Raw genomic sequence first — 111,793 nt, forward strand, 5'->3', positions numbered from 1 at the left:
CTGTGTGATATGGGGTAGATATAATATCAGCGCTGTGTGATACAGGACCGGTGCTGTATATTGTCAGTGCTGTTTGATATGGGTTAGATATAATATCAGCATTGTATGATACAGGTCTGGTGCTGTATATTGTCAGTGCTGTGTGATATGGGGTAGATATAATATCAGCATTGTATGATACAGGTCTGGTGCTGTATATTGTCAGTGCTGTGTGATATGGGGTAGATATAATATCAGTGTGATATGATACAGGACTGGTGCTGTATATTGTCAGTGCTGTGTGATATGGGTTAGATATAATATCAGCATTGTATGATACAGGACTGGTGCTGTATATTGTCAGTGCTGTGTGATATGGGGTAGATATAATATCAGCATTGTATAATACAGGACTGGTGCTGTATATTGTCAGTGCTGTGTGATATGGGGTAGATATAATATCAGCATTGTATGATACAGGACTGGTGCTGTATATTGTCAGTGCTGTGTGATATGGGGTAGATATAATATCAGCATTGTATAATACAGGACTGGTGCTGTATATTGTCAGTGCTGTGTGATATGGGGTAGATATAATATCAGCATTGTATGATACAGGACTGGTGCTGTATATTGTCAGTGCTGTGTGATATGGGGTAGATATAATATCAGCATTGTATAATACAGGACTGGTGCTGTATATTGTCAGTGCTGTGTGATATGGGGTAGATATAATATCAGCATTGTATGATACAGGTCTGGTGCTGTATATTGTCAGTGCTGTGTGATATGGGGTAGATATAATATCAGTGTGATATGATACAGGACTGGTGCTGTATATTGTCAGTGCTGTGTGATATGGGGTAGATATAATATCAGCATTGTATGATACAGGACTGGTGCTGTATATTGTCAGTGCTGTGTGATATGGGGTAGATATAATATCAGCATTGTATAATACAGGACTGGTGCTGTATATTGTCAGTGCTGTGTGATATGGGGTAGATATAATATCAGCATTGTATGATAATAATAATAATAATAATAATTTTTATTTATATAGCGCCAACATATTCCGCAGCGCTTTACAAATTATAGAGGGGACTTGTACATACAATAGACATTACAGCATAACAGAAATACAGTTCAAAACAGATATCAAGAGGAGTGAGGGCCCTGCTCGTAAGCTTACAAACTATGAGGAAAAGGGGAGACACGAGAGGTGGATGGTAACAATTGCTATAGTTATTCGGACCAGCCATAGTGTAAGGCTCAGGTGTTCATGTAAAGCTGCATGAACCAGTTAATTAATTTTTTTTTTTTTTTTTTTAATATAGGCCACACAGGGATCGTTAGGTTAATGCATTGAGGCGGTAGGCCAGTCTGAACAAATGAGTTTTTAGGGCACGCTTAAAACTGTGGGGATTGGGGATTAATCGTATTATCCTAGGTAGTGCATTCCAAAGAATCGGCGCAGCACGTGTAAAGTCTTGGAGACGGGAGTGGGAGGTTCTGATTATTGAGGATGCTAACCTGAGGTCATCAGCGGAGCGGAGGGCACGGGTAGGGTGGTAGACTGAGACCAGAGAGGAGATGTAGGGTGGTGCTGAGCCATGGAGTGCTTTGTGGATGAGGGTAGTAGTTTTGTACTGGATGATACAGGTCTGGTGCTGTATATTGTCAGTGCTGTGTGATATGGGGTAGATATAATATCAGTGTGATATGATACAGGACTGGTGCTGTATATTGTCAGTGCTGTGTGATATGGGGTAGATATATTATCAGTGCTGTATGATACAGGACTGGTGCTGTATATTGTCAGTGCTGTGTGATATGGGGTAGATATAATATCAGTGTGATATGATACAGGACTGGTGCTGTATATTGTCAGTGCTGTGTGATATGGGGTAGATATAATATCAGCATTGTATGATACAGGACCGGTGCTGTATATTGTCAGTGCTGTGTGATATGGGGTAGATATAATATCAGTGTGATATGATACAGGACGGGTGCTGTATATTGTCAGTGCTGTGTGATATGGGGTAGATATAATATCAGCATTGTATGATACAGGACCGGTGCTGTATATTGTCAGTGCTGTGTGATATGGGGTAGATATAATATCAGTGTGATATGATACAGGACTGGTGCTGTATATTGTCAGTGCTGTGTGATATGGGGTAGATATAATATCAGCATTGTATGATACAGGACTGGTGCTGTATATTGTCAGTGCTGTGTGATATGGGTTAGATATAATATCAGTGTGATATGATACAGGACCGGTGCTGTATATTGTCAGTGCTGTGTGATATGGGGTAGATATAATATCAGCGCTATATGATACAGGACCGGTGCTGTATATTGTCAGTGCTGTGTGATATGGGGTAGATATAATATCAGCATTGTATGATACAGGACTGGTGCTGTATATTGTCAGTGCTGTGTGATATGGGGTAGATATAATATCAGCATTGTATGATACAGGACTGGTGCTGTATATTGTCAGTGCTGTGTGATATGGGGTAGATATAATATCAGCATTGTATGATACAGGACCGGTGCTTTATATTGTCAGTGCTGTGTGATATGAGCCAGATATAATATGAGTGCGGGGAAGTTGCTCGTCTTAGGGTAACTTCCCCTGAGACGGTCTCGATTCATTCCCAATTTCTTCCTTTAAGGAATGTTGTTTTTTTTTTTAATATTCACATTTACAGGTTAGCCTCCTCTCGTCTTGGAACCTGGATACGTTTTCCCTCTCTCAAAACTGAGTAGAATAAGATGTTTGTTATTTCCTGATGATTTTCTGCCGTAAAGTTGATACATTTTAAAGATGAAGAATTGTTTGAAAACAGCTGGCGTATAGCCGGTGGCGCTATTGTATTGGATTCTGTGGGAAATATTACATCTGTTTATCTCTATATTGGACTTTTATAGAAATATGTTTCTGATAAATGTGCAAAAATTAAGGTTCAATTTGCTAAAAAAAAAAAAAAGCTTAGGAGCTTTCTATCCAATGTATGTGTTTTAGGGAACTTTTGTGTCAATATTTTACATCAGTGTTTGTAGCCAAAATAATGACTGGGAGATAAATCCAGAATTGGTGCAGATGTTTCTGTTATACTTTTCGTCTGATTGTTCCACTCTTGGTTTTGGCTACAAATACTGATGTAAAATACTGACCAAATACTGAACGTGTGAACGTGGCCTATCAGTGGATATGGTTTATGGGGAGGGAATAGCCTCAAAGGCTAAAAACTTTTGCCAAAATTTTAGCCCAAAATATTTGAGTAAACTGTGCCAACCAATAGGAGGTGTAAAGTCAGACAAAAGTCTCCTATTTATCATCCATGAGTCACTTCGATGATTTTTTTTTTTTGTATTTTAGTCTTTTAAGTTTAATTTTATGATCTCTGCAAATAAACAAATCTGGGAGGAAATTGTGACTGCTGGATCCGACCTGCAACTGAGCTGCACTGCAGTAATCAATGTCAGCGCTGTCTGCTGCAAATCTGCTGACCTTCCCGAATCCAGATACAAGTCCTCTCCCACCAAACCCTGGGAGCCACAAAATATTCCCACTTTCTGTATATAACCTCACGGTATTATTTATAGTCTGTAGTATACCGCTATAGTTTTACAGTCATCCGACATGGTAACATATAGTTCATTATAGGATACTATTGTGGAACAGTTTTATTACACAATGAAAAAGAAATATTTGAATAAAAACAATTTAAAGAGCAATTCTAGTGACATAAAATATTCTACAAACTTGAAAAAATGTGTTTCCTATTCCATAGTGACAGTATTATAGTAGTTATATTCTTGTACATAGGAGCAGTATTATAGTAGTTATATTCTTGTACATAGGGGGCAGTATTATAGTAGTTATATTCTTGTACATAGGGGCAGTATTATAGTAGTTATATTCTTGTACATAGAGGCAGCATTATAGTAGTTATATTCCTGTACATAGGGTGCAGTATTATAGTAGTTATATTTTTGTACATAGGGGCAGTACTTTAGTAGTTATATTCTTGTACATAGGAGCAGTATTATAGTAGTTATATTCTTGTACATAGGGGCAGTATTATAGTAGTTATATTCTTGTACATAGGAGCAGTATTATAGTAGCTATATTCTTGTACATAGGGGCAGTATTATAATAGTTATATTCTTGTACATAGGGGCAGTATTATAGTAGTTATATTCTTGTACATAGGGGGGAGTATTATAGTAGTTATATTCCTGTACATAGGGGCAGTATTATAGTAGCTATATTCTTGTACATAGGGGCAGTATTATAGGAGTTATTCTTCCTGTACATAGGGGTCAGTATTATAGTAGTTATATTCTTGTACATAGGGGCAGTATTATAGTAGTTATATTCTTGTACATAGGGGGGAGTATTATAGTAGTTATATTCCTGTACATAGGGGCAGTATTATAGTAATTATATTCTTGTACATAGGAGCAGTATTATAGTAGTTATATTCTTGTACATAGGAGCAGTATTATAGGAGTTATTCTTCTTGTACATAGGGGCAGTATTATAGTAGTTATATTCTTGTACATAAGAGCAGTATTATAGTAGTTATATTCCTGTACATAGGGTGCAGTATTATAGTAGTTATATTCTTGTACATAGGAGCAGTATTATAGTAGTTATATTCTTGTACATAGGGGCAGTATTATAGTAGTTATATTCTTGTACATAGGAGCAGTATTATAGTAGTTATATTCTTGTACATAGGGGCAGTATTATAGTAGTTATATTCTTGTACATAGGGGCAGTATTATAGTAGTTATATTCTTGTACATAGGAGCAGTATTATAGTAGCTATATTCTTGTACATAGGGGCAGTATTATAATAGTTATATTCTTGTACATAGGGGCAGTATTATCGTAGTTATATTCTTGTACATAGGGGCAGTATTATAGTAGTTACGTTCTTGTACATAGTAATAGATTTTAGTAGTTATATTTTTGTACATAGAAGCAGTATTATAATATTTATATGCCTGTACGCAGGGGCAGCATTAAAGTAGTTATATACCTGTACATATGGGGCAGTTTTATTTTAGTTATATTCTTGTACATAGGGACAGAATTATAATAGTTATATTGTTGTACATAGGGGCAGTATTATAGTAGTTATATGCTTGTACATAGGGGGCAGTATTATAGTAGTTATATTCTTGTACATAGGGGCAGTATTATAGTAGTTATATTCTTGTACATAGGGGCAGTATTATAGTAGTTATATTCTTGTACATAGGGAGGAGTATTATAGTAGTTATATTTTTGTACATAGGGGCAGTATTATAGTAGTTATATGCTTGTACATAGAGGGCAGTATTATAGTAGTTATATTCTTGTACATAGGGAGGAGTATTATAGTAGTTATATTCTTGTACATAGGGGCAGTATTATAGTAGTTATATTCTTGTACATAGGAGCAGTATTATAGTAGTTATATTCTTGTACATAGGGGCAGTATTATAGTAGTTATATTCTTATACATAGGGGGAGTATTATAGTAGTTATATTCTTGTGCATAGGGGCAGTATTATAGTAGTTATATTCTTGTACATAGGGGCAGTATTATAGTAGTTATATTCTTGTACATAGGGGCAGTATTATAGTAGTTATATTCTTATACATAGGGGGAGTATTATAGTAGTTATATTCTTGTACATAGGAGCAGTATTATAGTAGTTATATTCTTGTACATAGGAGCAGTATTATAGTAGTTATATTCTTGTACATAGGGGCAGTATTATAGTAGTTATATTCTTGTACATAGGGGCAGTATTATAGTAGTTATATTCTTGTACATAAGGGCAGTATTATAGTAGTTATATTCTTGTACATAGGGGCAGTATTATAGTAGTTATATTCTTGTACATAGGAGCAGTATTATAGTAGTTATATTCTTGTACATAGGGGCAGTATTATAGTAGTTATATTCTTGTACATAGGAGCAGTATTATAGTAGTTTTATTCTTGTACATAGGAGCAGTATTATAGTAGTTATATTCTTGTACATAGGGGGCAGTATTATAGTAGTTATATTCTTGTACATAGGAGCAGTATTATAGTAGTTATATTCTTGTACATAGGGGCAGTATTATAGTAGTTATGTTCTTGTACATAGGAGCAGTATTATAGTAGTTATATTCTTGTACATAGGGGCAGTATTATAGTAGTTATATTCTTGTACATGGGAGAGCAGTATTATAATAGGTTTATTCCTATACAAAAAGGGCAGTATTATATTACAGACTATCATCTACTATGAAGACACTGATGGAGATTGCTTAGTCAATGGATGAAGAAACTTACAGAATGACAACCATTTTTAAGGGTGAGAAATAAGTTGAAGGTAGTTGTCATTTCCTTCTTCTATAGTTTGAGGTGACAGTGAGCAGATCACAAAGGAGGAGCAAAAAAAGAATATTACATTTTTTCAACTGGAATTGCCCTTTAAATTGTAGAAGTGATGATGTTTCCCTCGGGTAGTTGGCGTCTCAGAGAAATAACACAGAATACAGCAGGGAATGTTGTGTTGATCGTGTTGCTGTATTGTAGCGGTCGTCTTCTCCTGTGTAGCGAAATGCCCAGTCTGTATACAATGTAACTGCAGATATAGCCGTGTGTATATTATCAGGGTATTATGTAGACCGTCAGAAGAAAAAAAATATTACAACTATATTACAGTGGGGCAAAAAAGTATTTAGTCAGTCAGCAATAGTGCAAGTTCCACCACTTAAAAAGATGAGAGGCGTCTGTAATTTACATCATAGGTAGACCTCAACTATGGGAGACAAACTGAGAAAAAAAATCCAGAAAATCACATTGTCTGTTTTTTTTAACATTTTATTTGCATATTATGGTGGAAAATAAGTATTTGGTCAGAAACAAACAATCAAGATTTCTGGCTCTCACAGACCTGTAACTTCTTCTTTAAGAGTCTCCTGTTTCCTCCACTCATTACCTGTAGTAATGGCACCTGTTTAAACTTGTTATCAGTATAAAAAGACACCTGTGCACACCCTCAAACAGTCTGACTCCAAACTCCACTATGGTGAAGACCAAAGAGCTGTCAAAGGACACCAGAAACAAAATTGTAGCCCTGCACCAGGCTGGGAAGACTGAATCTGCAATAGCCAACCAGCTTGGAGTGAAAAATTCAACAGTGGGAGCAATAATTAGAAAATGGAAGACATACAAGACCACTGATAATCTCCCTCTATCTGGGGCTCCACGCAAAATCCCACCCCGTGGGGTCAGAATGATCACAAGAACGGTGAGCAAAAATCCCAGAACCACGCGGGGGGACCTAGTGAATGAACTGCAGAGAGCTGGGACCAATGTAACAAGGCCTACCATAAGTAACACACTACGCCACCATGGACTCAGATCCTGCAGTGCCAGACGTGTCCCACTGCTTAAGCTAGTACATGTCCGGGCCCGTCTGAAGTTTGCTAGAGAGCATTTGGATGATCCAGAGGAGTTTTGGGAGAATGTCCTATGGTCTGATGAAACCAAACTGGAACTGTTTGGTAGAAACTCAACTTGTTGTGTTTGGAGGAAAAAGAATACTGAGTTGCATCCATCAAACACCATACCTACTGTAAAGCATGGTGGTGGAAACATCATGCTTTGGGGCTGTTTCTCTGCAAAGGGGCCAGGACGACTGATCCGGGTACATGAAAGAATGAATGGGGCCATGTATCGTGAGATTTTGAGTGCAAACCTCCTTCCATCAGCAAGGGCATTGAAGATGAAACGTGGCTGGGTCTTTCAACATGACAATGATCCAAAGCACACCGCCAGGGCAACGAAGGAGTGGCTTCGTAAGAAGCATTTCAAGGTCCTGGAGTGGCCTAGCCAGTCTCCAGATCCCATCCCTATAGAAAACCTTTGGAGGGAGTTGAAAGTCTGTGTTGCCAAGCGAAAAGCCAAAAACATCACTGCTCTAGAGGAGATCTGCATGGAGGAATGGGCCAACATACCAACAACAGTGTGTGGCAACCTTGTGAAGACTTACAGAAAACGTTTCACCTCTGTCATTGCCAACAAAGGATATATTACAAAGTATTGAGATGAAATTTTGTTTCTGACCAAATACTTATTTTCCACCATAATATGCAAATAAAATGTTAAAAAAACAGACAATGTGATTTTCTGGATTTTTTTTTTCTCAGTTTGTCTACCATAGTTGAGGTCTACCTATGATGTAAATTACAGACGCCTCTCATCTTTTTAAGTGGTGGAACTTGCACTATTGCTGACTGACTAAATACTTTTTTGCCCCACTGTATGTTGCATATTTATAGGGATTTTCTGATTTGTAAAACAAAAATTCACGTATTCTGTTAGGGAATTTGGGTTTCAAAAAAGGGGGAAGCAAAAAAAATGTTCCTCTCTTTGGAGGACTGGCCATTTCCATGCATTACAAGGACCGGTCAATATAATTCAAACTGTGTAATGCTTTATTTGTCCTGTGGGGGCGCTGTAGGTGACTTAAACACTTTTTCCCAGGTTTCTTGAAAAATTGCAGCTTAACTCTTGGGGGTCTCATTAATAAGAGCCCCTGCAAATTGCTTTTTGTATAGAGATATGTGTGAGAACATCGGTCGGATCGGCGGCCATTCTTCCTGTTTGTGGCTCGCTTTATACCCCTAAAGACCACCCGCGGATGTCGCAGGACCGAGTTCACTGACAAATTCGGCTCTGCTACATCAGTAATAGTAATATCAGAACGTTGCCATGATCGGGGCGACGTTTCCTGTACACTTTTAGTTGTGCGCTCATGTATACCGTACAGTGTAGACGTGGTCGGTGCGGTATATGGCGGTGCTCTGTAGGGCTGACAGTTCTCTGATGTCTCTGCAGTAATGGGGGCCGGTTCATATATTGAGCGTTCCATCTATGCAGAAATGAATCGCTGTTCTTTCCCGCTGTCCCTCCGATGCATTCGGCTCTAGTGAAAGGAAACGCGTCATCGTCAGAGACGTCGTCCTGTCGAGGTCTTCTGTGCGGTGAATCAACACTTTTGTCTGGTGTCATTCTTTATAGCCATTTATGATTGGTTTCTTTAAGGATCCCCATTTCCAAAATTATTTAAAAAAATACAATTTTTTTGCACAGATGCGGTAAAATAATTCCCTGGTGGTCTAGGGCAATAAAGAGATTTATTTAACACGTTTACATACCGTACATTTTACATTAAATGGTCCAGTACATTATATTAATTAATTTTATATTCAATAGTGGTGTAGGGCATTAAACGGTTAATTTTATATTCCCTGGTGATCTAGGGCAATTAAGAGAATTATTTTACATTCCTTCTTGGTCTAGCACATTACGTGGCTAATCTTACATTTCCTGGTAGTTGATGACATTAAAAGGTAGATTTTCTATTCTCTAGCGGTTTAAGATATTGAGATGTTAATTTTATATTCCCTGGTGATTTAGGGCAATAAAGTAGTTACTATTATAGATCCTGGTGGTCTAGTGCAATACATAAGTTATATTAATATTTCTCTGTGGTTTATCTAAGGCAATAAATAAGTTACATTTATATTCCCTGGTGGTCTAGGGCAATAAATAAGTTACATTTATGTTCCCTGGTGGTCTAGGGCAATACATAAGTTACATTCATATTCCCTGGTGGTCTAGGGCAATGTATAAGGTAAATTTATTTTCCCTGATGGTCTAGGGCAATACATAAGTTACATTCATATTCCCTGGTGGTCTAGGGCACTATGTAAGTTACATTTATGTTCCCTGGTGGTCTAAGGCAATAAATAAGTTACATTTATATTCCCTGGTGGTCTAGGGCAATACATATGTTACATTTATATTTCCTGGTGGTCTAGGGCAATGTATAAGGTAAATTTATTTTCCCTGGTGATCTAGGGCAATACATAAGTTACATTTATATTCCCTGGTGGTCTACGGCAATACATAAGTTACATTTATATTCCCTGGTGGTCTAGGGCAATACATATGTTACATTTATATTTCCTGGTGGTCTAGGGCAATACATAAGTTACATTTATATTCCCTGGTGGTCTACGGCAATACATAAGTTACATTTATATTCCCTGGTGGTCTAGGGCAATACATAAGTTACATTTATGTTCCCTGGTGGTCTACGGCAATACATAAGTTAAATGTATATTCATTGGTGATCTTGGTCAATACAGTTAAATTTATATTCCCTGGTGGTCTAGTGGCGTTAAAATGTTAATTTTATATTCCCTGGTGGAACGTGGTTAACTTTACGTTCATCAGTTCTCTGGGACAGTAAAAAAAAAAAGGTAATTTCTTTTTTTCCTTGAAGCCTACGGAGGTGAAGAGATCAATGGATGATTTAGGTGGCTCCTGGGGTCCCATCTTCAGAGGACACCGTGGATGTGGGGGTCTGAACAGCTGGAGGTTCTGGTACAGGGGGACACTTTGATTATTGTCCTTTCTAACAAGTGAGGCTTTGTCCAGGGTGGAGAAGTGAAGATCCCTTTAACAACATTCTTTGTTTTGCTTTTAGAAAAAGATCAATTCAGCACAAAAAAAAAGTTATTTAAAGGGATATTATCCCCCAAAACTTAACCCTTTGGGCTGGACAGATGGTGACTTTTCTGTACAGGGAAAACCATCTTTTTGGCTGTAGAACACGTCAAGAACCAGTGACCCCCTGACCCGTAGAGAGGAAGGGATCCCATTGAGAGCGATTGGAGTTTTTCCTTCGGTCACTGGTTTCCTTCTAGTTCTAGAGTCAGAAGATGAAAAAATCCTGAAATACAGAAAAAAAAATAAGACGCCTTGATGCTCTGCTGAGGTCTGAAGCTATTGAGGGCATTTCCAGGTTGTGCAATGCTCTGCATGTGATGACACCGATCACTGAGTGCGACGCTCTGCAGGTCGCTTCCTTTATCCGGTTAGACCTAGTGGTGAAACCGTCCGCAGGTGTTTTCTACAATGGTCGCTGTCGCTTTTCCATTTTCATCCTTTCAGTGATTGTCTTTCATTCTGTCAAGTCCTTACTGAGTGCGATGCTCTGCGGACACCTGGCTGCGATGCTCTGCAGACCATTTTCCTCTGCGGACGCCATCCTGGCTGCGATGCTCTGCAGACCATTTCCCTCTGCAGACGCCGTCCTGGCTGTGATGCTCTGCAGACCATTTCCCTCTGCGAACGCCGTCCAGGCTGCCATGCTCTGCAGACCATTTCCCTGTGCTGACGCCGTCCTGGCTGAGATGCTCTGCAGACAATTTCCCTCTGCAAATGCCGTCCTGGCTGCGATGCTCTGCAGACCATTTCCCTCTGCGGATGCCGTCCTGGCTGCGATGCTCTACAGACCATCACCCTCTGTGGACGCCGTCCTGGCTGAGATGCTCTGCAGACCATTTCCTGTGCGGACACCGTTCTGGCTGCGATGCTCTGCAGACCATTTCCCTCTGCGGATGCCGTCCTGGCTGAGATGCTCTGCAGACCATTTCCTGTGCGGACACCGTCCTGGCTGCGATGCTCCGCAGACCATTACCCTCTGCGGACGCCGTCCTGGCCGCGATGCTCCGCAGACCACTTTCCTCTGCGGACGCCATCCTGGCCGCGATGCTCCGCAGACCACTTTCCTCTGCGGACGCCGTCCTGGTTGCGACACTCTGCAGACTATTTCCCTCTGCAGACACCGTCCTGGCTGCGATGCTCTGCAGACCATTTTCCTGTGCGGACGCCGTCCTGGCTGCGATGCTCTGCAGACCATTTCCCTCTGTGGACGCCGTCCTGGCTGCGATGCTCTGCAGGGTTCTGTGGCGAAGACAGTCGACTTGTTCCCATTTCATACGGTCGTGGGTTTCTATTGTCTTTTTATTTACCTTTGAATGTTATTGTTTTTTATCACCTTGTGCTTCTTTGGGCTCCCGGTTTCCATATCTATACGACATGTATGTATATACATATATAAATATGTATATATATATATATATATACACCCACGCACGCAGGAGAACCTATATACTGGGTGAGTCTTGGTCAGACAGCATGCGGGAGGGTGCACGGAATAAAGCCTAGAGAAATGACCTACATTGTGTCCGTGCCGTTATTCTTGTCCTTCTGGATACATTCTATTCTTCTATTCTTCTATTCTTCTATTGTTCTTTTTCTTGTTTTCACACAATTTATTATAATGAGACAAAAGCGGAATCTCAGAAACTGTAAATCATAAATGATACATTCATAGAAGCAGAAAACAAATATTGTGCTGCTAGTTGGAGACAGTCAACAAGTTGCTGTTGATGGATACTTTATCTTCATATAGTAGCGAGACAATCGACCGGTTGGTGAGCTGCAGTTGTGAATCTCTAGGGTTCAGTAACAGGCGATTTAATAATGTTAATATTTAATAATCAGTCTTGCTGCATCGATTATTAGTATCAAATGCAAATTCATAAATGTAAACACGAATCCCTTAACAGCAGCATGTTATAATAGGGAAAAGTAGTATGTTGATTGTTTCAAGGGCTCATAATCAGATAAGCATAATAATAATACTAATTAGCATACATATTACCTAATTAATAATATTAATAATATCACCCATATTTCCTAAACACCAATAACAATAATATCCATATTTGTTAAATAATAATAATAATAATTAATTTTTAAACTCCTATTGAGTCTAACTGCAGGAATTTTAGGTTGAGCATTAATTTAGAATGAAAGTATTAAATCTAGATACATGATAGGAAGAATTGTGTCCATCAATAGCAGCATGCTGACTGTTTCCAGGCAGTATGAAGCATAGAAAAATAAAGAGGAAACAACAGGAAAAAAAAGTATTGAGATGATGTAATCTATCCACTGAAATTTACATTTGTCCACTATAAAGCCAATATTACGGTGGAGTGTCGCCGTCTTCCTTCCTTATCACTCCATTTTCGGAGTTTTTCCTGGTTCCTGATGGACTCCTGGTTACCAGCGTATACTGGATGTGGTTTATGGAAGCAACTGGAGCAGATATGAAGCCCATGTAATTGTGAGGCCGCCACCAAGCCGGATTTTAAGGCCCTGGGCATAATGCAAAGTAGGAACAGGTTTTTCTCATAATTTCAAAATCCTGGTTTTCTAAGGTAAGTGAGAGAGTTAATTGCAAATTCCCTGATGATAAAAGGCAGTGAACAGGTTAATTTTACATTCCCTAATGTATAGCAATGGAGGGAGTTGTTTTACATGGAGCTAAATGGTTATATTACAGTCCCTGGTGGTCTAGGGGAGTGAAGTGGTTAGTGTTCTTAGGGGAGCTTGCTTTTAAGGCTCTGGCCATTGACCCTTCTTTGCACCCGGCTAATCTCAGACTGTGCGTTCACCTCCAGCGCCAGCAGGGGGCAGCTGGTTGTCACCCAGAATAGGGCTAGGTGCACACAGAGTTTGCGGAAACATGTCCAAATCTCAAAACTCCCCAAAACCGTTCAGTTTCTGCTCTGAAAGGTCAGCAAAAAGGCTCAGTGTGAACATAACCCAAATGTAGGCCGGAGCTCACACGTGGCACCCAGCCGGCGGCGTCACGTCCTCCCACATCTCCATGTTTCCCTATCACTCGCACATTAATATTATTATTTTGCCGATCATGGCGCAGCACCTGCCCAGCACGACCATGAATAATGGAGGAGGACGAGGGCGCAGCGCTCTAATATTAGCACCGAGAGGAGGCGACGCGGATTACAGAGGATTACAGAGGAAACCGGACCGAGCCCAGGTCATTAAATATAATGAGGATAATTCACGGAAAAATCCGAGGAGGATGAAGGCATGACACAATCCGAGGAGGATGAAGGCGTGACACAATCCGAGGAGGATGAAGGCGTGACACAATCCGAGGAGGATGAAGGCGTGACACAATCCGAGGAGGATGAAGGCGTGACGCAATCCGAGGAGGATGAAGACGTGACGCAATCCGAGGAGGATGAAGACGTGACGCAATCCGAGGAAGATGAAGGCGTGACACAATCCGAGGAGGATGAAGGCGTGACACAATCCGAGGAGGATGAAGGTGTGACACAATCCGAGGAGGATGAAGGCGTGACACAATCCGAGGAGGATGAAGGCGTGACACAATCCGAGGAGGATGAAGGCGTGACACAATCCGAGGAGGATGAAGGCGTGACACAATCCGAGGAAATGACCTGTAATTAGCATTAATATAGAAGGACACCCTCAGACAGCCCCCCATATCTCAGCTTCTTGGCCCTGCTCAAGTTTAAAAAATAGTTTTAGGGTTCAATGTAGTGAGATAAGGAAATCTTATAGTGTGGGGGTGATCTCTTAAAGTGAGATCTCAGCGATTGCCTGTCCTTGACCTGATAAATATGAGCCAAGTGCATGCATAGAGGAATTACATCAGACACAGAAGTCAGATATATGCTCCTCTCTCAGCAAAAGCTGGAACACAACTGATTCTATTAGTACAGAACAAAAGATCATGTAACAGACAGAAAAAGGCAACGATCATGTCAGTCTGTGATAGGTCCATGTTAGGTCCATTCCATATATGGTCTTCAGTGTATCTACTTCACATTCCTTATATGGTCATCAGTGTATCTACTTCACATTCCATATATGGTCTTCAGTGTATCTACTTCACATTCCATATATGGTCATCAGTGTATCTACTTCACATTCCATATATGGTCATCAGTGTATCTACTTCACATTCCATATATGGTCTTCAGTGTATCTACTGCACATTCCATATATGGTCATCAGTGTATCTACTTCACATTCCATATATGGTCTTCAGTGTATCGACTGCACATTCCATATATGGTCATCAGTGTATCTACTTCACATTCCATATTTGGTCATCAGTGTATCTACTTCACATTCCATATATGGTCATCAGTGTATCTACTTCACATTCCATATTTGGTCATCAGTGTATCTACTTCACATTCCATATATGGTCTTCAGTGTATCTACTGCACATTCCATATATGGTCATCAGTGTATCTACTTCACATTCCATATATGGTCTTCAGTATATCTACTGCACATTCCATATATGGTCATCAGTGTATCTACTGCACATTCCATATATGGTCATCAGTGTATCTACTTCACATTCCATATATGGTCATCAGTGTATCTACTTCATATTCCATATATGGTCATCAGTGTATCTACTGCACATTCCGTGAATTCCGTCCAGGGCGTTGCTCCAGGATGTAGACGCCATCTTGCCACCCCACATCTGAACTAGCTTCTGTAAGGTTAATAAATGATTTCATTAGCCATTCTCTCCTTCACAATAGGGGCAAGTTCCCCATCAGATCCAGGTAGTTGGGAAGCTGAGATATGAGGAGCTTTTTAGTGGGGTCTTCACATTGTGCCTCTCTATGTCCTGGAGTATTCTACCAATGAAAGGAGCTGTGAGGATGCTGAAAACATATCACGCGAGAACAGTCGGTTGAGTTATGAGGGGCTATTTCTGCTCTTTTCTTTTATCACATTTGGACCCCCTTAAAGGGGAAGTCACCGTTCCATACATACCACATAATAAAGACAACCAGATCAATATTATACAATAATTTACTCTCCCACCGATAAATAATACAATGGCGGATACAGGATTGTACGTGAACATCACCAGACCGGGAGACGGTAAATGATACAAGGTGGCATTAATGCAATTGCATCACCTTTATTAAGAATGTATACCGGGCTGCGTTATAGAGAATAGCGCCCCTAGTGTCCATTGTAAGCAGACCGTGGTCATGTCACCATTAACATTACAGCTATCAATGACACCCCTACTGCCCAAAACTCGGGGGCTGTGGTGTCCCGTAAGGCGGAATGGCCTCATTAACATTTTTCAGCACCATTCCTGATATATCAGGGTATATGAATAAGCAAAAAAAAATCCATTTACAGTGATAGACACTAGAGGGCATCCTTGTTGTTCAGCTGCTATCTGCTAAACCCCTTTAATTAAAAATTATAAAATTTGGAGGTCAGTTTTTCTTATGCAGAACTCCTATAATATTCCCCTGCCTAGATATAGCGCTAAATGCTGAAATTCTAGCAGACACCACTAGAGGGAGCAAGATCAAACATTCTATGCATTGAGCGCTAATAATACACAGTGAGCTCCCCCTTGTGGTGTCTGCAGGAAGTGAACATTTCATAATGTAGCAGAATACTGACGTAGGATTCTATAATGATACAGTAACAATTTATACTAAATTAAAAGGGGTTTGGCGTTCTTTTAAGGACAAGTAAAAAGTCACAGTTTGATGCAACGGATAATAAAGTTGTTTTCAATTTCATCTCTATTTCCTTTCATTGTCCTATTGACTTCAATGAAAAAAGTCACAGATGGAAAAAAAACTTCAATTGATTTCAATGGAAAAAGTCACAGATGGAAAAACTTGAAATGAAACTTTGAATAAACTTTTGCTTTTTTATCAATATTTCTACCTATTGTCCAATTGATTTCAGTTTAAAAAAAAAAGTCACAGCTGGAAAAACATAAGTGAAGAATGAATGGATGAAAGAGCGCGAGACTTCAAAGTTTACTTCGGATGCAAATTTGCTCCTAACAGAATCCTCCATAATTATTTCCCTCTAGGCATTAATTTACTAAAAAGTTTTGATGGATATAAAAGTTAATAAAAGTTTTTGATGCAATATGTAGCGTGCCGGGTAAACGTACCCCTCATTACCGCCGGTCCAACCTGTCAATCTACTGGAGGGCATCGTCCCCCGGCAATCAAGAATCCGGGAGGAAAGAAAATAGGTTCAAGTATGAAGATGAAACGTGAGAAAACCTCTTTAACGGTTCATAATTATCGCCTACGTTTGTGACCTCCCGTGACCTCAATAGGCACCCTAAAAGGTCGCCAAGGACAAGACCCCACAAATATTCCCAGCAGGATATTGGCCATTATTACCTATAGGCAAACAATGATTTTACTGCCCTCTAGTGGCAGTGATTGTGAGCTGCAAGCTCTGTGCACACTGCGTTTTACAATCCGATGCCTTTCTACCATTAAACGCATTGGATAAAACCAGAACATTTATTTCTATCCATTCGGTTATGTTTTTCCAACTGTTCATCCTTTAAGAAATGCCCATGATTTAACAAATTCCCTGACACTTGGGAAGGCTCACTGGACAAAGCCTAATAAGAATAATCTTCCGTCTTGGTCATTATAAGTAACATGTATTTTTTTTAAATAAATCTACTGATTCACTATCTCACAAAATCAACAAGTGCAAGATTCTAAAAAAGCATTTTGCAACTTAGTAGAAAAATAAGACCATATAATACATCAGTGTGTAGTGACATTGCTCTGCAGGATGGCTGCGTACCTCGCAATCTCTTCAATGCCTTCATGTAATGTGAATGACGGCTGCAGCATTATAATACTATAAAAATGGCTGCCCTTGTGGTAAGACTTGGGGTGTCCTTAATTATCTCAACCGGACCGGTAACATCCAGGACATGAGCTTATCCAAACAACCAGAAGACTGAGGGTACAAGGATGAAAAAATGGAGAACAATGGCTTTAGAATCCATAAAGTCCTTCTTCTTAGTGTCCATTACACATAATCTTATCATTTGCTGTTTTTGAAAAATAAAAATCTAAAAATTTCAAATATTTTGGAAATTTTTCCCCAAATTTACAATAGCAAAATATTACCGTAAGTTATTTTGCAAAACAAAATATAAATCCGCAGGTTTTTAGTACAAGCAGAGGGTCAGTTACTTCCCCAACCCATCCTACATGTCTCCTACACTCTAACCCCACACAAACAGTCTGGCCAATACAGTGGCTTTATGGCCAGGAAGTGGACCACTGCGAGCCACTGGTGAGTCGCTGTGAGCAACTGTGGAGCCGCTGTGAGCAACTGTTGAGCTGCTGCGATCCACTGGTGAGTTGCTGTAAGCAACTGTGGAGCCGCTGCGAGCCACTGGTGAGTCATTGCGAGCAACTGTCGAGCCGCTACGAGCCACTGGTGAGCCGCTGTGAGCAACTGTGGAGCCGCTGCGAGCGACTGGTAAGCCACTTCGAGCCACTGGTGAGTCGCTGCGAGCAACTGTTGAGCCACTGCGAGCCACTGGTGAGTCACTGCAAGCCACTGGTGAGCCACTGCGAACTACTGTTGAGCCACTGTGAGCCACTGGTGATTGGTTGTGAGCCACTAGTGAGTCGCTGCGAGCCACTGGTGAGTCACTTTGAGCCATGGATAAATGGCTGCGAGCCACAGGTGAGTCGCTGTGAGCCACTGGTGAGTCGCTTTGAGCCACGGATAAATGGCTGCGAGCCACTGGTGAGTCGCTGTGAGCCACTGGTGAGTCACTGTGAGCAACTGGTGATTCGCTGCAAGCCACTAGTGAGTTGCTGCGAGCCATGGATAAATTGCTGCGAGCCTCTGGTGAGTCGATGTGAGCCACTGGTGAGTCGCTGTGAGCCACTGGTGAGTCAATTCGAGCCATGGATGAATTGCTGTGAGCAACTGGTGAGTCGCTGCAAGCCAGTGGTGAGTCACTTTGAGCCACAGATGAATCGCTGTGAGCCACTGGTGAGTTGCTGGGAGCCATTGGTGAATCGCTGGGAGCCACTGGTGAGTCGCTTTGAGCCACTGATAAATTGCTGCGAGCCACTGGTGTGTCAATTCGAGCCACGGATGAATGGCTGCGAGCCACTGGTGAGTCGCAACGAGCCACTGATGAATCACTGCGAGCCACTGATGAATCGCTGCGAGACACTGGTGAGCCACCAATAGGCTACATTATCTGAATTGAAATGCCAGCATCATTTAGGCATTAGGTGGCACCGATAGTTCGATATTATGTGGGTTTTTATCAGTGTCCAACTAAGACCTGAAAAGGAGTTCAGAGGGCATAGATGACCCCGTGCCCAAGGGGACGCAAAGACTCCACATAGGAGGACTCACATTAAAGTAGCAAAGAGGTTTCCAAATTGTTTCCCGTAGCTTCAATCCATTCATCTGGACCCAAAAACTCGCTTTCTTATGGACCAGCTCCTGAACTTGCCAAAGCCACGGATCTGGTGTAATCCCCCCATGAAGGAGCTGGTGTCATGGCTGAAAGTAGTAATTATATGGGCAGTGACATTTTATCTTATAAGTTGTTATATTGCAGCAATGCCAACTGGCAGAACCTCAATGGATATAAAGGGTATGTTCACACACAGATTTGTGAAGCAGATTTTGGTGCTGATTTCAAGCTACAATCCACCTAAAAACGCTCAGAATGCGCTTTCAACAAGCTTCAAAAAACTGCCCCGACGTCGTGTTCTGTCCGCAAGTTTTCAGATAAACGTTTTTCATAGTTTGTATATGGACCACAATACCTGCACGGTCTCCAGCCTCGTACTCATAAGCATCTATGAGGCTGGAAGTTGGGGGCCCGAGACCCTCGAATAGTGCAGCATTGTGGGCCGAACTGTAAAAGAAAAAAAAAGCCGCATCTGAACTCGGCCTTTGAAAAGCATCAATTCTTTGGGTGTGTTCTAAAATCACAGCAGAAGGTGCGTTTTTGGTGCATTTTTCTGGAAAGGTTTTTGCGATAGAAAAGAGACAAAATCATACTTTATATCTACCCCCCATGTTTTAAATAAAAAAAATGCATCAAAAAGTGTAAAAAAAAACCACATTAAAAATGGGCCTAATTCATCACTTACCGGGTTTTGTAAGTAATTTTTCTATCTTATCTTATAGTATTCGATAACATTTTTTAGACCAAATTCTTCAATATGGCGCCGGCGGTTCATGAAATTTGCACAAAATAACCGTAACCTTTGCTAATCTAAAATGCGGCAAAATTTGCAACAAAAAATTCTGGCGTCCAATAAAGTCCCAAAATTTTGTGACTGTTTAAAAAAGTTGCAATTGATGAATGAGATAGAAAGATCTGGAAACCTCAAACATTGCCGGACGGAAAAAAAAAAAAAAGAAAAGTAGACAAAAGCAGACAAAGGAAACTTTACAAAAGAAGGAAATTCTAAGAAGAAAAAGGCGCGAATGAAAAACAGGCGAAAAAATCCAAAAACCCGGGAAAAAAAAGATGCAATTGCAAAACAATGAATCGCCCCGTGTGTTCTTAAAGAAAAGCGCCAAAAATGACATTTTCCTTTGAGAGCGTTTTCGGTGGATTTTTCAGCAACTAAAATCCATGTCAAAAACTCCATGTGAACGTACCCGTAGGATCGTGCAGCAAAATCCCTGCCGTGTGACTTTTATAAGAGAGGGGGCATTGTGTGCCCGGACCCAGGGTCATCTATTTCCCCTATGGTTACACCCCTCCGGTCATGCAACCAATCAAATATCCTTTTTTTTTAAATATTTTTGGATAATGAGATTTGTTGCATTATTGGAGGCAGTTTGGTTTTGTCTGAGCTCGTCATTATGTATCTCTCATTATTGGGGGGCGACCCTCTTGTAACCGTCTTGAAGTCCACACAGACCACTCAGGTGTCCAGTAGTTACTGGTTACTCTATTACTTGATGTTTATGACTTGGCTCCTCTCTTTAGCGCCCCCTATGTGTAGCTAATCTGTAGGTCACAAGGTTGCTACTTCTAGGTGGCACTAGAGAGACGTTGTTCTTCCTGGTGGAGAGTTTTTTTCTCCAGACTGCAATGACCTCAGATATATCTCCTCAATGAGATCCAGTACCCCCAGAAATGATGTTTAGGACGCAGCTTCTGGTTGGGGAATGCAGAGCGTTGACATGAAGAAGAAAAAGTTCTTGAAGAATATTATCAGAAATCTTCAAAATTCAAGCGTCCTTAATGTAAGTATGGAGAGCAAGTGTTGGGATCTCCGGGCACCAGACGTACAAGCGTCATCACCTCCATTCTAGGAGCCTTCAGAAAGTCCTCAGCGGTAGATCCAACTTCTTCAGACATCTGAAACAGATGCTGGATTCTATCTCCTGGCCCCCGAGGTGATAGGGGTCGAGGTTACAATGGCGCGTCCTCCTCGCTGTGCTCTGAAAGCCCTTGGAAGTCCCTCAGGATCTGCGAGACGTTCTCCGATCCTTGACCCGACAGGTCATCCAGCTCCGAATCTGGAGTCACTTCTGGAGAAAGTACAATTATGGGGTCGTCGGGAATCATGGAAGGGTCAGGAGATGGAGGAACCTTGGGAACCGGTCTGTGGGATTCCTTTCGAGACATGGAGCGACTGGCATCACGGAAACTGGCAAAGGGGGGACGGAGGCGAACGCCGGACTGAGCCGTTCCTTGAATGGCTTTTTGTAGCTAATGGAAAGATAAGAAGGTTCCAAAGTTACACTATATGGGAAGTAGTGATAAGTAGATGCAAAATTATCGAACCCCATAGTAAAATTGGTTCATTAGCAAAACTTTTCAAAACATTTTTACAATACACCAATGAAAAAAGATCAATATAAATAGCAGAACACTAGTAATATAGCAAGTGATTTTTCCAAAATGCTTCTGTTACTTACTCCAGCAGTCTCAGAATTAGTCACCTCTTAGTGACCATGGACTTAAGTACTTAGTAGAGCCCTTATTGCTGTTATGACCTGTTGTCCCTCTGGCTGTTATAACCTGGTGCCACTGTGGCTGTTATCACCTGCTGCCTCTCTGGCTTTTATGACCTTCTGCCCTTTTGCTGTTATGACCTGGTGCCACTCTGGATTTTATCACCTGCTGCCTTTCTGGCTGTTATGACCTACTTGATTACAATTGTATACACAGTAAGCAAGTTAGAGAATTAAATGATCTCTAAAAGGCCTAAAGTTACAGATGACACATTTCCTTTGTATTTTAGGCAAAACAAGATATATATTTTCATTTTTAAGCCTGTTAGGGTTATGGTTCTTTCACCATCATCGTTAAGGAAAGGCCAGACGATGCAAATTTATCAGCTTTATAAAAACCCAGCCTCCTCTAACCTTGCGCCCAAAACACAGCAGCCATGGGTTCTTCTAAGCAGCTGTCTAGCACTCTGAAAATGGAAATGGTGGAGGCCCACAAAGCAGGAGAAGGCTATAAGAAGAGAGCAAAGTGTTTTCAAGAAGCCCTTTCCTCAGTTTGAAAAGTAATTAAGGAATTGCAGTTACCAGGAACTGTGGAGGTCAAGATAAGGTCAGGAAGACCAAGCACAATTTCAGTGAGAGCCGCTCGTAGGATTGGTAGAGAGACAAATTAGATCCCCTATTTCAAAAGACCTTCAGAAAGATTTATCAAACTCTGGAGTCGTGGTACATTGTTCTACTGTACAGAGACAAACGCACAAATATGGCCATCATGGCTGAGTCATCATAAGAAAACCTCTCCTGCGTCTTCACCATAAAATTCAGCATCAGAGCTATGCAAAAGAACATCTAAACAAGCCTCATGCACTTTGGAAACAAGTCCTGTGGAGCTATGAGGATAAAATAAAACTCTTTGGCCACAATGATCAAAGGTATGCGTGAAGAAAAAAGGACATAGAATTTCAAGAAAAGAACATCTCGCCAACCATTAAGCATGAGGGCGGATCAATCATGCTTTGGGGTTGTGCTGCAGCTATATATATATATATATATATATATATATATATATGTATATATATATATATACTGTATATATATTTTAGATTTTTTTTTTTTGCCTAAAATAGAAAGGAATTGTGTCATCTGTAACTTTAGGCTTCTTACAGATCATTTCATCTTTAACTTGCTTAGCTGTTCGAAATACTGACCAGGGGTGCCCAAACTTTTACATGACACTGTATATTGAGTGGCGATAAAACTCATCATGACCTAAAACTTCTCACAGCTGAGGGTTTGCTAAAATGATATCTAGTCTAGACAATCCTCTCTGAGATTTAAAGGGGTTGTCCTCCTCGGAACTCTTGTTCCTGCGTGCCGGGGGGCGACGTGCTCCTGATTGACTGATGCTTCGGACCGTTCCATGGTCCACGCTAAAAGCAGAGAAGGCTTTGAACATTTCCTAGAGTGGATGCAATTGTTACAACCTCTCAGCTGTGAGAAGTAACAAGCCTGCTGGGGATCTGGTTCACGCTTAGGATGTTTCCTTTCACTGACAGCAAGCAGACAAGTGACTCCGTGTGATACGACTGACCTTGTAGTATCCATCGTGGTTTATACTCCAGTCACACATAGAGCTGCGGCCAAAACTCTGCGAAAAGCGCAGCCCCGTAGATGACGGCAGAATTCTGAGTGCAGCTCTGGATGTGACTGGAGCAGGAGATATAAGCGGCACACCGCTGAGTCCGGCAGTATTTTTAGCAGCAGCAGTCACATTAGGGCCCGTGTTTACTGGGCTCCATTTCGCTGACGCTCCTCTAGCCTTTCTCTCACCTCTTTCAGGGCGATCACCCCTCTCAGTTTTCCTCCGTTCGTGATAAACGCCTGGCTGAGGCCGAGGAGGGAGAAGAGCGTGTGCGTCTGGAAGGAAATGCGAAAACGCGAAATGTTAACACGAAAACATTCAAAAGTATCAGGAAAAATAATGACCCAAAAGTGTAAATCCCCGATTATGTAACATAGGTAATAACACGAGCCGGGAGACGGCCCTAATACCGACCAATACATAGAATATCCGGCGTCGCGGCCTCATTCACTTCTCAGCCTTCTCTTTTCCGTTCAGGTTGTTGTTAATAGGAAACCATCAGCAAGTTGATGTCCTCAGATCTATTTCTCTTTTTGTATCTCTCCTATTATAAATGGGTCATAGGTTTGATTGGCTAATTAACCCTTCAATGACTCAGCATCCCTGATTATTTAACCCTTGAGTACCCAGTGGGGCATTAGGTGATAACCTGACTATTTGGGTGTCCATAGGTTAATGACCCACATTATAGGTTAACTCAGGTACAGAAACCATAATATAAGTAAGAAAATTGCTATTATTTCTATCTGCAGTATCTAGCCTACTTGTTAACTGTTTCCAGTATCGGCAAATACAGAAACCATGACTATAACAAAAACGAAATTATAATACCGGTCTTCAAAATCTAACCTACTTGCTGATGGCTTACAGTATAAGCAGGTCTAAAAATAATAATGATGATAAAACCATTATATCTGTCTGCAAAATCTAACCTACTTGCTAATAGTTTCCAATATCAGTAGGGAGAGAAACCATAAATATAGCAAACCGTTATATCTGTATGTAAAATCTAAACTACTTACTGATGGCTTCCAGTGTAGGCAGTTACAGAAACAATCATCATAATACAAAAAATTAAGTTTGTTATATTATCAGTCAGCAATGTTTAACCTACTTGCTGATGGTTTCCAGGCAGCAGCACTACCAGTAAAATATACAATAAAGGAGCAGCTTTGTGCAGAACTTCCAGCAATACCTTATGAAGTGACGTTCTCTCCACAAGTTGAAATGGCGAGGGGTCAATGAGACAGCTATCGAAGGAGGCGACCTTTCCCAGCTCTTGCTGTTCCCAAACCGCAATCTGAAAATGGAAGATCTTTTCTTACTGTATTGTTTCACCAATCCATCATCTCCTGGCAACACGTAAGGTCAGCTTGGTACAGTTCTACACCAGTCCCTCATTAGATATAAACCCGGCCCGTTAACGGGATTATATCAGGCCAGAAACCAGCCCCGGTACCATGGAAAGTTAAACCGGGAAACGGATGTGTGGATTCATGGATCGAGATAAAAGAGCAGTCCAAGGTCAAATTGTATATTTAATGGCACACTAGACAATGTACAGGGTGGAGCGCGGTAATTTGCTGATTTGGGAATGAAATAAAAAAATTATGATCATTAGAAAAATTTATTTTATATTTTAATTATACTGAACAGTAATGGAATTTTTAAATTACATGGTTTTAAATAGTGTATCTGGCAAATGTCGACCTTCGCTATCCACACACTGCTGCATACGTTTTCTGAAGTTTTCATGAACTCTAACAAGCATGTCCACTGGTATTCTGCCAATTTCAGCTTCAATATTGTTCCTTAGGTCTTCCAAGGTGTTGGGACGGTTGATATACACCTTAGACTTCAGGTAACCCCAAAGGAAAAAATCGCATGGGGCTAAATCTGGTGAGCGTGCTGGCCAGTTCACATCTCCCCTCAAAGAGATAAGCCGTCCAGGAAACATTTGCCTCAAACAATTCATGGTAACCCTCGCTGTGTGTGCAGTGGCACCATCCTGTTGGAACCATGTATCCTCTAGTTCCATTGCCTCAAGAGCCGGCTGAAAATAATCCTGTATCATAGACAAGTACCGTTCGGAGTTCACAGTTATGGCACGACCATTATCCTGAAAAAAGTAAGGACCAATGATGCCTACTCGTGATATGGCGCACCACACAGTGAAAATGAGGTGAAAATGTGCCTCATCAGAAAAAAACACAATTGCGTCACGGGGTATCGTTGCTAACATGTCTTCACAAGAGGTCCGCCGTGTCAAATAGTCCCATGCTGACAAATGTTGGACCACGCACATTTTATACGGGTGAAAATTCAGTTCATCATGAAGAATCCGGTGGAGAGAACGTCTTGAAATGCCAAGAGCAAATGATTGCTTCCGAGCAGAGCGTTTCGGAGATTGCAGTACTGCTGCTTCTAACTCTCTCGATGTTTTGTGGTGTTGTAATCCTTCTCTCAGGTCCCCTTCGTACACATGACACATTCCCTGCTGTTCTGAATGCATTCACCCAATTTACAATTGATTGCCGTCCAGGAACACGTCCGCGTGGAGGAACAGCGAATTGTAAACGAAAAGCACGCTGCACTGCAATGATCGAGTGGGCATTTGAAAAATACGCTTCAACACAAAATGACCTCTCCTCACGTGTCCACTGCATGATGGCAACTGAAAGGCAGAGGAATACAAATCTCCCATCAGCCACTGTAAGCCACACACACTCTCCCCTCTCTTCGACCGACAGTGCCGCCACAGCATGCAGTGCAAAAAAGCAAATTACCGCGCTCCACCCTGTACTATATCCACGATGGTTATACATATACAATGGTCAGATATGCAAATACAGATAGTGGTAGGACAAAAGATATAAGCAGACGGATCATGTCAATTACCGGGTGATGTTCGATCATGTGTGCGCTTGGCTACAGGAGGCACAGGTTGCCAGATGGCTCTTAAGTCCTTCACAGTTCTTTACAGGACGCGTCCCTCACTGTCGAAGTGAACCGCATGCATAACAAAGGGAGAGACCACATGGCCTTACACTAGCCTTTATCCCCTTTGGGTCACTCCCCTTCTGCCCTTTGGACTGAACCTAAATTCCCTCTCCTTGCCTTGGCAGCTAAAAACTCCACAACCTAAGATGGGTCATAATTCCTTAATACTCGGTCCTAGAGGTGAGGTTTTTGCGCCATTGGATCCGCCGGGCACCTGCTACGCATTAAAACCAAACACAGCTTTGATATCTGTTTTCTACTAGCTGTTATATGTATTTCCATATCCCTGGATGCTAGAACAGATCGAGACCCAGGTGGGCGTTCGCTATGTTCTGAGAATCTCAGAAATATACACAATGTACGATTAGGATGTATAGTATTTCCATAACGCCTTATGGAATTATGTTTCTAGAAGGTGTCTGCAGCTTCAGAAGGACTCTATTACAAACAAGCCTTTGTCCTGCTCTGACCCGGTCAAGGTGTGAGATTTGTCACTTACAGCCTTTGAGGCTTGACCCCTCTGCTGAGCTAGGTGCCATCTTTCTGGTACAGCTGCATGCTGGAGGGGATTTTATAATCCCATGCCAGATAGGATACAAATGACTGACATGAAATTACATCTCCAATATTCTTCACACTCACTAATTAATTCTATGTTCAAGGGGTAAACCATAGCCACGCACCTGTAGAATACCGCTTATTGTACTCAAATACCTGACCCATCATACTCCTTGCTCCGCTGCTCTTTATCTAGAAGTTCTCATTCCCCAGTCCTTACCCCTCTTCAGTTCATTGCCCATTACCTTTCTTACAGGGGACCTGTCACAAGGTGAAAGTGGCTAGTGTCTCCTCTTATTTTATTCTCGCTGGTCCCTTAAGTACTTTTTTTTTTCCAATCGTCCATACGGTTTCAGAGCTTTTTGCCTTTTTTATGTTTTTTTTACCAAGGTGGCGTAGCTCACAGGATCCTCCTGGGTGTGTCTCTAGGCTGCTCTGCATAATCACCCTGTGTGACACACCTTTTTGGCAAAATAAAATCAGCACTAATAAAAAGGCCGGTATCTCTGGAACCGTTTGACAGATTTTGATACAACAAAAAGCAGAAAACTCAGAGGAACGACGGGAATAAAATAAGAGCCCAAGCTGTCACTTTCACCTGTGAGATGTCCTCTATATTCCGCCTGATGTTCATGAGCAAGAGTATTGATCAAAAGGACATTACATGATATTACAACTCCTTTCTTTTTGGAGAAGACTTTGGTTTAGCTAATTGGTCATATGGCAAATAGTCCTGAAAAGAGAAGTGTCAGACTTTCCCTAAAAGAGTAACAACCTCCACTATGTGGCAGCTTCCTACCTCCTGGAGGGGAGCTAATCTGCGAACCTTTGTTCCCCAGAGAGCATTGCCTGACTTATAAGACCGGCTAGTGGTCTCCACAAGCAGAAAGTCTATCCGTCCCAATATGTATCTCTTTATGTGGCACTCACCTCTTCTGGTGTCATTGGGTCTTCAAGATCAGTTTCCTGCTGAGAGAAAAGAAGATGAAATTTTGAGACTTGTCCTCACGTGACCGGTCTTGTCTTCACCGAGGATTCCAGCTCCTCGGCTCCAATGCAAAATTTGCATTTTGGGCTCCCATCTTTATGGGGTAGAGTAGAGGGCCGCCAAAGACCAAGAGTCTGTGTAATCCTCAGTGCATGATTTTATGTTGAGGTTCTTCATTAAGTAAAGTATCAGTAGATGTCCATTACTGCTACATGAGCTGGAGCATTTGTAAATTTGGGAAATGCATGTGAAAATTTGGAATTTTAGAACATCTTCGTATATGACGAGCGGGTCACAGTCCACTGTCATCTCATTCCCACCCGAAAATGCCCTGCTGACCTGCGGAGGATTTTCAGGATGATCCTTCTTGGATCTACAGAAGATTCTCGCTAGTGAAGTGCGGAATCTCCGGCAGCAGCTTTCTGGAAAGAAAAAATAGAATTTTTCAAAATCTGAAACATTTTTTAAAAAGTCCTACAAAAGGAAGGAGAAGTATGGATTTTACAAAATTGGTTGTTTGGGGCAATGAGTGACACGATGTTGGAGCAAATGATCAATTTCTTGGTTACTTGGAGATTAACAAATTATTGACCCTTTATAGACATAAGAACAACTGAATCATTTAACCACCCGGCAGGAGGATCTTTTCTTAGATCTCTGCATTCTGCTGTTCATCTGTTATTTCTTCTGGCGATTTATAAATAAATTGACAAGTGGGTGTTGCCAGTAGGGGGCGTGTTCCAATACACCCTGGCACTGTGCAATCAGGACTAAACATGTAGGGACAAACCCTTTGAACAAAGGGAATGGTGACACCCAGTTGTTTATTTATTTCAGACATTTCCATGAGGAATGAGAGAGGAACAACACAATTTACAGTTTTTAAATAAATTATTTTATGGGAAATACAAGTATGAAGTGAAATCAACAAGTCAGAAGTGGCGACCGGCTCTATTTAAAGTCTACTTCAAACTTTGACACTTAAGAAGAGGATATGCAACCAATCTTTTTGGATGAAGGATAACGGCGGAGGTCGTCTTCTCTCTTTTCTTTGCTTTGGTAATCATGGACCCGTAACTATTAAATGTCTAAGTTGGAAATACCCCTTTAACATAGAACTCAGGCAGACACTGTTATGATCTGGTGGCCTTGGAGCAGCATGAGACGTACTCTGGAGAAGGTGGAACCTGTACTGACCGCAAACCCTGAACTCAACAGCGCAACTAGAAGTAGCCGTGGGGGGTACCTAACACTCCCTAGACCCCTTGACACAGCTTAAGAAATAACTACCCCTAATGACAGAAACAGGAAACCTATCTTGCCTCAGAGAAAATCCCCAAAGGAAAGACAGCCCCCCACAAATATTGACTGTGAGAGGAGAGGGAAATAACATACGCAGAAATGAAATCAGGATTTAGCATAGGAGGCCATACTAGCGAAAAAGAAAGAATAGGACAGAGTACTATGCGGTCAGTATCAAAACACTAGAAAATATCCACCACAGAAGATACAAAACACCACATCTGACTAAAGACATGGAGGGTATATCTGCATCTCCAGAGAAATAGCTAGGCTGCAAAAAATCCTTCACAGACAAAGCTGGACAAGACAAAAACATGAAAAGTCACAGAACTATAAGGTCCACAGCAGGTGGACAGCAAAAACAAAGCCAGGACTTATCTTTGAAGAAAAGCACAGCAAACAGGAGAGACCAGAAGGGATGTGAATCCTCCAAAAACAATGGACAACTGGCACTGACTAAAGGATCAAGCAAGGCTATATAGCCCAGCCCAAATTGCAAAAAATAGATACACCTGATAAATGCTGCGATCCAACTACCGCAGCACTACCACTCATAACCACCGGAGGGAGCCCAAGAGCAGAATTCACAACAAGACACACTCATTGGATTATTGAATTAAGTGTTAAAGGGGGTGTCCAGGAATTAGATAGCAAGGGTCATCAATATCAGATCTGTGGGGGGTCCGGCACCCAGCACCCCCGACCAATCAGCTTTTTTCAACATGTAATTAAATAACTACCTGTAAACCTAGTAACGAGCCAGATGGAGAATCTCCATCAGGCTCTTTACCATTTCCAAGACACTGAACAAGCAGCACCAGCAACTTATTCTTTTCTCATATGTATGAATTGCCTTTTGCTGGTATCTTCCCTTTGGTAGCTTTTATCTGGCCAAAGTCATAATAGGGTCCAATGTAAGTCTACCCATCCCCCGGTAATCGAAGATCTCACCACCTCCGAGCACCAACTACAAGTCCTAAAGCGGTGTCTTCACCTGACCATGAATCTAGTCGTCCAGCTCCTTAACAATTGACCTCAATGGACAAGACCATGACCCCATGGGAATTATTGGAATCCACCATAATTCATTATTTACAAAAAGAGGACAGAGAACAAGAGAGGGACCCCCAATGTGGAGGTGCGGGGTGTTACCTGGCTCTGCTGGAGTTGTGGGCACCTCTCCAGAACTATTTGGAGCGATGGGGCCGTTGCACTCCTCGATGGGCTGTAAGGAATAACATAGACACAGAGGGTGTGAATACTTTCTCTCACTCCACCAGCCGCCCCCCATCTGGATTTTAATCCTAGCACTGATCTGCATTCCCTCTATAACCAGCTGCTGATGGAGACATAGGAGTACACAATGACGATGATGAGATTCGGATCCGGTGCCCTCATCCAGGTCTCGTTGTTTATCGGTCCCTGCAGCTGGAGCCTCTTACACGTTCCCTAATTATCTATGTATCCCTCTCATCTCTTAAAATGGACCCTTATCCATCAAGGGCGTCACGTGTCCAGCAATGCAAGCCTTGAAAGATACTTTATAAAGCTGCCATGAAATGTAACGCACAGCAAGATCAAAGTAGTTGTCCTAGACTTACACATTGATCAAAATCAGCTGGAACTATTGTGAAAGCCCAGCCTAGAGCTCTTTTTTTGGATTTTTGGATTTGGACTTTCCATATTGAATTGTGAAAAATCCAAAACCCCAGTTTGAGTTGCTCTTAGTAGATTTCTTTCAGCTACTTTACAACACGTCTATCAATTCTGCCTGGAAGTCTATGGCAAGAAATGGAAGATGAAGTCAACTTGCTGACCTGAAAGATGGAGCATCAAACCTTCAAGTTCTTGGTTTATCATTGACCACCAATCTGTCAACAAGTGGACAAATATCACATGGCCGAGCATAAAACTATTCAGTCGGAGATACCCAACATGTGCAATGTATCAAGAAGGATCCTCAGTGTCCAAACGGGAAAGGTCATTGATGCTTCATTGAGCTCTTCTCTACAGACTGTACTCGCTCTACGAATCTTCTTTGGACCTGAGGATCCTTTGGTCTCGAGGAAAGTTTTCGTTTTATTTTTGACGTTGCTCTTCCTCAATATTATAATGCTCCGATTGAGTGAATGTTTGGTTACCGTAAATCAGTGTCCTTCTTATTCCTTCCTTCTCACCTCTTTCTTCTCCTCCTCCTCGGCACCGGTCTCCTCTTCATCTACATATCGGAAGGAATCTCGGTTGCCCTCGGGCCCTGCTGTCCTCTGCCCTTTGTAGGGGGGTGAAGACATGCGGATTCGTCTCTCCTTACTTAGGACTCTGTCCAGTAAATCTGCAATCTCTGATCTCTCGATCGACCCCAGAAGAACCATAGAATCTGCAAAATGGGAATATAATATAGGAATCTGCAAGGAGAGATCTCTGCAACAAGGACTTAGTCCTTAGTCACCAAGGCTGCCCTGCAACAAGGATTTAGTCCCAAAGACTGCCCTGCAGCAAGGACTTAGTCCCCATAGCTGCCCTGCAACAAGGACATAGTCCCACAGCTGCCCTGCAACAAGGATTTAGTCCCCAAGGCTGCCCTGCAACAAAGACTTAGTCCCCATGGCTGCCCTGTAATATTTACTTAGTCCCCAAGGCTGCCCTGCAATATTTACTTAGTCCCCAAGGCTGCCCTGCAACAAGGACTTAGTCCCCAAGGCTGCCCTGCAATATTTACTTAGTCCCCAAGGCTACCCTGCAACAAGGACTTAGTTAATACTTCCCAGCCGTTTTGTCATTGTTATCGGCAGCTTTTTCTCTATGAGCTGTATAGGGAGACAGCTGTCAATCAGCCACAGGTTGGCAGTGGGAGCTGCAACTCAAGAGTAGGAGGACTCCAAAAAAGCAGCAAAAAAAGCAGACATTTTATGAAAAAAAATGCTAGAAAAAAAAAGTGTAACACTAAGAGAATGCAGCATATACCCCGTGACAAAACCTCTGGAAAAACAAGTGTTCCGTTGTCTTACCACTGGACTCCACTAGGGGCAGCGTTTTGTGAGAGCAGGTCTTCAGGACATTGAGAAGATCTTTGTAAGTGCAGTGAGAAGACACGTAACGAATTTTGCTCATCATGATGTCCTCCACGAAAATGTTGTATTTACTGCAGGAATTAAACAAATTAAAAAAATCTATAAATATTTAGAAGAAATTTCAAAAATTTAATTTTAATAAACAAAATGTAAAATCCCTTTAAGAGTTTTTTTTTTTTTTTTAAATGTCACTATCCCTTTAAGACTTTTGCAAGTTGACAAACCTAACGGCAGAATATGTGCATAAAAACAACTACATATGCACGGTATGTGTGTAATGGTAAACAATAGCTTTCAAATAAATGCTGACAATTCGTAATCCCTATTAAGACCTCTAGGTGATAGGGTATCCAATGTGTGGATCCAATATGCTTCGCGCTTCTTTAGCATAAGGATCCTATCTCCCCCCCTGCATCCCGACACAGGCGGCTTCTTATAGCGGGTATCTCCTCTCACTCTGAGTCACGACCTCTCCAAGTTTGGCGACATGTACGCACCACTGGGCACTCTCTGATTGATATTATGCTCCTCTAGCCCCTGCTCCAATTTTCGAGGCTACTACCTCATCCCACGGACATTATATTTATAAGGTATAGTACGCATCTGGTGTAATGTTAAACTATAGACCCATGATGTTCTCCCTCCTTTATTTATTCCTCGCTCTATACTATATTTTCTACAGCCCCTACTCTCATGCTGGCTACCTATGTGGCCCCTTTCTCTTCCCAGAGACATCAATTATTGAAAGGTAACATTAAGCATCTTACTACCTACTTTACACACTACAACGCGGTTGGGAGCTATATACCTCTCCTCTCCCCTCCATTGTCGTTTACAGCTCCTCTTTTCTATAGGTTTAGGTATTAAGACTACCATTCTACCCCTTTACAAGCTATCTGGCTGTAAGTACACGTCCGCCTCTATAGAACTTTTTACTATTCTGGTTCACATCATACCTCCACCTAATTCACATTTTCTCATGCTATATTAGGCAACCCAGCATGATCACTATACCCACTCAGTCCGATTACCACGTTTAAGGCACAGCACGGTATGTGTGTTCTCCTTGGTCTATCATTGCTCATATTGAGCAAGTTTGTCTAAGCGTGTTTTCACTGCTGCGTGATACGCTGTACACAATTATGAAGTTTATCTCTGGCTATTGTACAATTCTGCGTTACTTTGTATATACTTTGGTTTCATTATATATTCATTTTATACTCGATTTATATACGGTTTGTTATGTTTCTTGTGTTCTTTTGTGTTTTTTTATGTACTTATATTTTTGATACTTTGTAGTGACTGATGAAAGCTCTGTTTGAGCTGAAAAGTTTCCAGTGCTACTTTGCACCAATAAAAATCAAATAATCAAAGACATTGAAGTTGAGTGCGAGACTTTTATACTGATTTCAGAACATGACACAAAAACAAATACAGAATATTTATTGCACACAAGTAATAAAACAGCTGCCAGAATCGTACTGACCCAAAGGACAAAATTAACACTTTTTTTTGTACCACGATAAATAATGTAAAGTCGTAAACACAAACAAATCAGTGTCAGAATTGCTGTTTTTTTCCGCCCCCATGAATAATTAATAAAAGTTTGTTTCCAGTTATAAGCACCCCATAATAATGCCACTGTTAAATACCACTCGTCTAAAAAAAAACAAAAAACAAAACCTTTATAGGGCTACATCGACGAAAAAATATAAAGTTATTACTTCTGGAACTAAAAAAGTGGGAAAAAAAGTGTTTATGAAGGCAAATACGGCTTCTGCTTCAATGGTAAATGGCTATGACTCTGTAGTGTAGTTTGTGTTGTCTGAAAGTTAGACAGGGATGATAATTCTGCCCCTCTGTGTTCGTACTTTGTTCCCCAAATAAAACCAGACTATAGTAATCCACAATGGGGACTCATAAACTAATTTGGAACCTCTAGAGCATGCTCTGTGCAGATGCCGAACAAGCAGGGAGTGCTGGGAGATGTGAAATTAGAAGAATGCAGAATTATGATTTCAGCTCTGGAGTTTATCACAGGATCACTATTAGTAATACATATATACAGAATACATACAGTGGGGCAAAAAAGTATTTAGTCAGTCAGCAATAGTGCAAGTTCCACCACTTAAAAAGATGAGAGGCGTCTGTAATTTACATCATAGGTAGACCTCAACTATGGGAGACAAACTGAGAAAAAAAAATCCAGAAAATCACATTGTCTGTTTTTTTAACATTTTATTTGCATATTATGGTGGAAAATAAGCATTTGGTCAGAAACAAAATATCATCTCAATACTTTGTAATATATCCTTTGTTGGCAATGACAGAGGTCAAACGTTTTCTGTAAGTCTTCACAAGGTTGCCACACACTGTTGTTGGTATGTTGGCCCATTCCTCCATGCAGATCTCCTCTAGAGCAGTGATGTTTTTGGATTTTCGCTTGGCAACACGGACTTTCAACTCCCTCCAAAGGTTTTCTATAGGGTTGAGATCTGGAGACTGGCTAGGCCACTCCAGGACCTTGAAATGCTTGTTACGAAGCCACTCCTTCGTTGCCCTGGCGGTGTGCTTTGGATCATTGTCATGTTGAAAGACCCAGCCACGTTTCATCTCCAATGCCCTTGCTGATGGAAGGAGGTTTGCACTCAAAATCTCACGATACATGGCCCCATTCATTCTTTCATGTACCCGGATCAGTCGTCCTGGCCCCTTTGCAGAGAAACAGCCCCAAAGCATGATGTTTCCACCACCATGCTTTACAGTAGGTATGGTGTTTGATGGATGCAACTCAGTATTCTTTTTCCTCCAAACACGACAAGTTGTGTTTCTACCAAACAGTTCCAGTTTGGTTTCATCAGACCATAGGACATTCTCCCAAAACTGCTCTGGATCATCCAAATGCTCTCTAGCAAACTTCAGACGGGCCCGGACATGTACTGGCTTAAGCAGTGGGACACGTCTGGCACTGCAGGATCTGAGTCCATGGTGGCGTAGTGTGTTACTTATGGTAGGCCTTGTTACATTGGTCCCAGCTCTCTGCAGTTCATTCACTAGGTCCCCCCGCGTGGTTCTGGGATTTTTGCTCACTGTTCTTGTGATCATTCTGACCCCACGGGGTGGGATTTTGCATGGAGCCCCAGATCGAGGGAGATTATCAGTGGTCTTGTATGTCTTCCATTTTCTAATTATTGCTCCCACTGTTGATTTCTTAACTCCAAGCTGGTTGGCTATTCAGATTCAGTCTTCCCAGCCTGGTGCAGGGCTACAATTTTGTTTCTGGTGTCGTTTGACAGCTCTTTGGTCTTCACCATAGTGGAGTTTGGAGTCAGACTGTTTGAGGGTGTGCACAGGTGTCTTTTTATACTGATAACAAGTTTAAACAGGTGCCATTACTACAGGTAATGAGTGGAGGAAAGAGGAGACTCTTAAAGAAGAAGTTACAGGTCTGTGAGAGCCAGAAATCTTGATTGTTTGTTTCTGACCAAATACTTATTTTCCATCATAATATGCAAATAAATTGTTAAAAAAACAGACAATGTGATTTTCTGGATTTTTTTTTCTCAGTTTGTCTCCCATAGTTGAGGTCTACCTATGATGTAAATTACAGACTCCTCTCATCTTTTTAAGAGGTGGAACTTGCACTATTGCTGACTGACTAAATACTTTTTTGCCCCACTGTATATACAGGACACACGTCCCACCTGACGTGGCATCCGGACAGGTCGGGTAAGTACGGCAGTTTCTTGGTCTGGATTATGGAATCGTAAAGACTGGGCTGCAGATTCTGAGCGACCACATTCGCCATGATGACGGAGATAAGCATAGGGAGGATGTGAGAGATCTGGCCCGTCAGCTCGAAGCAGATGACAGCGGTGGAGACGGTGTGAGTGACAGCTCCGGTGAGTGCAGCCGCCCCTAGGAAACAGCATGAAGACAAGAAGGCGGCGTGTAACAATGTATCACTGACAGTGCGGAATGTAGAGATGTCACATCCGAGAAATGCATCAACCTGCATGTACATGGCTGCACCGATCCCACCACACAGGGCGGAGAGCGGAGCTGTCAATCATCTGCCGCAGAGGTGGGGCCCTGACAACTTCCCAGTCTGTAGAGAGGTGACTGGTTGTCAGTAATGGGATATGAAAGCTTCAATTTCTGATATTCGGTTTGTTGATCTTATTGACATATCATCTAAGTTGAAGCTCTCGGGTGGTGTTCCCCTTTAAGGAGGCCGCAGTATTCCGCCATTACCGCCACTCTTACAGGGTATTTATCAGAATCCATGTAAAGTAAATGTCTCCGCATCTGAACGTCGGCAAACAGCTGCCACCACGGAACAATGCAGCTTCTATCAACGCCAAACTCCAGAAGTCAGGGGAATCGCAGGAATAATAATCCCACGTCTAACTTACTGAAGAATGCCAACTCCCCGGGGCCGGAGCCTCCGAGCGGACATATTGTGCTTGGCATCAGAGTATTGGCATCAAAATCACCCGCTGAGTAATAGAAGGGGTCACCCAGCTACCCTGACCCTGCTAACATAGGGAAACTGCCCTCACTGGTAAAGGATGGATAAATGGATAGATAATAGATAGATAGATAATAGATAGATAATAGATTGATAGATAATAGATAGATAGATAATAAATAGATAGATAATAGATAGATAATAGATTGATAGATAATAGATAGATAGATAGATAATAGATAGATAGATAATAGATAGATAAATATAGAAACAAAAAAGGAACAGCACAGTATAAATACTTATCTTCGGATGCAAGGCCCCTAGACAATCCGTCCAATGATTATGCAAACTTCATAGAATTCCAAAAAAGAGGCAGCACTCCATTGTTTCAGTGGAAAAATGTGCAGGATTTTAATCAACCCACATGTCTGGGCGACTTTTGTTGTGAATTCTGTGGCAGAGTTCACTCCTGTGGTCACAAGTGGTACTTCGGCTGATTCTCTCTGGGATCTTGCGTTTGTGGAGAAAAGTGGTACTGCAGCTTCTGAGTTTCCTCCCTCAGGTGATCTGGTGAGCTCGTTAGGTGCTTCTCTACTTAACTCCACCGGATGCTTTGATCCTGGCTTCCTGTCAATGTTCCAGTGTTGGACTTGTGTTTCTCTGGATCATTCCTGTGGCCTGCTGCTCTGCATAGCTAAGTGCTTCTTTGCTATTTGTTGCTAGTTTTTCTGTCCAGCTTGTCTATTTGTTTTGCTGGAAGCTCTGGGACGCAAAGGGTGTACCTCCGTGCCGTTAGTTCAGTACGGAGGGTCTTTTTGCCCCCTTTGCGTGGTTTTCTTTAGGGTTTTATGTAGACCGCAAAGTTATCTTTCCTATCCTCGTTCTGTCTAGAATATCGGGCCTCACTTTGCTGAATCTATTTCATCCCTACGTTTGTCTTTTCATCTTACTCACAGTCATTATATGTGGGGGGCTGCCTTTTCCTTTGGGGTATTTCTCTGAGGCAAGGTAGGCTTATTTTTCTATCTTCAGGCTAGTTAGTTTCTCAGGCTGTGCCGAGTTGCATAGGGAGCTTTAGGAGCAATCCACAGCTGCCTCTAGTTGTGTTTGGAGAGGATCAGGAATTGCGGTCTGCAGAGTTTCCACGTCTCAGAGCTCGTTCTATTATTTTGGGTTATTGTCAGATCACTGTATGTGCTCTGACCGCTATGTACATTGTGTTACTGAATTGCCTATCATAACAGTACAGGAAGCCAAAAGTACTAATGATTCTCAATAGAGGGAAAAAAGAAGTTCTGAGACCATTTTTTTTCCTTTGCACTGTGATTTGTCTTTTTTTTCCCCTAGACATTTGGGTGGTTCAGGACACAGGTGTTACAATGGACATTAAAGGTCTGTCTTCATGTGTAGATCAGCTCACGGCAAGAGTTCAAGATATACAAAATTTTGTGGTTCAGAATTCTTTGTTAGAACCGAGAATTCCTATTCCAGATTTGTTTTTTGGAGATAGAACTAAATTTCTGAGTTTCAAGAATAATTGTAAACTGTTTCTGGCTTTGAAACCTCGCTCCTCTGGTGACCCAGCGCAACAGGTTAGGATCGTCATTTCTTTTTTGCGTGGCGACCCTCAGGACTGGGCATTTTCTCTTGCGTCAGGAGATCCTGCATTGAGTGATATCGATGCGTTTTTCCTGGCGCTCGGATTGCTGTACGATGAGCCTAATTCAGTGGATCAGGCAGAAAAAAATTTGCTGGCTCTTTGTCAGGCTCAGGATGAGATAGAGGTATATTGTCAGAAATTTAGAAAATGGTCCGTGCTCACTCAATGGAATGAATCTGCGCTTGCAGCCATTTTCAGAAAGGGTCTCTCTGAAGCCATTAAGGATGTCATGGTGGGATTTCCTATGCCCGCTGGTTTGAATGAGTCTATGTCTATGTACAAGTCCCCTCTATAATTTGTAAAGCGCTGCGGAATATGTTGGCGCTATATAAATAAAATTATTATTATTATTATGTCTTTGGCCATTCAGATCAGTCGACGCTTGCGTGAGCGTAAATCTGTGCACCATTTGGCGGGATTACCTGAGATTAAACCTGAGCCTATGCAGTGCGATAGGACTATGACCAGAGTTGAACGGCAAGAACACAGACGTCTGAATGGGCTGTGTTTCTACTGTGGTGATCCCACTCATGCTATCTCTGATTGTCCTAAGCGCACTAAGTGGTTCGCTAGGTCTGCTACCATTGGTACGGTACAGTCAAAATTTCTTCTGTCCGTTACCTTGATATGCTCCTTGTCGTCGTATTCTGTCATGGCGTTTGTGGATTCAGGCGCTGCCCTGAATTTGATGGACTTGGATTATGCTAAACGTTGTGGGTTTTTATTGGAGCCCTTGCAGTGTCCTATTCCATTGAGAGGAATTGATGCTACGCCTTTGGCCAAGAATAAGCCTCAGTACTGGACCCAGCTGACCATGTGCATGGCTCCTGCGCATCAGGAGGTTATTCGCTTTCTGGTGTTGCATAATCTGCATGATGTGGTCGTGTTGGGGTTGCCATGGCTACAAGCCCATAATCCAGTATTGGATTGGAATTCCATGTTGGTGTCCAGCTGGGGTTGTCAGGGGGTACATGGTGATGTTCCATTTCTGTCAATTTCGTCATCCACCCCTTCTGAGGTTCCAGAGTTCTTGTCTGATTACCGGGATGTATTTGATGAGCCCAAGTCCGATGCCCTGCCTCCGCATAGGGATTGTGATTGTGCTATCAATTTGATTCCTGGTAGTAAATTCCCAAAAGGTCGACTGTTTAATTTATCCGTGCCTGAGCACACCGCTATTCGCAGTTATGTGAAGGAATCCCTGGAGAAGGGGCATATTCGCCCGTCATCGTCGCCATTAGGAGCAGGGTTCTTTTTTGTGGCCAAGAAGGATGGTTCGCTGAGACCGTATATAGATTACCGCCTTTTTAATAAGATCACTGTTAAATTTCAGTACCCCTTGCCATTGTTATCTGATTTGTTTGCTCGGATTAAGGGGGCTAGTTGGTTCACTAAGATAGATCTTCGTGGTGCGTATAATCTGGTGAGAATCAGGCAAGGCGATGAATGGAAAACTGCATTTAATACGCCCGAGGGTCATTTTGAGTATCTAGTGATGCCGTTCGGACTTGCCAATGCTCCATCAGTGTTTCAATCCTTTATGCATGACATCTTCCGTGAGTACCTGGATAAATTCCTGATTGTGTACTTGGATGACATTTTGATCTTCTCGGATGATTGGGAGTCTCATGTGAAGCAGGTCAGAACGGTTTTTCAGGTCCTGCGTGCTAATTCTTTGTTTGTGAAGGGATCAAAGTGTCTCTTTGGTGTGCAGAAGGTTTCATTTTGGGGGTTCATCTTTTCCCCTTCTACTATCGAGATGGATCCGGTTAAGGTCCAAGCCATCCATGATTGGACTCAGCCGACATCTCTGAAAAGTCTGCAAAAGTTCCTGGGCTTTGCTAATTTTTATCGTCGCTTCATCTGCAATTTTTCTAGTGTTGCCAAACCATTGACCGATTTGACCAAGAAGGGTGCTGATTTGGTCAATTGGTCTTCTGCTGCTGTGGAAGCTTTTCAAGAGTTGAAGCGTCGTTTTTCTTCTGCCCCTGTGTTGTGTCAACCAGATGTTTCTCTTCCGTTCCAGGTCGAGGTTGATGCTTCTGAGATTGGAGCAGGGGCTGTTTTGTCACAGAGAGGTTCTGGTTGCTCAGTGATGAAACCATGCGCTTTCTTTTCCAGGAAGTTTTCGCCTGCTGAGCGAAATTATGATGTGGGCAACCGAGAGTTGCTGGCCATGAAGTGGGCATTCGAGGAGTGGCGTCATTGGCTTGAAGGAGCTAAGCATCGCGTGGTGGTATTGACTGATCATAAGAACTTGACTTATCTCGAGTCTGCCAGGCGCTTGAATCCTAGACAAGCTCGTTGGTCGTTGTTTTTTGCCCGTTTTGACTTTGTGATTTCATACCTTCCGGGCTCTAAAAATGTGAAGGCGGATGCTCTGTCTAGGAGTTTTGTGCCCGACTCTCCGGGTTTGTCTGAGCCGGCGGGTATCCTCAAGGAAGGAGTAATTGTGTCTGCCATCTCCCCTGATTTGCGGCGGGTGCTGCAAAAATTTCAGGCTAATAAACCTGATCGTTGCCCAGCGGAGAAACTGTTTGTCCCTGATAGGTGGACGAATAGAGTTATCTCTGAACTTCATTGTTCGGTGTTGGCTGGTCATCCTGGAATCTTTGGTACCAGAGAGTTAGTGGCTAGATCCTTTTGGTGGCCCTCTCTGTCGCGGGATGTGCGTACTTTTGTGCAGTCCTGTGGGATTTGTGCTAGGGCTAAGCCCTGCTGTTCTCGTGCCAGTGGGTTGCTTTTGCCCTTGCCGGTCCCGAAGAGGCCTTGGACACACATCTCTATGGATTTTATTTCTGACCTTCCCGTTTCTCAAAGGATGTCAGTCATTTGGGTGGTCTGTGATCACTTTTCTAAGATGGTCCATCTGGTACCCTTGTCTAAATTGCCTTCCTCTTCTGATTTGGTGCCTTTATTCTTCCAGCATGTGGTTCGTTTGCATGGCATTCCAGAGAATATTGTTTCTGACAGAGGTTCCCAGTTTGTTTCGAGGTTTTGGCGAGCCTTTTGTGGTAGGATGGGCATTGACTTGTCTTTTTCCTCGGCTTCCCATCCTCAGACTAATGGCCAGACCGTAAGGAACCAATCAGACCTTGGAAACATATCTGAGATGCTTTGTTTCTGCTGATCAGGATGACTGGGTGTCCTTTTTGCCTTTGGCTGAGTTCGCCCTTAATAATCGGGCCAGCTCGGCTACCTTGGTTTCGCCATTTTTCTGCAATTCTGGGTTCCATCCTCGTTTCTCTTCAGGACAGGTTGAGTCTTCGGACTGTCCTGGTGTGGATACTGTGGTGGACAGGTTGCGCAGATTTGGACTCAGGTAGTGGACAATTTGACCTTGTCCCAGGAGAAGGCTCAACTTTTCGCTAATCGCAGACGCCGTGTGGGTCCCCGACTTCGTGTTGGGGATCTGGTTTGGTTATCTTCTCGTCATATTCCTATGAAGGTTTCCTCTCCTAAGTTTAAACCTCGTTTTATTGGTCCGTATAGGATTTCTGAGGTTCTTAATCCTGTGTCTTTTCGTCTGACCCTTCCAGATTCTTTTTCCATACATAACGTATTCCATAGGTCATTGTTGCGGAGATACGTGGCACCTATGGTCCCATCTGTTGAGCCTCCTGCCCCGGTTTTGGTGGAGGGGGAATTGGAGTATATTGTGGAGAAGATTTTGGATTCTCGTGTTTCAAGACGGAAACTCCAGTATCTGGTTAAATGGAAGGGTTATGCTCAGGAAGATAATTCCTGGGTTTTTGCCTCTGATGTCCATGCTCCCGATCTTGTTTGTGCCTTTCATGTGGCTCATCCTGGTCGGCCTGGGGGCTCTGGTGAGGGTTCGGTGACCCCTCCTCAAGGGGGGGGTACTGTTGTGAATTCTGTGGCAGAGTTCACTCCTGTGGTCACAAGTCGTACTTCGGCTGATTCTCTCTGGGAGCTTCCGTTTGTGGAGAAAAGTGGTACTGCAGCTTCTGAGTTTCCTCCCTCAGGTGATCTGGTGAGGTCGTTAGCTGCTTCTCTACTTAACTCCACCTGATGCTTTGATCCATGCTTCCTGTCAATGTTCCAGTGTTGGACTTGTGTTTCTCTGGATCATTCCTGTGGCCTGCTGCTCTGCATAGCTAAGTGCTTCTTTGCTATTTGTTGCTAGTTTTCTGTCCAGCTTGTCTATTTGTTTTGCTGGAAGCTCTGGGACGCAAAGGGTGTACCTCCGTGCCGTTAGTTCGGTACAGAGGGTCTTTTTGCCCCCTTTGCGTGGTTTTCTTTAGGGTTTTGTGTAGACCGCAAAGTTATCTTTCCTATCCTCGTTCTGTCTAGAATATCGGGCCTCACTTTGCTGAATCTATTTCATCCCTACGTTTGTCTTTTCATCTTACTCACAGTCATTATATGTGGGGGCCTGCCTTTTCCTTTGGGGTATTTCTCTGAGGCAAGGTAGGCTTATTTTTCTATCTTCAGGCTAGTTTGTTTCTCAGGCTGTGCCGAGTTGCATAGGCAGAGTTAGGCGCAATCCACGGCTGCCTCTAGTGTTGTTTGGAGAGGATCAGGAATTGCGGTCTACAGAGTTTCCACGTCTCAGAGCTCGTTCTATTATTTTGGGTAATTGTCAGATCACTGTATGTGCTCTGACCGCTATGTACATTGTGTTACTGAATTGCCTGGCATAACAGACGTTTCAGCTACAAATGAGCCCCTGGCTTGAGAAAGGCTCATTTGTAGCCGAAACGTCGCCCAGACATGTGGGTTGATTAAAATCCTGCACATTTTTCCACTGAAACAATGGAGTGCTGCCTCTTTTTTGGAATTCTAGATAGATAAATAGTTAGATAATAGATAGAAAGATGATAGATAATTAGATAGATGATAGATAGATAGATAGATAGATATATAGATAATAGATAGATAATAGATAGATAAATAGATAATAGATAGATAGATAAATAGATAATAGATAGATAGATGATTGATAGATAGATAGATAATAGATAGATAGATGGATACTAGATAGATAGATAATACATAGATGATAGATAATAAATACTGTAGATAATAGATAAATAATAGATGATAAATAGATAATATATCGATAATAGATAGATGATAGATAATAAATACTGTAGATAATAGATAAATAATAGATGATAAATAGATAATATATCGATAATAGATAGATGATAGATAATAGATAGATGATAGATAATATATAGATGATAGATAATAGATAGATAATAGATAATAGATAGATGATAAATAGATAGATAGATAATTGATAGATAATAGATAGATGATAAATAGATAATAGATAATAGATAGATAATAGATAGATGATAGATAATAGATAGATAATAGATAGATAATAGATAGATGATAGATAATAGATAGATACTGTGAATATTATACATAGATATGAAATAGATGGAACGATAATAATTACATAATAGATATGGGATCGGGAAGGGGGCCGCCAACGCCAGTGCTTATGTCAGTTGGATGTGCATCCGAGAACGTCCATTTACCTTAGATGCACAGAGATCTGCCAGGTCCCTGCTCCACAATACATGTTGCCAGTAAATCAGAAGCCTGCCGCTGATCTCATCATGCAGGCAGCACATGGCAGTGACAACATGTGCTGACCGTCGCTTGCACGCTGAAGTCAGCCGTAGGCCTCTTTGCCAAGATAGGGGACATATATTTCTGGAAGGGTCCAAGAAGGAGGATATATTAGTGGAAGGGCCCAGGATGGGGGACATATTACTGGAAGGGTCCAAGAAGGAGGATATATTAGTGGAAAGGCCCAGGATGGGGGGACATATATTACTGGAAGGGATCAGGAAGGAGGATATATTAGTGGAAGGGCCCAGGATGGGGGACATAATTATGAGGGAGGCCCCACATATGTCTTTATAGGATTTAGAATGCTACAAGGGCCCATGCCACTGTCTGGGATGCAGTATATACCGTATGTACGGTGAATAGATCTTTCTGTGATGATTTTTCTCAGGTTCTCTCTACAGATAATCTGTGATTCGGGTCAGTTATTTGTCTATTAATAACATGAATGTGACATTAGTTACAGGTTAGTTATTATCCAATCAGACTGCAAACTATAAAGCTGGAGAACGTCTATCAGTCAGGAGATAGTCACCGATCACGGCGTAGCCCCCTGGTAATATTTTGTAGACAATCCCATCAAAAAGGATTCCATCGGGAAAGAGATAGGCCATCAACTCTCCGACGATTCTCCCGAAGGCGGCCCCTAGAGAGAAGGCGACATGTGATGCAGTAGAGCGCTCGAGAGCTCATCATTGAGATATTAATCTATGGTGAGATGAGAGGTCGGCAGGGAAATCAACGTCTGGCTGAAGCCATCATCTTCTACACAACTCACCTAATATAAACACCGGCATGAAGGCCCCGCAGGGTATCGGCATTGTGGTAGCGACGACCGACATCATGAACTGGAAAAGAAACAGAAGCAAAAGAACAATGTCAATAACCGGCCGGTAATCAGTAACAAAGTCGAGAAATGTAACGAATATGTGCAAAACGTGACATCTGAATGTAGGTCCTCGGGGGCTGGAAACAGAGACCGTCCTCGCATGTCAATGACCAATTTTTGGCTGCGACCAGAGATGACTTCAGGTTGGATTTGAGAAGATTTATTACTTAAGACAAAGTCTGGTGATAACAAGAGTTCGCTATATGAACAACGCAGCGGCACAGCGTGGCTACCAGCACCCGGGGCAAGGATTGCTGAATATTTTGTAACCACTTAACCATGGACCAGTAGCGCTCCGGAGTGACTTTCACCAGTCTAGTATCACACAAGCATATGGATTGTATTTTAAGGAAAGACTGACATATTTCAAACTTGCCTTTTGACCCTCTTTTTTTTCACCTACCTGTTGAAATCGGGCATAAAATTTAAGAAATAAATAGTTATAAATTTTTATGTTTTTTTCCACATTTGATTTTTTTACTATTTTTTTATGTGGCCATTTTATCACACTAGCCCTATCTGTAACTCCATTCTTAGCCCTAACTCTATCCCTAATCCTAAACCTAACCCTATCTCTTTTGCTAACCTTAAACTTACGTCTTACGTCTGGGCCCCCATTTGGAGCACCTCTCAAGTATGGGGGGAGGTGCTGCCCGCTTTCGCTGCCTTCTCCATTGATTGGCATTGTATTCTTGAAAATTGCCGAGCAATTTATCCGTCCTGTGGCTGTACCATAAGTGTACAAGATGGACATATCCCTTTATGTATGCTGCAACTTCTTTTGTTTTTTGCTTCCGAAGTCTGAAAGTCATGATTTTTTAGTTTTCTATTGATGTAGAATACCGGTAACTTTTTTTGTTGCTATATTCTGTAAGGTTGGGAATTTTTAAAGGGGAGATAAGTGGGGGGGGGGGGAGGGGTGGTGAATAATGAAATAAATTATCAATTCCTGAGACAGAACAGGGAATGTTACAAAATACTTATCCTTGCATCTTCCGCCCCCGAAGTGCCGGTTTTGGCAGTAATGCCACCCATGGGGTCCATCACTGGTCTCGGTGGTCATATGTCATACATGAAAACCCCACTGCTGAGGGCAGTGATCAGTCATGTGGTGATTGATGGATAGGACGCCATCAATTTCAGTGGCAGCAGGGACCACCGGAGAAGCAATGTTGGAGCAGCAGAGGATTGAAGACATAAGTGACTATTGACTATTCTATCACAACTTCTGGAAAAACCTTCAAATAATAATAATAATCTTTATTTTTATATAGCGCTAACATATTCCGCAGCGCTTTACAGTTTTGCACACATTATCATCACTGTCCCCGATGGGGCTCACAATCTAGAATCCCTATCAGTATGTCTTTGGAATGTGGGAGGAAACCGGAGTGCCCGGAGGAAACCCACGCAAACACGGAGAGAACATACAAACTCTTTGCAGATGTTGTCCTGGGTGGGATTAGAACCCAGGACCCCAGCGCTGCAAGGCTGCAGTGCTAACCACTGCGCCACCGTACTGCCCTTCAAAAACTACTTTGACTTACACTGCCTTTTTACTTATTTTCTACAACTATTTTAACTAATTTTTTTAAGACCACTATGGTGGCATGGCCGCTATTGATCGTGGCAATGGGGATTGGAGATGCCACAGGATAATGACCGGTTCTTGCAAATGAACAGATCCGGTGCTTTTGCAATCACCTCCACAGCTCATCGCCTCACCGTGGCTGCCAGTTTGTCAGCAGTGCACAATACAAATTAGGAAACATCTACAGTTGATGTCAACCATGTTGGCCAAGAATGAGCTAACCGATATTTTCTTCACGCCCATGTGAGTTTGCACGTGAAGAATGTGAGAATCACAAGTCTTACTTCCTTGTGGACATTACCTTCATGACGAAGAACAGAGGCAAAGTGACGAAGACGCTGACAGTATCGTTGATGAAGGCGTTCCTGTGTCTCAGTGCTGAGGTATTACCCTCTTCCTTGGTCCAGGTGTAGTTATCGAATAGCACATTGATGCTCTCCCGGGGCATAATCTGCGAGACCATCAGAGAAAAAAACAGAGAGTTAGTGGGATCAAGAGCAAGACAAAGGATAGATGGACAATGTGCGCTGGTCTATTAGTTCTTACGAAAGACAATGAAAGTAATGTATCAACCAGTGGTTGGGTATTAAGTAAGAGAGACTCATTGGGTGGGAAGGAGAAAGGTGTCGTTTGGTTACGCGAGGCCTTTCCATGATACATTTTCCAGTTTATGGTGGAGATGTATCTGTACTTTGCAGATCCTTAGCATGAAGATAGACAGAGCCCAGGGCCGCCGTCACCACCTGACACACCCAGGCAAGTGCCGGGACCCTGGACAAACGGGGGAGCCCACTTACCGCCCACTATCGGCATCTATAGCGAGGAGCAAAAGGGTATGTTTCAGGCTCCATATCTCACCGTCCACTTCTGCTTCTAACGTGAGACAACCATCATTTTATAGACAATCATCATGGATATCACATACATAAATGTGACTTGTGACTATTTAGCATATGATTAGTTATGCAGATTCTCGTCAAGTTGCTGCATTGTTGTTGTTTTGCTCCTGGTGCTGGAAGAATATTTTATTCCTGAATACTACAAATTACAACCTGTTCTCACATTCCCTAATAGCTCAATGTGTTATTAGGCTGATTCCCAAGTGAGGGGTCACTGGTTCGAATCGAGGAGTAGCCATGAATTTGATTTCCCAAGAAAAGAGAAACAGCATCATCCAGCTCATCGATAGCGGTCTATTATCCAAGAAAATTGCCAAGCTGTATCATGTGAGCGCCAGGACAGCTGGAAGAATACGAAATGAAGTCCGTCCATTCAGAAGCCAAGAGGTGGCAAAATATCAGAGTCAACAAGTCGGCTCAGCACAAGGTCTATCAGTTTTGGTGCTACAAACACGACAGTGGAGGAGACTCGTATGCTTCATAATAGTGAGATCACAGATGTCCATGGAAGCACATTACACAAGTCTGGAATGGTGGCCAGAAAAAAGGTGAAGAAGCCTCAACTTCAGTATCATCAAAAGAAGAGTCGGCTCAAGTCTTCAAACAAGTATGAAAAGTGGAAGATTGAAAACGAGGGATTTATAGCAATGAGAGGAAAGTTAATAGATGGCTCTGGTGGGTGCAAATGGGTATGCTTAAAGGTAAAAAGGGGCTAACGGAGCGAGAAATTGAAGTAACAGTCATGTTCGATGGAGGACGTCTGATGATATGGGGTTGTTTCACAGCCAAAGGCGCTGAATACTTGATAGTCTCAATGCTGAACTATAGGTGAGTATCCTACAAGATGAGTTACTTTGTACATTCGAGTACTATGGGCATGAAAAGGATGACATTGGGTTCCAACAGGACAATGACACGAAGCATACATAGAGATTGAAAAAGAAATGGATTAGTGACAATGAAGTAGAGGTGCTGGATTGTCCCCACTGTCCCCGGACCTTAACCCAATCCAACAATTGTTGGTAGAGGTGAAGAAAAAGCTGTATACAGACCCAAGTGAGGCGACCAGTGTGCACCAACATTGGGAATGTGCCCTAAGCCTGGTGGCAGCATGTATTTTGTATGTGTAGGGAGGAGAACCAAGTTGATGGTCTCTCCTGTGTATCAGGGCCGGAACCGTCGGGGCTGTCACCAGTGTTGTAGGGGGAAAAAATTGCTGACCGGAGCAGTACAGGGCACCAGACTGATGGGGGCAGGTCAGACTTAAATAGCAGTTTGAGCGGGAAGACAGGACACTTGGCGGGGACCGAGCTTGTGAGTAGTAAGACGGTTAAATCCCTCTTCACGGACCCACGCCCGCTAGCTGTGCCTATACCCCCAGCTAGCCGGACTGCCGATGCTTCCTACCCTCAGCCCAGAGAGAATTCCTCACCGGGTAGTGACCAGGATAGAGTACGGACCGCTTAGTCCCATCCTTGCGGTGTCTGTTGAGGACTGGCCCGTGCCTGTGGCTGTGCCCGCTGGATTGTGTGCTCCTACTGCGGCCTTGCTCACTGAGCTCTCTGCTACTTCTGTGCTTCCGACCATCACTTCTGCCTCACTGTGTGCACGTTTCAGGAGACCGCGTGCTGAAGAACCCGGAGGATTCGTCGTCGCAAGCAGAAAGTGCATCGCCCATCTGCGGGACCAGATCGGCGACATCTCGTGCCACCTGAGGCGCCATCATGGGATCTTCCTGCCACCTTTCTCCAGCGCACAGAGTGATAAGTTAACCTGTTACATTCTATTGCATTTGACTTTCCCCCTATCCTCCAGTCATATTCCTTACCCCCCTGCTTGTACCATTACTGTTCCTATACATAAAGGACCTGTTAACCCTTGTTCTGCCTCCTGTGTGTCACTGCATCCTATGCACCTGCTAGCATCCTACATATGCACTGGTTGTGTTGTGTCTTGTTTGCAGGAAAGTTTTTCATTTGCCCCCAGATGACATGTTACCCCTACAGCCCTACTTCCAGCATGGTCCTCTGCCCTGCAGCTCTACCCCATGGAGATCCAGCCAGGGATCAGGATCCTTTATAGCTGTGGCCTCAATCAGTTCACAGTAGGCACCAAGTGGAGCAGAGTCACACAGCGGTGCCAGTAAGCTGCCCTTACACATCAGATGGTGTCTGATTAGCTGTCCCATTCTCACTTTTCAGGCAATCATGGCTTGGAATTTCTATATGAACGCTCTTTAACAATGGCTGACACTGGGCCATTGTCTGTCCAGAAGGCCATCGGTCATGTCGTAGACTGATATCATATCTCTGCATCATGAATCATGGTATGTGTTAAAGGGCCCACTGAGACTCTTTCACCAGGAGCCCACGAAAGCCTAGAGCCGACCCTGACCGAGCATTATGTGCACACATAGTCGTAGGGATCTCCAGCCTCCAACTCTGAGACGTAGAACTGTCTCCACTCGGGAGTTGTAGTTGTGCCGATGAAGAGCCACTGGATGGAGATCACCGATATGGAATATGTGCTTCTCACTTTGCCTTAATTGTTTGCAGTAGGAAACCATATTATCTGGCAAATAAATTGGATGATCTGGTTATCTCTGCTCCCGTCTGGCTTTGACTTCTGGCTTGTATTTGACCACGTGTATTGCTGTGACCTCTGGTACTTCCTGTCTTGACAGTTTCTGACTCGGCTCGTCTGACCACTTTTTCACCACTTGGTGGCGTTTGTGCTGCTGCTCAGTGGTGTTACGCTGGGTGTGCAACCTCTCTTCCCTCACCAGCATCCTCTGGTGGAGGTTGTGCTATACTGCACTGCAGCAACATTACAGTATACATGTATATAAGAGAAATTAGAAAAATAACTGTTGGCTGTTCAGCTATCCAAAGCATATGGTCAGGTTCTTCTTTACCTAAAATGTTTTATCACTTAGGACATTCCTTTTTAAAAGGATCTTCTTATGATGAGCTCATCATAGAGTACCCCGATTTTGGGGCTTACAATGATTCACTGCAATCGTTCGGGGAACTTAGCAGTAAGTGTTTAATTTCACTGCAGCACCTCCAGAGGTGACATAAAGTATTACATGGTTCCCTTTGAAACAATGGGCAGCCCTCCTATGAGAAAAGTTTTTGTTTGTTTGTCCAGCAACGCTCACAGATGAGGCTCCTGGCAGACTGAGCCAATAGGGTGTCCGAAAATCTGAAATTTTTTTTTTTTTTTTTTTTTTAATTCAAAAAATTTGGGAGCAACATGACTTCAAGTAAATACAATATAAATGTATGATGAGATTTATTTGCGTCATGTTCATTGATGGTCCATTTAGACCATATGCCCATCACTTAGAGGAAGGTTAAGGTTAGGGGTCAAAGAGTTTAAATTTTTGACTTTTTAAAGAAAATTTTAATGAGACTTTACTAAAACCCTGATAAACCCTAATAAAATTTGCTTAGAGAAAACTTAAAGCAGAAAAAGTAGACGATGTCATGTCAACATCAGGTCATCGGAGGGGTAGAGACAAGTCATTGCCCCTTTAGTTGTTTTTTATGTTCTCCGGTACGACGCAGGCTTACCTCCCCGGCCATGAACTGTCCGAATCCCTTTGGGAACGTAAGAGTTGCAATGCAGAAAGTTATCACAGCCGGGTAAATGAAGCGACTTGGGAACAAAAGGAAAAACAAGAACAGAATTAACATTTTTGAAACTTCAGATAAATTATTAGATAACCAATTTTTCGATCGTACTCAAAACAGAAGTCATTTTTGTAGGAAAAATAGAAAAAAAACAACCATATCAAAAAAGGTGGGAGTTACCATGAGGGTCTTCTTCCAAACATCGGCATGTCATGTATAAATGGATGGGAGCTGATCTATTACAGAAACTAGTTTGCATTTTATAGATTTTGGAAAAAAATCAGTCCTATACTTACTAACGGCTCAGAAAACTGCTCAGGGTTTGGTTCTGGCGGATTCCAAGCACCACTTGTCGATTCAAGAACACAAAAAAGGCCCCGAGGAAACCGCAACAGATTCTGCACATAAAAAAAATATCAAAAATATCATTATAGTCATTGTGAAATCTCAAGGTTTCTAGGAAATAAAACCCGTCGGAGACTTTACCCGATCACTGCAAAGGCTGGTAACTCTTGGAGGTCAAAGGGGAACTCCATGCGGAAATTGGTGCGGAAAAGTGCAGTAATGGTGACTGAAATAGACAAGCAACTATTATTCCTTATGGAGCTCAATGTATAGATGTTTGCAAGAAGAGGTGGAAAATGTTGCTGCAGGAGCCGACTACACATGGATTATTTGTCGTCTGTAACCATGAATACGTATCGGTCTGTGTCAGACCTGTATACACAAAATGGCAAAATTTATTTTCCTTTTTTTTTTTTTCCGAACACTTTTTGCACACTTGATTTACTCAATATTTTAGATGCCTTGGAGCCTGGGTAGGAAAACATGGCGACGTGGACCATCATCGAATTGTTTGGAGCAAACAACCAGGCAAGACCAATAAAACTAGTTATAAAAGTGTACACACCCTTCAACTTCCTCAAATTTACTGTCTATATGTACATAATGTTTGTGGGTTCGGGGGCAAATTTCTAAATATTTGGGGTAATAATCTCAACCGACCTGCATCCTTGTTCCATACAGCGAGGACCCGGAAAATGAAGGCACTAAATGTTGCTGCAAAGAATCCACGCCAGTAGTTCCTCACCGCAAAGTAGGAAGATGTGACCTCAATACTGAACAAGACACCTGTAGGACAATTCACAGTGACACGGGAGCACCATGATCACATGCGTTATCTGGAGCAAAGGATGGGACAAGGAAATAGACAACTCACTCAGGCACTTATCGAATATGGAATTCTTTGATTTGTCAAAAGTTTTGATCGGTGGTGGCCTACTGATTGCTGGAAGAAAGGGGGCTGAAAGAGGACAAAAACCTTCTGTATAGTCATATTTGGTTCCGAGTGACAGTCCCAAGAAATTGGTCAAATGGCTCAACAATTGGTGAAGGTCTCAGCGTCAGAACTTCCCACCGATGAAAACTTCTGCCATGTCATGATGGTCTACCTCATCTAAGACAGACAGGACAGCAACAAACATAGAAGAATTGGACTTGCCTCCTAACGGGGTTCCAAAGCAACAGCCGACACCAACAGCGCATCCCACAGTCAATACGTCAGTGTAATAATACGCCTGCTACTGATAGGCCATGAGTGACCACAGGACACAGCCAAGAGAAAGAAAGACCACCGAGATATGGACGATCACAAAGAGATGAGATGCGGTAATGGATACAACGAGACAAGTGGAAGGAGGGACAACGACAGGACAAAAATGGCCAATGAAGGTATAAAACAAAGACAAAAATAAAGACAGAGAAAGGGTAAAAGAAAAACAAAAGCACAAATAACAAAAAAGAAGAAAGAAAAAGAAGATAAAATCAGCAAAGATCTCATGACAGCCTGATTATCATAGAATGCTTTGTGCATGCAGCCGAGTCCTTTCCCAAGGTTGGAGAAGATATTGGACACAAGTGACCAAGGGCTGATGCCTTCCAACTCAGGGAAGAGAGAAAAGCAATTTGGTGGAAACCAAACACCACAGTATGCAGGGAAGTTTAAAGAAAACACAGGCAAGATGCACGGAGCAACGACAGAGGAAGAAGTTAGGTTGAGATGAAGTCAATGTCACCCTGGAGGGATCTACATGAGACACAACAGTATGATTGGCCAAACCCAAGCACCGTTAACGTGTGATGTGACAGTCTAGGTGTTCTAATATAAACTGAAGGTGCTTATACACATAGACGAAAGGAAGATGACAATTTAGGCAGTATTGGTTTTTCCCCGCAATGCCCTAAAGAAAAAAAAGACTGGATATGTTGGAATTCAACATGTCCATTCCTTGCTTCAGGGTTAATATGAGGTTCTAGACCAAAAAGGTATGGTAGCTGCAGATTTTGCTCTCCCCTTTGAAAACCCACACGCATTCTGCTGAGCTAAGCAGACATATTAATGGTGGAGTCGGGAGGAATAACCGTCTAAAGTGTATGAGCATCTTAATACATTAGGATGATGTCTTAATTACCGACTTATTTACCCAAAGCCCATTAATTTTCTTCTTTTCCTTATTTCTGCTACCAATTCCAGTTCTATGACTTACTCTTAAAACACAGAATACTACTGAGTATGTCAAAAATCAAGACTTTCCAAGGACAGAACCAAAATTTTGCAACCCAATTTTGGGGAGTGCGGTTGTGGACAGAGTAAAGCAGAATATTGCATGGTTTGCACCACTTTGCGATTGGGCTTCAGATGTCACTTGGAATCACCTCCTTGGAGTCATGGTAGAATGGAAATACACCTTGGCGGTTTTACCAAATTGCGTCATCACACTGTGTTGCTCATTTAGCTGCCTCCGTTTGACATAATACATAGAAAGTAGTCAGAGGGGATAAAGTTTAGAGCTCAAGACAGCCAACACAAGAGTTAACATTTATCGGCAGCACTTGCCTCCAAGTGGGGCACCAAAGCAACATCCAACCCCCACAGCACAGCCAGCGGCCAAAAGATCCAGACTTCGAAAAGGGTCCTGAGTAAGGGCGTCACATATATGTGAATGGATGAGGCAGTTCATAGATGCATTTATTATTATTACATGTCGTCTTCATACAACAATTGATATATTTCACAATGATTTACAGCTAGAACCTCCATTTGAAGCCACTAACTTCAATCTCCGGCTTGTGGGTAGCTCCAGTCTAAAGGTTAGAGATAAGGAACTGGTTACCCTTAATGGAGACTTTGATAACATCCATCACCTATCCATATGAAAGGTGATAAATGTAGGACCTTCCTTGATCACTACAACAGGGGACCCGAGTAGTCCGATTCACCTCAACTCTCATCTCATGAAGGTCCAAAGAATGGAAAGTTCTCTAAATTTGTCAACTTTATCCCTAGTGCCTATTGAATTATGGAAAAGTTAGCAGATCAGCCCTCAATGTCTCACGTTCCAGCCTGGTTTCCCAACAATGGACAATCGGCATGAATGCTACCAACTAAGTCTTCACCAAAGTTCATGAAGGATTCACTTCACCATGGATCAGAATATCTAAGGACATTTTTTAAAACCTTACAGACTCTATGAATAACTCATATTCTAAGGGCAAAGGTGGTTCATATCCAGTGTTTGAAAGGTGCAAGGAAAAGAAGAGACCACTGAGTGTTTGCTGACTTGGTTTTCAGGTAAGCGTGAAGACTTATCTGTCTACGACCGTTTCCTATTACACTTGCATATGTTTAGGCGCACACAAATAACTTTTGGGGGGAGTTTTCCAAAATGACACAGGAAAGTTAAACACCCATTCAAGCGTCAACCTGGTCCAGTAATCACCAATGGAGCAACCATTTAGGGAGGAATTGGATTTCGCCTAAGGGTATTCACCTTCCAGAATGCAAGGGATGGGGCACACGGCATTAATTGGCAGTGGTGGCAGCGTACAGGGGAGAAGAGGATATTGTTCTGTGTGGAAATTTTAAAAGTATTTGCTGCCAAGTTTGTCTTGAGAGATGATCGACAGATGATTGATCTTCTGGGATATGAAGAGTTGGACCACAGGGAAGCTGAATTTGTATTGGGGAGCAAAATTTTTTTGGAAAGCTTTTTCATTTTTCCAGGTGGACATTCTAGACCTTCTTCTTTGTTTCCTAATACAATGGTTCATGAATCCTTCATGGTTCTGTACTATGAAACCACACCTGCCTTATCTCGCCCGTGTACCTACTCCGGTGGTATTCTCCCCTAGAAGTATCTCTGTAATCTCACATGTGATGTAGCGTGCCATGACTGTTTTTCATTGGATTATCAATCATGGGGTCAAAAACACCAATTCCGATGGGATGTCCAACTGTCTGAAGTGTATGAACGCCAATATGGAGGAAAGTTGGCCCTGGCACGTTGGATTTTACCAAAGGTGTGTGGTCCCTCTTCTGAGTCCAACTATGTGGGGGAGTCGGGAGGAATAACTGACCAAAAACCGATAACACAACACCTGCATAAAGTTTAGGAGCAGCTTTATCTACAATTAAACTTGTTACATTTCTTGTTACTGTTACTATAGATCGGGTTATTTTAGAGGAAAGTGTCTTAAATGTGGAAATGATATGGGGAGTGAGAACGAGTAACTCGATGGAAGCAAAAAAAAAAATCAGCATTTCTTGACTGTTAGTTCAATTATCATCACGTAATGGGATGTCATCATAATGAATCATTTACGTGTGGAAAGTAGAATAATTAATAAGAGAGTTTCACATTATCACAAGATTAGTACCAGCTAAAATCACTCTAAACGTTCTCCTGCCAAGTCAAAGCCAAGGCACCTGGAGCCCACGCCAGTCATTGCCAGGCAAAGGGGGCAAAGTGCCAATCAACACAAAGGCAAACATGGCGTTCGGTTCACTTTAGCTCCTTACCTCGTAGACGCCACAAAACACAGACATGAATTTGCTCAGGACGGCCGCACAGATACTCGAGATGTGCACAAATGGGCCCTTAAAGAACAAAAGTGGGGGAATTAATAGCATAACATTTTTAGAATTATGACTGCTAAATGAAATAATAATTTGCACTGATGGAGTATAAAAGGCAGGAACAGATCGGAGTCTAGGAGCAGCTGTGACACCATCGGTCATGCTCTAAGACTCCTTCTGGGTCTGGTAGTCAGGAACTAATCAATAGTTCGTTCATGTTCAAGTTCTGAGCAGAATTGTATTTTGGCTTTTCTTCATCGGTTGCTGCCCTAGCCAGGGCACAGATGTTTGTTGGAGCCCCACGTGGCACTTTGCACCATTCTGAAACAAGCCCCTGTGGTCTAATTAGAGAATAATTTTGCTTGACGTTTCCCCATACCTTCTAGCTGGTTATCTGATATCAATATTGTAAAATGTGCTAATCAAAACTTGGTGGAGATGAGGTTCAAAACATGTTTGTAAGAGAAGCATGTGATTTCAATGTGGCCAAGTGATTCTTGCCCGTGAGGCAAACTACGGCTCGCTAAATGAGAAGCCAAAAAAGATTATTATTAATTATTATTATTATTATTATTAAAATTATCTTAATTTCTGCAATGCAAAAAAGACAAACTACAGAAAACTCGTGTGATGCACATGGAGGTGCTGATTGTGCATGTATCGCATTTTATACAAAAGCACATGAAATAATTGTGCTCTGCCCCATTAAGTATGAACTGCTGTTATTTTTCCATATACTATATGTAATAATATGAGAGAGAGTAGCGTTTTTCTGTACGTGGTAGGTGAGCATTAATGTTACCATTAAAAGAAAAACCTTTCATCTCCTGAAGTTGTGCAGTTCGGGCACAATTCCATAAAACTCATGGATATGGATGAGCAAACCTGAACTGTAAAGTTCGGTGTTTCCACCGGTGTCTGGTGCTGAACTTCAGACATGGACTTCCCCCAAATGTCTGTGAGAAGTCTGTTTTACTGTTCGGAGTTCGGATACACAATAGAATGTGTTGATAGGCTGCAGTGCAGCCAATCAACAAGCTTTATGGCTGAGGGCATTTCCGCAGCCATCACAGCCATGCCAACATGCCAAGTATTGACATGGCTGATTGGCCGGCGCCATCCGTGACTGACCCTGGATAATTACTAGATCACAGGTGCCACCACCATTGTGCTCTGACTAGCTTAGGGATAGTTCTAGTAAGGGACAGTGTAAACAAAACTAAATAAATTATTTAAAAAAAAAGACATAGGGTCCTCTGTGTTTTTAATAACCAGCCAATGGAAAGCAGAAAGCTGTGAGCTGGTGTTATGTTGGGAAAGGGGTAATATCCATGGACCTGCCCTCAACTGTCTACTTTGCCTATTCTGGTTCTTAAAAATGGGAGACCCAACAAAAAAATGACATGAGGTCTCCCGTATTTTTAATAACCAGCTAAGGCAAAGCAGACAGCTGTGAGCCAATATTACTAGGCTGGCAAGGTCTATGGATATTGTCCCCTTCCCAGCATAATAAGACCAGCTCACAGCAGTCTGCTTTTCTTTGCCTGGTAATTAACAATAAGGGGACCCCACATCGTTTATTTTCATTCATTCATTCATTCATTCATTTATTTATTAACAAGTACAGTAAACTACACATGCAACGCACTGCTCCACACCTCTACTTGGATTGGATTATTTTTTATATTTTTATTGTTCTATGTTATTTTTAGTAATTTCCCTATCTACACTTGTTTGCAGGGCACTTGCCCTTCTCTTGCCCTCATTTGCTGTCTTTTTCAGCGCCCTAGTCCTTACTACGACCATTTTATCGCCATTTTACATCACCAGAGTTTGGGTCCCCTTTGACTTATATGGGGTTTAAGTTCGGGGAAAGTTCAAGTTCGGGTCAAGGTCTAGTACATAAACTGAACTTTGGTCTAAAGTTTGACTGAACACAAACTTCCACGGGTCCACTCATACCTACTCATGAACTATGGTAGATGGGTGCAGCCAACATGGATGCTGTGCAAAAGTCTTCTAGGAAGAGTTTCTACAGAGAGTAATCAGATGGAACAAATCCAGGTAACTGGTGCTTCCTAAGGCAAAAAATGGATAATTCACTGGAGTTTAAAAAAATAAAGATTTACTAAAAACACAACACATTTCGTCAGTACCCTTCATCGGGTATCTCACACATGAGGAAGGCTTAGTCAAATTGAAACGTGTTGTCTCTTTAATAAATCTTTATTTTTATGAATTTCAGTAAATGATCCAGTTTTTGTCTTTTACCTGGATTTTCTCAGTCTGATTATTTTTATATATGTTCAGTTCGATCTACGGAACACTATGCTAGTTGTGTGACTTGGTCTCCATCAACCTTGGATTATAGTGACCAGATTACACAAATAGCAAAGCTCACCATGGTGCAAAAAAGAGCACTCACCTGGTGCTCGTTAAATCTCTTGATTGTAAATCTAGGATTATCTTATGGAAAATCTGCCTTTTTTGGCTAATAGAGTTGAGCAAACAATTTTCCAGGACCGTGGTCCAGTGGCCACATCAGCAGTCTATGTCTGCTGGAAAAGAGCCCGGCATCCTGCAACATCCCCAACTCCTCCTCTGACTAGCTGGCCGCCGCAACATCATGTTGCGGAAGCACGCACACATCACGTCCCAGTGGACTACTAATCAGAAGAATTGCCGGTAGTGGAAAGTTTGCAGTGCACTGGTCCAGCGCCAATGAACTACTAATGTGACCGCTAGACCAGGGTCTTATAGTTCAACTCTATTGACAAGTATATGTGGATAACAGGGTCAGAGCTTTGACCATTGGAAGGCTCAAGCTTCGATAAACAATTTACCCCTAGACATGATTACTAAAATTAGTTTTGCCAATTTTGTAGCAGTTTAGTCCCAATTTCCTGTCTGGAAACATCATTTTTTTTCTACACAATTGCTCTTAATCTTTTGGACATCGTGATATTTTTCATGACTGCCCTAAGAGTCCAGCATAACATTAGCACAGGTGACTTTGGAGCAATCACTCACCACTAGAGTCTACTTCTTATGGGTTGCCTTAGTAATAACCTATGGATTGTGCCGATCTGTCCTATATGTACAGTGATTGCGCTATAGATTTTTTATTTTTTTTTAAGAGCCTTCAGCTTGATCTCAAACCATGGCGACTTGATGGATGAACGCTCTGTAGGAAGATCGATCTGGTACAAGCCTAGATAGGTCCACCAGGGTCTTCTCCACAACGATCGAGATACTATATAGTCATCTGATTGCTGGTCTTCCTCTTCACTTTGTTTCCTCTATTCTTCTCACCATGACGTCTTCTCCAGTGATTCATCTCTTTGTATGATGTGTCCAAAGTAGACAAGTCGTAGCTTGGTGATCTTTGCTTGAGTGACATGTCCGGCTTCATTTGTTCCAAAATTGATTTATTTGTTCTTCTTCCCATCCATGGTATTGATAGCATCCTTCTCCAGCAACACATTTTGAAGGTGTCGATTCTTCTTTTGTCTTGTCTCTTTATCGCCCAGCTTTCGCATCTATATGTCACCACAGAAAAGACCAGACTACGTACGAGCCGAGTCTTCATCACCAGTGAACGGTTCTTCAATTTGAAGACTTTGTCCAGTGATTTCAATGTTGATTTGCCCATAGCGATTCTCCTATTGACTTCGTTACTGCTTTTTGATTGATCACTGATCTGAGTAGGTTGAACCTCGTTACAACCTCCAGTTCGTCACCATCCATATCAAATAGGTCCCGGTTGTACATGGCAGTAGTCAATGTCTTTTTCTTTTTTGTGTTGAGTATGAGTTCCATGTTTGAGCTTTCCATCTTGACACTCCGCAATAAGTCTTTCATTGCATCCACATTTGTTGCTAACAATGTTGTATCATCTGCAAAATTTATAGCTTATGATGCAATTAAAAAAGAAAGCGTACAGTGATAACATTTCCCTTGGTAAATCCCAGTAACCCGGCTCCGACATTCCCAGTAAATATAAGTCATTGTGTTCTCTGCTAGTGGGAATGTCTCCCTGGATAACTTGGTATACTTCCATTCAGGAGTTTGGGAAAACTAGGTGACAATCCCTATGGCGGCACCATATTAGGGCCGCGTTATCTCCTGCGTTGAGCCCCTTTGGTTTGTGTCGTTCAGTCATTACTGGCGGCAGCTGGTGCTTAAATTATTGCAGAAGAATTTTCACTGAACGTGGCCCCTGATAGGGAATCCCTCCCGAGTACACCCTGCGCATCTCTCCGTCCCATCACAACCGATCAAGTAACGGAGCTCCTGCCGAGTGTCTTATTTATAGATGGAAATATCATGAAGTCGAAATCCAGAGCAAGAGCGTCTGCTGAATGTTTGCTTTGGACACAGGCATTTGTTGTGTTGACCTGTCCACATATATTGCATCATGTGATCCGAAGGTAAAGACAATGTGTGGAAATAACACATTATTCATGGATTTCTATTGTACAAATTTTGATTGTTTTTTTTCTATATTATTTATATTAACAAAAATGTTGACATTTTGCTTATTTCACACTTATTACTTGAGCACATACAATAAGCCCATTCTTCCTGTTATCTGCTGCTCACTCGTCAGCTTTGTTGTATAGACTGGTACAGATGAGCAGAGCCATTTCATGATGAGAGTTCTATTGTATGTCTTGAATCCTTGTAAAGGCCAAATAGTAACACTATAAGCTAAATGCACAGAACAGGCTCATTATGCAGCTTCGTATGTTTTATATATATATATATATATATATATATATATATATATAAACAGTAAGCTAACATCTCCTGTTATCTGTAGCCCACTTGTTAGCTTTGCTGTATGGACTGGGACTGAATGAGCAGAGTCATTTCATCAGCTCTATTGTATTTCTTGAATCCTTAAAAAGGAAAAATAGTAACACTAAACACAAAGATGACACTCTATATGCATGCACCACTGGAGCACAAATGAGAAATTAAGATTGGGACAGGACAAACAGAGTCATTTCATTATTATTAGCTCTATCTCATGTTTCTTGAATTATTGATAATCAGAATAGTAAAACTATAAACTAAACACACAGATAAGAGTCCAGAAATCGCTGGGGGGTCCGAACTCACAGACTCCCACCAATGTATTCTTTTGAGAAGCCTATGTGAGCGAAACTTTTTTAAAGAGTAAGTACACTTTCGTATATTTTTTAAATACTTTTTCAGCCCTTTAATTCTGAGCAGATTAGTGGGTGTCCAAGTCCTGATTGTAAGGGACAAGATTTCCAAAATGTTGCATTGTTTGAGAAGCAAATTAGACTTAAAGGAGAAATCCACTTAAAGGGTAAGTAAACTGTTGTCTAATTTTTTTTATACCTTTTGACACTTTAATTCTGAGCAGATTAGTGGAGGAGGGGATCCTGGGTCCTGAAACACCACCGATTTCTGAAAAGACCTTTTAGAAGTGCGGAGGATGGATACAATATAAATTCAAAGGTCTTCTATCGCATCCGTACTCTGCTCCTGTTTCCTGGCTACAGACTTCTAAGAGGTCTTTTGAGTGATAAGTGGGGGGTCTCAGGACCTGGACACCAATCAATTTGCTCAAAATTAAAGGGCCTAAAGTATATATAAAAAAATTATACATCAGAGGATTTCCACTTTAAATCTCTTTGCTTTTCAGTCATTGCAACATTCTTTAAATTTTATCTCTTTTAAATCTTTTTTCCTGTTTTTGCCATGTGATCTCCATGAATGCTCTTACCTCTTTTCCTAGGGGCATCCCACTCCCCAAAGAGGCCGTCAGCCCGATCACTTTGGCCACGAAGGCTTTGAGAGTCAAGTATTCTTTCAGTACGACACCTCGGAGAATAACTTTCATTTCTGGGATGCCGGATCCTTAGAAGAAATAACAACAGGAAGGTTTGAGAACCTCAATTTAACTTGATTCAAAAACTTTAATAAAACTTTTTTTTCCCCATTTTTAAAGACTTTTACAATCACTTAAGCATTTATTGGGAATGATCCAGCTCAGCGGTGGTCCAAGAAAGCAGGAGATTTGTAGGCAGAACATCCTAGTGCTTAAAAAGGTTCAATTTGTTGCAGAGTTTTCCTCTTTTGATTGGGTCTCATTTCTACTAATACTTACATGGAAGCGCTCCAGTCAGTGATTGCACAAAAGAGAGGAAAAATAAATTAAATATCTATTAGAAAAAAATAATTTGGTGAAATATTTAGCAAAAATTGAAGTCGAATGGGCAATTGATGAGATGACATATAGTATAAGGAGTTGTCTCGATATGGACTCTCAGATTAGTAGAGGTCCTCCACCGGTCAAAGACCATAATGGCGTGTAAACACTGCTATACCCTTGAGATAGTGGTCATCAAACAGTTCATATGGACTTCGGCATAATCACCCATCTCTGGGCTCGGCCGATCATACATATTTTTTCAATTACCCTTGTGGCATCTTCTTATCTCTCATGGGAACAAAGGACCAAAACTTCTTCTTCCCTTAGGAAAAAATTGGGAGAACCTCACATACAGCCAACCAAAGACAGTATGTTTGGCCAACTTTTGCTTTACGTGTTTGGCCAGTCTATGGACACTTAGAGGATATTGAGGTGGAAAGGATTTGGGGAATCGATCCAAGGATCCTTGAAAGGAGATGGGGCAAACAGGTTGAGCGATGTGCTAGGATAGGACGTCAACGTTTGGTAGTTGGGTGTCCGATCTCTCGAGTGCTGAGGAGCTGTACTGTATGTTTTTTGTGGCTCACATAGGCAAAATGGTTGGCAACTGTTGATTGTCCCATTCACCCCTACCTAATAGAGCAGTCTTAGACACCACAAAGGACAATTTTGGAGACAACATGAGGAGGTTAGGAGCTCTATTTTGGAATATTTGGGTATCAGTCCTCATGGCTGAGCACTAGCAACATCAAATTGGCATGAGTGGCCCGTCTGCTTCCTCTTCACATATATGTCTTTAAAGAAGAAGAAGCCGAAAGTCAATGTTAAGATTTAGTCAGGATAACTTGTTGATATTTGTGTTTGTTGGATCCACGGTGGAGACAGAGGGTTATGTAGGGACACACGATGAGACTGGCCTCGATGGGTGACCATAGTCTTAGCTGAGTAAGTGACTCACACCGGGATAGAGTTTAATGATAAATTCACTGTCGAGAGACAGCTGATACAGTCTCCAGTTACCCTGATGGCCCACAACGCTCCTCAAAGATGACCCAGAAGTTTATGCTACATGCTTCGGAGGCTCCGTAAGACACATGCTAATATGGAACCAACATTAAAGAATTAGGAGGACTTATGTGTGGTATAATGATATTAAATAAGAAAAGATACATACAGAACACAGTAAGATTAGGGCCAAGAGAAGCAGACGACCAATGGCTTCTGAAGGCCAACCATGACACCTACTTACCTATGGCTTGTGGAGACACTAAGTGGCAAAAGACTGCGGCAAATAATATAAGGACGAGAGGGTAGGACACCCAAGCCATATACTGGTACCAGACATTGTGAGAAGCTCTTTCATACATCCACTTATATGCTGGGAAGAAGAAAACAGGAATAAGGTGAGATGTTATGGGACAAGAACATTATTACTATATTTAAGGTTTCTTTTCCAGGCTGATATTAATGCCTTGTCCTAAAGAACCTCCAACCATCAGCAGAAAGAAAAGGCCATGCCTTCTATACTGTAGTTCCAGACACAGCGACCTCCAACCAGTGTGGTTGTGCCTGGTACTGCAAGTCAGCCACATTCAACCAACTGCCCTTTCATACCGCTGCAAACCGATGATAGGACGCCCATCAGTCGTAGATTGAAGAACTATTCTTTGGGACAACACCAATCAGGATAAAGGTAGTGACCATTATACCAGAGTGGATGGACTTGGTACTGCCGCCCATAAATACTGCTAATAGGATGGCGTCCAAGTGATAAGATGCCCACGAATCTTACACCGAAAGGACATCAATGTAACTGGAAAGATGCAAAAGACTGCATAGCGGGTGGCGCTGTTGCATTGGAGTCTATGAAAAGGTTTGTCTACTGGTGCAGTGGTGATAAAAGGTACTGCAAGCCGCTAATGTACCAATCATAATTATAGCTAGATATTTATGTTGCATCCATCAGAAATGTAAACCACATCGAGTCCACAGTCATATGAAGTTCTAGAATAATTCATATCCTGTAGAAAATTACAAAACCAGCATTACCCTGTAAACTCTTGGCACTGGCATAGTCCATGCTCCAGCTCACCAACGCCATGACAAGACCAAGAAGAACAAGGAAGATCCAATCTTCTCCCAACTTTTTGATGAAATATTTCTTCACCCGTTGAGCGCAAACTGGAAAAAAATGTAATAATAAAAATGAAATAATCATCATGACGTCGGGAGAAAGCTCCGATGTTATGATCTCTCGTGATGACGGCTCACCATGACACTTGGAATAGCATCTCTTCTGGACATCAGTGGGCTTGGTTGCGCTGGCACTCGCACTTTGCTTCTCTTGTAGTAATCTGACAGCTTCTTTACGAGCAAATTGAGAAAGTTCTTCTGTATAGTGGCCATAGGTCTGTTAGGAGACACAAGACGGTTCCTATCGGGGTTACAAGGCAAACTCAAAGGGTCAACAGATAATCTTTCTGGCTCTATGAGCTACAACCATAGTAGGATGGTGCCCATCGCTCTATGCCTGGGTCCGGTCACCAGCCCACAGGTAAAAAGCACAAAAATCAATCACCGATGGAGGAGTAAAACGCTTGTTCGTCGGGTGAAATGATCCTTAAGCTTGTTTTCAGCAGCATATCAATCACTCTGTGTAAACATGTGCTGCCGAGAACAATGACAACCTATGTGCGCAAAATGATCCATTACCGACCGTTCTGTGTGCATCTGAAGAGCGGTCAGCCTGTCCAAAGAGGCAATCGGCAAACATGAAGCCGATCGGTGGGTGATTGGGTTGACTATCGTAGATCTGCCCAAACGACTGCAGTTTTGGACCACACAGCTTTATTTGCAGTCGAAAACCGAGATCTTGATTTTATCATCAAGATCATTTACACTTACCGTAATTTTTTATTTTAGAGCCATTGGAGAAATAGAGCGAAGGTTTATATAGAAAATGTATTCCCGAGCTTAGAACGTATCTCCACAAATATCCCGTCCCCAGATTCTGACCTTCCAAGCATCTCATGAATAAAGCTTTAATAAATGAGCCTGGACGCAACGGAAAACGTAAAGGGCAAGTAGCAAATGTTAGCGGGAAACAATATTAGTTACCGCTATATGATCATTTACTGACTCTAAGACTGGAAACTGGAAATCGTTACCGTAATCGGCAGCATCTGACACTGTTACTTTTTGGCAGTTGGGATTAAATAGATAACAATGAAAAAAAAGAACAAATTGAAGAACTTGGCACTCGCATAGAGAAGTGGTGAAATAAAGTTCCTTTAATTATTGCATTCAAGGTTTGTTTAACGTTTTCGGTCTTACATCAGACCTTCATCAAAACTGAATGCATGACATGGCTCTATATAATCCGATATGTAAGGGATGGTGCTGTACATAACAAGAGAGGGCACTGTGTAATAAGGGACGGCAATATACAAAATAAAGGAGACTATGTAATATATATACATGCCTGTGTGTGTGTGTGGCTATGTATCTATATATATATTTTTATATAGATACAAATGTATGTGTGTGTGTGGCTATGTGTGTTTATATATATATATATATATATTTCTCACCGCAAAATGCAAATAAATGTATATAATTTATACAATGAGATTTTCCGGACTTTATTTTTGATATTCTGTCTCTCAATGTTAAAATTAACCTACCCTTAAAATTATAGACTGTTCATGTCTTTGTCAGGGGGCAAACTTACAAAATCAGCAAGGGATCAAATACTTATTTCCGCCACTGTACATATGATCATGTGCCAAATAGACATGCGTGGCTTCACTCAATGAAAATGAATTGAGCGAGGCCGGACACGTCTAGTCGAAATGTGGCCAGAAGTATCCAAATTACATACTTGTGCAAGGGAGACTCCTAAAAGTGTGCAGTGCATGCGCTGGGAGAATTCAGTTGCCTGTGGTCACATAGAGGGACTGCAGACTTTCATCTCAAACCTGGACGAGCCCTTTAATTATAAAATTAAGCCCTGTAGCCGATCCTTACAGCATGTAATATCCTCACTGTCAGGATTCAGCTCTGCTCGCTGGTTCCAGCAGTTATCACATTGCTCCATCACTCATGTGATTTTCATGCTTACGCTGTTACATGACATTGAGCTCCTCTTCTGCTCCTCTTCTGCTCCTCTTCTGCTCCTCTTCTGCTCCTCTTCTGCTTCTCTTCTGCTTCTCTTCTGCTCCTCTTCTGCTTCTCTTCTGCTCCTCTTCTGTATTTCTTCTGCTCCTCTTCTGCTTATCTTCTGCTTCTCTTCTGCTCTTCTTCTGCTTCTCTTCTACTTCTCTTCTACTTCTCTTCTGCTCCTCTTCTGCTTCTCTTCTGCTCTTCTTCTGCTTCTCTTCTGCTTCTCTTCTGCTCTTCTTCTGCTTCTCTTTGGCTTCTCTTCTGCTCTTCTTCTGCTTCTCTTCTACTTCTCTTCTACTTCTCTCCTGCTCCTCTTCTGCTTCTCTTCTGCTCTTCTTCTGCTCCTCTTCTGCTCCTCTTCTGCTTCTCTTCTGCTCCTCTTCTGCTTCTCTTCTGCTCTTCTTCTGCTTCTCTTCTGCTTCTCTTCTGCATCTCTTCTGCTTCTCTTCTGCTTCTCTTCTGCCTCTCTCAGTTATTCACTGAACATTGAATTGGGGCGAGCAGCTCGTCGGGACGTGACTAAGTGTGCTAATCCCATATGCGTTTTTCTCTTTATTGCCGCATGTTATGGTTGAAGTAAAAATCACAGAAATTCCTAGAGACCTTGCAGATGAGTCACCAATCCGAGCCATGGATCACCGGGATAATGGCCGTGGTGCACCGGCTCTGTGGATCCAGAAGAAGGAATGCCAATCAGACTGGCATGTTCCATTTTAATCTGACGGGGGGAATGTCCTTCCTGACAGCATCACAATGATGAGATTATTCCGTTATTAATCCTCCCAGCGACTCCGGTTACTAATTATAGAGGCTTCTACAGTTTCCAGAATGAGCGGCATCTAATTCACGGTAAATCCAATTAGTCCATCTGTTATCGCCCCCCAGACAATTCATGATCCCCCTCCTGTCATTCCTCTCTTCTATCAGAGTAGACCTGGACACGGATTCATATTATTAAAGGGGCGGTGCACCACGGGGTGCGTCACTGCTGGGATCTCTAGTGATCAGCTGTAATCTGCTGGGAAACTCGGCAGAAGTTCTTCACCAGCCGTAGTGAAAATGCTGCAGAAATATTCACCAATTTAGGAGATAAATACTATTTTGTACTTCCTCCCAGGGGCACAGTGTGGGGTGGTCATAGTGGTGCTTGCTCTAAAGTCTACGAAGGTGCAACATTTTTCCCCCTGCGCCGTATCCCTACTCTGCACCGCCTCCACGCTCTAATGATGGTTCGCACCGCTTCTTTGTCCGAACGGAGCTGCTAATGCAGAGTGCATCAGGGTAGAAGAGTTTGTCATGAAATGCTGCACTCTGCATAGGCAGCAAGCAAAATGGCAGATTAGGCGATAATGAAGTAAGGCAGTGATGCATAATGTACGGGACCAATGATTCATTACTGTCTTCATTTCTCACTAATGGCTGCTTTTAGATTTTTACACTTTTGAGGGATTTGGGCTAGGGCCAGGGGATTGGTTTAAGATGAGGTTTAGGCATTAGGGACTGTTGCTATCCAAACCACTACACCAGGGACGGGGGCACCAAACCAAAAGGGTCAGGCTATCCAAACCACTGTACACCAGGGACAGGGGCACCAAACCACCAGGGTCAGGCTATCCAAACCACTGTACACCAGGGACGGGGGCACCAAACCACAAGGGTCAGGCTATCCAAACCACTGTACACCAGGGACTGCGGCACCAAACCACAAGGGTCAGGATATCCAAACCACTGTACACCAGGGACAGGGGCACCAAACCACAAGGGTCAGGCTATCCAAACCACTGTACACCAGGGATAGGGGCACCAAACCACCAGGGTCAGGCTATCCAAACCACTGTACACCAGGGACGAGGGCACCAAACCACAAAGGTCAGGTTATCCAAACCACTGTACACCAGGGACAGGGGCACCAAACCACCAGGGTCAGGCTATCCAAACCACTGTACACCTGGGACGGGGCACCAAACCACAAGGGTCAGGCTATCCAAACCACTGTACACCAGGGACGGGGGCACCAAACCACAAGGGTCAGGCTATCCAAACCACTGTACACCAGGGACGGGGGCACCAAACCACCAGGGTCAGGCTATCCAAACCACTGTACACCGGGAAAAAGGACACCAAACCACCAGGGTCAGGCTATCCAAACCACTGTACACCAGGGACGGGGGCACCAAACCACCAGGGTCAGGCTATCCAAACCACTGTACACCAGGGATGGGGGCACCAAACCACAAGGGTCAGGCTATCCAAACCACTGTACACCTGGGACAGGGGCACCAAACCACAAGGGTCGGGCTATCCAAACCACTGTACACCAGGGACAGGGGCACCAAACCACAAGGGTCGGGCTATCCAAACCACTGTACACCAGGGACGGGGGCACCAAACCACCAGGGTCAGGATATCCAAACCACTGTACACCAGGGACGGGGGCACCAAACCACCAGGGTCAGGCTATCCAAACCACTGTACACCAGGGACGGGGGCACCAAACCACCAGGGTCAGGCTATCCAAACCACTGTACACCAGGGATGGGGGCACCAAACCACCAGGGTCAGGCTATCCAAACCACTGTACACCTGGGACGGGGGCACCAAATCACCAGGGTCAGGCTATCCAAACCACTGTACACCAGGGACAGGGGCACCAAACCACAAGGGTCGGGCTATCCAAACCACTGTACACCAGGGACGGGGGCACCAAACCACCAGGGTCAGGATATCCAAACCACTGTACACCAGGGATGGGGGCACCAAACCACCAGGGTCAGGATATCCAAACCACTGTACACCAGGGACAGGGGCACCAAATCACCAGGGTCAGGATATCCAAACCACTGTGTACCAGGCACATGGGAAACCAGACCATTACACACCGGGAACAAGGACCCCAAACCACCAAGGACAGGATATACAAACCATTGTACCCCAGGCACAGGCTGTGTCTGTCACTCGGTCTCCATCTCTCCCTTGCTTCTATTCTCCTTTGTAGAGATACACATGTCTGACTCTATGATTGTAGCATGTTACTATGATTTAGTATTACTCACTCTTACCTCGTGGGGTATCCTTGATCATGAGGAAGGTGAGAGATCAGCCTAAAACTACATGGGGGGAAGTTGTTAATGATCTCAAGGCAGCTGGGACCACAATAACCAAGAAAAGCATTGGAAACACATTACGCCGTAAAGGTCTAATATACTGCAGTGCCCGCAAGGTCCCCCTGCTCAAGAGGGAACAGCAGGTCCGTCTGAAGTTTGCCAATGAACACCTGGATGATTCTGTGAGTGATTGGGAGAAGGTGCTGTGGTCAGATGAGACAAACATTGAGGTCTTTGGCATTAACTCAATTCACTGTGTTAGGAGGAAGAGAAATGCTGCTTGTGACCCAAAGAACACCATCCCCACTGTCAAGCATGGAGGTGGAAACATTATATTTTGGGGCTATTTCTCTGCTAAGGGCACAGGACTACTTCACTGCATCAATGGGAGAACGGATGGAGCCATGTACCCTAAAATCCTGAGTGACAACCTCCTTCCCTCCGCCAGGATATTAAAAATGTGTCGTGGCAAGACAATGACCCAAAACATACAGCCAAGGCAACAAAGGAGTGTCTCAAAAAGAAGCACATTAAGGTCATGGAGCGGCCTAGCCAGTCTCCAGACCCTAATCTCATAGAAAACTTAATAAGGGAGATGAAGCTCCGAGTTGCCAAACGACAACCTGAAAATCTTAATGATTTAGAGATGATCTGCAAAGAGGAGTGGAGCAAAATTCCTCCTGACATGTGCACAAACCTCATCATCGACTACAAAAACATCTGACTGCTGTGCCTGCCAACAAGGGTTTTGCCACCAGGTATTAAGTCTTGTTTGCCAGAGGGATCAGATACTTATTTCTCACTGCAAAATGCAAATAAATTTATATAATTTATACAATGTAATTTTCTGGATTTTATTTTTGATATTCTATCTCTCAATGTTAAAATTAACCGACCGTTAAAATTATAGACTGTTCATGTCTTTGTCAGTGGGCAAACTTGCAAAATCAGCAACGGATCAAATACTTATATCCCCCACTGTAAATAATAGATAGAAAGATAGATTATAGATAAATAGATAGATAATAGCTAGATAATAGATTGATAGATAATAGATTATAGATATATCATAGATAATAGATAGATAATAGACAGATCATAGATAGATAATTTACAGATAGATAACATAGAGATAGGTAGACAGATAGATAGATAGATAATATATAGATAGATAATAGTTAATAGATAGATAGATAGATAGGTAATAGATAATATATAGATAATAGATAATAGATAGATAATAGATAGATAGATAGATAGATAGTAGATAATAGATAGATAGATAGATCATAGATAATAGATAGATAGATAGATAATAGATAGATAATATATAGATAATAGATAATAGATAGATAATAGATGATAGATAGATAGATAGATAGATAGATCATAGATAATAAATAGATAGATGGATGGATAGATAGATAATAGATAGATAATAGATAGATAGATAGATGGATAGATAGATAGATAATAGATAGATAGATAGATAGATAGATAGATAGATAGATAGATAGATAGATAGATAGATAGATAATAGGAGAAAAAAGTGAAACTAGAGAAGTTCTTCAGACTTTCCCTGGCTACCTGACCCCCGCACCCCTGGTAACACACGACCTCCTGCATTTGTATTGCTGGTAAACTCCTGTTCTAGATGAGGCAGTAATAGTTTTTGGCGCCATCCTTGGCCGGACGATTGTCGCCACCTCCGTATAACGCCGGCAGTGGTGGATCTGGACCTTCTGGTTCAGTTCAGGCCTCTGAGTTCATGTAAATCTCAGGGCTAAAAATACCCGTGCAGCGAGGATGAGGAATGGAGCGAGCTCAGCAGTGTCATCCGCCTGCGGCCGCTGTTTACCCGAATCCCCAGGACACCGACAAAATAAAACACACTGCATTACTCCAATGGCCGCTCCGCTCTGTCACGTGCTCAGGGATCAGGGTCCGGCCGCTCCGGCAGCCGTTCTGGTGGCCTAAACCTCTCATCATGGAGATAAAGGATCGTCAGAACGTAGGCGCCAATCATGGCAGCAAATGTAGGGGGACAAGGGGGCACAAAGCAAAGGATCCAGAGAAGGAGGGAGAAAGGGGACATCAAATATGCCAGATTTATTAGAGGATCCAAGTTATTGGTGTAGAGGCAAAAAAGGGCGTCTGTAAGACAATATTCACCGGAGATCCACATATATGCACCACGAATGCATGAAACAATTGTGTAACACTTGTCTCCATATAATATAATATGTTGCACTGTTTTCTGTTGTATAGATTGTGTATATGGTATAGTACAATATTACACTGAATGAAGCTACAATGTATCATATTATATTGTTACATTGTGAACTGTTCATTATCAGGGTATATTCTGTTATATATCATCACGTTCCCCAACCTGAGTCTCTCCGGCCGCTGCCAAACCACAACTCCCATCTTTCTCTACTGGATGCAGACTGTGAAGGCACGGTGGGAGTTGTAGTTCGGTAATAGTTTGGGGAACACTATTATATTATGTTGTATAGTCTTCCTACACTGTATTGCATCTTATTATATATACAGTGGCATGTGAAAGTTTGGACACCCCTGGTCAAGATTATTGTTATTGTGGACAGATCAGCACGTTAAAAGGCCTAAAGTTACAGATAACGCATTTCCCTTGTATTTTAGGCAAAACATATACAGTATATCTATATTTTCATCTTTTACATTTTAAAATTAAAATCTTTTACATTTTAAAAATTACAAAAAGGAAAATTTGTCAATGCAAAGTTTGGGCACCCTGCATGGTTAGTACCTAAAGCATGATTGATCCACCTCCATGCTTAATGGTTGGCGAGATGTTCTTTTCCTGAAATTCTGTGCCCTTTAATCTCCACACATACCTTTGATCATTGTGGCCACAGAGTTCTATTTTAACCTCATCGGTCCACAGGACTTGTTTCCAAAATACATCAAGTTTGTTTAGATGTTCTTTTGCACACCTCTGATGCTGAATTTTATGGTGAGGATGCAGGAGAGGTTTTCTTCTGATGACTCTTCTATGAAAGCCATATTTGTGCAGGTGCCTCTGAACAATAGAACAATGTACCACAACTCCAGAGTCTGCTAAATCTTTCTGAAGGTCTTTTGCAGTGAAACAAGAGTTCTGATTTGCCTCTCTAGCAATCCTACGAGAAGCTCTCACTGAAATTCTGCTTGGTCTTTCAGACCTTATCTTGATCTCCACTGTTCCTAGTAACTGCAATTTCTTAATTAAACTTTTAAGTGAGGAAAGGGCACCTTGAAAACACTTTACTATCTTCATATAGCCTTCTCCTGATTTCTGGCCTCCACCATTTTCATTTTCAGAGTGCTCGGCAGCTAGTTAGAAGAACCATGGCTGCTGTTTTTGGCACAAGGTTAAAGGAGGCTGGGTTTTTATAGAGCTGGGAAATTTGCATCGCCTGGCCTTTCCTAACAATGATAGTGAAAAAGTCATAACCAAACAGGCCAATTAAGGGCTGACACCTTGGTCAAAGTTATCTGAGAACACAAATCTCCAAGGGTGCCTGAACTTTTGCATCAGCCGCATTTCCTAATTTTTAAAATGTAAAAAATCACTATTTTTTCACTAAAAAACAAAGGAAATGTGTCATCTTTACCTTTAGGCTTTTTAAAGATCATTTCATCTTCAACTTGCTTAACTGTTCACAATAACAGTAATTATGACTTGTATAGTATTAGATTATGTAATATTATAATGTACCATATTATGAGGGCATGATTAAGGACGGTTTGTCTGCTTGGAATCTGTAAACTTTTTTTATATCTTTGTGGAAGAACAGGAAGATTTTAGAATTTACCAATAAAGGAAAGCGAACATTTTATGGGAACCCTGGATCACGAGGTTCTTTTTCTATCATATTATATTGAACCGAGCTGAATCATATGATGCTATGGGGTGAAACAGTATAATATCATGTTGTATTAATTATATAATATTGCATTATATTATGTATAGTATTATATAATATCAGTATATCACGTTGTGTGTATATCTTTATATCATATTGTACCCTATTATGTTAGATATAGTTGTATCACATTATTTTATGTTGTGCATTATATTATATAGAATTTACGGTAAATATATTATGTCGTGTTCTGTTATATTCTGCAGTCATCTTTTATGTATTCCAGTCTATCATATTGTATTATATTGTATTGTTCTCTTATTTTTATTGGATATTTATATTATTTATCATTATTTTATGTTGTGTAATATCGTATATCGCATTATATTATATTGCATTGTGCTCTATTATGTGAGGCAGGATTGCATTATATTATCTTATATTGTAGTGTATTATATCATTATAATGTATCGCTTTGTTATAGTTGGTTTATTATGAAGTATGGTGTCCTCTTGTTTCTCAGATAATGTTATATAGTATTGTGATATATTGTGTTGTGTTCCTGTGATACAACGTTCTACTATATTATAATATGATACATTGTACTTAGATATGGAGGGTTAATAGTTAGAACGTCAGGTCTCCGAGGGCAGCGAACATTTCTGATAGACACGCTGATTACAGCTGTCTGTCACATCGGATGAATATCATGGCTCTCCTAAGATATAAATTATCTAAAAGTAAGGCACAAATAAGGATAAGTGACAGAGAGCAAAGATCAGCACGTCCGTCACTGCGGCGTGCGGCGCTCAGAGGGGACCTGACGTGATGGAGCAGACAGCGCTGCTAATAATGGACTGACGGTAACTACAAACCATAAAACAATATACGATAGATAATGGAATATAACACAATGTTATATAATAATGCACTATAATATTACATAATACTATGCAATATGATACAATTCTACATACAATTTGATGCAATACTATGTAACCTGTTATAATTCTTTACAGTATAACATAATACTGATCGTCATAGCGAAAAACTAAAAACTGGAAAGTTTACATACTGTATCACCCTCACATTGAACATATGGGATTAATTATAACTGGGGAAATAAGAGAACTGACATGTAAACCTCAATTGAAGTAGGGATGTCCTCTAGTGACCAGGTAATTACAACAGGAGATTTGCTTTTAATTACAACAGGAGATTTGCTCTGGGAAAAAAAAACACCAAGACTGGAATTCATTTATGCAGTGGTGGGGACGTACAGTTCCCCAGCATTACATAAGCTTCCTCTGATCAAAGCACTGCTCCCAGACCTTTTGGAGCCAATGGTCAGGAATGAATATTAGGGTTTGCATTGATCCGATATTTATGAGACATATATTTTCAGCGTTGTAGAAAAGGGACGAATATAACGCATTTACTCACATCACTTTAGGGCCATTGTAACCTCTCCAACTTAATATCGGCCTTATGGATGATGCTATCCATGCCATGTTTCATCTCTATAGACAGGTAAAATAACAATAGGAAACATGACGACAATATCTCCAGCATGGGACCTCCAGGGGCAAAGATATCCTAAAAGTTAAGGATCTTATAAATTTCTAAAAGATCTAGCACATGCCACGACCAGACCCCATTTGAGCTTACCAATGGGAGGTATGTGGACGCAACCTTGACCTAATAAACAGCAGAATTTGTGTTTGGTCATTTGTCATTCCTGGAAGCTACAGCTTGCTGTGGCTCTGCCCATTTTCCTAAGGAGTGCCTCCCCCTCCACTATACGTTGAGCCATTTCTGTAACATAGGTTTATAAATTTTCTTTTATCAATTTTATTCTATGCAATTGTATATACATTAAATATTGTTTGTAGCCATTTGGTATCATCTTTGTATATGTTTTAGAAACACTGCCTACCTTTCCAGATAACATATATAAAATGTAACAGCCCTGTTCCTTTTGCTCTGTAAACCGCACCTCTGAAGCCATACACTGCCTGTCACTGGTTCCAATCAGCCTGCATAAACAATCGGTGGTGGCAGTGAGTAGTCCCTTTTGTTATTGTGGAATTGGCAAGGAGCGTATATATATATATATATATATATATATATGTGTATATACCGTACGCTCACTGAGATTTCCCCAATAACCGGCCTAGTAGTGGAAGCAGCCGTGACTTTGTCCATCACTCATCAGTCAATTGCATAATTGTCTTGACGATTGGAGGCAGCGGAGTTGCGTCTGCCTGACAAACTGGTGGCAGTGGTGGGATCTGCATGATGGTGGCAGCCGTGGGATCTGTGCGACACCCTCCCCCCTCCGCCCCCCTCTTCCCCCGGCTTTTCTCTTTGTCACTGATAAAATAACATAATCTGTGACACAGGATACATTACAGTCTAATATAATGCAACAAATTATAAAAAAAAATACATAAAACGGTAAAATATGATATAAGCATAATGGACCTAACAGGAAACCTGTCGCCTTTTACATGCACAGGATGTTGCAAAGAGAAACAATCTGAGCAGAATGAGACATAGGTTTGTTGGAAAAGATTCAGTGTAACTTGCATTTTCTTCATTGAAATCCCTGGTGTTTGTATGTATATGAGTCCAGTGGGCGGTCCTTCTGGTGAATGACAGCTTCCTGTGCGTGCACTCATACAGGGAAGACTGTCAATCACTGAGTAGCTCCGCCCACAGGACTCATAAAACACCAGGGATTTCAATGAATAAAATGCAAATTTTACTAAAACGTATCCCACATAATGAATCTGGTCATCACCTCTGGCTTTCTAACATCCCACCTGCAGATCAGATGCCACGTACAAGATGACAGGTTCCCTTTAAGCAATGTTACATTGTATTACATTACATCATTGCACATATTGTATTATGTTATGCTCTATTATGTAGTATTGCATTACAGTACATGGTTACATTATGTTTTATTGCATTTGGTTTTTTCCCCCCAATAGTTTACACTCTACTCAATTTCTCTTTTGCTTCAAAAAGAAAAAATGAAAATAAAATAAAAAATAGCTTTCGGAGCTCACTGAAAATCATAAGAGTCCGCAGCCATGTGGATTTTTATTGCAGATTTCACCCTTTAGTGCAGCGAATCTACAGCAAAATCCATCTGTTATGTCTGATAAATAAAGATGAAAAGAAAAACAGATTGCCAGCCTTTTCCATGGCCACTTTCCAATATTTGCTTAAAGGGAAAGTCACATTTTGACTGCTCCTCTCAATATATTCTTGCAGAGTAAATAAACACTATAGGGAAGCTGCGCTCCTTTAGTTCCCGCTACTGTGTATTTTGCGTGTTATTCAGTGAAAGGAGCAGCAGCTATTACGAACAGCAATTCTGTCATTTATGCACCTGGAGCAGCAGTGCTGAGCAGTGCAGCTGTGACTTCAGCACTATGGTGAGAAAAAATGCTTAATAAAAAGTATCAATAGCATAGAGGACATAATACAGAAGTACTGAGCAGTGCAGCTGTGAATCCAGCTCTGGAGTGAAATAAATAGCCGCTTTAAAGCAGAAGCATGGAGGACATGATACAGCAATAATTGGCACTGTAATTATGAATCCAGCCTCGTGGTGACCAGAAACACTTACTAAAGAGCCGTGGCAACATAGAGAACATTGTACAGCAATACTGGAAAATGTAGCTGTGAATACAGCTCTGGGGTGAAACACTTAATAGGCATAAAAGACTTAATAGACGCCTCAGCAGCATGAAGGACATTATACAGCAGTACTAACCAGGGTAGCTGTGAATACAACACTGGGGTTTGTTAAAACACAAGAAAAAGAAATAATCTGTGTTGCTGTGCATCTCTCCATCTTACTCTCCATTCCTCTTTACATAGATTTCAAAAGACATCTGTTTTGTGATCCTTCAGTGAGCTGGCAGCCCTTCTTGTCATTTTCTTACATCCAACTAGGGAGTTAAAGACTTATCCCCAAAAATGATAATGTGGTCTCAGTTTTCTGTATGTTCAAAATCAATCATGTGTGCCAATGCAAACTATTTTTACATTTCACTGATTTGTGGTCACCCCACTTCCACCCCTCCCATGATGATGACCCCCCAAGGGCTTTTTTACCATCTGTTTCCACTGGATCTATCATCTGGTGGCTCTAATGCTATCCGTGGAGCATGCTCAGATGTATCTTGTGACCCTATCTTAATTCACGAAAAATAAATGCACCTATGATCCTGTCCAAAAAAACATTCCTATCTCCTCTCACGGCATCCTGATTTTCCTGACAGCCGGGTTGTAGCACAGCTCAGCTATTCTATGCTCAGCTCTGCTATACAGTACATGCAGGTTGGAGCATGAGCCCAAGGAACCACCAATGGAATGGGAAGTTTCTAAATAGTCATGAATATTGGCCACAGATTTGGATGTGGCGACGGTGGCACCCTGTGGTCGCATCACATAAATAATGATCGCCCCTGTTGAGATCCATCTATCTGTGTCAGGAAGCTCCCAGGAGAGCGGAGGGAGGGACGTGCAGCACTGAGGAGAAGCAGGGTGCTGCCGGGAAATGTGGTTTTATCAGATAAAAATAGGAGCAACCATTCAGATATGCAAAGCTGGATACACAGAGGGACAGAAGGAGATGAGAAAAGTCACCAAGATACAAGAAAGAAACTTTTTTGTTGGGGTTCTACTGTACATTAACAATAGTCAAGCAGATACTAAGCATTGTTTGGAATAACCCATAAATTGAGAAGATCCTCTGATTGAGACGTCCTAAGAGTAGAAATTGGTTACAAAAAAAATGTCTTTTTCTCTGTATGACCAAGCAGATCCCTGCATTATATGGCAGACTATCGATTCATATGAAAACCAAACGGTGCAATACCTCTTGTCACCTGTAGTGGCGCTGCAGGGAAATTGAACACTTATTACTAGGTTTCCCCACAGTGATCACTGGCAGATCCTTCTTTTAAAAAAAAAAGGGATTGTCAAATATGGGAATCCTTCCAAAATGTTACAAATTTTGATAAATTTCCTTTTATATATATAGAGCCATTCATATAAGAGAGACATGTTACTGCCCCAAATATACCGACCCCATGTTCCTCCCTCCTTCTGTACCTGTGTGTGCCTTGTTTTGCTCATGTTTATTGTACTTGTCTATATTTGCCCCTTTCGCATGCAAAGCGCCATGGAATAAATGGCGCTATATAAATAATAATAATCTAATATATAATTGCCTAGAATACTACTTCCTGCAATTTGTGCCAACTTCCTGTCCGGAGCTAATGTCCGGAGCTAATGTCCGGAGCTAATGTCCGGAGATAAGTGACGTCAACAGTGTCCAGTGTCTGATTGGTTGCCGCCTGCTGCGAGCGACCAATCAGAAACGTGCCGTACTGTGACACACTCCGCCCGCCATTTTGGTGTGATTTTTGAATTTTTACCTCACAGCAAGTTTCTACTGCGTGGAGGCGGCCCAGTGACGTTGCTCTTCAAGCTCCTGCCGAATTTCGTCAAAAAAATGATAATACCATTTACCAAAACTATATATATTTAGTTGTGAAGTGGTTCAGTGACATTTTCACACCAATTTTGAACTTTTGTTTGGTGTTTTCTCCATATACTGCCTATTATTTTTGTTCTTTCTTACTATTATTTATTAATTGTATTATTCTTACATTTGAATAAATAAAGTATATATGGATTCTAGACTCCCGATTCTTTAGAATCGGGCTGCCATCTAGTAATAATAATAATAATGTTACATAAGGGGCTGGTTCCCTTTTAACATTGCTGTCTGGTATCAATGCTGGAGTGACAGGTTTATGACTTCTCTTATTAGGAGCCCGATATAGAGCAAGTAAATATAGATCCGGGGCGACAGGAAAGGTAACCGCTGCGGAAGGTAATCGAGTTACTGGAGGGGGAACACGTGAAGGGGCCCAGACCCCTATTTGGGGGCAGTGCTTCTCTAAAGCAAAGTTTTTATATATATATTTTTTAACTTAAAAGAACTTTCCACTTTAATAAATAGAAACTTTGTAACGAATTTTGGAAAAGGTAAGAGAGATGACCATTACAGGAGGTCGTCACCCAGCTCTCCCAGGATCCTGAATGGCACCTCAGTTATTCAATAACACACCCCTCGTTCCCGTATCACGTGAAAACTATAACGGCAGCCATACTGGTTGTCACCGATCTATCTGGAGATACAATAAAGCAAAAATGGAATCTGATAAAATGACGTCATAAAGATAAGAAATTATGTCACTTTAAGCTCAGGGGGTCTGACTTCTAAGGCCAATCCGAAGAATGAGGGTATGTGCACACGTAGGTGGGATGTCTGCGGATTTTTCCGCACCTGTTTTTGTAAATCCGCAGGTGAACCGCACTGTGGATTACCTGCGGATTTACCGCAGATTTTGTGCGGATTCCACCTGCGGTTTTACCTCTGCCGATTCCTATTATGGAGCAGGTGTAAACCGCTGCGGAATCTGCACAAAGAATTGACATGCTGTGGAATAAACAACGCCGCGTTTCCGCACGTTTTTTTCTGCAGCATGTGCACTGCGGATTTTGTTTTCCATAGGTTTACATGATACTGTAAACTCATGGAAAGCCGCAAAATCCGCAGCGTGTGCACATACCCTAAAGGAGCTGCTGCCCTTTCACCCCTTCCCATAGCGGATCACCAGACCAATGCTCTTTGCAGCCAGCCCTAGTCAGTGTCGCAGTTCCCTGCACATCCAGGGAGCCTCGGGGGGCGCTGTGCAAGTAATGCAATGCATTTGCTTCCGACATTTTTTGCATCCAAAAAAAGCTGCATAAAAAACACGCATTTTTGTGTTTCCATTTTATTAGTATGGTTGAAAACGCTGCAAGGATTGACATGCTGCAGGCTGGAAACTGATTGAAGGCAGAAAAAATAAGCAACATGTGCATGAGACTCCTGAGATGTTTGCTGGGACAGTACAATGCTGCGGTTTTTAGGCGTATATGCACAGAAAAAAAACACTGGAGAAATGTGGCAAAACCACCACGTGTGATCTGAGAATGGAGCACAGCATCAGATCTGGATCAACGGGGTCCCAGTATTCGGACCCTCACAATCCTAAAGTGATCCTGTGTTATGTCATATTCTTCTACGGTTGAAATGTCCCTTTAAGCCGCCATCCAATAGTCCTGACATTTCAGGAGTACAGCGGCAAGATGAGAGAAGCGACTGCCCTGCTACGGCTTCTACGTCTAAGGTCTGTGACCGGTGGACTGCACCTTGCAAACCGCGTCCTTCTGACCGGCACCTGTTCGGATTAGCCGGTCATGGCTCCATCACACCTCACCGATGACCTGCGGAGCGACGAAGGACCTGGGGAAGGCGGCAGATAGGTTGGTTGCAGAGATTGGGTCTGGAAGCCATGGAATACAGACGTGGCCGTGGACCAGGATCCAAGAAGAAAAGATCAAAAACCTTCCATCAGCTACAAAACATTTTGGCCTTCAAAAACTGCTAGAAAATCTCTAGCAGTTCTGAAAATCAAAGATGACCTGATTCTTTAAGGAGTCAAAAAAAACATCAAAACCTTCAAGACTTCATCAAGACCCATTTTCTCCCCAGTCTGTATGAAGGGTCATGTTGGAATCAGAAGCTTCTGTTTCGTGAAATGATGCACGCCTCTTAATGAATCCAGAGCATCTGATGAGCAGCGCCGCGCGCCACCGTGCGCCTCGCCACAACCCTTACTCCAGTCCCTGGAGAGGCGCCGCTCATCATGAAATAGAGGAGCTCTGGCGTCACACCCCCACAGCACCCCTGTCTCACTTTAGCAAAGCTGGAAAAAAACTGGTGAGAAAATAGCAAAAGTTGAAAAATGTTTGCACAACTCCGAGCTGCATCAAAGTTTTTCGACTTTTCAAAGCAATTTACACCAGACTTCTGGCAACATTGCTTCATTAGTCAGAACCAATGAATGTTAACCAATTAATGTATCCAGGGGTGTAACCATCGCGGTCACGACAGGGCTCGCCGATGTCAGCACAAACTTCAACTGGATGTGCGTCCTTAGATATACCAGGATGGGGGATATATATTCCAGGATGGGGGACAGATATACCAGGATGGGTGATATATATACCAGGATGGGGGATATATATACCAGGATGGGGGATATATATACCAGGATGGGGGACATATACCAGGATGGGGGACATATATACCAGGATGGGGGATATATATACCAGGATGGGGGATATATATACCAGGATGGGGGATATATACCAGGATGGGTGATATATATACCAGGATGGGGGATATATATACCAGGATGGGGGATATATATACCAGGATGGGGGACATATATACTAGGATGGGGGATATATATACCAGGATGGGGGATATATATACCAGGATGGCAGATATATATACCAGGATGGGGGATATATACCAGGATGGGGGATATATATATACCAGGATGGGGGATATATATACCAGTATGGGGGACAGATATACCAGGATGGGGGACATATATATTCCAGGATGGGGGACAGATATACCAGGATGGGGGATATATATACCAGGATGGGGGATATATATACCAGGATGGGGGATATGTATACCAGGATGGGGGATATATATACCAGGATGGGGAACATATATATTCCAGGATGGGGGACAGATATACCAGGATGGGGGATATATATACCAGAATGGGGGACATGTATACCAGGATGAGGGATATATATACCAGGATGGGGGACATGTATACCAGGATGGGGGATATATATACCAGGATGGGGGACATGTATACCAGGATGGGGGATATATATACCAGGATGGGGAATATATTCAATTCAATTCAAATAAGCTTTATTGGCAGGACCAAATAAACATTAGTTTTGCCAAAGCAAAAGTACAGTAGGGAATAGGGAGTAGAGACTGTGGGGATAATGGGTGGGGACTGTGGGAACGATGGATGGGGTACAGGGTGGGGCTAAGGAAATCCATGGCATATCATTGTTGTCTTTCTCGCAGTCTATGACATTCGCTCACATACTGCGCTGCTATCTCCCCCGCGCTCTCTTCTTCCCCCAGCAGGATATATGTATTCTCTTCCTCCTTCATGGAGCTGAAATCCGGGAAGAGATCGGAGAGTTTCCTGAAGTGAGTGTCCCTCACTGCTGAGTATTTGGGTCAGTGTAGCAGGAAGTGGGTCTCATCCTCCAGGGCCTCCAGGTCACAGTGTAGGCACAGTCTGTCTTCTCTGGGAATATATATATTCCAGGATGGGGAACATATATACCAGGATGGGGGACAGATATACTAGGATGGGGGATATACAGTTAGGTCCATATATATTTGAACAGAGACAACATTTTCCTAATTTTGGTTATAGACATTACCACAATGAATTTTAAACAAAACAATTCAGATGCAGTTGAAGTTCAGACTTTCAGCTTTCATTTGAGGGTGTCCGCATTAAAATTGGATGAAGGGTTTAGGAGTTTCAGCTCCTTAACATGTGCCACCCTGTTTTTAAAGGGACCAGGATTCATTGTGGTAATGTCTATAACCAAAATTAGAAAAATGTTGTCTCTGTCCAAATATATATGGACCTAACTGTATATATATATATACACCAGGATGGGGGCTATATACCAGGATGGAGGACAGATATACCAGGATGGGGGATATATATACCAGGATGGAGGACAGATGTACCAGGATTGGGACATATATACCAGGATGGGGGTTATATATACCAGGATGGGTGACATATATACCAGGATGGGGGATATATATACCAGGATTGGGACATATATACCAGGATGGGGAACATATATACCATAAAAATGTTGTCTCTGTCCAAATATATATGGACCTAACTGTATATATATATATATATATATATATATATATATATATATACCAGGATGGGGGCTATATACCAGGATGGAGGACAGATATACCAGGATGGGTGACATATATACTAGGATGGGGGACATATATACCAGGAAGGGGGATATATATACCAGGATGGGGGATATATATACCAGGATGGGTGATAATATATACTAGGATGGGGGATATATATACCAGGATTGGGACATATATACCAGGATGGGGATATATATCAGGATGTTGAACATATACAGTGGGGGAAATAATTATTTGCCCCCTTGCCGATTTTGTAAGTTTGCCCACTGACAAAGACATGAACAGTCTATAATTCTAAGGGTCGGTTAATTTTAACATTGGGAGATAGAATATCAAATATACAATCCAGAAAATCACATTGTATAAATTATATAAATTTATTTGCATTTTGCAGTGAGAAATAAGTATTTGATCCCCTGCCAACTATTAAGAGTTCTGGCTCCTACAGACCAGTTAGACGCTCCTAATCAACTCGTTACCTGCATTATAGACAGCTGTCTTACATAGTCACCTTTATATAAGACTCCTGTCCACAGAATCAGTCAGACTCTAACCTCTACAACACGGGCTAGACCAAAGAGCTTTATAAGGATGTCAGGGACAAGATCATAGATCTGCAGAAAGGCTGCAAAACCATAAGTTAGACGCTGGGTGAGAAGGAGACAACTGTTGGTGAAATAGTAAGAAAATGGAAGAAATACAAAATAACTGTCAATCAACATTGATCTGGGGCACCATGCAAAATCTCACCTCATGGGGTATCCTTGATGATGAGGAAGGTGAGAGATCAGCCTAAAAGTATGCAGGGGGGACTTGTTAATGATCTCAAGGCAACTGGGACCACAGTCACCAAGAAAACCATTGGTAATACATTACGCCGTAAAGGCTTAAAATGCTGCAGCGCCCACAAGGTTCCCCTGCTCAAGAAGGCACATGTGCAGCCCGTCTGAAGATTACCAATATACACCTGGATGATTCTGTGAGTGACTGGGAGAAGGTGCTGCGGTCAGATGAGACAAAAATTGAGGTTTTTGGCATTAACTCAACTCGCCGTGTTTGAAGGAAGAGAAATGCTGCCTATGACCCAAAGAACACCATCCCCATTGTCAAGCATGGAGGTGGAAACATTATGTTTTGGGGGTGTTTCTCTGCTAAGGGCACAGGACTACTTCACCGCATCAATGGGAGAATGGATGGAGCCATGTACCGTAAAATCCTGAGTGACAACCTCTTTCTCTCCGCCACGACATTAAAAATGGGTTGTGGCTGGGTCTTCCAGCAAGACAGTGACCAAAAACATACAGCCAGAGCAACAAAGGAGTGGCTCAAAAAGAAGCATATTAAAGTCATGGAGTGGCCTAGCCAGTGTCCAGACCTTAATCCCATAGAAAACTTATGGAGGGAGATGAAGCTCCGAGTTGCCAAGTGACAGCGTCAAAATCTTAATGATGTAGAGATGATCAGCAAAGAGGAGTGGAGCAAAATTCCTCCTGACATGTGCGCAAACCTCATCATCAACTACAACAAACGTCTGACTGCTGGGCTTGCCAACAAGGGTTTTGCCACCAAGTATTAAGTCTTGTTTGCCAGAGGGATCAAATACTTATTTCTCACTGCAAAATGCAAATACATTTATATACTGTATATACACATGTATAAGCCGAGGCACCTAAATTTGCCATGAAAAACTGGGTATGCATTGTCCCCTCATCCCTATCCTGGTATGCATGACTCCCTATCCCTATCCTTGTATTCATGGTTCCTATTAAAAAAAAAACACATCCCACTTATCTTCCCTGCGTGCCCTCGCTGCATCTTGTTCTGGCGCCAGCAGCTCTTCCGGCCAAGCGATCACGTGTCCCCACTCATTAAGGTAATGAATATTCCATCCACGCCTATGGTAGTGGAGAGAGATGAATATTCATTACCGTGATCGTTTGGCTGGAAAAGCTGCTGGCGCCAGAACAAGATGCAGCGAGGGCCCGCAGGGAAGGTAAGTAGGCTGTGTGTTGGAAGGTAGCGGCTGCGGCTGTAACTGTGCAAGCAGTGAATATTAATTTCTCTTTAGCAGCGGGCATAGGCTTTAGCCGCAATCGGGGTACAGGATAATGACACTGACACTCGGGGTACAGGATAATGACACTGACACTCGGGGTACAGGATAATGACACTGACACTGGGGGTACAGGATAATGACACTGACACTCGGGGTACAGGATAATGATGCTGACACTCGGGGTACGGGATAATGACGCTGACACTCGGGGTACGGGATAATGACACTGACACTCGGGGTACAGGATAATGACACTGACACTCGGGGCACAGGATAATGACGCTGACTCTCGGGGTACAGGATAATGACACTGACACTCGGGGCACAGGATAATGACACTGACACTGGGGGTACAGGATTATGACGCTGACACTCGGGGTACAGGATAATGACACTGACACTCGGGGTACAGGATAATGACACTGACACTCGGGGTACAGGATAATGGCACTGACACTCGGGGTACAGGATAATGACACTAACACTCGGGGTACAGGATAATGACACTGACACTCGGGGTACAGGATAATGACACTAACACTCGGGGTACAGGATAATGGCACTGACACTGGAGGTACAGGATAATGACACTGACACTCGGGGTACAGGATAATGACACTGACACTGGAGGTACAGGATAATGACGCTGACACTCGGGGTACAGGATAATGACACTGACACTCGGGGTACAGGATAATGACACTGACTCTCGGGGTACAGGATAATGACACTGACATTTGGGGTACAGGATAATGACACTGACACTCGGGGTACAGGATAATGGCACTGACATTGGAGGTACAGGATAATGACACTGACACTCGGGGTACAGGATAATGGCACTGACACTGGAGGTACAGGATAATGGCACTGACACTGGAGGTACAGGATAATGACACTGACACTCGGGGTACAGGATAATGACACTGACTCTCGGGGTACAGGATAATGACACTAATACTCGGGGTACAGTATAATGACACTGACACTGGGGGTACAGGATAATGACGCTGACACTCGAGGTACAGGATAATGACACTGACACTGGGGGTACAGGATAATGACACTGACACTGGGGGTACAGGATAATGACGCTGACACTCGGGGTACAGGATAATGACGCTGACACTCGGGGTACAGGATAATGACACTGACACTGGGGGTACAGGATAATGACACTGACACTGGGGGTACAGGATAATGACGCTGACACTCGGGGTACAGGATAATGACGCTGACACTCGGGGTACAGGATAATGACACTGACACTCGGGGTACAGGATAATGATGCTGACACTCGGGGTACAGGATAATGACACTGACACTGGAGGTACAGGATAATGGCACTGACACTCGGGGTACAGGATAATGACACTGACACTCGGGGTACAGGATAATGACACTGACATTTGGGGTACAGGATAATGACACTGACACTGGAGGTACAGGATAATGGCACTGACACTCGGGGTACAGGATAATGACACTGACACTCGGGGTACAGGATAATGACACTGACACTCGGGGTACAGGATAATGATGCTGACACTCGGGGTACAGGATAATGGCACTGACACTGGAGGTACAGGATAATGACACTGACACTGGGGGTACAGGATAATGACACTGACATTCGGGGTACAGGATAATGACACTAATACTCGGGGTACAGGATAATGACACTGACACTCGGGGTACAGGATAATGACGCTGACACTCGGGGTACAGGATAATGACGCTGACACTCGAGGAATAGGATAATGACACTGACACTGGGGGTACAGGATAATGACACTGACACTGGGGGTACAGGATAATGACGCTGACACTCAGGGTACAGGATAATGACACTGACACTCGGGGTACAGGATAATGACACTGACACTGGGGGTACAGGATAATGACACTGACACTCAGTGTACAGGATAATGACACTGACACTCGGGGTACAGGATAATGGCACTGACACTGGGGGTACAGGATAATGACACTGACACTCGGGGTACAGGATAATGACACTGACACTCGGGGTACAGGATAATGACACTGACATTCGGGGTACAGGATAATGACGCTGATACTCGGGGTACAGGATAATGACGCTGACACTGGGGGTACAGGATAATGGCACTGACACTGGGGTACAGGATAATGACACTGACACTCAGGGTACTGGATAATGACACTGACACTCGGGGTACAGGATGATGACACTGACACTCGGGGTACAGGATAATGACACTGACACTCGGGGTACAGGATAATGACACTGACACTGGGGGTACAGGATAATGAGGCTGACACTAGGGGTACTGGATAATGACACTGACACTCGGGGTACAGGATAATGACACTGACACTGGGGGTACAGGTTGATGACACTGACACTCAGGGTACTGGATAATGACACTGACACTCGGGGTACAGGATGATGACACTGACACTCGGGGTACAGGATAATGACACTGACACTGGGGGTACAGGATAATGACACTGACACTCAGTGTACAGGATAATGACACTGACACTCGGGGTACAGGATAATGGCACTGACACTGGGGGTACAGGATAATGACACTGACACTCGGGGTACAGGATAATGACACTGACACTCGGGGTACAGGATAATGACACTGACATTCGGGGTACAGGATAATGACGCTGATACTCGGGGTACAGGATAATGACGCTGACACTGGGGGTACAGGATAATGACACTGACACTCGGGGTGCAGGATAATGACACTGACACTCAGGGTACAGGATAATGACACTGACATTCGGGGTACAGGATAATGACGCTGATACTCGGGGTACAGGATAATGACGCTGACACTCAGGGTACAGGATAATGACACTGACACTCGGGGTACAGGATAATGACACTGACACTCGGGGTGCAGGATAATGACACTGACACTCAGGGTACAGGATAATGACACTGACATTCGGGGTACAGGATAATGACGCTGATACTCGGGGTACAGGATAATGACGCTGACACTCAGGGTACAGGATAATGACACTGACACTCGGGGTACAGGATAATGACACTGACACTCGGGGTACAGGATAATGACACTGACACTCAGGGTACAGGATAATGACACTGACATTCGGGGTACAGGATAATGACGCTGATACTCGGGGTACAGGATAATGACACTGACACTCGGGGTACAGGATAATGACACTGACATTCGGGGTACAGGATAATGACGCTGATACTCGGGGTACAGGATAATGACACTGACACTGGGGGTACAGGATAATGACACTGACACTAGGGGTCCATATCAATGTTTGCAGGTTGTTAAAGTCCAAAGGCTCCTGAGTCCACAAGAATCCCCCCTTGTATTACAACCTTTAGGGGGCGACACCTTCTGGCCATCATGTCTCTTTGTCCTTTAGATACAGTGTGTGAATGGAGAATGTTCAGAATGACATTTTCCATGCATTGTATATTGTTGGGAAAGAACTGGTAGATCTGAGCAGCTTTTTGTTCACAAGGTGAGACATCGTGTCTCAGGATGATGGGAGAGTTTACAGCTGAAGTCCCAAAATGGGATATAAAGACCCAAGCGGGACAAGAGGAGAGAAGAAAATGGATTGAGATGGAAGGAAGGAAATTGAGAGACAGAAGGAAGGTTGTCAGTCATTGAAGGATGGGTCCCTGAGAGAGGAAGACGATAGCAAGGAGATGAGGACCGCACAAGGTGGTGGAACCGGGAGGCACCACGTGGAGGGATCCTGTCTGGTAATTATGACGTGTTGTGAGGAAATGAATGCCTCGTTGATGTGTTATTGCGATGATTTTGTTATTGTTTATTTGTTTTATGAACTTTACACTTTACATTTGATTCTAGTATTTCTTACAGCGATACAGGATAATGACGCTGACACTCGGGGTCCAGTGTTACATTAAGAGATCACATACGCTGTGAAGAAAAATGACCGATAGAGAAGGTGAGATCTTCACCCGAACCATAGAGAATAATAACAAATGATTTGAGTATCAACATAACAAAAGATACATTCAGAAATGTAAATCTTTAATATCAAATTTTCATAAACAAAATATTAATTGTGTAAATATCAAAACAACAGTAAAAAAAAATCTATAAAACATCCATTAAAAATAATGTGCGTCACATAGATCAGCTCTCTGCTGGAATCCGAGAAAGACTGTATTCCAATGGGATATACGGAAATAATGTACAGGAAATACCCAGGTTATACCAGCTGTACATATATAATTATATACAAGAGATGCCCAGGTTATACCAGCTGTACATATAGAATTATATACAGGAGATGCCCAGGTTATACCAGCTGTGCATATATAATTATATACAGGAGATGCCCAGGTTATACCAGCTGTACTTATATAATTATATACAGGAGATGCCCAGGTTATACCAGCTGTACATATATAATTATATACAGGAGATGCCCAGGTTATACCGGCTGTACATATATAATTATATACAGGAGATGAACAGGTTATACCAGCTGTACTTATATAATTATATACAGGAGATACCCAGGTTATACCAGATGAACATATATAATTATAGACAGGATATACCCAGGTTATACCAGCTGTACATATATAATTATATACAGGAGATACCCAGGTTATACCAGCTGTACTTATATAATTATATACAGGAGATGCCCAGGTTATACCATCTGTGCATATATAATTATATACAGGAGATACCCAGGTTATACCAGCTGTACTTATATAATTATATACAGGAGATGCCCAGGTTCTACCAGCTGTACATATATAATTATATACAGGAGATGCCCAGGTTATACCAGCTGTACATATATAATTATAGACAGAAGCTGCCCAAGAAAGCCTTCGGTCACTTCTGTCCACATACATCCCGCTCCCCTATGCAGTCCTGATTTTGGTTAGCGTTCATGCTCTTGTCGTAGCCACACATCCCATGGGAACATCTCACAGAGCCCATGTACTTATATGGGGCTTCTTAGATGCTGTGGTCTTAACCCCACGTCTCCACAGGGACCCTCCACTAATGTTTTCCATGCGCCCTCCATATTTCCCTACGTTAACCTTTCTTTGACCACCCTCCATGAACTCGTCTTGCCCCCCGGATAACACTTCTCAGAATCCCACACTCTTCTATTAATAGTCCTTTGCTTCCCGCGATAGGGTTTCCAGCCTTCTGCAGTCATACCTGTCCCTGACTTCAATGCAGCCCCCCTTAGCCCCACAAGCCACAGTCATGGCCTTCTCCTTACCTGGGGTTGGGTTGGGGGCTGCTCCCCGGGACTCTCCGGCACTGGAGCAGGCATCTGGTTGGGAATCCCATAGCTGGAGCTTTCTCGGAGTTGCATATATTGGTATTGGGGGTCATCGCCCCACCACCCTGACTTGCAGCCATTGTTTTGTGACTCCTTGGGGGCTTCCGTTCTCTCCATACCACCCAAGACTGTCAGTGACCTCCTGGTAATCCTTTACCGACTGTCTCCGGCAGATCGCCCTTTGCCGCTCATTCCCTTCTCCAATCTATAAGATGTCTCACTAAGTCCCCGGAAATGTGTCTCTTTCATAAAACGTCTTGTCTTCTTCTTTTTCTTCGTCTTCTTCTTCTTCTTGGTCTCTTGTGCCCTTCATTAAATGCCCAATACCCTTTGTAGACTGTTTACGGGGGGTCTTCACTCAGTGACTTCCTTCCGTCCTCCCCTCCTTAAAGTTTTAATTTTTTTTTTCTTATCCTTGATACATTTCTTGGCCAAAGTTATGGACTCCTCATACTCCAGGCTTGTATCTTTGTGAAGGAGCTTCTGGAGAGGGAGCAGGCTTACGGTGCAAGCTCAGGTATAGTGGTATATAGATATATATAGCTTGTCACATGACCACTTGCAAAACCTGAGATATTAAATATCAGTGCGATCGCCAGAGAGTAAGTGAGGAAGGAGAGGTTGGGAGCGGGCAGGAGACGCAGAAGATGGAAGGTGGATGGACCTGGAGAAAAAGGGCTGAACTGGGACCTCAGCGCAACAGGGATGGAAAAGTGTCAGCAGGAAAATAAACCGAGACATTGTTACATTGTATCTTTTTCTAAAACAATTGTAAAACAAAAGGGGAAGAAAAGAACAACTGGAAGTGGGAGCGATGATAGGTAATAATCAGGGATGTATGGGAAGAGAAAATCATGGCTCCACGCAAAACAGCTCCACCCTGACCCATAGGCTGTGCCCGGTACTGCAGCTCAGGACCAACGACTTGGAAGCCTGCAGCTTAGGAGACACGGTGGCTGATTAGATGATTTCTGGGAAGACGCATCAGACGAGACGACAGCTCAGGTGAACGTGAGTATTAACTGGAAAATTGGGATAAATTCATTATCTGGACGACACTTTCCCCGAGTCAAGATGGAAGATTCAAAGAGGTTGTAATTATTGTCATAAATAATAAATATCTAATAAAAAGAAAAAGGGGAAGAAGCCGACAAAGGAATAAGTCACAATAATGGGAGATATTAACTGTTATATGACTTAATAAACTCAGGAACATTATTATGTAATAAAAGCACAAGAGCCAAGACCAGAGGAAGATAAACAGATAGGATAAGGTATGTACTCAGTGACTGCACCAGCAGAATAGTGAGTGCAGCTCTGGGGTATAATACAGGATGTAACTCAGGATCAGTAATGTAATGTATGTACACAGTGACTGCACCAGCAGAATAGTGAGTGCAGCTCTGGAGTATAATACAGGAGGTAACTCAGGATCAGTAGTGTAATGTATGTACACAGTGACTGCACGAGCAGAATAGTGAGTGCAGCTCTGGGGTATAATGCAGGATGTACCTCAGGATCAGTAATGTAATGTATGTACACAGTGACTGCACGAGCAGAATAGTGAGTGCAGCTCTGGGGTATAATGCAGGATGTACCTCAGGATCAGTAATGTAATGTATGTACACAGTGACTGCACCAGCAGAATAGTGAGTGCAGCTCTGGGGTATAATGCAGGATGTACCTCAGGATCAGTAATGTAATGTATGTACACAGTGACTGCACCAGCAGAATAGTGAGTGCAGCTCTGGGGTATAATACAGGATGTAACTCAGGATCAGTAGTGTAATGTATGTACACAGTGACTGCACGAGCAGAATAGTGAGTGCAGCTCTGGGGTATAATACAGGAAGTAACTCAGGATCAGTAATGTAATGTATGTACACAGTGACTGCACCAGCAGAATAGTGAGTGCAGCTCTGGGGTATACTACAGGATATAACTCAGGATCAGTAATGTAATGTATGTACACAGTGACTGCACCAGCAGAATAGTGAGTGCAGCTCTGGGGTATAATGCAGGATGTAACTCAGGATCAGTAATGTAATGTATGTACACAGTGACTGCACCAGCAGAATAGTGAGTGCAGCTCTGGAGTATAATACAGGATGTAACTCAGGATCAGTAATGTAATGTATGTACACAGTGACTCCACCAGCAGAATAGTGAGCGCAGCTCTGGGGTATAATACAGGATGTAACTCAGGATCAGTAGTGTAATGTATGTACACAGTGACTGCACCAGCAGAATAGTGAGTGCAGCTCTGGGGTATAATACAGGATGTAACTCAGGATCAGTAATGTAATGTATGTACACAGTGACTGCACCAGCAGAATAGTGAGTGCAGCTCTGGAGTATAATACAGGATGTAACTCAGGATTAGTAATGTAATGTATGTACACAGTGACTGCACCAGCAGAATAGTGGGTGCAGCTCTGGAGTATAATACAGGATGTAACTCAGGATCAGTAATGTAATGTATGTACACAGTGACTGCACCAGCAGAATAGTGAGTGCAGCTCTGGAGTATAATGCAGGATGTAACTCAGGATCAGCAATGTAATGTATGTACACAGTGACTGCACCAGCAGAATAGTGAGTGCAGCTCTGGGGTATAATACAGGATGTAACTCAGGATCAGTAATGTAATGTATGTACACAGTGACTGCACCAGCAGAATAGTGAGTGCAGCTCTGGAGTATAATACAGGATGTAACTCAGGATCAGTAATGTAATGTATGTACACAGTGACTGCACCAGCAGAATAGTGAGTGCAGCTCTGGGGTATAATGCAGGATGTAACTCAGGATCAGTAATGTAATGTATGTACACAGTGACTGCACCAGCAGAATAGCGAGTGCAGCTCTGGGTATAATGCAGGATGTAACTCAGGATCAGTAATGTAATGTATGTACACAGTGACTGCACCAGCAGAATAGTGAGTGCAGCTCTGGGTATAATGCAGGATGTAACTCAGGATCAGTAATGTAATGTATGTACACAGTGACTGCACCAGCAGAATAGTGAGTGCAGCTCTGGGGTATAATACAGGATGTAACTCAGGATCAGTAATGTAATGTATGTACACAGTGACTACACCAGCAAAATAGTGAGTGCAGCTCTGGAGTATAATGCAGGATGTAACTCAGGATCAGTAATGTAATGTATGTACACAGTGACTGCACCAGCAGAATAGTGAGTGCAGCTCTGGGGTATAATACAGGATGTAACTCAGGATCAGTAATGTAATGTATGTACACAGTGACTGCACCAGCAGAATAGTGAGTGCAGCTCTGGAGTATAATACAGGATGTAACTCAGGATCAGTAATGTAATGTATGTACACAGTGACTGAACCAGCTGAATAGTGAGTGCAGCTCTGGAGTATAATACAGGATGTAACCCAGGATCAGTAATGTAGGTACACAGTGAATCCACCAGCAGAATAGTGAGTGCAGCTCTGGAGTATAATACAGGATTTAACTCAGGATCAGTAATGTAATGTATGTACACAGTGACTGCACCAGCAGAATAGTGAGTGCAGCTCTGGAGTATAATACAGGATGTAATTCAGAGTCAATAATGTAATGTATGAACACAGTGACTGCACCAGCAGAATAGTTAGTGCAGCTCTGGGGTATAATACAGGATGTAACTCAGGATCAGTAATATAATATATGTACACAGTGACTGCACCAGCAGAATAGTGAGTGCAGCTCTGGGGTATAATACAGGATGTAACTCAGGATCAGTAACGTAATATATGTACACAGTGACTGCACCAGCAGAATAGTGAGTGCAGCTCTGGGGTATAATACAGGATGTAACTCAGGATCAGTAATGTAATGTATGTACACAGTGACTGCACCAGCAGAATAGTGAGTGCAGCTCTGGAGTATAATACAGGATGTAATTCAGAGTCAATAATGTAATGTATGAACACAGTGACTGCACCAGCAGAATAGTTAGTGCAGCTCTGGGGTATAATACAGGATGTAACTCAGGATCAGTAATATAATATATGTACACAGTGACTGCACCAGCAGAATAGTGAGTGCAGCTCTGGGGTATAATACAGGATGTAACTCAGGATCAGTAACGTAATATATGTACACAGTGACTGCACCAGCAGAATTGTGAGTGCAGCTCTGGGGTATAATACAGGATGTAACTCAGGATCAGTAATGTAATGTATGTACACAGTGACTGCACCAGCAGAATAGTGAGTGCAGCTCTGGAGTATAATACAGGATGTAATTCAGAGTCAATAATGTAATGTATGAACACAGTGACTGCACCAGCAGAATAGTTAGTGCAGCTCTGGGGTATAATACAGGATGTAACTCAGGATCAGTAATATAATATATGTACACAGTGACTGCACCAGCAGAATAGTGAGTGCAGCTCTGGGGTATAATACAGGATGTAACTCAGGATCAGTAACGTAATATATGTACACAGTGACTGCACCAGCAGAATAGTGAGTGCAGCTCTGGGGTATAATACAGGATGTAACTCAGGATCAGTAATGTACTGTATGTACACAGTGACTGCACCAGCAGAATAGTGAGTGCAGCTCTGGGGTATAATACAGGGTGTAACTCAGGATCAGTAACGTAATGTATGTACACAGTGACTGCACCAGCAGAATAGTGAGTGCAGCTCTGGAGTATAATACAGGATGTAACTCAGGATCAGTAATGTAATGTCTGTACACAGTGACTGCACCAGCAGAATAGTGAGTGCAGCTCTGGGGTATAATACAGGATGTAACTTAGGATCAGTAACGTAATAAATGTACACAGTGACTGCACCAGCAGAATAGTGAGTGCAGCTCTGGAGTATAATACAGGATGTAATTCAGAGTCAGTAATGTAATGTATGTACACAGTGACTGCACCAGCAGAATAGTTAGTGCAGCTCTGGGGTATAATACAGGATGTAACTAAGGATCAGTAATATAATATATGTACACAGTGACTGCACCAGCAGAATAGTGAGTGCAGCTCTGGGGTATAATACAGGATGTAACTCAGGATCAGTAACGTAATATATGTACACAGTGACTGCACCAGCAGAATAGTGAGTGCAGCTCTGGGGTATAATACAGGATGTAACTCAGGATCAGTAATGTAATGTATGTACACAGTGACTGCACCAGCAGAATAGTGAGTGCAGCTCTGGAGTATAATACAGAATGTAACTCAGGTTCAGTAATGTAATATATGTACACAGTGACTGCACCAACAGAATAGTGAGTGCAGCTCTGGAGTATAATACAGGATGTAACTCAGGATCAGTAATATAATGTATGTACACAGTAACTGCACCAGCAGAATAGTGAGTGCAGCTCTGGAGTATAATACAGAATGTAACTCAGGATCAGTAATGTAATGTATGTACACAGTGACTGCACCAGCAGAATGGTGAGTGCAGCTCTGGAGTATAATACAGGATGTAACTCAGGATCAGTAATGTAATGTATGTACACAGTAACTGCACCAGCAGAATAGTGAGTGCAGCTCTGGAGTATAATACAGGATGCTACTCAGGATCAGTAATGTAATGTATGTACACAGTGACTGCACCAGCAGAATAGTGAGTGCAGCTCTGGAGTATAATACAGGATGTCACTCAGGATCAGTAATGTAATGTATGTACACAGTGACTGCACCAGCAGAATAGTGAGTGCAGCTCTGGGGTATAATACAGGATGTAACTCAGGATCAATAATGTAATGTATGTACACAGTGACTGCACCAGCAGAATAGTGAGTGCAGCTCTGGAGTATAACACATGCTATTAATTAAGCTTCACAAGTTAATTGCAACCTTCTGTCTCTGATCTTGAGCTCTACTTTTGGGATGATAGTGGTCACATAAACTGGTATGAGAATGCCATTATTACATTGAATTTAAGGGTGGAAAATTTAAAGGGGTTTTCCTGTCGAGCCTCTGCTGACATTCTGCAGCTTTCAGATGACCACTGAGACTAATGATTGGCAGCAATTTGAAATGACAACATTTTTACAAACCTTGTAAGATCCGTTGCCTCCAGCCATAAATTGATGGATCTGATAACTTAGTTGCTCTCCGTTTCCACCTGCGTTGTGGGCTGTCAGACTATGGAGAATCGCACTTCTGGACTTACCCAGACCTGGGGGAGCAGCGCTTTCATGGACATGGCTTCCTATCACCCCGGTCACTTCCCTCTCGTTACGTTTACCGACTTCTGTTACTTTGTGTCTCCGTTTCTCTCTGCATTTTATATCCAATTCCTACCTGAGCCATAATCCCTTCCCCCCACATAGCTCACGCTGGGACCGCTCCCTCCCGGACAGCAGAATGTTCCCCTTTCTATCAGGAATTATATTTGACTTTTATTTGATTTATGTCTTGATTTTACCTGCAGCCTTGACAGCGGTGACTTTACACCCAGGTACCTGTCGCCCTGCTATTCCCTCGTCTTCTCCACAATGGTCGCATGTCACACAGTTATCATCAGAAGTATCAGACGTCACCGTCCCCTGCGCTCTATGGATCCGGAATCATACAGGAGCCTATGGATTGCCGTGCACCTATAGCCTTCTCATGGGAACAGTGATACAATGTATCCAATACATACCATAAACCAAGGCAAGTCTCTGGACATCGGCCTATGGGAAGCCATAGAGCACCACTGAGCGCTATGGTTCTACTCCTGACGCATTGTCATGTTTCCCATGGCCTACAGGGTGCGCTGTAGTGTAGGGGAGAATACACAACGGGGTAGGACAGATGAGAAATAAAAAACAGGTTGTTCTTCCAAAACTTCCTATCAATGGGCCGTGAGTAATAGTGCAACTGAGCGCCATTGGCTTCAATAGGCTGCAATACCACACACAACCCATAGTCAGGGGTGGCGCTGTTTCTGAATGACAACTGCTATATTTTTCTAATCGTGGACAACGCTCCTAATAATCGGCTAACCTCCTTTTAGGACACGGAATAGTAATTAAATGGCTATTATATAGTCAGGGGAAGGTGCGCAAATCACAGGACATCATGTATCAAAAATAGGGACTATTTCTCTGCCCCAGACCACCAGGGATACTAAAATATACTCCTTCACTAGCCTATACCATCAAGGATGCTAAATGTTCCTTCATTGGTGCAGACCACCATGGATGTGTATATAGATAATTTTCCTTCCCTAGAGAACAAGGGACTCTGATGTTGATCCCATTCACAATGACAGGTTACTGGGAGTGCAAAAATCAAGCTCTTTACTACCATAAACCACCAGGGATGCAAATGCAGCGCCCCAGAGACCTGGTCGCTGCAGTATGACACTCTGCCACTAAGGGGAGTGATGGTACGTCTGATGGCACTGAAGGAATTCTCCTGACCAGGTATCACACATTACACTTCACACTCCGGCCACTAGGGGGAGCAAAAGGCTTTATTTATTGGGCCCCTCCTCACACTGGTAAAACTAGGGGCTGGGGAGGAAGTTAGTCAGAAGCTGACTAGGTTGGATTCAGGCAACATCCCGTGGCAGGGGGTGTTGCAGGGAGAAGACACAGGGGGGTCCCTGTCAGGCGTGGGAACCTGGCAGGTGCCTAGCGAACAGAACAGAACGTTACGGAACCGCGCCTGCACACCCTTACAGCGTAATCCTAAGAAAGAGATAAGAAGGGAAGGATATTGTGAGACAGTGAGAAACGAGATCAAGCACAAAGGAGAGCCAGTAGGAGTCGTGCCGTGAGACCGAGGCAACATCCTACTGAGGCGCGTAGCCGGTGGCCGGAACACCACGGGAGTAACTGACTTCAGGCCTTACTTCAAACTCCGCAGGACAGTTAATTATAGGTTGGCTGTCTACCTTAAATTTCCTAAGAAGACATAAGGGGCAACATTGGGAGAGGGGCGTCTCTAGGGTCCCGGAAGACCTCCAGGCCTTCCCGTCATACGGGTGCGTCCTAGCCAAATGTTGTGAATTCTGTGGCAGAGCTCCCTCCTGTGGTCACAAGTGGTACTTCGGCTGGTTCTCTCTGTGAGCTTCCGTTGGTGGAGGAAAGTGGTACTGCGGCTTCTGAGTTTCCTTCCTCAGGTGATGTGGTGAAGTCGTTAGGTGCTGCTCTATTTAACTCCACCTAGTGCTTTGATCCTGGCCTCCAGTCAATGTTCTAGTATTGGACCTCTTTCCTCCTGGATCGCTCCTGTGGCCTGCTGCTCTGCATAGCTAAGTTCCTCTTTGCTATTTGTTTGCTGTTTTTTTCTGTCCAGCTTGTCAATTTGTTTTTTTCTGCTTGCTGGAAGCTCTGGGACGCAGAGGGTGTACCTCCGTGCCGTTAGTTCGGTACGGAGGGTCTTTTTGCCCCCTTTGCGTGGTTTTTGTAGGGTTTTGTGTTGACCGCAAAGTTACCTTTCCTATCCTCGCTCTGTTCAGAAAGTTGGGCCTCACTTTGCTAAATCTATTTCATCTCTACGTTTGTCTTTTCATCTTAACTCACAGTCATTATATGTGGGGGCTGCCTTTTCTTTTGGGGTATTTCTCTGAGGCAAGGTAGGCTTATTTTCTATCTTCAGGCTAGCTAGTTTCTCAGGCTGTGCCGAGTTGCATAGGGAGCATTAGGCGCAATCCAAGGCTGCCTTTAGTGTGGTTGGAGAGGATTAGGGATTGCGGTCAACAGAGTTCCCACGTCTCAGAGCTCGTTCTTGTTTTTTGGGTTATTGCCAGGTCACTGTATGTGCGCTGACCTCTATGTCCATTGTGGTACTGAATTACCTTTCATAACAGCCAAAACATACTGGGGGACGAGAAACTAGTAACATCTGGAACTAAAGAGAGAGAGAGAGCTGTAGAGAACGAACGAACGAGAACAGAAGTTGTGAGGACTATTCCGAATGCTCAGCAGGGTAGGACTACAACACACAGGCGCTAGTGGTAGGCAACGATTTCCATCTGCGAGGGAAACTCTGGAAGTGCCCATCGGACCGGCCGGTCTCTGATAGCCCTGTTAAACGTGCTCTGGATTGAGGATCCTGAAGTCTTCAGTAAAGAGGTAAAGAGACTGCAACCTTGTGTCCTCGTTATTGACTGCGCCTCACACCATCACCATCCACCTTACTGGGAAGCCCTGGGGACATACTTCACCTGTGGGAAGGTATACCATCCAGCTGCCATTCCATCACCCCAGCGGACCCCACAGCAGCGTCGGTCACCCTGACCGAACACCACAGGTGGCGTCACGAACCCCTGACAGACTGCATCACCTTTATTGGACGCCCCTTAGCAGGGTCGCGGACTTGGTCTAGCCACCGTGACAGCCTCAGAACCGAAGCAGAGAGGCCCGGTACCGAAACGCGTGGCCCTGTGTCTGGGGGCGATCCACAAATATTAAGGCTTATCTGCCCTAGAACACCAGGGTTTCTGATATTGATCTTATTCACTACCATCGACTACAAGGGATGCAGAAATAAAGACTTTTACTGTCCTGAACCACCTGGAACATCTACATTGGGGGAAATAAGTATTTGATCCCTTGCTGATTTTGTAAGTTTGCCCACTGACAAAGACATGAACAGTCTATAATTTTAAGGGTAGGTTAATTTTAACATTGAGAGATAGAATATCAAAAATAAAGTCCAGAAAATCTCATTGTATAAATTATATACATTTATTTGCATTTAGCAGGGAGAAATAAGTATTTGATCCCCTACCAACCATTCAGAGTTGTGGCTCCTACAGACCAGTTAGACTCTCCTAATCAACTCATTACCTGCATTTCTAGACAGCTGTCTTACATAGTCACCTTTATAAAAGACTCCTGTCCACAGACTCAATCAGTCAGACTCTAACCTCTACACCATGGGCAAGACCAAAGAGCTTTATAAGGATGTCAGGGACAAGATCATAGACCTGCACAAAGCTGGAATGGGCTACAGAACCATTAATTTCTCCAAAAAGAGACGAAATGGATTATTCGCATGAAAAGTGGTAAACCACAGGGCTTAAATGATCAGTTACAATTTGGTTCCTTTGTGTAGATGGTCTTTGCCCAATTCCCCTGAAAAAGTCCCTTATGGATGTAAATCCCGTGACCCACTGCCCCTAATGGGGTTTGGCCAGTATCATTTTCTAGTATTACATCTTTATATCGTGTTTATTTGATTTTCACAGCCTGAGAATTCAGCGTGGGTTTGAGTCCCAAAAAAGTGTTTTGTTTATTTTTTACAGTAGTGCACTGTACCCGCATAAAGGTGACCTGCGCAAAGTGCGACGCATTTGCGTTTCAATAAATATGGCTGTCAATTAGCTTATGATAGCGGTACAATGCAATGCATTTAGGTTATTGGATAAGGCGCTGATGAGGTCATCGCACAGGACGATGGGCGCCTGCGTGGTGTGGAGCGCATTAGCGTTCCACAGACCGGAAGTGGTGATCGTGCGAGGCAGAAGATCGAAGTCTCCCTAACCCGGAGGGAGTCTCACAAGTGCGCTGCCAAGTTCCACGAGGAGGTTAGTGTATATAAGATCCAGCGAGCACAAGGTGTGCAAGGCTGAGAGTGACCTGCGGCTTTGGGGTGGATATCGCTCCCCTCTGCATTTCAGGACACACTCCTCCAGTGTGATTCACCTCCTGTTTCTCTTTGATCTGGTACTATGTCTCCTGAAGAAACAATTTTGGCGAAACGCGTCGAGATTGCCTTAGAGATAAACAGGTTTAATTTTGAAATCGATTGAGATTAATATATCAGAAATCCGAGTGATTTTGGTTAAATTGTCGCTAATAATTTTCTGTCACTGCATTGTTAACCTAGTTCCTAAACAGATATCTATTTTTGCTATTTATAATTTACTTTGTGTCCCTGGGCAGCGCTAGGGCTTGTATAGGGCTAGACGACGTGGCCTCGGCAGAAGTCTAGGCACAGTGCATAGGTATAGATTCCCAAGTGTTTATTATCACACTGGTTTTGGGAAGAGGTGCAATAATTGTGCAATATTATCAATGCATACTGTATCGCACTGGACAAGGTGCAATATTCATTAAGCATGTTATATCGCACTGGGCAATGTGCAATGTTTAGGCACATGGGTGAATAGACTATTGGTGACACTTTTATGCATTTTTATGCTGTTTTTTTTCTTGCACGACAGGGCCTATCAGGGTGAGTCGGGGCGAGCCTACATTGAGTGGGGGCGCCACTGCGCATGACCTAGGGTGCCAACCTCTGCGGCAAGGTAGGGTACAGATAGCCTGCGAACCAGAGATATTGCGCACCCTGTATCTTCCAGCCAAACAAAGGACGTTTTTAAGGCCGTGTGTGTTATGTGGTTGATATTTTTACATAATTATTGAATGTTAAGTTTTATTGGGGCTTATTCTTTGTAATTTGAAAATACAGTGCTTTATGTCGGTGAATAATTAAAGTTAGTCTGGCACTTAGATTCTATTTCTGTGAGAAAAAAAAAATGCCAAGTGACAGCCTGAAAATCTTAATGATGTAGACTCGTAGAGATGATCTGCAAAGAGGAGTGGAGCAAAATTCCTCCTGACATGTGCGCAAACCTCATCATCAACTACAACAAACGTCTGACTGCTGTGCCTGCCAACAAGGGTTTTGCCACCAAGTATTAAGTCTTGTTTGCCAGAGGGATCAAATACTTATTTCTCGCTGCAAAATGCAAAGAAATTGATATAATTTATACAATGTGATTTTCTGGATTCTATTTTTGATATTCTATCTCTCAATGTTAAAGTTAACCGACCCTTAAAATTATAGACTGTTCATGTATTTGTCAGTGGGCAAACTTACAGAATCAGCAAAGAATCAAATACTTATTAATAGATAGATGGATAATATATAACAGATAGATAGATGATAGATGATAGATAGATAATAGATAGATAGATAATAGATAGATAATAGATAGATAGATAGATAGATAGATAGATAATAGATAGATAATAGATAGATAGATAGATAGATAGATAATAGATAATAGATAGATAGATAATAGATAGATGATAGATAGATAGATAGATAATAGATAGATAATAGATAGATAGATAGATGATAGATAGATAATAGATAATAGATAGATAGATAATAGATAGATGATAGATAGATAGATAGATAATAGATAGATAGATAATAGATAGATAATAGATAGATAGATAGATGATAGATAGATAATAGATAATAGATAGATAGATAATAGATAGATGATAGATAGATAGATAATAGATAGATAGATAGATAATAGATAGATGATAGATAGATAGATAGATAGATAGATAGATAGATAGATAGATAGATAGATAATAGATAGATAGATAGATAGATGATAGATAGATAATAGATAGATAGATAGATAGATAGATAGATAGATAATAGATAGATAGATAGATAGATAGATAGATGATAGATTATAGATAGATAGATAATGGATAGATTATAGATAGATGATAGATTATAGATAGATAGAAGATAGGTAGATGATAGATAGATAGATAGATAGATAGATAGATAGATAGATAGATAGATAGATAGATGATAGATAGATAATAGATAGATGATAGATAATAGATAGATAGATAATAGATAGATAGATGATAGATAGATGATAGATAGATAGATAGATAGATAATAGATAGATGATAGATAGATAATAGATAGATGGATAATAGATGATAGATAGATGATAGATAGATGATAGATAGATGATAGATGGATAATAGATGATAGATAGATGATAGATGGATAATAGATAGATGATAGATAGATAGATGATAGATGGATAATAGATAGATGATAGATAGATAGATAGATAGATGATAGATGGATAATAGATAATAGATAGATGATAGATAGATGATAGATAGATGGATCAGTGAGGTATAGTAGGACTACAGGAGGACGGGGCAGGACATGGTGCGGGCTCTGGAAATAGCGCAGGACGGGGTCCGGATAATCTGATAGCGGGGGCTGAGCTCGGACTTCTGCAATATGAGACTCCATGTTCTGCTAAATCCTAGAACCACTCACGGCCGAAATCCCTGAGGGATCAGGTGACGTCACGCGGAGCAGGAGATCCCCGTTTTGTACTGGGAGATCCCCCCTGACCAGACCCCTCCTGACTGTACCATATGGAAGGAGGATCAGTGCAGATATTATTAGAGAAATCCTCCGGAAACATCTAAGCTTCTCCCATCACTTCTCATGTCCTGTTGTGTTGCAGACCTGTCACTCAGCTTTCCCAGTCCCCTGAAGTGCTACATCCTCCGGATAACGAGAAAGATTTGGGAGAGCTGAGTGATAATCTCTGGTGGAGCTGTGATGATCTCCATACTGACGGTCTCCCGGCTTCCGGGATACAGGTTTAACTAATAAATGCTCAGATAGAAGTGTGAGGAAATGAGAGAAGAGGTGGAGGAGCCATATTCCTCTATTAATACTATCAGCCCCGCCACACGCTCACACCGTCCTTCTGGTACTCCTCATGGAATCGCTGTAAACTGACAACTGGGCGTTACCATTCCCCTTGTTGATGCAGGATACAGGGGTCGGCATTATTCACAAGGGAACAGTAATACGCAGTTCTCAGTTTATTCACATTTCCAGGCAGAATAACAGAGGAACATCATAAATACAAGGTTCACATGAAAGAAGCTGCAGGATTGAGATTATAATCAGCAATACTTCCATGTCAGGCAGGAATGTGTGCAGACATTGCACCAACAGGGGGCAGAAATGAGCCGATAAATGGAAACCTACTGGATTATATATGCAGCTTTGGATGTGACTGGAGTATAGGACACAAGAGAATTCAAGAATGAGACTAGGAACGAAGCGCCACCACCACGTATAGACGGACTACAGACCCAAGAGACGGCTGAAGCAACAAAGAGACAGTCAGCAAAGAGACAGCAGAACATGAGCAGTCTCAGAGGAGACCACAAGCATGGCTGTAAAGAGACAGGCGTCCTATCATTCTACCTTCTGGTGCTCATCGGCGGCCATGGTGCCACGCGTGGTCCACTAAGTAGGAGATAAAGCAAATATCAGGGGCCGGAGAGTCTGGACCGTCAGACACCGGACATATGAGACCTCTGTCATCGCTTCTTCATTCAGAAGATTAAGGCTAATAATTTTCAGAATAATCCGAGGCTCCGGGGCGGCGGAGGGGAGCGTCCGACAGAGATCTCACCTGATACACAAAATCTGCTAAACCTCTGCACGACCGGAGAGCGGACGACCATGGGCACGAAGGGCAGAACTGACGGGACTCGCTGTAACCAGAGGTGACCGCTATAGGGGACATGTATACAGCCTCGTCCTCCGAAGTCATGCCTCTAACTCCATCTTCACCCCATGACCTGCCACTATTCACACTACTACAAGCCCCGATCACTTCTCGCCTTGTCCACTGTAACCATTAAGCAAACTAGCTCCAGTTCCATCACAACCTGGATATTGATCTCCGCAGGAATTTTCACCAAGTAGGGTTGTGCCAAAGTGACTATCGGCATAAAGCCAGTCTGACTGGTCATTGAGAAGCTACCGCCCATCACTGCCTGCCCTGTTCATGCGCTGGTTGCACCAGTAATGGATCCCAGTGGCCACTAAGTCCCCACCGTTCGCACATCATGACACACTACGATGCTTTCTGCAGTCCTAAGTTCATTCATAGGTAATTCGGTGCCATTCTTTACCTGCACAGGATCAGTGCGTTTGCAGCATCGGATGTGGCTGAACCAAAAGAAATGGACGCTATAGGGGCGGATAGAGAAAAATGGCAACACAAGATGTATGAAAGAAACATCTACAGAACTGTACAGTTTGAAAAAATGGATGAAATTGCAAAGGTCAAGTTAGTAATAGTCACATAAAATTGGTGATGTCTCCTTAACCTCTTAGTCCGTCCGTGGACAGGTGGACTCTACACTCAAGACGATGGAAAGTTGGCTATCGATGTACCGTGGATCTGTGGTTCTGCGGCACACAAAGGCCACCACATTGCTTCACTTCCTCCTTCCTCCACCTAACATGTCCTCCTATTATTCCCTACCTTTGCAGCAACACTAGGTCGCAGTAACACTGCCCCATGCCAGCCCCGAGTCTTCCTGAAACACGACGTCTCCACCTGAGACTGGCGGCCAGGAAACACCAGTGATGCTGGCAGAGTTCAACAATTGCACCACCTGCTGAAGACCCCTGAACATCAATGGGGGAAGACAAATTAGTGCCTGTAAGAAAGGAAAGACATCAGGGCTGAAAATGCAGCACGCTGTTTCCGAGCACAAATTGCCTTTTTACGGTCACACCACAGCATCTCAATCGGATTAAGGTCAGGACTTTGACTAGACCACTCCAAAGTCTTAATTTTGTTTTTCTTAAGCCATTAAGACGTGGACTTACTGGTGTTTTATGGATCATTGTCCTGCTGCATAACCCAAGTGCACTTCAGTTTGAGGTCATAAACAGATGGCCGGACATTCTCCTTGAGGATAGACAGCAGAATTTGTGGTTCCATTTACCACAGCAAGTCTTCCAAGTCTGAAGCAGCAAAACAGCTTCAAACCATCACACTACCACCACCATATTTTACTGTTGGTATGATGTTCCTCTTCTGAGATGCTGTGTTACTTCTCCGCCAGATGTAATGGGATATACACCTTCCAAAGAGTTCAACTTTTGTCTCACCAGTCCACAGAGTATTCTCCTAAAATTCTTTCAGATCACCAAGATGTTTTCTGGCAAAATTGAGATAAGCCTTTATGTTCTTATTGCTCAGCAGTCGTTTTTGTCTTGGAACTCTGCCATGCAGGCCATTTTTGCCCAGTGTCTTTCTTATGGTGGAGTCATGAACACTGATGTTAACAGAGGCAAGTGAGGCCTGCAAGTTCTTTGGATACTGATGTGGGGTCTTTTGTGGCCTCTTGGATGAGTCATCGCTGTGCTCTTGGGTAATTCCCAATCACTCTTGGGAAGGTTCATCAATGTTGCTTGTTTTCGCCATTTGCAGATAAAGAATATCACTGTGGTTCGCTGGAGTCCCAAAGCTTTAGAAATAGCTCTATAACCTTTTCCAGACAGACAGATCTCAATTAAGTTGCTTCTCATTTGTCCAGAATTTCTTTGGATCGCGGCATGGTGGCTGTTGAGGATCTTTTGTTCTACTTCATTTTGTCACGCAGGTCCTATTTAAGTGATTTCTTGATTGAAAACAGGTGTGGCAGTGATCAGGCCTGAGTATGGCTAGGGAATTTCACTGAGCTTCCCAAAGATGTGATAAACCAGCTGATGTATGTTTTAAAGGGACACTGTCACCCGAATTTGGAGGGAACAATCCTCAGCCATGGAGGCGGGGTTTTTGGGTGTTTGATTCACCCTTTCCTTACCCGCTGGCTGCAATATTGGATTGAAGTTCATTCTCTGTCCTCCGTAGTACATGCCTGCACAAGGCAATCTTGCTTTGTGCAGGCGTGTACTATGGAGGACAGAGAATGAACTTCAATCCAATACTGCAGCCAGCATGCAGCCAGCGGGTAAGGAAAGGGTGAATCAAAAACCCAAAAACCCCGCCTCCATGGCTGAAGATTGTTCCCTCCAAATTCAGGTGACAGTGTCCCTTTAAGGGGACGAGTGGGGGGCAATCACTTTTTCACACAGGGCCCTGGAGGTTTGGATTTCTTTTTCCCTTAATAATAAAAACCTTCATTTATAAGCTTCATTTTGTGTTTACTTGTGTTATCTTTGTCTAATATTTATATTTGTTTGGTGATCTGAAACATTTAAGTGTGACAAGCATGCAACAGAGTAGGAAATCAGGAAGGGGGCATTTTTTTCACACAACTGTATATACAGGGCATTAATGAATGCACTGGAGACAAGGTCTGACTAAACATTGTAAAGACCAAGAAAGTAGATGGTAGTGGAAGACTCCACATAATGTGTAATACTAATCATCATTCCTAAACTAATAGACGCAAGGTCGCACAAGGAGGAAACTAGAGCTCATCTCAGATGTCACAAACATGGATACTTAAAAAAGAAAAAGCAGAACAACAGAAACATAAGGACTAAGCATAAGGTGAAAGCTACAATCTCTGATCCATGTGCAGATAATCGGGATGGAACCTTTACAGTGACCAATAGTCAAACACTACAAGGATGGTGCATTGACTCCAGAGCAAGAAGACACATGACAGGTTCTAGAAGTTTTTTCCTACAACTCAACTTAAATATCAATGAAACAAACTATCTACCCTGCTCATAGAAGCACAATAAGTGAGGAAAGCACTAGACATGGGATTTTCGTGCGCCCCAGTAAAGGTGGATGGAATTTAGCAATGTCAGTAAAAGATATGTTGTATATTCCCAGTCTAGAAGGAGGACTGTTATCCATAAAGTGTATGACAGCTATAGGACTCGATGTCGGAATGCCAGGTATCAAGTGCACTATCCTGGATGGAAAGCGTGATAGGCGACTGCCGAATGAGCATTTATAACACATTTGGACACAATGACTGTATTCACACATGGCAGATGTCTGGATCACAAACATCCAGAAAACAATAAGGAACTGCAAAAATGGAACCTGGCAAAGCATCTAATAGTGTCCACTTGTCCATATATTCTACAATGGGATTACAAAGCTACAAGCGTGCCACATCCTAAACCACAAGGACGGAGGGGCTGTGATGAGCAGACAACACACCGCACTGTGGTAATTGATTGCTTCGCTGAGTCTTTGCTTTCTTTGTGTTACTTCTTCCTTGTGTCCTGCAAGTTGTGTTGATGAAGATAATGGTTACTAATTGTTACTTTATGTTTCTGCTGAAAGCTAAAATCTGCAACACACACAACATAGAACAAAAAGAAAAGAATATTGAAATTATTTTAGGTTGGGGAATAAAGATTACACCCCGACACATTGGTCACTGACCTCTTCTAGAATAAAACTGAAAATGTTCATACTAGTCCATCCTGTCCACCATGCTGTACATTTCATCTGCTCTCCTTCCATCACTCCCTACCTGTTCTCCACTTAGTCAGTGACCTACAGTTTTCACACTCTGTCATTGCTTCATATTGCTTCCCCTTGTAGGACTTCTCCCGTGCTGCACCTTTCCAACGGATCTCATTTTTCCCACCTGTTGTTGGGACGTTTCCAGGAATATAACCAAATTATAAAACCTAGCATATCCACTAATGTCAGAGGAGGATGCCCGAGTACAGGGGACTGTCTAAAACCAGAATAAAGGGAGGTTTTAATATCTATCTCAGTTTGGAAAAATATCCTAAAACCTGCCCACAAATAGCCCCTTTTATGCAGTTCCACATTAGCTAGGAGAGGTAATGTCAGTGTTGTCAAGGGAAAACACTGAAAGAATGGAAATTCAGGAAATTAAAAAATCTAAAGCAAAATTCTCAAGCCCAGAAAGAAAACATCACCCGTATCATGACTTAGGCCATTATCTATCCTGCTCATGGAAGCACAATAAGTGAGGAAAGCACTAGACATGGGATTTTCGTGCGCCCCAGTAAAGATGGATGGAATTTAGCAATGTCAGTAAAAGATATGTTGTATATTCCCAGTCTAGAAGGAGGACTGTTATCCATAAAGTGTATGACAGCTATAGGACTCGATGTCAGAATGCAATGTGACAAGTGCACTATCCTGGATGGAAAACCTAAAAAGCGTAAAGACCTATGAAAAAATAATGACGGGCTTTCCAGCTGCAGCCTGGCACTAGACCTGTCGTATCGTGACCTATAAATAAGAAGTGGAATATTTCTGTGTGTCCTGGGCCTGGACATAAATAAGGATGAGCTCAGTATGTAAATGTATGGGAGGTAATATTATATAATTGTATCCATCCAGCTTTTCTAGGCTCAGTGGTTATTCTGCTCCCGAATGCGATGGTCCAGGAACAAACATGGAGCGCGGGACGGCCCCTGTAGAGCTGCAGGAGTTAAAACTAGGAGGAGGAAAAAGTTTCTTCTTCTTTGCTCTTGGGCAAAAAAGTTTAAAGTATTCCCCCCCTTTTATGCAGTTATGTCAGGGCTGGGGTAGTTTTGATTTTATTATTATTTATTATTCTTCCTTCTTCATCCACTGCTATTGTCTATAGATTTCTGCTACATTGTAGCTACAAACTTTCCAACATTCTAAGTAACAAAATTATGCCCCGCCCATTAGAACTCCCAAAACTACTCTGAAAACACCCACGACCGTCCACTTCTGGGTGGGCTATGCCTCAGCCCCGCCCTTTTGCATTTTCATTTATTAGGATTGCTGGCAACAATGTAACCGCGAGCGCCAAATCATAGTCAAATGAATCTCCATCTTTGAACATCATTTCAATGGGGGATTTATTAAGCTAAATGCATCAGAATTGTAGCACCAAAAACCCTTTTTAAGATTTTTATCACATTTATTAATCTTTTTAGACACTTTTTGCATCTTGTCAGAAAAGAGGTGTGGCTTCACTGAAAAGTGGGTGTGGATTAATGAAAAGGGGCACGACAATGTCTTATATCAAAAAAAGTGCCAAAAGTTTGGTGCAGATTTCTGGCACAAAAGCCAGCCCACAAATAGGTGGTATGAACTTAGACTAGACTGTGTAAAGATGTGCCAGATTTATAAAACAGCAGGAACCACCATGATAAATCTGAGACTGTCAAGTTTACATTGTCTAATAATCAAATAGTACTAATAAATAGCCCCAATATCTGTTTAGGGATAGCATCTTCAGTTTTTTTAGTACAGAGCACCAACCCCTCCAAACCGCCCCCTCCATAGGCATAGAGCTACAAAGGGAAATTCTGTTTACCGGTGGCCACCACTAGGGGGAGCTCAGGACCTCACTGAAGACAGATCGATTTTATTTATTTTTATGCAAAAATTATGGGAAAACGGTACCTAAAAACCGCCCTTTTTGGATACTTATACAACATTAGTGCATGCTGGGAGGTGTAGTATCACAACAGCTGGAGAGCTTGCAATCTATCAAACAGGAGTTAAGAGTCCAGTATGCCCATTCCTATCCCACCTGGTGCTCAGATGGGACATCCCCTCCTGACGCGTATATGCATGGTATACGGCACTCACCAGGGTGTGCTGGTACGTCAGGGTTCTGGTCGGCACATCAACCAAAGGCATATCCAGAGACAGCGGCAGAGGGGACCTGGTGCTGCTGAGATCCGCTCAGCCCCCTGCCCAATTCTTCACCCTCTGTGCAGATCTCTCATTAAGTGCCTGAGGAAGGGGGGGCACTAACATTGGTAGCGTAGGGAAACATCCGCTTGTCACACGAGTCATCACCTGCTGCTCGAGACATCACCTGTCACTTGAGACATCCGTCCAGGAATAACCATGTGTTACTGTGTGTCCCTGTGTCTATAGAGCGCTGTCATATTCTATATGTCAGAGATATAGATGTAGCAGAGGTGAGCAACTTATTGTGTGTGCATCAGCGGTGTAATGAGAATCTGGTAGGACAGCGTGGTGGCTCAGTGGTTAGCATGGTGGCTCAGTGGTTAGCACAGTGGCTCCGTGGTTGGCAAGGTGGCTCAGTGGTTAGTACTGCAGCCTTGCAGTGCTGGGGTCCTGGGTTCAAATACTAGCGAGGACAACATCGGTAAGGAGTTTGTATGTCCTCCCTGTGTTTGTGTGAGTTTCCTCCGGGTTCTCCGGTTTCGCTATATAAGTGAGTAATACAAATAAACAGACCCCCAACACTTAGACCTCAGCCTCCATCACCACCACTCAGATGTTTAGTGACATTAATAGAATCTATAAATCACCATCTGTAAAAATATAATATATGACTGTCACAGAAAACGCGGCAATAAGATAACGAATTATTCTAAATAATACAGTCATAAAGTTACCAAAAACGACATCATCACTATATTACTGAACAAAGCACACTATACAATAAAATCATACTGCCACACCACGACCATATTTTATCACCACATAGTCTGAATATAACCACCGTCCTGTTACTAAACAAAACCTGATATATGAAGACCAATAATACCGCATAGTAAGGATAAATGCCGCCACACCATGACCACACAATACCCCCATATAGAACCCAAATATAACCTATTATTAAACAAAACAAACTGAACAATGTTAAATTCTGCCGCTATACCATGAGTATATATTGTCACCACACGGAGTCTGAATGTTACCACCGTCCGGTTATTAAACATGACTAATACAGCAGACAAGGGGCAAATACCGCCACACCATGACCATATATTACCACCACATAGTGTCTGAATATAACCACCGTTCTGTTACTAAACAAAACCTGATATATGAAGACCAATAATACTGCATAGTA

General features: G+C 42.6%; 1 protein-coding gene across 3 annotated transcripts; it reads right to left on the reverse strand.

Annotated features, from left to right (window-relative positions):
- Positions 1-16,306: 16,306 nt before the first annotated feature.
- On the reverse strand, positions 16,307-96,656 carry CLCN1 (chloride voltage-gated channel 1). 3 transcript variants are annotated; one of them, XM_069754233.1, is made up of 23 exons: positions 96,592-96,656; positions 64,219-64,357; positions 63,997-64,128; positions 63,197-63,325; positions 61,519-61,652; positions 55,704-55,781; positions 53,742-53,820; positions 51,851-51,976; positions 51,332-51,416; positions 51,142-51,243; positions 50,786-50,870; positions 46,613-46,762; positions 44,610-44,679; positions 44,367-44,477; positions 35,798-36,011; positions 32,031-32,164; positions 31,200-31,399; positions 30,175-30,247; positions 28,060-28,142; positions 27,663-27,698; positions 24,370-24,474; positions 23,363-23,449; positions 16,307-21,290 (listed from the first exon to the last, which is right to left on the reverse strand). In XM_069754233.1, exons 1-23 carry the CDS (start codon positions 96,622-96,624, stop codon positions 20,991-20,993), a joined length of 2,685 nt encoding a protein of 894 aa, XP_069610334.1. In that variant the 5' UTR covers positions 96,625-96,656; the 3' UTR covers positions 16,307-20,990. The 3 variants fall into 3 exon arrangements, with proteins under 3 accessions (XP_069610334.1, XP_069610333.1, XP_069610335.1); XM_069754232.1 differs by having other exon boundaries at positions 27,663-27,701; XM_069754234.1 differs by having other exon boundaries at positions 27,663-27,701; positions 96,476-96,650.
- Positions 96,657-111,793: the final 15,137 nt, after the last annotated feature.

This window comes from Ranitomeya imitator, chromosome 2 (assembly GCF_032444005.1).
Source record: "Ranitomeya imitator isolate aRanImi1 chromosome 2, aRanImi1.pri, whole genome shotgun sequence".
NCBI lineage: Eukaryota > Metazoa > Chordata > Amphibia > Anura > Dendrobatidae > Ranitomeya > Ranitomeya imitator.

What these genes read in the sequence shown, in the direction of transcription:
- CLCN1 (XM_069754232.1), bottom strand. Translation starts at nt 96,624, where the DNA reads ATGTCCATGAAAGCGCTGCTCCCCCAGGTCTGG. An exon ending in CATGCCGGTGTTTATATTAG is followed by an intron (nt 44,478 to 44,609) that starts GTGAGTTGTGTA and finishes CCTTCTCTCTAG; the next exon opens with GGGCCGCCTTCGGGAGAATC. An exon ending in AGGGGGCTACGCCGTGATCG is followed by an intron (nt 36,012 to 44,366) that starts GTGACTATCTCC and finishes GCTGTTTCCTAG; the next exon opens with GGGCGGCTGCACTCACCGGA.